Genomic DNA, 107,389 nt, shown 5'->3' on the forward strand with positions numbered 1-107,389 from the left:
TGTAACTGTGGATTACAGGTCGAATGTCCATCCTGTTATATCACAGAGTGTCCCAGTAACTAATAACCTTACCCTGCAGTTTCAGTTGCTTTGCACCTTTGGGTCTAACTTGCACACAGAAGTGTGCTGCAGTGCAGCCCTGCTTGTTAGAAGTAGGATTGAGGTTCCAGGATGTCACATGAACAAACCTGGCTGTTCATTTTGCCTAAGAAGAACTGAACCTTGCATGTATCTGTGTCTGTATCAGTATCTGTTAGTTTCATTTCTCATGTGAGTGGTCCAATTGTACAATTTGCATCAGTAGGTCAGAGAATGTCTCTTGTCACGATAATGTGATTTTTGGTTGGTCCTTCTGGCAAGAGAGGTATATGATTAACTGTTTCACCTGTTTCCAGAAACTCAAAGAGTTTTTGGCACAGCAAACAATGGAAAGTCCATCAATTTGGTATTCACCCACAACTGCACCTAAATTACCCTTCTTAACTTCCAGAATTTTCTTACCTCAAACTTTGCCTCACCATCATTCCCAAAATCCTTCAACATGGAAACCAACCTTACTTCTACAGAAAGAACTGCAACAGACACAAGCTTGTGTCTGTATATGTGCGGATGGACGTGTGTGTGTGTGTGTGTGTGTGTGTGTGTGTGTGTGTTTGTGTGTGTGTGTGTGTGCGCATGCGAGTGTATACCTGTCCTTTTTTTCCCCCAAGGTAAGTCTTTCTGCTCCCGGGATTGGAATGACTCCTTACCCTCTCCCTTAAAACCCACATCCTTTCATCTTTCCCTCTCCTTCCCTCTTTCCTGACGAAGCAACCGTTGGTTGCGAAAGCTTGAATTTTGTGTGTATGTTTGTGTTTGTTTGTGTGTCTATCGACCTGCCAGCACTTTCGTTTGGTAAGTCACATCATCTTTGTTTTTAGATATATTTTTTCCACGTGGAATGTTTCCCTCTATTGTATATATATATATATATATATATATATATATATATATATATATATATATATATAACAGAGGGAAACATTCCACGTGGGAAAAATATATCTAAAAACAAAGATGAGGTGACTTACCAAACAAAAGTGCTGGCAGGTCGATAGACACACAAACAAACACAAACATACACACAAAATTCAAGCTTTCGCAACCAACGGTTGCTTCATCAGGAAAGAATGAAGGAGAGGGAAAGATAAAAATGGAAATGTCGTGTGGCTAGGGCCTCCCGTCGGGTAGACCGTTTGCCTGGTGCAGGTCTTTCGATTTGACGCCACTTCGGCGACCTGCGTGTCGATGGGGATGAAATGATGATGATTAGGACAACACAACACCCAGTCCCTGAGCGGAGAAAATCTCCGACCCAGCCGGGAATCGAACCCGGGCCCTTGGGATTGACAGTCTGTCACGCTGACCACTCAGCTACCAGGGCGGACTAGAGGGAAAGATGAAAGGATGTGGGCTTTAAGGGAGAGTCATTCCAATCCCGGGAGTGGAAAGACTTACCTTAGGGGGAAAAAAGGACAGGTACACACTCGCACACACACACATATATCCATCCGCACATACACAGACACAAGCAGACATTTGTAAAGGCAAAGAGTTTGGGCAGAGATGTCATTCGAGGCGGAAGTACAGAGGCAAAGATGTTGTTGAAAGACAAGTGAGGTATGGGCGGCGCCAACTTGAAATTAGCGGAGGTTGAGGCCTGGCGGATAACACGAAGAGAGGATATACTGAAGGGCAAGTTCCCATCTCTGGAGTTCTGACAGGTTGGTGTTAGTGGGAAGTATCCAGATAACTCGGACGGTGTGACACTGTGCCAAGATGTGCTGGCCATGCACCAAGGCATGTTTAGCCACAGGGTGATCCTCATTACCAACAAACACTGTCTGCCTGTGTCCATTCATGCGAATGGACAGTTTGTTGCTGGTCATTCCCACATAGAAAGCTTCACAGTGTAGGCAGGTCAGTTGGTAAATCATGTGGGCGCTTTCACACGTGGCTCTGCCTTTGATCGTGTACACCTTCCGGGTTACAGGACTGGAGTAGGTGGTGGTGGGAGGGTGCATGGGATAGGTTTTACACTGGAGGCAGTTACGAGGGTAGGAGCCAGAGGGTAGGGAAGGTGGTTTGGGGATTTCATAGGGATGAACTAAGAGGTTACGAAGGTTAGGTGGGTGGCGGAAAGACACTCTTGGTGGAGTGGGGAGGATTTCATGAAGGATGGATCTCATTTCAGGGCAGGATTTGAGGAAGTCGTATCCCTGCTGGAGAGTCACATTCAGAGTCTGATCCAGTTCCGGAAAGTATCCTGTCACAAGTGGGGCACTTTTGGGGTTCTTCTGTGGGAGGTTCTGGGTTTGAGGGGATGAGGAAGTGGCTCTGGTTATTTGCTTCTGTACCAGGTCGGGAGGGTAGTTGTGGGATGCGAAAGCTGTTTTCAGGTTGTTGGTGTAATGGTTGAGGGATTCTAGACTGGAGCAGATTCGTTTGCCACGAAGACCTAGCCTGTAGGGAAGGGACCGTTTGATGTGGAATGGGTGGCAGCTGTCATAATGGAGGTACTGTTGCTTCTTGGTGGGTTTGACGTGGACGGACGTGTGAAGCTGGCCATATATATATGACTGGATCAAACAGGCATACAAATAACCTCACAAGTGAAAAAAAATGCTTCTTGAAATGTCCAGATAAAAGGAAAAACCCCTCAGAGGAAGCCACAACATGGTAGAACATGTCTGGATGTTAAAGCAAAACAATAATTGTGTACTTGCAAAAAGGCAGATCCATCCTTAACTTCAGACAAAATTTTTTATCCAAATTTGTTAATTATTATAAAAGATATAAGAAAATGTTAATCTAAGTTCTGAAAGAAGCAAAAAAAAAAAAATGGAATGATTACTACATAAAACTGACTGAAACAAGATGAAAGCAATATGGAATGTTGTGAAAAAAAGGGGGATGGGAGGGGAGACAGAACATGAGAATGTTAAGCTCCTGACCCCCAAAAAATAGCAAAAAACTTCAATTCTTGCTTTACACAGGAAACTGGAAATCTTGTGAAGTGAATCTCACACCTTGCTTCCAATAAATCTGTGGGAAATGTTAGACACAATTACAGAACTTGAACTAAAATAGTCCTACAGTGTTGACAATATATCAGATATTGTCACAAAAAATATTTTTCTTTAATAATAAAGTCCCTTGTTCACATATAGAACTGTTCAATGACAGATGGAATCTTTTCTTGTAATCCAAAAACCTCTTTTACAGAAATTATTTAGAAAAAAGAGCCACAGAATTTGTAACACCAAACATCTCCTGCAAACCTTTATTTAGAAAACTTCTTCCGTTGCCGTATTGGTTTGGTGGTTGTGCAATAGTAATAATATTCATTAGGAAAAATTTAAATGAGAGTAGCAAACTTGCTTTTCCAAATAAAAATGTATATTCCTTAAAGACAAGGAAAGAGCAGAATCTACACATCTAGCAAACACACACAACACTGAGACAAAATAGACCTCTGAATAAAGAGAAACAGTAATTAAAACTTCCGGGCTAAGAGGCCATGGTCCAATAGTTGAATTACTTCTCCCTGACGTTTCGTTGCCAGCTGCGGGCAACATCATCTGAGGTTGTAGACTCACCTCAGATGATGTTGCCCGCAGCTGGCAACGAAACGTCAGGGAGAAGTATTTCTACTATTGGACCACGGCCTCTTAGCCCGGAAGTTTTAATTACTGAAGACGCCGGCCGTGAAAGCCTACACGCTATGAAAGAGAAACAGTTGCATAATAAACAGCCACAACATATAAAGTAGAAAAAGGGATAGCAAAGTTCAAAGTACTGGTAGCACTCAAAAAATTTCCTTTAGGGAAGATTCTTGTACATTGTACAGAAATTCCCTCCAACATAAAAGAAAATATGTAAACTCTAAGTAACATAGGTTTAAATAAAAATGGAACATTGCGAAACGAAATAAAAATTTAACTTCAAGAAATTGATTGATTGATTGATTTCTTTATTAATCCATGTAACAATTTACATTGTTTGGATTTCGTCAGCAAAATCATATACAATACAATACAATACAATACACCTACAATTTATACATATAAAATTAATATTTACACACATTTTTAAGGTATCTTACATTACTTTTATATCCTTATGTAATTTTCTTATAGTACTGAACAATTCTGTATTTCATATTATAATTTTTCCTTGTGTATTACAATGCAGGCATAATTACACTACGTGTTTTAATTCAGATAGTCCATTACTGTGTAATAACTTTTATTTAATATTTTTTTTTTTTTTTAGTTTTGTTTTGAACTTTCGAATTGTGTCAATATCTTTTATATTTTGGGGTAATTTATTATATAATTTAATGGCATTGTACAACAAGCTCTGCTGAGTTTTAACTTTATTTTTCCTCTCTAGGTGCAGATTGTATGATTTCTAGTTTCATAGCTGTGTACTAAAGAATTTTTAACATAGCACTCAATATTTTTTTTACATACATAATACTTTGAAAAATGTATTCACAGGGGACAGTTAGGATTTCCAGCTTTTGGAAATGTTCAAGGCAGTGAGCTCTACTGCCTCTCTTGCTTACTATACGAATTGCTCTTTTCTGTAATTTGAAAACTTTTTGAATATTTTTGCAGTTGACTCCCCAAAATATTATTCCATAGGTAATAACAGAGTGGATATAAGAAAAATATACAGATCTGACACATGTAGTATCACAAACTGCAGTCAGAATTCTAAGAGCATAGCATGCAGTAGCGATTCTGTTACTAAGTATTTTAATATGTTCTTCCCACTTTAACTGAGTGTCAACATACATACCAAGAAATTTTGTGTAGTCTACACATTCTATAGTTTCATTGTTTAACTTAAAGTTGTTAAAGTGTGTTTTTTTGCAGACATAGAAGTTAACAACACTTGTTTTTTTTTTTTTTTTTTTAAACTTAGTGTTAGTTTATTATTGGATGCCCACTCACGTACACTGTTTAGTGTTTGTTCGGCTTTTTCTTTCAGTGCATCTGGTGATTTTTCACTGATAAGAACATTTGAGTCATCTGCAAACAATATTGTTTGTCCATGTTTGATGTTCTGTGGGAAGTCATTTATGTAAATGAGGAATAGTATTGGGCCAAGGACACTACCCTGTGGGACACCTATATTTACATAATTTGGGTCTGAAGTACACTTTACAATATAGTTTGAGCAACTTGAAATATGTGAGATTTTAGTTATCTGTCTTCTATTTTTTAGATATGACTGGAACCACTTTTTCACAAGTCCCCTTATTCCCAGTTCATCTAACTTATTTAACAATATGTTGTGGTCTACTGTATCAAAGGCCTTAGTTAGATCAATAAATATACCCGTTGTGTAGTTCCCTTTATCTAATGCTTCTAGAATGTGTCTTGTGAGGTGTGCTGTCACTGAATCTGTGCTTTTCCCTGATCTAAATCCAAACTGGTCAACAGACAGTAAGTTGTATTTATTTAAATAATTCATTAGTCTATCTTTCATAATAGTTTCTAATATTTTTGCAAAGCATGAGAGTAGAGAAATTGGCCTATAATTTTCAATTTTTCCTGCATCACCTTTTTTGAAGAGAGGTAGTAATTTAGCATATTTTAAATAGTCTGGAAAGGAGCCCTGCTTGAAAGATTGATTTATAATATCAACTAAAGGTGGAAGTAGGCTCTTGATACAGTCCTTAATTATGAAAATGGGGACTTCATCCAGACCAGCTGAGTTTTTGTTTTTCAGTTTGCTGACTGCTTTGTAGACTACTTCTTGTGTTGTAGGGAATAAAACCATTGAGTGTGATACACCATTATTTGGCTTTTTGACCTGAGGGACTGTTAGAAAATTTTCCTGTAATTTTATACCTATGCTACTAAAATAATCATTTATATAATTTGCCAAATATATAGGGTCTTTTATTAGAGTCCCTTCCTCTTTGATTTTCAAGTTTGACAGATTCATTTTCCTGGTGCCAGTTTCCTGCTTTACAATCTTCCATACTGCCTTATTTTTGTTTTCAGCAGAGAGCACCAGTTTGGAGTTATGAGCTCTCTTTGCTGCAAGCAATATTTTCCTATATCTTTTATAAAAGAGTGAGAAAGCAGGATGAGTTTGGCTGTGTTTAATCGAGCTCAGGTACCTTAGTGTTTCAGACGATTTTTTGATGCCTTTTGTGGCCCACTTGTTTTTTCATGCTGTTGATAATGGACATAATACTTTAGGAAATGTTTTTTCAAAATTTAATTTAAACAATGTCATGAAATTTTTGAATTTTTCATTTGCATCTACCTCTGAGTATACTGAGTCCCATGTCTGTTCTGCTATCTGTTTGGCAAACTCATATCTACTTTGTTTAGAAAAAAATCGTCTGTAAATATGCATTTTCTTTGTTTATTCTGGAGCCACTTTTATATTAATGATTTGACCTGAGTGATCAGATAATCCTAGCTCTGCAACCACCACCTCACAGTTTTCTTTGCCTAAATCTGTTAATACCTGATCAACAGCTGTCTTTGAGTATTTTGTTATTCTTGTTGCACTGTTAACCATTGGAACTAGATTGAAACTTTGAGCAAGACTTAGTAATGAGTCCCATGTAGCATCAGGATTCAGTGTATCTACATTTAGGTCTCACATATGAGAATGTGGTTCTTTGGAGTGGATATCTTGTCAAGAACACGGTTAAGTTTGGAGAGAAAGATGTTGAAGTCTCCACTATGAGATCTGTATATACATAAGATAATCAAATTCCTACACCTGTATTGGTCCCTGATTTCAACTGCTGCCAGTTCAAAATGTTGCTCTTCACTGATTGCACCTAAATCACTTCTGGTCTTATACTGATAATGTATGTTAACATTATGTAGAAATGAAACGAGAGTGTAATGCTTGTGCATAAAATGTAGAAGTACTGGCAGAAGCAAAGGTGTGAGAATAGGTTGTGAGTCATCCTCGGTTGGTAGAGCATTTGCTCACAAGAGGCAGAGGTCCCACATTCAACTCTTGGTCTGGCACACAGTTTTAATCTTCTAGGAAACTTCATCAACTATATTGTTAAACTGTAGGAGTACATGACAATATGTTATCAGTAAACACCGTATTTCTTTCTGTAATTATCTCTTTGTCTGATCATGCTATTCCGCATCATCATATTATTCCATGTCACTTTCATCACAATGTCATGTTGAATAATCTATAATACCACTATGTTGGCTTGCCTTATGTCACATTCTACCTCTTGTACAACAAATAATTCATAGTATAATAGAGGGAAACATTCCACGTGGGAAAAATATATCTAAAAACAAAGATGATGTGACTTACCGAACGAAAGCGCTGGCAGGTCGATAGACACACAAACAAACACAAACACACACACAAAATTCAAGCTTTCGCAACAAACTGTTGCCTCATCAGGAAAGAGGGAAGGAGAGGGAAAGACGAAAGGATGTGGGTTTTAGGGGAGAGGGTAAGGAGTCATTCCAATCCTGCGAGTGGAAAGACTTACCTTAGGGGGAAAAAAGGACGGGTATACACTCACACACACACACATGTCCATCCACACATATACAGACACAAGCAGACATCTCACAAGCAGACAAAATATGTCTGCTTGTGAGATGTCTGCTTGTGTCTGTATATGTGTGGATGGACATGTGTGTGTGTGCGAGTGTATACCCGTCCTTTTTTCCCCCCAAGGTAAGTCTTTCCGCTCCCGGGATTGGAATGACTCCTTACCCTCTCCCCTAAAACCCACATCCTTTCGTCTTTCCCTCTCCTTCCCTCTTTCCTGATGAGGCAACAGTTTGTTGCGAAAGCTTGAATTTTGTGTGTGTGTGTTTGTGTTTGTTTGTGTGTCTATCGACCTGCCAGCGCTTTCGTTCGGTAAGTCACATCATCTTTGTTTTTAGATATAAATAATTCATAGTGTAATTCAAGTGTAGTTTCAGCTCTCTGAGACTGCAGACGTGTGTGCAAGTTGCGTTGACGTGTGTGTGTGTGTGCGTGTGTGTATGTGTGTCTACTGCTGACAAAGGCCTTAATGGCCGAAAGCTATAATTATGTGAATTTTTTTATTGTGCCTATCATGACTCAGCATCTCTGCTATATGGTGAGTAGCAACTTTCTTTCTCTGGTATTGTTATATTCCATCCTGGATTTTCCATTGTTTGAAATAATTCACAGGCCATTAAAGTGCAGTACAGTGGGGTCAGAAGTTTTGTGACAGCTTAATAATTAATAATACAACTACTATTAAAATTTATCATAAACAATTTGATCAACTAATGTGTTGGTAATGTTTTTATTGGTTCTGAAGAAAATTTGAACAAATGCCATTGTTAAAGTCAGTTATTATGGTTAAAATGTATACCAGTAGGCCTTATAATAACATGCAAGAAGTGTTTAACAAAATACAAAAGCTGGTTTTATTCCATGGAAAGGGACAGTAATGCTATTTGTGTATCAAATTTATTTTCTTTCTCACAAAAGTTTTCTAAAAGAGACATAAATGTATCTTTTCTCTGCTTGTAAGATTTGTTACAAAAAAATTTACTAAATTCTGTTTATAACGGCTCCTTCTCCAAGATAGTGGTACCACTTTTGTGCATGTGGAAGCATACATCACTGCTTATTTAAAGTCTCAGTCAGGTGACCTACTGCTGTATACAATATACAACCTTCCCTATCTTGCAGCATCATAATATTTACATTTTCCTCATATTCCATTAACTTACACATATAGCATGATTCAGGAGGAATGTCACATAATTTGTGAGGTAATTCCACATGTCAAAATAAACTGAAAAAGTCCTATGAATGTGTGTCTGAGTTTTGATCATTACGGAACTGGGGTGGGTTGAAGACTACACACACCCACGAATGGATATGAAGACAAGAGTGAATATTACTTAACAAAAAGCTGTGCAGCCTCAAAGAGGTGTGGGGGTTCCCCAGTAGATGGCAACATTATGGTGTCACACCAAGGCAACAGCTGCAAGTGTACTCAGTGTGCAATTGTGAGTCGAACCAGTGAGGGCGTATGTGTTTCGTGCCTGAGTGTTGTTTAATTGAGCGAGTCTATTGTGTCTGTAAATACCAATGTGCCACACAGGTTTACTGATGCAGAATACACAGAAATATTGTTTGTGTATGGATACTAACTGTGAAGAAACCATGGGTAACAGAACGCGGAAGTACAAAAATGTTCCAGGAGTCTCAGGAATACAAGTCACTGAGGAATGAAATAAAGAGGAAGTGCAGGGAAGCTAAGACAAAATGGCTGCATGAAAAATTTGAAGAAATCAAATAAGAAATGATTGTCGGTTGGACTGACTCAACACACAGGAAACCCAAAACAACCTTCGGTGACATTAAAAGCACGGGTGATAACATTAAGAGTGCAATGGGAACTCCACTGTTAAATGCAGACAAGAGAGCAGATAGGTGGAAAGAATACATTGAAAGACTCTATGAGGGGAAGATTTGTTTGATGTGATAGAAGAAGAAACGGGAGTCAATTTAGAAGATATAGGGGACCCGGTATTAGAATCAGGATTTAAAACAGCTTTGAAGGACCTATGATCAAATAAGGTGGAAGGCATAGGTACATTACATCAGAATTTCTAAAATCGTTTGGGGAAGTGGCAACAAAACGACTATTCATGCTGGTGTGTAGAATGTATGAGTATGTATGTACCATCTGACTTTCGGAAAAACATCATCCACACAATTCTGAAGACAGCAGGAGCTGGCAAGAGCAAGAATTATCGCACAATCAGCTTAACAGCTTATGCATCCAAGTTGCTGATGAGAATAATATACAAAAGGATGGAAAAGAAAATTGAGGATGCGCCAGATGATGATCAGTTTGGCTTTAGGAAAGGTAAAGGCACGAGAGACTCAATTCTGACATTGCAGTTAATAATGGAAGCAAGACTAAAGAAAAATAAAGACACATTCATAGGATTGTCAACCTGGAAAAAGTGTTTGACAATATAAAATGGTGCAAGATGTTCAAAATTCTGAGAAAAATAGGGTAAGCTATGGGGAGAGATGGGTCATATACAATATGTACAAGAGCCAAGAGGTAATAATAAGAGTGGATGACCAAGAACGAAGTGCTGGTATTAAAAATGGTGTAGTGCAGGGATGTAGTCTTTCACTCCTACTGTTTAATCTGTACATCAAGGAAGCAATGATGGAAATGAAAGGAAGGCTCAGGAGAGGAATTAAAATTCAAGGTGAAAGGATATCAGTGATACAATTCACTGATGACATTGCTATCCTGAGTGAAAGTCAAGAAGAATTACATGATCTCCTGAATGCAATGAACAGTTTAATGAGTACAGAGTATGGACTGAGAGTAAATAAAAGAAAGATGAAGGTAATGAGAACTAGTAGAAATGAGAATAGCGAAAAACTTAATATCAGGATCGATGGTCACGAAGTAGATGAAGTTAAGGAATTTTGCTACCCAGTCAATAAAATAACAAGTGACAGATGGAACAAGGAGGACATCAAAAGCAGACTAGCAATGGCAAAAAGGGCATTCATGGCCAAGAGAAGTCTACTAATATCAAATATCGGCCTTAATTTGAAGAAGAAATTTCTGAGAATGTATGTCTGGAGTACAGCATTGTATGGTAGTGAAACATGGACTGTGGGAAAGCTGGAACAGAAGAGAATTGAAGCATTTGAGATATGGTGCTACAGATTAATGTTGAAAATTAGGTGGACTGATAAAGTAAGGAATGAGGAGGTTCTGTGCAGAATCGGAGAGGAAAGAAATATGTGGAAAACACTGATAAGGAGAAGGGACAGGCTGATAGGACATCTGTAAAGACATGAGGGAATGACTTCCATGGTTCTAGATGGAGCTGCAGAAGGCAAAAATTATAGAGGAAGACAGAGATTGGAATACATCCAGCAAATAATAGAGGACATAGGTTGCAATTGCTACTCTGAGATGAAGAGGTTAAGCACAGGAGAGGAATTTGTGGTGGGCTGCATCATACCAGTCAGAAGACTGGTGACCCAAAATAAGTAAATAAATAAAAATAAAAGATGGGTACTGCAATGGCAGTGTTTGTGCAGCTATGACAAAATACCAGAAATATTTCCCTGATTGACAAAACCTCTGGGCCAGGCTATTTCCCAGAGTTTTTCAAACAGTACACCACCCAGTGCACATGTATCATCAGAACGTAATGCCCTCCAGTCAGCTGAGGAAAGGGATGACTTTATTGCAATAGTGCAATGGAGTCTCACCAACAGCACATGGCTTATTAGCCATCAGTTTGATATTCCACAAACACTAATTTGGCATACGTTACACCTCAAAGGCTAGTACCCATTCCATGTGCAGCCTGTGCAACATCTGCATCAGGTGACAACAATTTTGTGAATGGGTGGCTGTACACAGAGATGTCATGTAAGACACTTTATTTACAGATGAGGCTACATTTAAACACAATGGTATCATGAACACCCACAATCATCATACATAGGCGATGCAGAGCCCATGTGACACTAGGGAAACAAGATTCCAATTTAGGCTCTCAATGCATGTCTGGTGTGGTATGATTGATGGCCTGGTGACAGGGTCTGTGTTCCTGCCAAATTACATGAAGGCATATGTACATTTTCTAATAGAAGACCTACCTGTACTTTTGGAAGATGTAACATTAGAGCAATGATGGAAAATGCATCACTGATTCACTGTATCAGACAAGTATCCCAGTATCTGAATAACACATTTCCTCAACAGTGGATTGGCCATGCCAAACCCATTAACTGGCCTGCTAGATCACCTGGCTTAACCCCAACAGACTTCTGTTTATTGGTCTGGTTAAAGGGGGATGTTATGCTATGGAGATGATACATGTAAAGAACTTATTGCTTGCATCACAGCCACTGTTGCCCACATTAAAGCCTAAAGCCCAACATACAATGCAACATACCCTCCAACATGTTGACAAGTACACTGAGATGTGTGGGGAACTTATTGGACATCTTCTGTAGGATGGGTCAGTCATTTGTCCTGCTATTATTCCATCCACCGCAGGGCCTACACAGCATTTTGGTACGTAATACTCACATTTGTCTCTATATCCATTCATGGACATGTGTAGTCTTCAACCCACTCCAGTTCCATAACAATGAAAAATCAGACATATATTTATACAGCTTTTTCGGTTTATTTACACATGTAGAATCACCTCACAAATTATGTGACATTCCTCCTGAATCACCAAAACTATATGAATTACACTTACACTGAGTGAATAGCCCAACTCAAGTCAAATGCATGACTGACTTATGCATATCGTTGCAGTACCATACAGGAAAATCAAACAGTGTTAACATTAATAATAGTAACAATGATATTTGCACTAATAATTACTGTATGGTAGTTATTGCAAATGGAACAAGCCTCTGCTAATAATTTGTGTACCTGTGGAGAACTCTGTTTCAGCCAACATTTCAACAACAATGAATAATAATTTGTTTAATAAGTGTGTGCAATAACTAAGTCAGCCACCTGTCTCACCATGTAATTGATGTCAGTACTATTTCATTGGTATGCCATACATGTCCTTAACTTGTCTGTAAACAGTTGTAAGATAGTTACAAATAAAAAACATTTGAACACTAACAGTTCTTAAATCAAAAATTATACAACTTTGGCAAAAATTTTATTAGAGTCTGGATCTTCTGCCCATTTGAAAAGTGTCTTTGGGTTCCCTACAGCACACTTGCATGTAATTTTAACAGTTTATGTGAATATATAGTATCTGCAGCGTAATAGATCAGTCATTAGTCCATGATGGCTTGCATTCATCACTCATGGGGCCCTTCTGGCTAAGCTGGTACCTAGAAAACCCCTCAGCAACTGATTGTTTGCCACCTCATGTCTGCCACACCACATCCCTTGGCCAACTGTATATAGCAATCTGCTGGCTCTTGAAACTCATGATGACATTATATAAAATAATTTGGCCAAGCTGCCCATAAAGTCTCTCACAGCTGACCTTGGAGCAACCACAGACACTGATGAGGAAGTGTGGTTAATGGTTCTGCCACAACTTTAAGCTATCTGGCAACACAACTGAGGGAATGATTTTATGTTGTTTTCTTTTTTGAAGTTACTCATCTACACATTTTTGATAATTTTATCTCTGTTCAGTTTTTGTCTCATTGTTTAGCAATGGGCAAAAGAAAGTATGTGTTTATTGTTAGCCTGAAACAAGAATACAAATTTTTGAAATTGTGGAATGATGGTAACAATGAAGGCGTTTATTGCACATTGTGTACCAGAGAATTTTCTGTTTCACATAAAGGAAAGGGTGATATTAAAGACCACGTGAAAACAACTAAACATAGGAGTGATATTAATGCTGCTTCTCCACCAAACTGAGTTTTTAAAGCCAAATATGAGAATAACAGTGATCTGGTGAGTGCTGATAACAGGCTAAATTTTCTTACTACATTGCTAGATATGAACCCCATTTCTGAAAGAAAAAAAAAAAAAAAAAAAAGCAACTGAATACATAAAGTTAATCAAACAAGGGAAAGTCGAGGTTGGAATATCAGCAATTATGAAAAGGATAGATTGCTACATACTGTAAAGATGACACACTGGACTGCAGATAGACACAACAAAGATACTGTTACACACTAAGCTTTTGGCCAAAGCCTTTTTTAGAAAAGAAAGGAAAATACACACACATGCACACATTCACACAAGCAGGCATACCTACGCACGTATGACCACACTCTCCAACAACTCAGTCTGACTAGAGTGGCCAGAGATAGTGATCATATGTGCATGAAGTGTGCCTGCTTGTGTGAATGTGTGTGTGTTTTCCTTTCTTTCCTGAAGAAGTCTTTGGCTGAAAGCTTAGTGTGTAACAGACTTTTCATTGTGCGTATCTACAACTCAGTGTTTCACCTTTATGGTGAGTACCAATCTATCCTTTTCATAATTTTGAAAATATGTTCTGCATTGAACCTAAAAAAGTATGTAAGCCTCTGTATACATGATGTAGAATGGCTAGACTGAAGTGGCTGGACCTTTGGAAGTTCCATAAGAACTGTACTCAGTAGAAGCCATGCTATGAAACCTCTGCTACATAGAGTTTGACAGGCATATGAAGGTGCAGCCTTAACAACTATCTATTCAGAAAACATCAGCTGATTCAACAGTTCCACAAACATTGCTTTGCATTATGTAAATTTGTGTGGGAAGTATTTGCAATGCATCCTGATAATTTAAATTCTGTAATCCATTACTGAGAAGTGTATTTTGATATATATTTTGGGCCAGCTTTGCCTCAGAACCTTTAATTGAAAACTGCACATATGTTTTTATTTTTTATTTATTTATTTATTGTTCCGTGGGACCAAATTAAGGAGAAATCTCCATGGTCATGGAACGAGTCAATACATGAAATTATAACACGATATTAGAAACAGATAAAATGAAATATAGAAAAAAAAAACATATTCAGGTGACAAGTCATAAGTTTAAATGAAGACAATCAACAATGTAACACTGGAATTTGCTTAATTTTTTAGCTCTTCCAGGAGCTCCTCGACAGAATAGAAGGAGTGAGCCATGAGGAAACTCTTCAGTTTAGACTTAAAAGAGTTTGGGCTACTGCTAAGATTTTTGAGTTCTTGTGGTAGCTTATTGAAAATGGATGCAGCAGAATACTGCACTCCTTTCTGCACAAGAGTCAAGGAACTGCATTCTACATGCAGATTTGATTTCTGCCTAGTATTAACTGAGTGAAAGCTGCTAACTCTTGGGAATAGGCTAATATTGCTAACAACAAACGACATTAACGAAAATATATACTCTGAGGGCAATGTCAGAATTCCCAGATTTTTGAATAGGGGTCGACAAGAGGTTCTCGAACTTACACCACATATAGCTCGAACAGCCCGTTTTTGAGCCAAAAATACCCTTTTTGAATCAGAAGAATTACCCCAAAAAATAATACCATACGACATAAGCGTATGAAAATATGCGAAGTAGACTACTTTTCGTGTTGAAGTGTCACTTATTTCAGATACTGTTCTAATGGTAAATAAAGCAGCATTTAGTTTCTGAACAAGATCCTGAACATGGGCTTTCCACAACAGCTTACTATCTATCCGTACGCCTAGGAACTTGAACTGTTCCGTCTCGCTTATAACATGCCCATTCTGTCTGATTAAAATGTCAGTTCTTGTTGAATTGTGAGTTAGAAACTGTAAAAACTGAGTCTTACTGTGATTTAGCATCAAATTATTTTCCACAAGCCACGAACTTATTTCATGAACTAAATTATTTGTTACTGTTTCAATATTACACACAAGATCCTTCACTATCAAGCTGGTGTCATCAGCAAACAGAAATATTTTTGAATCACCTGTAATACTAGAAGGCATATCATTTATATAAATAAGAAACAGCAGTGGCCCCAGCACCGACCCTTGGGGAACGCCCCACTTAACAGTGCCCCATTGGGACTGAACATCACTACCACTCTCAATATTGCGGAGAATTACCCTCTGCTTTCTGTTCTTAAAGTAAGAGGCGAACCAATTGTAAGCTACTCCCCTTACTCCATAATGGTCCAACTTCTGCAGTAATATTTTGTGGTCAACACAGTCAAAAGCCTTCGTTAAATCAAAGAAAACACCTAGCGTTCGCAACCTTTTATTTAATCCGTCGAAAACCTCACAGAGAAAAGAGAATATAGCATTTTCAGTTGTTAAACCATTTCTAAATCCAAACTGAACATTTGACAGCAAATTATGTGAATTTAAATGCTCCAGTAACCTTGTATATACAACCTTCTCGATAACTTTAGCAAACACCGATGGCATAGAAATAGGTCTAAAATTGTCAACATTATCAATGTCTCCCTTTTTATAAAGTGGCTTCACTACCGAGTATTTTAATCGATCAGGAAACCGACCACTCCTAAAGGAAAAGTTACAGATATGGCTAAGTACTGGGCTAACATACATAGAACAATACTTCAGTATTCTGCTAGATACCCCGTCATATCCATGAGAGTTCTTGGTCTTTAGTGATTTAATTATTAACTCAATCTCCCTCTTGTCAGTATCATGGAGGAGCATTTCAGGTAACAGTCTCGGAACACTTTTTTCTAAGAGCGCTATATGATTCCCTGTTGGAATTAGGTTTCTATTTAGTTCACCTGCTATATTCAGAAAGTGATTATTAAATACTGTACATATATGCGACTTATCAGTAACACGGACATTCCCACTACGCACTGATTCTATATCCTCGACCTGTCTCTGCAGACCAGCAACTTCCTTTACGACTGACCATATGGTTTTAATTTTATCCTGAGACTTAGCTATTCTATCTGCATACCACATACTTTTTGCCTTCCTAATAACATTTTTAAGCACCTTACAATACTGTTTGTAATGGGCTGCTGCATTTAGATTTTGACTGTTTCTAACGTTTTGATATAATTGCCACTTTGTTCTACAAGATATTCTTATCCCTCTAGTCAGCCACCCAGGCTGCCTGTTTGTGCTAGTACCCTGTTTTAAACGTTGTAACGGAAAGCAACTTTCAAAGAGCATGAGAAAGGTCTTTAGATAAGCATTATATTTATCGTTTACTGTCTCAGCGCTATAAACATCTTTCCACTCTTGTTCCTTTATAAGGTTTACAAAGGTCTCTACAGCAACCGGATCAGCTTTCCTGAACAGCTGATGACTATATTTAACACGAGTTGCAGCATAAAAATCTTTTAAAGTTAAAATTTGCGCATCATGATCTGAAAGGCCATTCACCTTTTTTCTGACAGAATGCCCTTCTAGTAATGAGGAATGAACAAAAATGTTGTCTATGGTTGTTCTACTGTTCCCTTGCACTCTCGTTGGAAAGAATACGGTTTGCATAAGATTATATGAATTAAAGAGGTCTACCAGCATCCTCTTCCTTGCACAATCACTTATACAATTAATATTGAAGTCACCACATATAACTAACTTTTTGTATTTCCTATAAAGTGAACCAAGAACCTCCTCTAGCTTTAGCAAAAATGCTGTGAAATCGGAGTCTGGGGATCTATAAATAACAACAGTTACAAGTTTAACTCCGTTAAATTTAACCACACCTGCACAACATTCAAACACCTTTTCAGTGCAGTACTTTGAAACATCAATTGACTCAAATGCGATGCCGTTTTTCACATACATGGCTACTCCCCCACACCGCAAAGAGCTCCTCGAAAAGCAGCCAGCCAACCTGTATCCTGGTAAAGGAAGCCTCTGAATTATCTCCTTATTTAAGAAGTGTTCAGATATACCAATAATTTCAGAGTCAACATCTATAAGCAGTTCACTAACTTTATCCCTAATACCTTGTATATTTTGATGAAATATACTAATTCCCTCATTACTCGGATACCTATGCTTTGTCAAAAGTGATTCCCTTGTTAGAGAGACTTCCCTTAAGCAGGAATACCTATCAGCTGACTTCAATCTAAAAAAGGTGCAGCTCTAACACACACTACTGCAGGAATTTTCCCATGAGTGATCCCACCACCCCCACCTATGCTGTCACCTATAAGCTTTGCCAACCTCCCCTTCCCATACCTGTTGAGGTGCAGGCCGTGTCTAGTGAAACCCGTCCTGCTGATAGACTCCACCGACACCACTGAAATGTGACCCATGCTTTCTGTCATCAGCGCACCCCCAAGTCTCATGTTATTACGCCTGACGGCTGTATTAAGATGAGGCCGATCGTGACGCTGAAACAGTTCCACGAAATGCACATTCGTGTTGCCAGTCTGAGTGGCTATCTTTTCCAGGTCACCATCTATGTTATACTCCCCATCCCTACCAATACTATTACCAGCCCCACCCACAATCACTACCTGATCCTCTTTAGTAAAATCCCTACATAACCCCCCTATGTTAACAGTCACCTGAGCCAACCCTGCATTAGGCTTCACAATGCTGGTGACCTGGTACTCACTTCCTAGCACTTCCTGCAACTGCTGGCCTACACCTCTGCCATGTGAACTACCTAACAGCAGAACCTTCTTCTTCCTCTTCGACTTTGCAACTGTTCTAGGCACAGTAACTACTGAGGTCTGCTGCATACTTCCTACATCTACAGCTACTAGAGATTCCTCTCCACTAGACTCTGACAGTTGGTCATATGTACTAGAGTTATTAACAAAATCATATTAAATATTAAACTTTTTTAACACGTCAGCTCAACATCTACAAAGTTATGTGCACCCTACGTTTGATTAAGGGTGCATACCGGAAAATCTAAGATGTTATTCACCTCATGCAGATAAGGATGCCAACAAGTTTTCTTAAGATCAAACTTACTCTCAACCTTATCTTGTTTCTTGTAAACCATTGTGGCGGCAGCACCGTCCAACGCACGAAGGGCTGAACTACGGCACTGCCGACACAAGTAGGGGCAGCTGTACCGTTACGCCGAATTTCGGCAACGGTGCGTGGCACACCGGACCGCACGGGGACAAAAGCAGGCGGACAGTGCAAGCTAGTCGACGCGGCGCGACTCACGTCTCTCAGTCCTCCCGCCGCGGACCACGTGCGTCGAGTCAACGTGACTCCACCGTAAATGAGTATGCGCGGTCGTAAACGCAGTCCCCGTTAAAGTGTCTTTCGCTCCTTCGCGGATGTTACGGCGCCTCCGGTCGCGCCAGGAGCAGAACATTCTGTGACGTGGCCTTTTGTCTCGCTCGGACCACACGGTCGCGCCATGGCTCATCACTGGAGTGTATACCCTCCGGGATTGGTGATCGAGCCGTGCCGCCAGTGCAACGCACCTGTATGGACGGACATGGTGTTTGTCATTTATTGTAGCGGTAGGAAGAATCAATGTGTCCTGTCCCGAAACTGCTTAGTCGTTTTTGTCACCAAGCCTCTCCCTGGAGCATAGTGCATGGGTGCGGCAATAAAGCCGGTTCACTGCACGTGAGTGACTGTAAGCGGGGAAACCACACGTTCCCGCTTCACCATCATGTGCCATGCAGCAGTAACTTTTCATGGTGTGGAAAGTCTCCACCTCATAGTTCCACAGATACAAGCATTCTGTAACATTGTTCACCCACTTGTGGACATCAACAGATTACAGTCTAGTAAACTGTTTTTAATTTGTGAGACCATTTAGGATTCATGCTGAGGGCTGGGATTTAGAGGGCCAAAGCAGTTTTTCCTTAAAGAATTCAAATCCATTAAATTAAATCTAGCACTAACATATAATCACCTGTTGGGATAACAGTAAGATGTTTGTAAATTTCTCTATGAGAGGACAGCAGTATGTGCTGTTTGTGGTACACTAAATACAGAATTTTTATATTTTACAGGAGAGTATTTAATGTACTAAGAAATGGGCAACCACCAGAACCTATGCTTTAATTCACAAACATGTTGCATGAGTTTGAATATTGTATATTATATCTGACATCCTACCTAAATTACTAAAGGATGTGTGGATCTCAGTGCAGTTTCAGAATATCTACAAGTGCATGAAGCAAATTTATTGGCTTGCACTATAGTTGTGCATTGAGACTAATGAAATTTTGTTTATATTGTATTTTTACATGTTGTTCAATAATATTAGTCAACAGGGTCTCTAGAATAGCTCTGTTGATACAATTTTTTAGAGTAGTCCTGCTGTGTATGTTCATAAACTGGAATACTAAACCATTATAAAATTCTTTAATCATTATAAAATTGTTTGCCTTCAACAGTTTATTGTCAATCAAAGCTTATCGAAAGTAATTAAAGATCTGCAAGAAATCTGCCCCTCAGTTGTCAACTATTAAAAATTTGCAGCTGATTTTAAATTACACTGTGTTCAAAGACAAAGATGATCTTTGTGGAGGACTTGATAGCAGAATCTGTCAGATGAAGTCTACAAAATGTAATTACTACAAGAAGAAAGAATAACATAGCAGTATGATAAGCTGCAGAAGGAGTGTGTATTGGAATCACTTGGAAATAATTTATAGATGGAGTTCTAGAATTTTTGCCTCTGCATAGAAGCCCTTGGAAGATACATGGAAGTGAGAAGTAGATGAATAACTTGAAGAAGCTGCAAGAAATTGCTTAAATACAACATCTCTAATTAAATCCATATGAATGTAATGAAATTGCTTAAATACAACATGTCACATAAAGATCATATGATAGTAAAGAAGGATATAAAGATGACAGAAACTATGCTAAGAAAGTAATTAGAGAAATGCAACAAGCAGCCTGGGGCAAACTAGTAAGTGGAACAGAAAACACTAGGCAGAATTTTGTACGTGAAATTGAGAAATTAGCAATTAGAAAATATGTAATACACAAAGATCAATGGGTGAAGAAAGGAACGAAAGAAAGAAAAGAAAAAAAACTATGTTACTAGCAAAGAGAATAGGAAGATACATCAGAAGAAGAATATAAAACTAATTTGGCTGACCACATCACAAAATGAGGGCCACAAAAAATTTTAAACAAAATTAAAATCAGAAAAGCAACTGGACAGGTAAAATAAATAAAAATATGGAGAGGAAATGAAAACTGCTAGAGATATCAATAACCCTATAATTTAAAAATTAATTAATCATTTTCTCTATGGACAAGAAAGCCATTATCAATTTTTCCCTTCTGGTAATCATCCATTGTTGATCTTTGTGTTTTTGCCAATAATATGTTGCAAAGGAAAATTCATTTTCAACTGTAATACTTCCAATTCATCTATCTCCCCTTGGGTCCCCATTACGGATGGGGGGCACCTCTCAAACTGGGGTCTGAGTGAACTGTCCCTTCTCCCCAATCAATACAAACTTATCAGCCTTTCCTCCTCTGAAAGGAATTAAGAGTTCGAAATGCTAGGTATTGTTTTTTCTTTGTCTCCTGGCAGTGCGTGGAATTTTGCCATCTGGTCAGTCACTGTGTCTCCTTTTAATTTAACAGTTTTGCCAATAATTTGGTTTAGCATATTGTATAAACCTAATTACTGTATAAAGAATCATATTTTTGTCCTTTACCTATAGGTTCAGCTTCAAAAATCAGATTTGGCTATCATGCTGTCACCAAATTAAGCTCAGCAGCCATTACCATGATGTGCAAGAACTACTGATGAAGTAACATCCAAGTATTTTACAATCATAAAAGAAATAAATACAAATACCTTTCATCAGGTTTGGTACAAGGTGTACAACTTTGCTTCCGCTGTTTGCCGATAGGTGGCGACAACGGTAAGTAGTGGTTGAAAGAAACAGATCGCAGACATCAGAGAGTTAGCTCGGACCTTGGTCACCATAACCTCATTCAAATATTATTTGATTTGTGTCGAATCATAAAGTTTTTCTTGATTGAAAATGTCAGTTTATGAGTCTAATTCTCACCATTTGTGGGAGGTGTTACTGTTTTGTTTCTATATGAAGAAAACAGCAGCTGCGTCTCATTGAGTGCTCTCCAGGACACTATTAGTGAAAGAACATGTTGTGGGTGGTTTCAACGCTTGATGAATGGTGATTTCAATGTCAAAGACTGGAATAGTGGTGGAAGAAGATGCAGAATTGCAGACATTGCTGAGTGAAGACTCGTGTCAAACTCAAGAAGAATTGGCATGGTTAGTGAGAGTGACACAGTAAGCCATTTCAAAATGTCTCATGGCTATGGGAATGATTCAGAAAGAAGGAACTTGGGTCCCGTATGAGATGAAACCAAGAGACATTGAACGGCATTTGTGTGTTTGTGAACAGTTGCTTCAGAGGCAAAAACAGAAGGGATTTCTGCATCACATTGTGACTGGGGATGAAAAATGGTTTCATTACAATAACTCTAAATGCAAAAAATCATGGGGATACCCTGGCCATGCTTCCACATCGATGGCCAAACCGAATATTCACGGTTCCAAGATCATGCTCTGCCTTTGGCGGGACCAGCTCGACGTCGTGTACTATGAGGTGTTAAAACAAAGTGAAACAATCACAGGTGCTCGTTATCGAATGCAGTTAATGCATTTGAGCAGAGCATTAAAAGACAAATGGCCGCAATGCAGTGAGAGGCACAATAAAGTGATTTTGCAGCACGACAACGCTCATCCCCAAGTTGCAAAAGAGGTCAAAACGTACTTGGAAATGTTAAAATGGGAAGTCCTACCCCCCTGCCATATTCTCCAGACATTGCTCCCTCTGACTGTCACCTGTTTAGATCAATGGCGCATGGCCTGGCTGACCAACACTTGCGATCTCACGAAGAAGTCACAAATTGGATCGATTCGTGGATTGCTTCAAAAGATGAACAATTTTTTCGAAGTGGGATTCGTACACTGCCTGAAAGATGGGAGAAAGTGGTGGCCAGTGATGTAAAATACTTTGAATGATACATGTGTAACCAATTTGTTTCATTAAAGCCTCAAATGTTGGGGAAAAAACAGTGGAAGCAAAGTTGAACACCTTGTAGTAGTATCAAGTACAGGGAAAGAGCAGGAGTGCCAGAGCCATCTTCTTATTGCAAGTGCTGTTATTTTAGGGTGCAGAGCTCATGGCAGGTTAAGAAAACATGATAACAGAGATTTAAACTGATGATCTTCCAATATGTATCGGAACCATTTTACAATCTGGACATCAAGGACAATAAAGGAGCACCATCAAATTTTGAAAACAAGCTTTTTCAATAATTCATCATATGCATTCCACACAAATATCAGTGGATTACAATTCAGATACACTGAGCTTGGAGAACAAATGTTACTGATATCCATACTGTAAGTTCCAATCAGACAACGTTTTAAAGAAATTCTAAACAGTTAAGACACCCTGATAAAACTGTATCCAGAACATTAAATTGATATATACACAGATAAGCCAAAATATTATGAGCACATGCACATGTTACTCAACCTGTGGAATACAATACAGCAATGACTCTGCATGGCATGTATTTGAAAAGTTCTTGGTGCATTCTAAAAGGTACGAGAGGCATTCAATAAGTAACATAACCTTTTTTATCCTCAGCCAATTTTGATTGAAAAAATGCAGAATTTGCTGTGGGAAATCATGAAATATTCCCACTTCAACCCCTACATCTTCATGATGTCTGGTAGGTGGTGACACTATATGTGGCCTTCAGAATGGCATCTGTAACAGAGTCACTTTCCAGGCAGCGAGCTGTCGTTCAGTCTCTTTTGGTGGAAAATCATAGCACTGTACATATATTCAAAGGCATTTGCAGAATCTCTACATAGACATGGCAGTGAACAAAAGCACAAAAGCAAGGTGTCTACGATCATCGCAATACAGTCATGCAAACCTGTCCAATCTCCCGTGTGCCAGTTGGCCGCATACAGCTGCAGTGTTGGAATGTGCGGACACTCTCATTCGAAGTGATTGGTGGATCACAATCAAACACCTTGCTATACAACGGGATGTTACCGTTGGTAGTGCTGACGTACTCAGTACTAAATAGTGGGTGCCTGCTGGGTTCCTCGAGACCTAACAGAAGACCTCACCTTCCGACTACCATCTGTTTGACCCAATGAAGGATGTACTCCACAGGTAGCAGTACACAGATGACAGTGACAGGGAGGTTATTGACGCAGCAAGACACTGGATCCAACATCTATGAGTACAGTGGTACCATGCAGCCATAAAGGTCTTTCCAGTAAGACGACATATGGCTGTCGCTTGGAACAAAGACTATGTTGAAAAATAAGGCTTTTCAGCCAAAAGAGTGGGGAATAATATGGTGTGTAGGAATCCTGAATAAAACCAACCCACTTTTAGAAAAAGAAGTGCTGCATTACTTATTAAACGTCTCTTGTATGTGGCACCAGATTTCTACGCACCAATTACGTAGTTGCCATAAATTATAGGCTTGTGATTTTTGAGCATGCATCTAGCAGCTGGTAGCATGCCAGAGGTGTTCCATCACATTCAGATCAGGAGAATTTGGTGGCCAAGACTTCAATGTGGGTACATATCAAGCTTCTCAAGCCACAGTAGCACAATTCTGGCTTCATGAAACGAACAGTTACTCTGCCGAAAATAGCTGTCACTGTTCATGTAGTCCATAGCTGCCATGGTGCCTTGGATTACTACCACAGGTCCCATGGTAACCCAGGTGAATGTTGCTCATTGTGTAATACTACCCCCACTGACCTGTACTTGTGCCACAATGCTTGTTCCAAGCAGCCATTTACCTGGATGATGGTATATCCAGACACAACCATAACACTGGCGTAACGAAAAATGTGTTTCATCTGACCATGTGATATATTTCCATTGATCCTGGTCAAATCTCAATGATGTTGTACACTGCAATCATAACTGACAATGTCACTAGGTCAACATGGGAATATTAGGGGGGGGGGGGGGGGGGTCACCTGTTGTGAAGCCCCATGTTCAACAATTTGCATTGAACTGTATGCTCCAAAACACTTGTGCCAACACCAGTATTGTACACTGCCATAAAATCCACCACAATTAGTCAGTCACCTGTAGTGCTTTACAGAGCAAGTAAGCCTCTGACTTCCAAGTTTTATGATGAGGCATGAATATCCACCATCTTGTCACCCACTTGTGGTTTTACTGTCCTTCAACAACTTTACATAGATGCTCACAATGCCAGGGCACAAACAGCCAACCAGCTTCATCATTTCAGAGATAGTCATTCTCAGGCACCAGGCTATAACAATCTGTCCTTTACCAAATTATGCAATAAATTGCAGAGAACCATCAAAGTTGCAATATTAATTTTCTTTATTACTTGGTGACTAGTTTTTAGCCTAAGCTCATTACCAAATCATCCAATTAGCTATGCAATAACACAAATTATGATGCAATAACACAAATTATGATAGCCTCATGACTGTTCATTCTAGTTAAACACATCTAATAAAGCAGTGCAGCACTATACTTCATTTACCTAACTTAGTTAATTAGCTAGTTAGATAGGTAAATGGAGTTCAGCCCTGCACTGCTTTACAAGATGTGGTCAACTAGGATGAACAGCCATGTGGCTGTCATAATGTATGTTTTCTCATATCTCACTGGGCGATTTGAATAATGAGCAAAGGCTCAAAATTAGACATCAAGTATTAATGAAAATTAATACTGCAACCTTGACAGTTCTCTGCAATTTATTGCATAGTTTGGTAACAATAGAGTTGCTGATGCCATGCCTTCCAGAATGCTGGAAATTAGTACATCTGTCTTTTGTCAAAATTGCTTATGTCTGTGGAGTTTCTCATTTGTGGTCCATATTGTCACTAGAATGATTCCCCACTTGTTTCTGCTCTGCTTATATACTTTCATTACCACATTGGTATGACACTAGGCAGCATTAAACCTCATGGGGGGTAGTAGTATAATCTTTTGACTCATCAGTGTCTGTGAAAGAGCTAGGATAATTTTACTGTTTCATGTCCTCTGTCACAACCAGGTGTTGTAACCATAGGATTATTTTTAAGCATTCATAAATAATTATTGTTGTAGGTTGGTGCCTCAGTGTGTAGCTATCAGGTGTAGGCTGACATGAAAATTTAGTCAGTCACCTGTTATCTCTGCTATTTGCATTCCCTTCTATTTTAGATGAAGAAATTCTTATTTTTGAAAATTTTGGAATCATTATTTAATTCCAGATGGAATGAATTACCATATAATAGAGTTTACCTTTCATAGAGGAATACTTTTTTATTCATTAGCATCCAAACTACACACCTGTCATCCATTTTAATGAAATAAAATAAATGAACCTTTCCCATTCTTTATTACCATTCATCTGTGTCATGTAATATCAAATGTCATACACTACTCAAAAACTTTCTGGTACTATGAGTAAGTGACAAATGTACTCAGACACACTGCTGAAATATAACATTAAATATTATATCACCTCTGCATTAACTTAGAATAACTGTAGTGACTTCTAATGGATTACTTGTTGTTTTCTGTTGTTATTAAGAAGGTGAATGAAAGTATTTAGCTCTCTGGTCTGGAATTTTGTTCCAAAAGTTAAGATGTCCAAGGTCTGAATCCTCTGTCATGTTATAGTTTGTAGGACTATTAATTTCCAGGAGGTCTATCTGTGCTCCTGTTGAACTTGTTGGTGTCCAGCCAAAATTATGTTTTTCAGAATTAGGATTTCTGTGGGAAAAGAAAAGTGTGTATCATACTTTCACAAACTTAAGCCACAATAAGCAGTAATTATATTTAGGCATATTGCAGTGGTACACAAATAATTTAATAATGAGAAGGGGCTACATAATATGCAGGCATGTAGAGCATATTCTGAACTAAAACATAATGAGGCATACTGAACAGAATGACCTCTACACTACCCAGCACAGATTCAGAAAATGTCAGTCATGTGAAACACAATTTGAACATTCCTCATACGATGCCATGAAACACGTGATCAAGGCAGTTGAGTAGATGCAGCATTTCTTGACTTCTGAAAAGCATTTGACTCAGTACCACATGTATGCTTATTTATAAAAGTATGATCATGAGAAGTATCATACAAAATTTGTGAATGGCTTGAGAATTTCTAGGTACCAATGATGCAACATGTTGCCTTGGATGGAGACTCATTGACAAACACAGAAGTAACTTCAGGCCTCTGTTGGAACCCTTACTGCACATTTTGTATTTAATGTCCTGGCAGACAATACTTGTAGTAACCTACATTAGTGCCTACAGTATAAAATTCAGCACCCTCTCCAAATTTGAAGTTTCTTTCCTTAGCAGTTTGGGTTTGGCAATGATGAGGCATGAATCAGTCAGGCTCTATTTCACCCCCTTAGGGGATGAATTTCCAAAAATGATTGAATCATGTAATTTTTTATTTCCAACCAAGAAGCCAAATTGAAATTTTCATAGATTTAACTTTAAAAACTGTTTTCATAATGAAATTTCCTCCCATATATCAACTTCTTAAGGATTGTATTTCAAAATACACTGAAACACAGTTTTCTTTTTTTACTTCTGACCAAGAACTCAAATAACAGTTTTCATGGACATAGCTTTAAAAGTTTTATTAGTTCTTTAATAACAATTTATTAAAAAAAACTTTCACTGACTACTCCTCACCTGTCCCCCTCCCATCACAAAAAAAAAATGCTGAATCACATATTTCTTTCTTTCTGGCCAAGACACCAAATACCAATTTTCACAGTTATAGCTCCAAAATTGCCTTAATAGTGAAGTATTGTCAAAACCTCTTTCATCCCTTTATTTTTTCAACCCATTACAGATGGAATTTTGAAAAATCTCTTCTTAAACAATGCCTACAGTATAAGATCAATATCCTCTTCAAATTTCAAGTATGTATGCTTAGCAGCTTGGGCTGGGAAATGATGAGTCAGTCAGTAAGTCAATCAGTCAGGACATTTCCTTTCATACACAGAGATTTACAAAAAGTTTAAAATTTTAATATGTCTTTTAAAACTTAAAATGTAGAAAATCTAAGATCTTCAGAAAAATTAGGGCTTCAGCATTCTCAGAACAGAATTTAAAAATATTGGAAGGTATAAAAATGGATGGTGTCTTGAAATCATATCTTAATTAATAAACAGCTTTTGAATTTCAGAAATTTAAGCCTCCTGAATCAATTAATTTAAAGTGAAAACAGTGACACTGTTATGTTTCTGGTTTGAGACTGTATATCTGTAATATTAAGTGTGTGAAAGCTTTTGTGCACTGTAAAAGTTGATAAATTCATATACACTTATAGGCAATCATGATTATATATTTTTGATAATAAGATAATGAGGCATGTCTGTAGCATGTTAAATAGTTGGATTAATCATGTTTCATTTCAGCTTATCATGAAAGTCTACTTACAAAGTTTCAAGGACCTGTATTAAGTGAGGTATCTAGAAATGTACTCCAGTACTCTACATACTACTTCCATATGAAACGTGAAGAGAAGGCAGTGTGCACAGTGGCGTTTAAGAAGTTAGTATACTCACACGCTAAGCACAAAAGGAATGGGGTGAAAACCCTAATATGTCATAGAATGAGATGTATCCTCTGCCATCCATTTCACAGAATATGGATATGGATGCAGAGTGTCTTTAGCACCCACAGATAACAGTAGCCAGGTGTGTGTGAGTTCTCTCTGTCTGACAAAGGACTTACAAGGAAAAGGCCTTAGACATGGCCAACCAATTTGGCTCAGATTTGGCAGGTCGTTTGTGTACAACCAAAAGCAAAGGACTCTGAGATATTTTGGCTCAACACCCCTGTCCCCTCGCTTTTGTGAAAATCACCCCTAAAGTTATGATGAGCAATCAACTCAAAATTGGTGAGGTCAATAGATAGCGTAACGGCCAAGGTAACTGGCTGGGAAGTGGAGAACCCAGGTTCAAATGTCAAGGAAACTGTTAAAGTGTTGCAAGACAGATCTCTTATCAATGCATTACCAGAAGCAGGCAGTTATGTTTCTTGACTTTCCAGATTGATAGGAGTGGCTATTGTCGAGCAATTTTTGGAGCTGATGAACGGAATGACTTTTGTTGATACTGAAGAACTATGCCATTAAGGCAAAGCAGAAGGTGATTCAATGGAAGATATCATGACTAGTGAATCACAAAATGGTCATAACACTTTGGAAATGTCCATATCACAGGCAATCTGTGCTTTATCTGTTATTAAACGATTGAACTACAGCACTATACCCCTTGAAGTAAAAGTAAAGGCGGTAGCGCTAGCCAGGAATCATCCAAATTGGAACCTACAAACACTCCAAAAGAATGGAGCAAAAACAGCCCTGAAAAGCAAGAAGAACTTAAAATTGTGGGAAAATGATATCGTTAAAGGAGGAACGAGATATGACAAATACTAGGCAAAAATTAGTGGGCACACAATTGATGTGTCGAACCTTGTCATTGTAATGAGAATGTTGTTGTTGTTGTTGTTGTTGTGGTCTTCAGTCCTGATACTGGTTTGATGCAGCTCTCCATGCTACTCTATCCTGTGCAAGCTTTTTCATCTCCCAGTACCTACTGCAACCTACATCCTTCTGAATCTGCTTAGTGTATTCATCTCTTGGTCTCCCTCTACAATTTTTACCCTCCACGCTGCCCTCCAATACTAAATTGGTGATCCCTTGATGAGAATACTCCAGGAGTGGCCTGCAGGTGCAGCACTTCAATATACAACCTACAAGGATTTTATGTTTGCTACATCATTATCTTGGCAAGGAATTTTAAATTGGAATATAACATTTGTCAATGGCATGTCACTAAATACATCTCCCACAAGGAGGTAGAAAATATAGAAGATATACAGAAAATAGTGGCTCTTTTCAGCACACAAATGGGGTCACTTATGATCAGTTTTAATTGTTATTACACGATAACACTGATCAAACAGGATGTGAATATCAGGTGAATGTTCAACATATGTTATTGCATAATGGAGAAAAACAAACCCTGTCACAGTTGGTAGTAGAAAAAAATAAAAAAATAAAAATAAATAAAAAAAATTGTACACAGTGCAATATGCCATCACAGCCTCTGAAAAAGTGTTGCCTAAGGTTTTCCTGTGTTTGCAAGAAATGAATGTTACATTTGGTCCTTGGCTTACAGAAGAGGTCAATTGCTTAACCAACTCATTGAAAAATGTTTACATTATTTGCTCCATATCCAGGAAATTGACAAATGCAATTTGCAGAACATTTTTTGAGAATGTTTTAAAACCATATGCTGCTGATAACAAGTTTTGTCTAATAGTGGATTCCTGGTGTGGACAAACTAATACTCTAATGTACAACACCATGTTTATAGATGACAAGGGTCAGCAGACATGCACGGTAAAAGTAATACCGCCACCAAACTATGCAGCTCTGTGCCAGACGTGTGATGGTTATGTCTATCATCAGGTTAAAAACTTTATTTCAAGGTTTCAGAATTGCAGCGTGCTTCTGGAAACCAAGCAGGAATTGCACAACTGCATGGATGTCCATAACTATTCAGAGCATAATTCATGACCAACTTTCAGCATCAATTTTTCAGGCAATAATATCATATGAGTGTTATGCATCAATATTAATACCAACGAAAGACATATTTTTAAATGTACACCATGTTTGTTTTCTGCCTACTCTACAAAAGGAACAGTGTAGCTGTCAAAAGATTGCATTCATTAGATGTTCTTGGTGCCGCAAGTATATTTGTTTCAAATGTTTATACAACAAGTACCATCCATCTAGTTGTTCAAATAAAAGTAAGGACACATAACAGTGACTGGAAGAGCCATTGTAAAATGACCAGGAGTAACATTTTAGTTGTTTACTAGCCCAAGAAGTTTGAGAAATTTATTTGCCTACCTTTTTATCATTCCTTATTTATTTACATACATTATTACCCCTCCTGTCCTTATCAATTGAGATATGGAAAAATACAAACAAGAAGAATAACATCTGCTAGGTTCCCTCAAGATTTGAACCTGGGTTATCTGCTTCCCATCCGGTTACCTTGGCCGTTATGGGGGGTAGTGGACCGGTGGGGACTCGGGGGGCAAAGTGGGCAGGAGTTGAAACCTGAAGCCTGGCCACAGTGTCCCCCTCACCACACCACCACCGAGCCTGTGGTGCTTAGGGAAGTGGGAAACACAGGAATCAACAGAAGTGGAAGGGGTTGTTGTTATTTATTTATTTGCATTGTGTTTTTATTACATTCACTATTATCAGGAAATTATGTGAACACATCGGTGAAAGAGAAAAAAATATATAAATTCTGGGTAAAGAAAAAGAAAAGAAAAAGGAAAAGCAAAAAGAAATAAAATCCGTGCAATCTGTGACGTGCTCTCCCATCCGCGGAGGTCAGAAGTAGAATCGATCATAGGCGGCTTAAACTCAGAAACCGCCAGAGGAGGAGGGGTAGGTGCCCTCTGAGCCAGGCACCGCCCAACTTAGTGGAGGTCTAACAAAGACCGCTCGAAGATAGTTAGCAAATAATGTTCGGTAACGTAGCGTGTTTTTGAGAGCTGCATGTGCTGTTCGTAAATAGGCCCAGAAGTCGAGGCAGGATTTAGGTCCCTCATGAAAGAGATAAGCGACCACCCACCCTTTGACCCACGTAATAGCGTGACATTTGGCAGCAGGAAAATGTCTGTCCTCCGGGTATAGAAACATTCGAGGTTTGATTGTGTCTGGTGGCACCCGGATATATCAGGCAGTGATTTGCTCGACAAAGCGCCATACATCTTGCGAAGAGGCGCATGTCAGACGGTGTTCATCAGTGTCCAGTTACTGGTAAAGGAGACAAAGAGGGGATTCTGATAAGCCAATGCTGTGCAGTCGCTGCATCATGGCAAATTTCCTGTTGACTATGTGATACCACAGTGCCCGGACGTTCATAGGGAGGAAGGGTTGGTGGATGGTAGTCGACTCTATGGGCCACTGGATGGAGAGATGTTTGGTCTCCATCACATTCCAGGGAACACAGCACGGCAGCAGGCTGAAAAATCCTTAGTCCTGGGTGGGCGCGTATCTGGGAGACTGGTATGTATGTTAACTGTAGTCGTCGAAATATGAGACAAATGATGCACGATATGGCCGACAGACACTGGTGGTGAGGTGGAAGCAGGTAGGATGACCTCAAGCAAGCTGCGTGTTAGAGATGTACCCTGGCCTGTCCACTGTTTTCTCATGGTACTCATGTACAAGGCTGCAGCTCGCATACGGACATTGACGAGCCTGACGCCACCATCCCGTGGGGGCAGGGTAAGTGTCTTATAATGGACTTTAAACATGGAACCAGCCATGAGATAATAGCTAAAAGCCGCCTGAAGGTTGCACCCAATTGCAGTTGGCAGAGGGAGAACTTGTGCGATGTCGACCAATTTTGATGCCACATAAAGATTAAGAAACTCAACCCGTTGAAGTGTGTTCTGGCGTGGCACAAGAGGTTCTGGCGGACATCATTGCGGATGACGTGTAACAGGCAACGGTAATTCATTGCCACAGTGCGTGTGACCTTGGGGGTAAAGGTAATGCCCAAGTACTGGAAAGTTCACCCTCCTGGAGGCATCGTCCAATGTGCATTGCAGAAGATTTGGCGACATTCATGGCACTGCCAGCGGCAGCCCCATAATGGATAATCAATTCGAGGACTGCTCGAATCTCAGAGCCGGAGCAAATGAGGAGGAGGAGGTCATCAGCATATGCCCAACAGCGAAAAGTGTGTTGGCGTAGGATGAAGCCAAAGAGCTTGGTTGTCAAACCACCAACGAGGGGCTCAAGGGCAATGGCATACAGGAGGGTAGAGAGGGGGCACCCCTGCCATATCGAACGGCAGATAGGTACTGGCCCTGCTAAACCTCCATCGACTTGGACACGTGAACTGGCACTGTTGTAAAGACGCCGTATGACGTCAAGAAAACAGGAAAAGATGGCGCACTTTATCGAAGGCACTGTCAAAGTCTATAGCGACGCATGGAGTCTGCAGGCTGCCGCCATCGCAATTAAGTCGCGGCATTCCCCTGTGGCAGTCTGTATGTTAACCTGTCCTCCAGGCATCATTTGCTCTGGCGAGAGGATATGAGGGAGTATTGTTCGGAGCCGCAGTGCCAGTAAGTGCGTGAAAATCTTGTAATAGACATTGAGTGGGCTGAGCGGTCTGTAACTCGTGACCATCAAACCATGTGCTGGTTTGTGGACTGGTATGATTCTGCCCTCAGCAAAGGCGGGTGGGAATGCTTGGTCAGATGTCACCAGTTCATGATACATAGTTGTCCACCGTGGTGCCATGAGGTCCCGAAAGGTACGGTAAAACTCAATCGGTAAGCCATCAATGCCAGGTGATCTGTTGACAGCACCCTTGGCGATTGCGTTGTTGACTTCATCTTGTGTGACCGCCACTGTCGAAACATCCATCTCCGTGTGGGGAAGGGTGCGCGTGACGTAATGCAAAATGGAGTCATCTGCTGCAGTTTCAGCATCTTCTTCACTATAAGTACGACGGTAGTGCTCGACGAATGCGTGGACGATGTCATTCTGACTGGTCACCTGCGTGCCATGAGGCGTGGTCAGAGTGCTCATGATCTGCCGACGACGCCGTCGTACATCGGACACTATATGATGCATGGATGGAATTTCTAAACTCGTGTGATCATGGCGTCGTGTCCGTATCACCACCCCTTGCAATTTCCGGTGTGCCAGCGCAATTATCTTCGCCTTAGTTCTTTGCCGTTCCAACTGGTTGTCTGGGGTTGGCGGTTGAGCGCCCAGATCTCGGAGAATCACATAACAGAAGTCAACAGTGTTGCGATGCCAGTCGGCCATGTCCTTCCCGTATCTCATCAGTGTCCTCCAGATCACCAGCTTGGCGCAGTCCAACCACCATGTCAATGTCGAGCGGTAGCGGGAAAGGCGTCATTCGCAGGCTGTCCACGTTTCAGTGACTTGTTGGCGACCTGCCAGGTCACGCAGGTGAGAAGTGTTGAGTTTCCGTGGTGCATGGCTGCACCATACTGATTGCGGCGGAAGGAGGACCGTACAGATGTAAGCGCAATGGTCAGAAAAGGCCAGCAGCCAGCGTTTGGCACCCCGTATCGCAGATCTAAGAGTTTGTGAGGCATATATCCTGTCTAGTCGGCTTGTGGAATGACTGGTAAGAAAGGTATGGCCAGAACGGTCGCCGTGTTGAACTTCCCAGGTATCGTGAAGCAGGAGGTCTCGCACCACTATATGTAGTTCCTGACATGTAGTATAGTGGGGAATCTGGTCTTTGGGATGCAGAATGCAGTTGAAATCACCTCCTAATAGGCAGTGGTCATAATGCCCTAAAAACAGGGGAGCGATTTCCTCGGAATAAAACTGGGCTCTTTCATGCCGTTGGTTGGTGCCTGAGGGAGTGTAGACATTAATGATGCATGTCCCCATGGCAGTGAGTGCCATGCCCCGAGCTGATGGAAGGAAGGCGACGTCGGTCACAGAAATCCCGTGGCGGACATAGATGGCCAGTCCATGGCCCATAGGATCACTTGCGGAGGCGTGGGCGGTATAGCCATTGATATCCGGGAGACTAGGCAAGTGAACTTCCTGCAGAAGGGCGAAATCAATATCCGAAGCCCAGAACATCTCCTACATAAGGTGGATTTTCACCCTGGAACGGATGTTATTGGTGTTGATGGTTGCTATCCGGTAGGCCTGGTGGCGGACTGCTGGAGGCTGGTCCACTCTGCCGTCCGCGCAAGGCCGCGGGTGTCGCAGCGGAATGTTATCCCACTGGCTCACATGGGATTCTGGGGAGAATACGATTAGTGTTTTGGCCCTGACGGCGCAGGGTTCCGTAACGGGTCCTGCTCCTCGACCTCCTCCTCATGCCAAGCCGTGGAAGCGGGCACCGGTGTATCATCCATTTCGTCTGCAGAGGATGTTGTAATGGTGTGTGGTGTAGTGTCGCCTGTAATATGTTCATGATTTAGTTCAGCATCAGCACGGGCCGCAGGCACACCAGTGGATGTCTCCGCGTTCGTAACACCTTCATCAGCAGTAGCGGGTTTTGAGGCTTTGTGGTGGTCAACAGTTGCGTCCTCCTCAACTTGCAACATCTCCTCTTGGCCGGAAACTGTGCAACATCTTGGCTTGTGATGTTTAGGAGAATGTTGTTTCCTTGCGTGACCCTCCGTGTCTGACGACCAGTGTAGGATTTATGAGTGAGTCAATCTCCATCATGTTGCCGAGGTCAGGGTCAGCGTCCGGTTGCGTCAGAATTGTCGGAGTGGCGTCGATGGCTGGCCGAGGCAGTGGGCTGTCTGGTCGGGCTCGTTGGTGGCGTCCAGGCGATGTTTCAAAGCGGTAGGAGAAGCTAGAGCAGTGGCATAGGTCACTGGTAGCACTGTAGGTTGCGACGTGGGTGGTTCTTTGGCAACTGGAAGTTGCGTAATACGCTGTTGTTGGCACTGGGGTCTAAGGTGGTCTTGTTTGCCGCACCCGGAACAGGTCTGAGGCTGGCCATCGTATATAATTATTGCACGGCATCTGCAGATCTGTAAGTAGGTCGGGACGTGGCATCAGAGATCAATGGTGACCTGTCGGAACCCGTTTAGGACAGGATACTTCGGAAACTGTGTCCACTTCTCCGCAGTGTGGCCATGGACTGTGCTGTATGGGCGGAGTGCCGCAACGACTTCCTCAGCAGGAAGTTTGAATGGCAATTAAAAAATGTGTATTGTTCGCATACCTAAGCCTGTGTGGTCGACGGTTACCTGCCCCACATTGCCGTCAGCATGAAAGAAGCAGAGCCCCTGTTTGGTCTCACGTAGGATGTGTTCGCAAGCCGCGTCGTTAATGATTTTAACATAGACCGTGCTGCTCACGATTGACAAATGTATGCTGATAATATCGGTCACCGGGATCTTCACTTCCTCTCGCAGAAAATGCTCCACCTTTAGTGCTTTGGGTCAGGCATAATCATTGCAGAAAGTAAATCGGAGTGTAGATTTACAGTAACGGTTCACCATGGATCGTACACGGTAAGCCGGCACTTAAGCAACGGCTGTCAGAATGTAAACAAGGCAAGCTCACTCTTCGCATGCAGTCAACACGGACGCATCTCTCAGTGGAAAGTGTTTACCATGTGGGTACATAAGCAGAAGTTGTAAAAGTCTCTTTCCTAGATTTCTGGGAAAGTGTGCGTTTATGGACCCTACACCTTATGATGAAAAATGCTCTATTTATAACTATCTATTGATCATGCCAATTTTGAGTCAATTGTTCATCATAACCTTTAGGCATGATTTTCTCAAAAATGGGAAGATGTTGAGCCAAAATATCTGAGAGTCCTTTGTTTTAGGTTCAGGGCGTATACATGGACAAGGAAAAAAAATTCCCAGATTTTTCCCAGTTGAAAATACACTTTCTCCCGGGTGAAAATACTGTTTTTCCGTGTTAAGTGACAGTATACTTTTCTTTGGCACTGTAAAACTTATCAATCCTTTCAATGTTTATGGTAGAATTTCCGAGCACTTTAGAAAACGAAACTCAGGGGGGAAAAAACACATCTTCAAAAGATCTTTAATGTGCAGCAGCATGTACGCTGCTTATTTTCATGTTACGAAGGTATAAATTCAAATTCCACTAAATAACACATGTTACTTTATGAAGCATAGAAATCGAGATTGGGACGCGCTTTTGTAAGCCAGTCATAGCTCATGTCACATGATTTCACCAGCTGATGACAGCACAGTACATACACTCCTGGAAATGGAAAAAAGAACACATTGACACCGGTGTGTCAGACCCACCATACTTGCTCCGGACACTGCGAGAGGGCTGTACAAGCAATGATCACACGCACGGCACAGCGGACACACCAGGAACCGCGGTGTTGGCCGTCGAATGGCGCTAGCTGCGCAGCATTTGTGCACCGCCGCCGTCGGTGTCAGCCAGTTTGCCGTGGCATACGGAGCTCCATCGCAGTCTTTAACACTGGTAGCATGACGCGACAGCGTGGACATGAACTGTATGTGCAGTTGACGGACTTTGAGCGAGGGCGTATAGTGGGCATGCGGGAGGCCGGGTGGACGTACCACCGAATTGCTCAACACGTGGGGCGTGAGGTCTCCACAGTACATCGATGTTGTCGCCAGTGGTGCCCGTCGACCTGGGACCGGACCGCAGCGACGCACGGATGCACGCCAAGACCGTAGGATCCTACGCAGTGCCGTAGGGGACCGCACCGCCACTTCCCAGCAAATTAGGGACACTGTTGCTCCTGGGGTATCGGCGAGGACCATTCGCAACCGTCTCCATGAAGCTGGGCTACGGTCCTGCACACCATTAGGCTATCTTCCGCTCACGCCCCAACATCGTGCAGCCCGCTTCCAGTGGTGTCGCGACAGGCGTGAATGGAGGGACGAATGGAGACGTGTCGTCTTCAGCGATGAGAGTCGCTTCTGCCTTGGTGCCAATGATGGTCGTATGCATGTTTGGCGCCGTGCAGGTGAGCGCCACAATCAGGACTGCATACGACCAAGGCACACAGGGCCAACACCCGGCATCATGGTGTGGGGAGCGATCTCCTACACTGGCCGTACACCACTGGTGATCGTCGAGGGGACACTGAATAGTGCACGGTACATCCAAACCGTCATCGAACCCATCGTTCTACCATTCCTAGACCGGCAAGGGAACTTGCTGTTCCAACAGGACAATGCACGTCCGCATGTATCCTGTGCCACCCAACATGCTCTAGAAGGTGTAAGTCAACTACCCTGGCCAGCAAGATCTCCGGATCTGTCCCCCATTGAGCATGTTTGGGACTGGATGAAGCGTCGTCTCACGCGGTCTGCACGTCCAGCACGAACGCTGGTCCAACTGAGGCGCCAGGTGGAAATGGCATGGCAAGCCGTTCCACAGGACTACATCCAGCATCTCTACGATCGTCTCCATGGGAGAATAGCAGCCTGCATTGCTGCGAAAGGTGGATATACACTGTACTAGTGCCGACATTGTGCATGCTCTGTTGCCTGTGTCTATGTGCCTGTGGTTCTGTCAGTGTGATCATGTGATGTATCTGACCCCAGGAATAATAAAGTTTCCCCTTCCTGGGACAATGGATTCACGGTGTTCTTATTTCAATTTCCAGGAGTGTATGATGTAGTCAGCCAATAGCAAGATCACTCTTAAGAAGTGCGAACACACAAATAAGAAAAGTTAATCGTTTAAATTAATATACATAGTGTTGCTACAAGAAAAACAAAGCTTTCACATACAATATTTGTCTCTAACATTAATACACTGCAAGAGAAGCTAAACTTCCACATATAATGTTGATCTTTTTTGTGCGTATTACACTTTAAGATACATCACACAATAATGCCAGTAAAATTTTTAATAACGACATAAATGTCTGATCTTCTGGGCTCGAAAATCTTCTAGATGGTCATCCTCAAAGAGTTGATTTTTAAATGAGAGTCAAACGCTCTGTTATTTAATAAATTCATCGTACATTCTCGCACATAGTTCATCTTGCGTAAAAAGGAAATCTACTTTGAAAGTAACGTTTTTGAAATCACCATTCGCAATGTTTTCCCATGACCTGTTAGAAATAGGTTCACTTCAGCAGTTGTCAGAGAGCACCAGGTAACAGGCGTCACTGCACTTACGCAGCTACGATGATGCAGGAAGCTCGCATGTTCGGACATGCAGAACATTAAAAGATCTTGCATTATGTCATAAAAGAAAGAAGACATCAGAGGATACTTCAAGAGCATTGGAATTTCGTGAACCATACTAAAATGCATAATTCAGCTTAAAGTGCACATTTGTATATCCAGAATTGGATGTACATTTTCTTGAGTACCAGTACTGTATTATCTCATGTTTGGTTCTTTATTATGGCATACTGCCACACGAGCTAGAAGACGGAAAACATGCACTTGAAATGCAGCAACAGCTGAAACTAGCCAACAGTGTGAAATTAAACACTTTGTTTCAAATAAACTGACTGCCTCAGAGCAAAAGATTAATAAAAGTCAAATCTCTTTAGCAAACTGACAAAAATATCTTCATTGTTCTGCAAGGCGATTAATGCTTGACCATCAGAAAGGTGGATATAAAACCTGAAACTAATAACATATTTTAGCCTTCCATAATTATGCAAATGTATTTTAATTCATTTTATAGCTCCCGGCCATAGAAATCGGTTTCATTTTCATTTAATGTGAGAGCAATAAATGAAGAGGAAACAGCAAAATCACTAAATGTAAACACAGGTCACATGGAGACTACCCACCTCCCCACTACAACTCAGACTGCTCTGTGCATCAGCCCCGGATCTATGATATTTCCGAACAGCGGCAGTACTAGATAGTGGCGCCCAGCCACACATCTGTAGCCAGAAGCAGGCGAAGGTAGTAGTCATATGCGACTCAACTGCGCATGCACAAGAGCCCGCCCGCAACTGCTCAAACGAATCTAATGTAAACAGCTGGCACGTCACGCTCATCAGAGGCAATTTGTTGTTAGGAAGTATTGCATAGTCTTCCAAAAGCCTTTGACACACTATGCAGTTGGCAGATGCTTGTATGAGCACTGTGTTTTATTGTTGTATATGGTGTTTTTTCTTTTTTGTTTTTTTTCTGTCATTCATGTTTTGTTGCTGCAGCATTATTCTGCTGATGCGGGATACAGTAATATCCTTTGTCAGAGTATTGGTTCTTACCAGCCAAAATCACAAAAATTTAACTGAAAACTAAAACAATGAAAAATTCCCAGAATTCTAAAAAAATCCCGGGTTTTTCCTGGTTTTCTGCCGGATGAAAAAAATTCCCGGGTTTTTCCCAGATCTCCCGGTTGTCCCGGGTCGTATACACCCTGAGGTTGTATACAAGTGACCTGCCAAATTTCAGTCAAATCGGTTGGCTGTGTCTGAGGCCTTCCCCTTGTTAGTCTGATAGCTGAATATATCTATCATTCCTTTTTTACTGTGCCTGTCTGTGACTCAACACTTCCTCTGTGTGGTCATCATCATGTGACAAAGGGCCTACCGTTGGGTGGACCATTTGCCAGGTGCAGGTCTTTCGATTTGATGCCACTTCAGTGACTTGTGCATCGACGGGAATGAAATGACGATGATTAGGGCAACACAACACTCAGTCACTGAGCGGAGAAAATCACCGACCCAGCCAGGAATCGAACCCGGGCCCTTAGGATTGACATTCTGTCGTGCTGACCACTCAGCTACTGGGGGTGGATCTCTATGTGGTGAGAAGCAATCTAACCTTTCCATACTGATATACCGATGTGGATGTAGATATACACATTGTGATGGCATGACATGTAATGCACTGAATCATTTAGTGTCTGTTCAGAGTCAAAGCAGTATGCTGTACTTGTAGTTAAGATAACTAACATAATATGAAAAGACAAAGACTAATGAAAAGCACTATGAATGTACCACTCCAGACACTAATGTCCAATGACACAACACACAGTTTAAAGACCTGTTTTGGTTTTTGCTGATGACTGTGACTATGTAGGTATAAGAAAGATTCAAGTCATGGGCCACTAAATGTAATGAATTCTTAACTGTAGCAAAAAACAAGTAGACTAAAACTGGACCACTAGAAGCAGACCCAATAGATTTACTTATACAGGAATATTATACACCACTTACAGATATAAGTTTTGTCAATGCTACTTATAAGGAAATCTAAAAGATAATTTGGCACTGAAAAGCTCTAGGTACAATGTTGATTCAATATAAGTATTAAAAACTTGTTAGTGTCCTTTATCAGTATAAAAAATTGTGCTGACTTGATAGTGTTCTTGATTCACCCAAACTAGTCACAAAAAGTGTGTGCTGTCCTCAAGGCTAAGCAGTTGGTGTATTTTTGATCAAAAACCTCTTTCTCAATTCTCTTCTGACCACATGAAATCATTGGGTACTGATAACTGTGTAATAGGTATGAAACTAAACCTGTGTCAACAGTACATTTCAGTTGAGCATGCCATGTCCCTAGTTGTGAATGGGACAAGGCACTTCTGCACACCATACAATCTGTTAACATGCCTTGAAAAATCATTTTAAGCTTAGACTTTGTGCATGTTGACCCTTTATGGCAACAACAGAAAGTAGTCCACCACACTGGCATACACCACAATGATAACTTTGTGATGAAACAAGCTGGGATATTTTTACTTCCCCTCTTGTTTTGCTATCTGCCTCCTTAAAATTTATTTTTCCAATTTTAACTGATGACCATTAACATACGTGAATAGAATCTGCATTTTCATAGAAGAGAAACGTCGGTCCTGAGTTTTAAAGAGTATAACACCAGATCTAATTTTGTGCTTAGTTTTATGTATGTAATTGATTTTCTAATTTATTTTGACTATTACTAGTTAGTATCTTTCAGTATAGGGCAAAATCAATAATTGTTTGGTAACTTAAATTCTATTGTTGACATACAAACAACTATAAATTCTGCACTAATTATAAATGTTTGGAAACAAAATGCTAGTAATCTTATCTATTTGGCTCTAGTCGAAAACATGTTAGCAAAATCAGCCCTTCATTAATTCCAAAGTAATTAACAGGTTTATTCAAAGTATTGTTTGTGTACTTGTATTTGTTAATTTCATGATTTAAACACATAATTCGACCTAATTCTTGTAGTAGAAGAAACTGTTAAAAAGAACAAATTTTTCAATGTATGCAGTTAATTTAAGAATTTTGGTCATGAGACAGTCAGTCCATGGCCGAGTTTCAGACGAGGAACCTGTGTTGGTTAGATCAACAACAATGCATCCGTGAAATAAGTGTAACAGTATTAGGCCATGGTTTAAAACAATGATAGTGTCTGCTCCATACGTACCTTTCTATTCTTCAAGAATTGTGAACTTGGTGGTTAGGTTTCTACTGCTTGTAGATGTTCAATAGTTGCAATAGACAGTAGTTGCACATCTAAACCTTATTTTTTCAGCCAGTAGATCGACACCAAGGACAACAAACGACCAAAGAAGAAACAAAGTAGGTGAACCACTACATATGGTGCCCCGACATGAGGAATATTGTATGTGGGCACACTAAACTAGAATAATAACTTTGACAGTGAAGTGTGAACTCAAGTGGTTTACAGGGATTTAAATGGAAGAGATGATACAGCCAATCAGTGCTGGGTTTTCATAACAAAGAAAGTGCAGCAGCCAATCAGCGAGCGGGTTCTATGAAAGCAGCCATTGAGTACAAGAGCAGCCAATCAACACACAGATGGACATAACTGACTGGAGGTAAACAAGATGCCTTGCCAAGAGAATTACAACTCACCGCAGCCGTGAAGATGATGGACCACAACCGCAGCAGCAGCAGCAGAAGAAGATTGAATGAGAATAATGTAATTTCATAGCAAAAGCTGATTTGTATGAAGTGATTCATAATGATTGACTGTAACAAAAAAGACAGTGTGACTGAGAACAAAGCTGTAGAGGTTAAGTTTTTAAGTAAACAGAAAGACCTAAGTGGGAATGGTTCTGTAGACGATTGTAGTTATAAACCAGACATGAATGTAACTTTGAAGGATGTGGACGAAGGTCCTATTGTAAAGAGCAAAATGGACAAAAAATACTGTAGTGGGTGAGATCGTTAAGGTTAAGGAGGAGGAATCTAGTAGCAAAAATCAGCAAGGGCAAAAGTTTATGGCAAACGGAAGAGTAGAAGCAATGTTAAGGCAAATTTTGAGTAATACCAATAGTTTGAAAGAAGACACTAATAGGTTGGGAAAGAGTACAAAGAAAGTAGTACATAATACTAATGGGAAATTAACATTGAGTAGTAAATGTGTAGAAGAGAGAGAGAAACTTTGTGATGACAATAGTAGGAAGGTGGAGGTTTCCAAGAAGCAATGTGCTGAAAATGGGGTTAAACTTGAGAACCAAATCAATCAGATTAAAAATGATTCAGAAACTGAGGTAGAAACCAAGTGTGCAGTAGTGGTAGGAGAAACACTGGTAAAAGTGAATAAAACTGTTGATTCAAAATTGGCTGAAATAGAGGAAAAGATGGAAGAGGTACAAAATCTAAATCATAGTTAAAGTGGGTCTGAATCTGACAGCAGCTGTAATGATGATAACAGTGACAAATCCAGTAGTGATAAGGATGAGGTTTTTGAATTTACAATTGATAATGATGGCAATGTGTTAAGTAAGGAAAGAATAAAGGATGATAATATTAGGCCTAATGAAGAGTTAGAGTTTGAGAGTGCTAATGAGGAAGAAGACCATGCTATCTGTCATTTGACTGTGTCTGATTATAATTTTGATAAGCAGGTTGATAGTTTTTCCAGGGAAAGGATTAATGAGGATTTGCTGTGTGAAGATGATCACATGGTTAGTAAAAATGAAGTGTATCAACCTGTAATAACAGCAAGTGCACAATGTATACATGTTAAGTGTTTACTGGATAGTGGTAGTAATTTGAATGGCATTTCACAGGCATTTTTGAATCTATTGAGAACACAGAGATTATAGTAGTGAGGCATGTTTATGGGGAAAAAAATATTGGTGCTACTGGTAAGCTATCAAAGAGTGTGAAACTAGAGGTACTATTAACTGTAGAATTGGCAGGACAGCTGTTGGAGTGTAATTTATTGGCAATTCAAAATCTCAGTAGTGCTGTAATATTTGGGAATAATTCCTTGTGCAGTTAGTAAGCAGGGGGTTCAACACTCTGTGTTGGATTCATTATGTGGCGATAATGCTTACCCCAGCTGTCTGCCTCATTTTTCAGGTTTCCTGAGGCAGTCAAACTCTTCTCCTATCAAACAAAGAGGTAAGGTAAACTGAAAATGAAAGGTGTCAGCACATGTGGAGGATAATTAACATCTGAAGTAATCAGCTCATTTTGTGCCGCAGCAGAGACAATGTGTAATATAAACCATCTCGGATACCAGATCTTAATATTAATTGGGGTATAATAGGAGTGTTTGGTTCAGTGCAATCAGTATATGGAGATAACTATCTACCTATAGAAGTGTGTCATGGTACAGTCTTTTCTGACATTAAGGAATTACAACTTTTAAACGTATTTGCCTAGAGTAATGTGTGTGGAATGTATTAGCATCGCCCTTCAGCTGGAATACAGTGAAATAATAGTTTGTCTAAGTGATGATTTCGTCTGATCGGTAATGAGAGTTAAGTTTGCCTTAGCGTAAGGATCTGTTACTGTGGAGTGTTTTCCAGTAGAATCAATTCTGCATTAGGTAAGCAGAGCAGGTGTTTATTTATTAGATAATGAAACAATAATGGAATAATAAAGCAATGAATAATGTTAGGATCTTAATGGTTAGGGAGCCTGTCTCTGCAGTAGGGATATTTTTTGAGAATGCACTCCACTAGTTAACAAGATAAGAAATGTAAGTAAAATAATGGAGCTGACAGACATGCTTGAGTAAAAAGGTAACTATATAGAAACAAATGTAGTGTAACTATCTTGATGATCAAATTTTGAACTAGGCAACCTTGGGTACTGTTTATATAATACAATTCATGACACTCCAGCTGGGAATGAGAGCTTAACAGAAAGAACAATATTTACAAGTCATATAATGCTGCATCATTGGATCTATAAGTTGTCTGAAAACTTCTGTTGGTGTTCTGAGGAATTATGAGCTTAAAGCGGTAGTACTGGAATGAAAAGAAGTTATTTTGCTGATTAATTGACAACTGTGGTGCTAGACTGATGTGAATATTCTGACAGGTAAACTAAATGGTAGCATTTTGTGAGAATTTAATTTTCTGTTTGAATGAGAGTAGTACTCAGAGTGGAGAAATAGGGCAATAATTTGGTACAACTTCCATCCCTTTAATTTTGATTTGAATAGTAATTAAGTTATGTGAGGGGGACTAATTTTTTTTCATAACGTAATGAGTAGTAAAGCTATACTACTGCACATCTTGAGTTTTAGTACAGGTAATGTACATACTTTAGGTGATATATTGCAAGTGGGAAAGAAACAAAAGTCTTTCAAGTTTAACCAGTTTCAGACAGTTATGATTTAGAGTAATGTTTTGTAGTGTGAATGTGTAATTGATTTTAAATTTGTACAAGTCCACACCTTTCATACTACAGTGAATTTTAGTGCTAATTACTGTAATTTTTAATAATCATTTTTAAGTGTTGTAGAGAAAATAGGATCCAGCTAATCTTTAGAAAATGTAAGGCAGTATATGGAAGAGGCTGTACCTATGGAATTTAATAAAATTGACATTCAACTTGCCTCTCCTACTGAAATTAGGAAAATAATAAATTCACTCTAAAGTAAAAGCTCATATGGAATTGATGGCATTGCCAACAGAGTACTTAAAGTATGTTCCCAACAAATCAGTAGGATTCTCAGCCACATATGTAGTAGCTCACTGAAACAGGGCATTTTTCCAGATAGACTGAAATACATTATTGTTAAACCATTGCATAAAAAAGGGCATAGATCTGTTGCTAAAAACTACCACCCAATCCCACTTCTGACAGCTTTATCCAAAATTCTTGAAAAAGTAATGTATTCAAGAGTAGCATCACGTGTTTGTAAAAATGAAGTACTAACAAAATGTCAATTTGGTTTTCAGAAAGGCTTTTTAATAGAAAATGCTATACATGCTTTCACTGATCAAATATTAAATGCACTGAATAACTGAACATCACCCATTGGGATATTTTATGATCTCTCAAATGCTTTTGATTGTGTGAATCATGAAATTCGTCTAGATAAGCTTTTGTATTGTGGTATGAGTGGGACAGTGGACAAATGGTTTAATACATACTTAACTGGAATAATGCAGAAGGTTGAAATTAACAGTACAGATAGTCTGCAAAAATCAGCAAAGCCCTCCAATTGGGAAGGTATCAAGAATGGTGTCCCACAGGGTTGTCTTGGGCCCCTTATTGTTCTTAATATATATTAACGACTTGCCTCTCTATATTCATGATGATGCAAAAGCTAGTCCTTTTTGCTGATGACACAAGTATAGTAATCACACCCAAGAAGCAATAATCAGCTGAGGAAATTGCAAATAATGTCTTTCAGAAAATTATTAAGATGTTCTCTGCAAATGGACTCTCACTAAATTTTGAGAAAACACAGTTTATACAATTCTGTACAGTAAATGGCATAACACAATTGATAAATATAGACTATGAACGGAAGTCTGTTGCTAAGGCAGAAAACTCAAAATTACTGGATGTGTGCATTGATGAGAAATTGAATTGGAAGAAACACATTGATGATCTGCTGAAATGATTACGCTCAGCTACTTATGCTATTAGGGTTATTGCAAATTTTGGTGATAAACATATCAGTAAATTAGCCTACTACGCCTATTTTCATTCACTGTTTTCAAATGGCATCATATCTTGGGGACAATTCATCATTAAGAGAGAAAGTTTTCATTGCACAAAAGCGTGTAATCAGAATAATAGCTGGAGCCCAACAAAGATCACCTTGCAGACCATTATTTAAGGAACTTGGGATATTCACAGTACCTTCACAATACATATATTCACTAATGAAATTTGTCATTAATAACACATCCCAATTAAAAAATAACAGCAAAATGCATAGCTACAACTCTAGAAGAAAGGATGATATTCACTATTATGGATTAAATCTCACTTTGGCATAGAAAGCGGTAAATTATGCTGCCACAAAAATCTTTGGTCATTTACCAAATAGTATTAAAAGTCTGACAGATAGCCGACCAACATTTAAAAGCAAATTAAAAGAATTTCTGAAAGACAGCTCCTTCTACTCAATAGATGAATTCTTAGATATGAACTAGTGACTGTAAAAATAAATAAATAAAATTAATTGATTAATTGATAAAGAAAATTTATGTTAAAGTGACACAACATTACAAAATGTCATATTCATGATCTATGGAACAAGGATTAATGTATGTATGTAATGTTATTAGAACTATGTAATGTATCTGTTTATCATGTAATGAGTATCATTTGCCATTAGTGTTAAACATTTTTTCCTTAGACTTAAGTTAGAAGAAAAATAAGCATACCAAAGTAGGATAGTTTGTTTAATTTTTTTCATGTACTGTGGCGGAGAAGAACCACCTTCAAGGGAACTGATAGCAGTGCATTTCCTTACTAACTGGCACTTGGACCTGTTGAAGGTGCAGACAGCTTAGTGAGAAAGGGCATAAAATCTCATTAAGTGTGAAAGTGTTTGTGAAACATATGAAACATAGAGCAAGTGAAATTTTCCCTCTATTGCAACCCACGAGGATTTATTATTTGAAGCAAGACAGGACTTGTATCAAATGATATGTATCTTTAAATGCAATCTTCGCTTACCCAAAAAGGACACCACTTATGATGAAGATGCAAAATTTTTGTTAAAAGTATAACTTGTATTGTACAATAAATACACTGTATTTAATTATTTAGTATGGGGATTTTTGTATGGCTAGTTCAATTTAGTATAAATGTGAAAAAACATATGTACTGTAGTTTTAGTAAGATTTCTTATGTAATATTTGTTTGTGTGTAGATTTTAAACCCAATTTCTAGGATCACTTGTGGTCATTGAATTGTCCAGCTAGCTATTTGCAATATCTATCTGGTCAATCCAATGAGGGGGTGATGTGACAAAGCAAGCTGGGATAGTTTTACTTCCCCTCTTGTTTTGCTATCTGCCTCCTTAAAATTTATTTTTTCAATTTTATCTGTTTGCCATCAACATACATGAATAGAATCTGCATTTTCATAAAAGAGAAAGGTTGGCCCTCAGTTTTAAAGAATATAACACCAGATATAATTTTGTGCTTAGTTTTCTGTATGTAATTGATTTTCTGATTTATTTTGACTATTACTAGTTAGTATCTTTCAATATAAGGCAAAATCAGTAATTGTTTGGTAACTTAAATTCTATTGTTGACATACAAACAAATATAAATTCTTCACTAATTATAAACATTTGGAAGACAAAATGCTAATAATCTTAAAGTATCCGTTTGGCTCTAGTCGAAAACATGTTAGCAAAACCAGCCCTTCATTAATTCCAAAGTAATTAACAGTTTTATCCAAAGTATTGTTTGTGTACTTATATTTGTTAATTTCATGATTTAAACAAATAATTCAGCCTAACTATTGTAGTAAAAGAAATGGTTAAAAAGATCGAATTTTTTGATGTATGCAGTTAATTTAACAAGTTAAGTCTTAATTGTAATTTCTGTAAATTTAACTTCTACACTGTGTAGTTTTGGCCCCTATTATTTTGAGGATATATAAGGGCCCAATTTTTGGTCACGAGGCAGTCAGTTCATGGCCGAGTTTCAGACGAGGAACCTGTGTTGGTTAGATCAACAACAATGCAGCCGTGAAATAAGTGTAACACAATTAGGCCATGTGTTAAAACAATGATAGTGTCTGTTCCATACATACCTTTCTATTCTTCAAGAACTGTGAACTTTGTGTTTAGGTTTTTACTGCTCGTTGATGTTCAACAGGAAACTCTTGTTGCAGTACATGGATGTTCGCCTGCAAACTATTAACGTGGCTTATGGAAAGTTAAAAAACAGTGCACTGGCCAAATAACTACGTATTATTGGGGGGGGGGGGGGGGAGGGGGGTGAAAAAGTGAAAGTAAAAGACCGTGAAACACAACCGTGCATCTGTTGGCTACATCATTTGCAGTAGACATCTAACCCTATTTTTCAGCTAGTACATCAACACTGAGGACAACAAACGATCAATGAAGAAACAAAGTAGGCAAACCGCTACCACATGAGGACAATCAGCCAGTGTCATGACGCAAAACATTGAAGATCCACCTCATATCAATTGTCTGCTGTCAGCAACACTAGCAGATGACACCTGCCTACAAATTAAGGCTCATAGGTAACTCAAGTAGAATGTAACAGCACTGCATCCTGACATTATGGAAATAATTGGATGCAGTATGAATGGAGATGGGGCGCAGACAGTATGCAGCGATTTCCACTTTCCACATCATCAATTTGACTTCTAACCATCCAAACAACAGTACAACCCCTCTCTCCCCCCACCCCTCAACCTCCATTCTGCTTGAAGAATGTAGGTGAAGAGGAGCACCTGGAATATTACCTGGCTTAATAGTGTTCAGCTTTCATCACAAAAAGAATGCAGGCTTGCCATGTACACCTCTCTTTATCATCAAGAATTATTTGTAGATATGAGCAATATTTGGAGAGGATCCTCCAGCAAAATGTTCAGCCTTACATTCAACATTTCAGCAATGGGCACATCTTTCGTGACTGTATAATATGAGCACACTGCCTGCATGAGATATGAAACAACCAAATGGAATGCTTGTAGTATGTGTTGCTGCTATTGTACTATGATTTATAATAATCTACAAATGATAATGTTTATAGTACACAAGTTCATGTAAAATTAACATGGAAATAACTACCATATTTGACATTGCTGTCAGTCACATTTTTGCTGTAGTGGAATGTTGGTCTGCTTTCACAAACTAGCATAGTAAAATAATGCACTCTTAGGAGTAGCACACCATATTGATGAGAAAATCTGAGTTTGGGAACACGATATCCTGTGAGTATTTTTCTGTCAGTGACAGGCACAATAAAAATGATAAGTTTAGAATTAAAATTATTTGAAATTGAAGCCTAATTTAATTTTTCATCCTGTAATCCACACTCTTTTGCTTCTAATATTATATGCCAAATAAATGTGGCTACTTACCCATTTCTCATAAAGTTGATCCACATATCAAGTAAGAAATTTGACATGTCTTTTTCTTCTTGATTTTCAAATCTTGGTATGTATGACGTATTAAGAATATATCCAACATCATCAGCATGGGCTACACCTAAAGATATCAAAAGACAGTAATATTGCATCAAATACAACATTATCACTAATGGTCCTAGGTATAAGTGAGACACAGCACAAATCAAAGTATCAGACAAATACAATGATGCATACGTTGAAATACACAATACATGCTTCTAAATTTCTAAGTTACAAGAAAATGCCTAACTGTATACTAACTTCAGATTTCTTGCCATGAAGATGTTTCACAATTTGATGTATAGAAATTCCTTAGAAATATCATCAGCCAGACCCACAACATATAGTGTATATACGCGTGATATAGATGGCAAGAACCAAGAATGATGTTATAGGATCCATTATGTGTCCCACTCAAACAAGTTGTCAGACAATTTGGTTTGTATGCCTACTAGAAACTTACTTAGTCTGTGAACCTCAAACACATATTGCAAAAAAGTGAAGAAGCAGTGAAATTAAAGGAAGTTGGTAAAATGCTGATAAAATGGTATGCATCACTCTTTATCACATGTTAATCCTGCCATAGGTTGGTTGGTTGTTTGGGGAAGGAGACCAGACAGCGTGGTCATCGGTCTCATCGGATTAGGGAAGGATGGGGAAGGAAGTCGGCCGTGCCCTTTCAGAGGAACCATCCCGGCATTTGTCTGGAGTGATTTAGGGAAATCACGGAAAACCTAAATCAGGATGGCCGGACGCGGGATTGAACCGTCGTCCTCCCGAATGCGAGTCCAGTGTCTAACCAATGCGCCACCTTGCTTCTGCCATATTTTGACAACAGTTGCCTCTGTTGTTATTTGGCTGCTGACCCTGTACCACAAAATTTGACAAATAGTTACAGGCTGCATGGATGCACTGCAACCGCCTTCTATTAATGTTCTTCTTGTCACTGCCAAAACCCTGCAATTGACTTGAGAAGACAATAAATATGCTCCAAATATCAACTAAAATGATGAGAATTTAAGTGAGACTCCTTTGCTTGAGAATTCAGCAGCTAGCTGAGAAATGCTCTACAAGTAGATAACCAGTTTATAAAAAAGCTTTTTCTGCAGTATATTGTCTTTTATGATGGGTAATTACTAAATCATGGAACTGGAATGGTTTTTGACTATCTGTTTCATGACAGATTATAAAAATACAACAAGAGATTTGGACATTCATACATCATATTCAGTATTCAGTTTATTCACCATTGACCACTTACATCGGAATAGGTCTGAACATTAAATACACAATTAACAATAACTTTACAGTAAAGTTTTTACAATTTAATTCCTTTTCTTTTAGGAATATTCTTATATACTAATATCAATGATTACTTCAAAATATTCTGTTATCTTATAAAATGGGTGTTTGAGTAACCAGTCATAAACCTTACGTTTGAAAATATTACTGGTCAGTGACCGAGCAGATGCTGGAAGTTTGTTGAAGAGTTTTAAACTCATTATTTTGTGTGAGTTTGCAGTCTTTGTGAGTCTGTGTCTTGGTATGTCGAAGTCCAGTTTGCCTCTGGTGTTGTGGGGATGTATGTTCTCTCTCATCTCGAACTCATTTAAGTTGCTTTTGACATAAAGCAGTGCTGTGCAGATGTATAGATTCACAACAGTTAATATCATGTGCTTGATAAAGAGGGGGCGGCAGTGTTCCTTGGGCTTAACTTTGCTCATTATTCTGATTACTTTTTTTTGAATTTTCAGAATTTCACTGACAAAGCAAGAATGTCCCCATAACAATATGCCATAGGAAATGTTTGACTGAAAGAGGCCAAAATATACCACCTTTAGATACTCATCAGTGACTACATCTGTCAGTCTCCCATCATACATGGAATCTGATGTGAATATGGAACTGTTAAAGGGCTTTCCAGGTGAATTGAAATCTGTGCATCACTCTATAGGGATGAGTCATATACTTTAGACGTCACTGACAGTGCATTTTATAAAGAAGAGGCACACCGTAATGGTAAATTCCAACTGTATACATTCATACTAGCCATTGCAGTACCACTTTGTGGAAGAGCGATGAATATCACATAGGAACAGTGAAGCAGAATATATTGCTTTGGTGTATGAAATGAATTTATATTGGAAAAATCTGACATTTTACTTGATACAGAATAGATTTTATACAGTCTTGAAATATCTTCATCACAAAACTGCAACAGTATTTTACATCTCTCTGCATTTGCTATACTATGAAATATTCCATTTTAAAACAATAATGGAAATTCCTGGATGGAAAAATATATAAAATAAGGGAAAGGCAAACACTTACCTATAGAGGATTGGTGGGTGGCACATAGAAACATGTAGTGGAGAGCAGTTGACACCCAAACTTAAATCCTTGCAGTAGCAACAAGACTGATTATTAAATATTAATTACTGAAAGTCTTTGCCTGGGGCAATGGAGGTAGGAACGGGGTAGAAAAGGACGCAAAAGGCAAGGAGAAGGGATATAGGGTAGTGTGAGGCAGGTCTCTGCCAGATGGCTCTGTGAAAGGAGTCCACAGGTAGAGCATTTAAGGGATAGAGACAGGGAGAAGGGGTGGGCGAGATGAGAGGAAAGAAGAGAAAGGTGGTGGTGAAGACAAAGACAGGGAGGGGAGAGAATAAGGGAGAGGGCTGGAAAAAAAGGGCAGAATGACAGCAAACAATGAGAGAGAGAGAGAGAGAGAGAGAGAGAGAGAGAGAGAGAGAGAGAGAGATGGATAGAGAGACTAATTGGGAGGTGGGATGGGGGAGAAGAGCAATGGGAGAAGGCAGTACATGATCTGGATGGAGAAGGAATGGTGTGAACAAAAGAAAGAAGGGAAAAGGTCAGGTCAGGAAGTGAGAAACAAGTTAGCGGAGTTCTAGGCCAGGGTGATTGTGAGAGCACAGGACATACAGTAGAGAGAATGCCCACCTATGTAATATAGAGAAACTTGTGCTGGAAGGGAATATTCAAATGGCTCTTGTAGTGAAGCAGTTGCTGAATTCATTAATACTGTGGTGTGCAGTATGTTCAGCAATTGGACTCTCAAGTTTGTGGTTTACCACAGTTTGGTGGTGGCCTTCAAGCTAGTGGACAGATGGTTACTTATCATGCACACATAGAATGCTGTTCAGTAATTGAGAACTATTTTAATAAAATTCAGCAAACTCCATTTACAAAATTTTACAGGAGAGCTATTTTTTTTAATTGTACTCAATATAAATGATTCAAAAAATGTCATAAATATAGTACTGGTCATCCATGTAGGTAGGGATGGATGGAGGAGTAACGAGTTCATCAATAACAGCCTTTATTCAGGAAAACAGTTACAAATTACAAATTTTTACAGAAGTCCACATATCTACTTTTTCATGCATGTTTCTTCTTTATTTTATAATCTTTGTGTTATAACAAAGATTCTAAGCATTTAAATTCAGTGGGCTATTAAGCATGTTATATTTTCTATGTAATATAAAAATAAGAGGTTAACCATGTATTAGTAAATTTATATTTTACTTCCAAGTTAACACATGAACAGAAGCTTCAACAGTAACAAAATATGTTTCTCACATTTTAAACCTATTATGAAACTCATAATTGCATGTTTAAATGACAGCTAAAGTAATAACATATATTTTAATACAGTGCCAAGATTTACAGCTGTATGACATCTAAAACAATACTGAAACACAGTCCCATTTAATGTAAAGGTTCTTCATAACACAGAATTTTGTCTTCAGTCTCATTATCATTAGCATTCCCTTGTGGAACTTTTGAACAGACTATTTACTTTAAAAGGATCATTTTAAAATATATAACATCAACTTCTTCACTTCACTATCTTCGTTTCTACTTATGTGATTCAGTGATGAAGTCAAAATGCTTTAAAAATTACTGCAGCACTTCTCTTTCCAGGTTTCAACACCTCAACAGAACCAGTGATCCAAAGTAAGTACTTTGAAAAAGGCATTGTACCCTGGTTTTAGGTCATCTTAAATAATGCAGTACTGCTGCCTCAGATATCTTAAAAGGCAATTTCACTTTCATTATATGTTTGGAGACTGATTTCTTATTGTTAATATACCAGTCCCAAAAGTCATAAATTCTGAGGCCAGAAGGTTTATTTCATATTGTCTTAGGTCTTTTTCAATAACACCAAAACTCCAGTCAGGAGTCAAATAGCTATCAGTGTGGAGTTTTTGTTTTTGGAGCCACAAGAATCAGAAAATAATCTGAGACTAAGATTTTCTGCACCTTCTTTCAATAGATATTGCTCTAAAGAATCTAAACAGTCTCTCACAGCACATGCAATTTCATTTGACCAACCCCCCCTCCCACGTCCTTTGGCTCAACTGTGCTATCCCCACCTGTCCTGAGTCAGACTCAAGCCTTGCATATTTAACTACTTTGTGTGCTTTCTTTTGAGAATATTTTAAGATCATACAGTTATACAATCAGACCTGCCTGGAGTAAAAATACTTCTTCAACAGACAGTTTGGATAAGGGTCTAGTCTACTGATAATTACGTCGAACTGTCACAGTAATGTTTCTATTTTCATTTAAAATGATGAAAAATCTTTTTGCCTTTACTTTGTGCAGCCTATAATCTATTCTTATATTATTCTTTAATTACCAATCTTGAGGTGATTTTAATTCCAAATCTTGAGGTGACTTTAACCCTACTGACAAAGGATGTACAAGTTATCAGTATGGCGATTTCCAAAGCCCAGATTGATTCACCTGCAGAATACTTTTTTGTGCTTTGAAGGAGAGCAGCCTAATAACTCTTGTTTTACTCAAGAAGCAGCAATGTGCCTATCAAACATTTTTTTTAAAATTTAGCCCTGGTGCAAGATATGTTCACTTAACTTTATTTCAAGAGCAATGAGAATATCTGCATTTATATTCAAATATATTGTTCTTAATTATCTGGGTCTGCTTTTTGTCCATTTCCTGTAGCTTGCTAGGTTACCCACCTCAGTTCTCCTTAGGTGAGTGGTTACCAACCTTCTAAGAGCCTTATCCCTGAGTTCAATTAGATATTAGGATAGTAAACCCTCAACCACCCTCCGGCCCTCCGCCGTTATCAACATATTGATGTTAGTACCTAACTAAACTTGAGAATGAAAAAGAATTTTCTCTGAACAGTTTCATTTTTCAAAATGAAAAAAGATAGATAATACTTAATGTTTGTAGGTGTTTTCTTAAACCACGAACTAATGAGTCATTGGGACAGTTGGTACCGAATAGTTATAACAACCTTTTTTTTTACAGACTGGTGAAGCAATTGCTACCTGCAACTCCTCACAAAAGACAGCTAACTATACACATTGAGAGTAGACACTTGTTACAAAAGATGCTTCCCCTGCACCACTCCTTTCTCTAGTGACACTTGCTTCACCCACGAACTGCAGCTCAATATAAAACTAAGTACATAACAATATGTGCACTATACTTTCACCTGTTCTTCATAAATCACCTGATTACTGGATTCTTTACCTCTGAACTGGCAGAAATAGGAAGACTTCAAGCTGCCAATGCTTTGTGTCTGGTTGCTGCCACTAGTTATTATTATTATTATTATTATTATTACACCATTTTGCCCAAAATCTTTTCATTCTTCAGCTGTGTTTCTGTTTCCTTTGCTCTGTCCATATTTTCCGTGTTTTCTTCCTTTCTTTTACTTAAAATTTCATGTTTATAATTTTGTTTCTGAATCTGTCTGTTTCAATTGTCATTTCCCCGCCAATGCCAATGCATTGGCCTTCTTATATTTCTTGAAAGCAATTGGTTTTTAATTGAGCTTCATACCCGGAAATTATTAGAAGAAGAAATACGCCGGGAAAATTTCAGAAGTCACATAATAAATCTTCTTTGTGAGTCTGTTGTTGTTCATTCCAGGTATGTGTCCATAGAATGTTAGTCGGCATTTTCTGATCGTTTCTGCGAGTCTGTGTGTTGGTGTAATTCTTTGGTTGGTCTCGTCATCCATATATCACTACAAAAACATTTCTGGGGATTTTACTTTTTTTTTTGTCTCTGTATGCCTATGCCTGATGCTCTGATTGTGATCCTTTCTGATGCATGAAGTGCAACTGGATTGTAATATCTGAGTTTGGTCTGCCTTGAAATGTTTCTTTCATTGTTGTGCATCCATGTCAGTTTATACGATTTCTGAAGTTTATCAGCTCATTCTGTGTTGGAAGCCTCGTTTGATCCTCTTATTTGTATATATTCCACTAAATATTTGAAATCTTACATGCTGGTAACCTTTCTGTACCATGTGTTCATGGCTCTTGTGTTGTTCTTTCTTTCCATGTACTGTGTTTTTCCATATATCGTCTGTACACCTGTTTTGTCAAAGACTTTGTTTAAGTATCCCAGTGCTTCTTGTCTATTGTTGCTGAGTATTTCCTGGTTATTTTTTAAATGCCAGGCATTTTATGATTTTCTTGTTTGCACTTGTTATTCCTAACCAAAAGCCTTTTATTTTATCTTCCCATTGTTCTACAGTTTTTCCAAGAACATGTTGAATAAAAGCAGGAGATACCATCTCCGTGTCTGACATCTGTATGTATCTCAAATGGTTCTGAGATTCCTGCCATAAATTTTATTTTGGATGTGGTGTCTCTTGAATGTCTGCCATATGAGTGCCCTAGTTTTTCTGTCTATATTCTTCTATTGTGTCAAAGAAAGGCTACCTGTGTATGGAGTCATAGGCCTTCTTAGTTTTCATGAACTTGACTACAGTGTTCTTTGACTGTCTGTCCTTCAGGAGTGTTCACAGGTTCCAAATCTGTTCAATACAGATCTTCATTATCTGAATACTGCTTTACACTCACCTGTCTTCATATCAGCTTGTTGTTCCAGTCTGCTGAGCTATGCCTTGGAGAGAATTTTGTATGTTATCAGGCCTGTGTTGTCACCCTTTTTGTGGAGTGAGTGAATCAATGCACATTTCCATTCTTGTGGAATGTTCTCTGTCATCGATATTTCTGTAAGAATTTTATGATTTTCTTTTTGGTTTTCTGATCTTTGAGTTTTCAGATCTTGGAGATAACACTAACTCCTCCTGGCACTCTGTTGTTTTTCAATTTTTTCATACAATCCTCCACCTTTTTGCTTGCAGGTGGTTTTGAATCTGGATTTGGCATTGCCTTTGTGAAGTGTAATTGTTCTTTACGGTTCTTGCAGTTGAGGAGTTCATCAAAGTATTTTTTAAGAATTGTTGAAGTTTTCATTAGTATATGTTTCTAGAGATCAGTCTGTTCTTTTGAACCAGAACTAAATGTGTTACATGAGATTTACTGTGATATAAATGCAGCTATAAAATATGTAGAATTTGTGGATAATTTACAGCACCTACGTGTAGAGCAGACCTAGGCCTAAAAAACTACCGAACAATTTTGCCATTCTAGATGGTGGAAAAGCAAATGAGGAAGACCTTAATGATACTGATTGCCATCTAATAGATGCTGCTGATCTATGAAAATATAGCAATATCATTGCTCCAAAAGGCAGTAATGGTAGAAATATGTATCTTTTGAAATCCAAGTTAGTTGTTTACTCAGACAGTCACAGTTGCGACCTCACAAAAACTGTGCAAAATGAACACAATCTTAGAGCTACCAGTTACGTAAAGCCTGGGGCCCCTATGAACGAAGTTGTAAGAAACTTACAGTGTGATAACACTACACAAGAGCCTTGGCTTTTGGTTATAATTGTTGGTGCAAACAAAGTCTATTGCAATCAGCTAAAAAGTGCCGTCTTGTGATTTAATTCATAAAATATTCAAAGCATACAGGAACACAAACTTCCTACATGTGCAATTCCTGGAAAGAAAACGCTTCACCAGGCATGGTATGCATTTAAATATTCATGGAAAAAAGTTAATAGGTTATAGAATAAATGATATGAACATAAACACAGTTAAAACAGATGACACCAGCAACACATTTCTGAATATCCTATGTAATTTTGGCATGTCATCACTAGTCAACTGTCCAGCAAGAATAACCACACATTCATCATCTACTATTGAATGTGTAGCTACAGATGTAGAGACAGAAATCTGTTAAAAATCTGGGACTGTCAGACAATCTATGTCAGGTAATGAAAGTAAAGGCTTGTGTAGAAAAAGAATCCAAACTGCTTGTATATAAAAGAGTCTACTCTCCATCAGCTTTGCAAGAATTTCCCTTACAGTTAACAAGTGAAAGTTGGGAAGAAGTTTATACAGAAACTGAAGTGAATAGGAAATTCTTCAATTTCGCATCTGCGTTTAAACTAAAATTTGAAGAAACATTCCCAAAAGCATTAATTCCTATTGGAACACTCACCAAAAACAAATGGATTTCTAAAGAAATTAGAAAATCTGCTCAAACATGTAAAATACCTAAACTCCATTAGAAAGGACAATAGCTCCAGATTTTTTGCACTACTATAAAAACTACAAAAGGATCTACAGGAAGGCACTTAAAGCCACAAAAAAATCAGCCAATGATAGATTGATAAATTTAGTCAATAACAAAAGTAAAGCTACATGGGCTGTAGTGAAACAAGAAACAGGAACTGTGAAGCAGGGGTGTACAAACACACAAATCAAGAAAAAGGAAAACTTAGCAAGTAACCCGAAAGAATTAAAAAATTATGTGAATACCTACTTTAGCAGCATTACAACAAAGTTACAGAAAAAAATGTACAAAAAGTGTAAATCAACCAACACAGAAGCATATAGCTAACCCAATGGTATTGCTTCCAATTACTGAGGAGAAAGTGTGGAATGTTGTAAGGCAATTAAAGAACAAAAACTTGGCAGGTTTAGATGAAATCCCAAATGTTTGTACTGAAAAAAATGCATAAATGGTATCAAAGCTCTACTAACAGAAATCATAAATGAATTCTTCGAAACTGGTTGCTTCCCTGACTACCTGAAGCAAGCAAGAATTTTACCAATTCACAAGAAAGGTTTTGTAGAAAACATTGAGAACTACTGACCAATAACCCTACTGTCATCCTTTTCCAAACTGATAGAGGTAATAATGAAAAACAGACTTATGAGCTACCTAAGCAAATTCAACCTCCTCTGCAATGACCAGTACGGTTTAAAGCCTGTCAGAGGCACAGAATCTGCAGTAGCACAATTCACAAAAACAGTTTTAGAAGCACTAGATGAGAAAATCTATGTCACTGGCCTTTTCCTAGACCTATCTAAGGCATTTGATACTGCTGACCACCAGAAACTGTTGCATAAGTTAGATACACTAGGAGTAAGGGGAGTGGTTAACAGATGGTTTTGTGGCGCTGATGAGGTCAACACCAGCATCGATATGCGTTCGTCTTTGGACTCTGAGCATCGTCTTTGGACTCTGAGCATTGTCTTTGGGCTTTTCCGCCATGTTCAGTTCTCTGTGAGCCTTGCATGTGTTTAGGTGAATAAATGAACTACTGCTAAATGGGTGTTGTTTGGTGTAACCAATCCGAACTCTCCCCTCACTGGTGACCCCGAGTTGTAATGTCTTCCGTTTTCGCCGTTTTACTGTGTCCGCAACCTCCGCGTCAGTTATTTTCACGTGTATTACATCGACACAGCATTCGAACAATGACTTCGGCCCAGCACCGGATTTTGTGATCGACATGCATCATGTTGTGGGCGATGTACACCCGCCAGGACTGCAACACAATGCCTCTGACTTGATGATTCCGCTGATTTTATCAGACGTTTTCGAGCCTGCAACAATAAGTGAGTTTAGGAGTGCGCATAACTCTGGCTATCAAACGCCTTTGTTCCTGCCACATGTGCCCTCCCTCATCGACTGTGCAGTTATCTCTTACAGATCTCCGTGCAGTGCAGAATCAATGCCGATTTCTGCAAATGCTTCGATGGACAACCTACCACCGCCAGGACAATGATTTGCCACGCTACAATCCGTGCAGTACCACGCGGATACCTGCCACGTGGCCGGAACTGCTTCGTTCACAGGTCTACGTCCTCAGCATCTGACCACGCCTGCAAATGCCTCGGTTCAGCATCAGCACATGCCTTGCTACTTCGATACCTTAGCCTGCAACAGGATCAATAACTTGTTATCTGTGCCTGACCTCCACCTCCATCCCACTGCTACGCCTCAGTGTTTTGTGCTATGATATTCACCTTATCCGCACACCATTTTGAGTGGAGTGACTATGAACAGTGAACATTCACACATTCAGTCCCACGTTTGACATCGTTTCCCACACTGTGCTTCTGGACAGCCCCTACCACTCCCCGCACTCCCACCATCTACATGCTTCCTAAAGTCCATAAACCCAACCACCCAGGACGCCCCATTGTGGACGGTTACTGTGTCCCTACTGAGAGAATCTCTGCTCTTGTAGACCAACACCTTCAACCTATTACCCGGAACCTATCCTCCTATATAAAAGGTACCAACCACTTCCTCGACTGACTCTCCACAGTTCCTTTCCCTTTACCACACGGTGCCCTGCTCGCCACTATTGATGCCACCTCCCTGTACACTAACATTCCTAATGCCCATGGTCTTACTGCTATTGAACACTACCAGATGCCCCATGGATTCCAAACCAACAGCCTCCTTCCTAGTCTCCATGACCAACTATATCCTCACCCACAATTACTTCTCCTTTGAAGGCATTACCTACAAATAAATCTGCGGTAGAGCTATGGGCACCTGCATGGCACCATCCTATGCTAACCTATTCATGGGCTGTCTAGAGGAATCCTTCCTAAAAACCCAGAATCCTAAAACCTTCCCCTGGTTCAGATTCATTGATGACATCTTTGTTATCTGGATTGAAGGTTAGGACACCTTATTCACATTCCTCCAGAACCTCAACAACTTCTCCCCCATTTGCTTCACCTGGTCCTACTCAGCCCAACAAGCCACCTTCCTAGATGTTGACCTCCACCTCAGAGATGGCTACACCAGTACCTCCATCCATATCAAACCTACAAACCACCAGCAATACCTCCACTTCGACAAAATTACATGATGTAAAGATTAGGGGAAGTGCAGTAACAAGATATCTATGGGTATTTTTGGATGAACTTCATAACTTCACATACAGAGGAAGCAGGCAGAAAAGGTAAGAACATAATGCATAAAATTATAACCATTGCAAATAGGCAATTTCAGCTTCTCTTGAAAATAGTTAGATTATACCACCAATCTATATTAGCATTGGCCACAAGATATGGTGTGAGCATCTTGGGCTCATAGATTGCAGCTCGTGAAGTCAGCCTCGTTATTAAGAAGAGTTCAAGTAGGAGTGTTACTAAGATTAACAGGCAAGTATCACACTACCCCCAAGTAATGCTTTGTTAGTAATTCTAGGAATATGCCCACTGGGCTTGGAAATTAGAAAAAGGGAAGCCTTTTACTGATTAAAAAAGGCAATCAAATGGAAATAAGGAAGATGCATAGAACTGAGGCCAATTCAAAAAAGGTAATAACTGTGGCAAAATGGATGAGACCCCTCAGACAAAGGCAGGAGAACATATAAATTTCTTCCTAACATCAGCGAGACATTAAGAGAGAGATTTCTTAGCCTGTTGAGTAAACTGATACATTACCTCACTGGCCATGGCCTGTAGGCTACATATCACTACAAAATCAGAAGACACATTTATGATAGCTGTGCATGTGACAATGTGGGCATTCTATGAAGATGAAGCATGTAATGGACATCAGGTATTCCCAAAACAGCATTAAGGAGTGAGTTGACATGGTGCATCTTGGATGATACTGCAGCTGCAGTATCCAGTAAGGCCAAGGAAAATGAGGCATTCAACCATAAGTTAGCATGCTGCCATCCAGGCCAGACAACATATTCTGCAGACAGTCAGCAACCACCAAATGAAAGTCTCCCAAGAATCTACATTGTGTTGGTGCAAGTGATCATGGAAATGTGGACGGTTAAGACTTAACAATGATGGGTGGTATTGCTCACTAAAATGGAAATGCTGCTGATGTGATGCCCAATGCCAAAGGAATCCTGCAAACAACGGCTGCTGACAGGGGTCATATGAGGTCAGATCCAGTAGTGGAAACAATCATCTTCAAGTTAAATGTACCAAAATAAACAAACAAAAAGAAAACAGATTCTATAAGGCTTATAGTAGTGTTAGTAGTAGGGTAACTGGTTAAAACTTGTATTGTAGTATTAAAAAAAAATTAGTATTAGAAATAAATAGATAATATATAAATTTATTACTAGCAAAGGATTTGTGATTTGTATGGCCTATCTCAGCTTTTCAGTTAATAGGCTGTGATTATAAGACTAAATAAATGAAAATAAAATCCCTAATGATTCCTGAAATGGAATTTACCATGCATCTAGCTGCAACTACCATTCTACAGTCAAAGACTGTTAATTCCAGTCGTGCGCCCATAATCACACCAGAAACCTTTCCACATGAATCACCTAAGTAGAAACGACAGCTCCACCACTGCACTGCTCTGCCCATTTATACCTTGTGTACGTGATACTGCCACCGTCTGTAAATGAGCGTATCGCTACCCAAGACTTTTGTCACCTTAGCGTAGTTCATTCAATAATGTTTCTTGATAACTTAAGTATGTATGCCTTTACAACCATTTCTTCACACACACACACACTTCTTGTTTTCTTAACTTTATTTCTCATAATGATTTTTCTTCAATAATAACTATAACAATGCAACAATAGTGGCCACTGCTCTGTTTTTAGCCACGATACTGTAAACTTCCACCTGCCCATCTCATGACATGACTGTAGTGGAAACATTTCTGCAAGTACTTCAATAAGTTCCAGAAATTAACTTGGCAAAGTGACTTGCTAAAGTACTCTTGTGCAAGTTTTTGTTCTAATATAAACCCTTAGGAAGTGCTTGTTATTGAACACACATCTTTAGCTCTTTAACAATGGTTACAAGTCACCACTGAATGACACCATGATCTGGTGGAAGAAAAATAAAACAATCTAAGACACTAAAGTGCCCAAAAATAGTATTCCAATTCCAGATAAGAAAATATGTGTTTGTCCACCAGAATAGCCTACTTTTGGGAAAGTAAGAAGCTAGTAAGTGTCCTAGTACACCAAGAAGACAGTAGGCAAGAGTCTATTCTACTGCATTAAATTCTTCATTAATAAAAGTGCAGTGTATAAGATCACTTTCCAGGAATATGGCTTCTTTTACATAAGAAAAATACAGTTGCCTATTTGCACCAGACAGAAAGAACATCACATATGCTCGTAACTGGAAAGAACAGACTCTATCCTGATGCAACATTGTTTAGAAGCAAACCATAAATACCCTGTAAATGTTGAAATAACCACACAAGATAGATATTTTCAGGACTTGAAACATTAGAAATTATATCATCAGCTGTGCCAACCACAAGACCTATCAAAAAACCAAAGGATTTTGCTTCCTCTTCATTTCTGGAAACAGTCAGAATTGTGAAAGAAAGATCTGGTTGTTATCTCTCCTGTTCCTGTACCCACGCTGTAGCACTTAGTTATTTAATTTTTACCTAAAACTTGATCCTTGAATACAATAAAAAATTTTGAAACAACTTTTCCTGTTAAATATAAACGTAGGCTTCTGTGGCCACTGTCACAGTCAACACAATTTTCCTGGGTTTGCGAGCACATTGTCAAAATGTAAAACTACAAATGTTTCAGTCATTGTTGCAAGTGACCGAAGCATCGGTAAGTGTTACATATTGACGACGCAGTCACAAAACTAGAAAAATTTTATTCACTGGGACTTTTCCTGTTGTATAGTAAACAGTACTGAAATATCAATTTGTTGTAGTGAGAAATAATATGCTTAATATGTAATAAAAGTTAGGTATCAGGCTGCCACTGCCTCATATTGTCATTTAATTGTTGGATCAAATCCCAGCTGGATCACAGAAATGTTCACCCTACCTTTAATCTATATTTCACCTCAAAAATGATGTGAACAGTCACAAGGACTGACACGTGGTTTGCATTCCACATTAAACTGTATTTCCCCTTTCCCCATGTGGGGAAATGGGGTAGATTAGGGACATGCAAGTCTCAGACGTGGCTTGCAATTGAAAGACTTGCACTTGATGACTGAACCACACAAAATCATCATAACTGTTATTATTATTATTATTATTTAACTGTTTTTTTTTTTTTTTTTTTTTTTTTTTTTTTTTTTTTTTTTTTTTGTAGTGTGAGATCTTGGTGTATTCTCACCAATCACTCAGTTTCTTTGGTGGTTATAGAGTCTTTACTTCCAAATACACCAGAGGGCATACATTACACCTTTGGAGCAGTCAGAGTAGAAAATATGCCTTGAAACAAAAAAATTAGGTCAAGTGAAGTAAAAAGTTGTGTTTTCTTGTGTAAAAAACGCGGTCGTACTTATGAATCAGTTTACATAATGCTTTCCTTTTCCTTTTAAAGTGGAAGAGTAACTAATTAAACTATAGACTGCATAATAAACTGGTCTGCTTGACTCACCAAAATTAATATATGTATGTGACAGCCTGTCTGACAAGCTGTAAGTTCCCCTATAGTTGAATTTATAGAGATACACTGGAGATTTATTTTTGCGAGCCTGCAGCTCTACAGCTCTTGCAGCTGGTACTTGGAACAGGCGATCACCAATCATCTGAATAAATTAAGCAGAATAAGTCAGTATTATAAAGATAATACTAATTTAACAATCAATGCCACACATAACTAACACTTGAACACTCAGAATATTGCACAGAATTTAACAAAATTTATGTATGAAAAATTAGAAAATAAAAACCACACTTACATAATTTTTTCATACATACATAAATTCTGTTGAAAGATAATAATGAAATTACTAATTTCTATTTAGTCAGTGATCCAGTGCCAAAGTACCTTCTCTTACCTTTCATGAAATGTGCATGTTATTGAATTGTGAGTTTTAATTAATGCATTATTCATCTGCTGTCTTTATTTTACAAAGAATGTACCAAACTCAACAAGAAAGCTCTTGAGGGTATACAGTGACACACATAATTCAGTAAAAAATCATTTGACTCAGCAGTACAACACTGTTTACTATTAAAACTTCAGTCATATGATGATCAAATGAAATTTGTGATTGAATAGGGGACTTTTTGATGGGGAGGATGTCACATGTTATCTTGGATAGAGAGACATTAATAGAACTTGAAGCTTCAGGCATGCTCCAAGAAAGTTGTGATTATAACAATTTGTTGTTGTGGTCTTCAATCTGAAAATTGGTCTGATGCAGACCTTCACATTAACTCTATGCTGCATGAGCCTCTTCATTCCAGAATAACTACTGCAACCTACATCCTTCTGCTTACTCTTGGTCTCCCTCTATGATTTTTCCTGCCACACTTTCCTCCAATACTGTGTGGTGATCCCTTGATGTCTCAGAATCTGTCTTATCAACTGATCCCTTCTTTGGTCAAGTTGTGCCACGCATTTCTTGTCTCCCCATTTCTATTCAGTACCCCCACATTAGCTACGTGATCTACCCAACTGATCTTCAGCATTAACAATGTAGGAAAAAGACAAGATTGCTACTTACCATAAAGAAGACACATCAAGTTGCAGACAGACATGATTAAAAGACATATAAAGCTTTCAGCCACAGCCTTTATCAGTAAAAGAGAAACACACGCCATTCACACACACAAGCAAGCACATCTCACATACACACAACCACCAACTCCAACATCTTCAAATTTTTCTTTGGTGTCCTTTACTGTTTGGTTAATGTACTGATTGAATAACATCAGGGGTAGGGTACAGCCCTGTCTCATTCCCTTCTCAATCACTGCTCCCCTTTCATGCCCCTCAGCTCATAACCACCATCAGGTTTCTGTACAAGTTGTACATGGCCTTTTGCTCCCTGTATTTTAATTCTGCTATCTTCAGAATTTCAAAAAGATTTTTCCTTTTAACATTATCAAAAGCTTCCTCTATCTACAAATGCTATAAACGTAGATTTGCCTTCCCCTAACCAGTCTTCTAAGATATGTCATATGGCCTGTATTACCTTGTGTGTTACTACATTTCTCCGGAATCCAAACTGCTCTTCCCTGAGGTTGGCTTCTCCCAGTTTTTCCATTCTTCTGTAAAGAATTCATGTTAGTATTTTGCAACTATGATTTGTTAACCCCTTAATAACTGAATAAATTTCTAGATGAAAGATAAAAATCAAAACTTGTGGCACTTTTAGAGGTACTCAAAACACAGAGGAGGATGCAGAACTTGTCAGAAGCATTAGTAGCTTCACACAGAATCAGCACTTACCAGCACTGTCACTCAAAAACAATTAACCTTCCAATTACTAGCACAGCATTGGTATCATGAGAATTTCTGACACTTGGCATTAAGGAATTACACTGATAGTTAGGTAATTTACACACCTGCCAGCAACTGCTTTCTTTGAAATTGGGATTATTACATTATTCTTGAAGTATGAGGGCATTTCACCTGTCTCAAACATCTTGCACACCAGACAAGAGAATCTGGTCATGACTGGCTCTCCCAAGGCTATCAGTAATTCTGATGAAATACCGTCTACTCCAGGGGCCTTGTTTTGACTTAGATCTTCCAGAGCTCTGTCAAATTCTCCACACAATATCAAATCCCCCACCTCATCTTCGTCTGCATCCTATTCCATTTATATATTATTGCCATCAAGTTCATATCCCTTGTATAGACCCTCTATATATTCCTTCCACCTTTTAGCTTTCCCTTGTTTGCTTAGAACTGGTTTTCCATCTGAGGTCTTGATAATCATATAGCTGCTTCTCTTTTCCTCAAAGGCCTCTCTAATTTTCCTTTAGATGGTATCTATCTTTCCCCTAGTGAAATATGCTTCTAAATCCTTACATTTGTCCTCTAGCCATTCCTGCTTAACCATCTTGCCCTTTCTGTCATCTGATTTTTTAAACGTTTCTTTTCACTACACCTTGTCTTTTAACCTATTTGGTGCTCTGCTGCCTTATACTGTTTCATCTCTTAAAGCTACCCATTCATCTTCCACTGTATTCCTTTCTCCTGTTCTAGTCAACCATTGCCTAATGTTACCTCTGAAACTGTCAGCAATCTCTCGTTCTTTCAACTTACCCACATCCCATCTCCTTAATTTCCTATTTTTTCAATTTTTTTCAATTTTAATCTACAGTTCATAGCCAATAGATTATGGTCAGAGCCCACATCTGCCCTGGAAATGTCTTGAAATTTAAAATTTGGTGTCTAAATCTCTGTCTTACCATTATGTAATCAATCTGAACCTTCCAGTGTCTCCAGGTCTCTTCCATGTAAACAACTTTCTTTTATGATTCTTAACCCAAGTGTTAGTGATGATTAAATTATGCTCTGTGCAAAATTCTAGCAGGCAGTTTTCTCTTTCATTCCTTTCCCCCAACCCACATTCACCTACTATTTTTCCTTCTCTTTCTTTTCCTACTATCAAATTTCAGTCCCCCATCACAATTAAATTTTCACCTCCTTTAACCATCTAAATAATTTCTTTTACCTCATCCTGCATTTCTTCAGTTTCTTCATCATCTGTGGAGCTATTTGGCATATAAACATGTACTGCTGTTATGGGCATGGGCTTCATGTTTATCTTGGCTACAATAATGCATTCACTATGCTGTTCACACCTACTCCTGCATTACCCCTATTTGATTTTGTATTTACAACCCTGTATTCACTTGGCCGGAAGTCCTGCTCCTCTTGCCACCAAACTTCACTAATTCCCACTATACCTACTTTCAGCCTATTCATTTCCCTTTTTAAATTTTCTAACCTATCTGCCCGATTAAGGGATCTAACATTCCACACTCTGATCCTTAGAAGGCCAGTTTTGTTTCTCCTGACAACATCTTTCTGAGTAGTCCTGAACCAAAGATCCAAGTGAGGGCACTATTTTACCTCCAAAATACTTTACCAGATTGGATGCCATCATCATTTAACCATAAAGTAGAGCCGCATAGCCTTGGGAGAAATTATGGCTGTAGTTTTCCCTTGCTTTCAGCCGTTCACAGTACCAGCACAGCAACACCATTTTGATTTATGTTACAAGGCCAGATCAATCAATCATCCCAATTGTTGCTCCTGCATCTACTGAAAAGTCTGCTGCCCCTCTTCAGGAACCATACATTTGTCTGGCCTCTCAACAGATACCCCTCCATTATGGTTGAACCTTTGGTACGGCTATCTGAATCACAGAGGCATGCAAGCCACCTCACCAACAGTAAGGTCCATGGGGAGGGGGGATATGAAATGGGATGATCCCATAGGTCCATTTGTAGGTAAAGTAAATGGCAGACTTCAGGTCATACTGGGAAAATGTGGTCGACATATAAAGCACACTATTTACAAAGCACTTGTGTGTCTCATCTTAGAATATTGCTAAGTGTGGGACACATACCAAAAAGAACTAAGGGGGATATTGAACATATTCAAAGAAGGGCAGCCTGAAAGTTCACAGGTTTATCTGACTCTCAGGACAGAGTACAGAAATTCTGTAAAATTTTATTTGACAAACTCTTCAAGATTGAGAACTATCACCACATGAAAGTCTACTTACGTAACGTCTAGAGCCTGATTATAGGAGTATACTGCAACCACTATCTATCACTCACTTACAGGCTGCAAAGACAATATTAGACTAATGACAGACTACCTAGAGGTATTTAAACAGTCATTTCTTCACAATCCACACACTAATGGAATGGGAAGGAAATATGTGTGGTACAATAGTAAATAGCCTTTGTCATGCACTTCACAGTGATTTGTTGAGTACATATGTAGATAGCTGAGTCAGTCCACTACTCCATTTTGTACTCAGGAATAGGTAGACAGAAAATTTGGACTTGGTATGTTAAATTTATAATCCAGATAATAGCATTTCTACAATTATTCAGGAATATAATATTTGGAAGTGAATATATAACAAAATAGGCATATTTCCTAAAATGGATAAATTTCTACGTGTAATCATCAATCTACTGTCTTGTTTGATGTGGCCTGCCACAAATTCTTCTCCTGTGCCAACATTTTGTCACAATTCCTCTCATTTATTTTTTGGGTATATTACAATCTCCATCTTCCCCTACAGTTTTTACCCTCTATAGATCCCTCATGTACAATGGAAGTTATTCCTCAGTGATTCAACATGTGACCTAATACCTGCCCCTTCATTTTTCCAGCCGGCCGCGGTGGTCTCGCGGTTCTAGGCGCACAGTCAGGAACCGTGCGACTGCTATGGTCGCAGGTTCGAATCCTGCCTCGGGCATGGATGTGTGTGATGTCCTTAGGTTAGTTAGGTTTAAGTAGTTCTAAGTTATAGGGGACTGATGACCACAGCAGTTGAGTCCCATAGTGCTCAGAGCCATTTGAACCATTTTTTTTTTCATTTTTCCAATTTTTTCCTCTTCTCACCAATTCTGCAGAGAACATCCTCATTTCTTATCTTATCAGTCCACCTAATTTTCAACATCACATGCCAAATGCTTCAACTCTCTTCTTTCCCAGTTTTGAAAAATTGCATGGTGTTACTAGAGTTCATCAAATTCTGACACAAATGGATATCTGGAGTAGATGTACATAAAACAGGAAATAAGTACCAGGTATAATCAAACATCTGCTGCATCACGTATTATAAATAATTTGTTACACAAATAACATCCACCATGCATTGCTACTGCTGACGTATAAGCACACATACTTAAAGTACAATTTGATATAAATGTTGTCAGTTATATATTTATGCTGAGCAAAATATCTGTTTTATTTATTTTGTGCACCATACAATACCAATGTGCTAAATGTGGTGCTACAGAATAATGCCAAAGATTAGATGAGTAGATCATGTAACTAAGGAGGAGGTACTGAATAGAACTGGGGAGAAAAGGAATTTGTGGCACAATTTGACTAGAAGAGGAGATCGGTTGGTAGGACACATTCTGAGGCATCAAGGGATCACCAATTTGGCACTGGAGGGAAGTGTGGAGGGTAAAAATCGTAGAGGGAGACCAAGAGATGAATGCACTTAGCAGATCCAGAAGGATGTAGGTTGCAGTAGTTACTCGGAGATGAAGAAGCTTGCACAGGATAGAGTGGCATGGAGAGCTGAATCAAACCAGTCGCTGGACTGAAGACCACAACAAGATACCAATGCATATTTCTGTTGGAAATTGGTATTGGGTTTTTTGAAAGTTGGGCTGCTATCTGTCACTATAGGTAACTATAAAAAGCATTCAGATCTGTTTATTTACAGAATAAGATGTGAAATAATTCTGTGAAAATATACCTAAAGCTAATTTAGGTATTGCACTACACCTCTTACTTCCAGTTGCACTAGACCTTGTTTTTGTCTATTTCACGGCAGTTCCTATATTCAAAGATAATAACCATCACCACATCATCATCATAATCATCATCATCATCTTGTACAGTTCCAGCCTCTGGACAAGTCTGTTTGGATCACAAACCTCTCCATTGTCTTCTGTCTTCTCAGCATCTCTCTGCCTCCAACTTGATCCAGTCTTATCCTTTCTTTCACAGACAGCCCTTCACTCCTTCCAGCCACCTGTCTCTTGGTCATCCTCTTGGTCTTTTCCCCTTCCCTTTCATCTCGCGCATATCTTCCTCAGTATCATCTTCTCCTCCACTTGCTTAGCATGTCCATACCATCTAAACCTTGACTCCTCTATCCTATCCCATAATAGTTGCTCCTTCACTAATTCCCTGATGGTCCCATTTCTTAACGAATCTATCCTTGTCACTCCAATACTATTTATGAAAAATTTCATCTCACTAGCTTATATTTTGTTTCTCTCTCTCCTTTTAGTTAGACAGTTCTCCTACCCATATATCATGATCTGAACATAGCATGCCCAATGTATAACCCTTTTACTGTTTTGAGGGACACCCTTGTTCCACATCTGGCTTGTGACATTCTTCCAGAATGTTTCTGACTGTCCCTTCTGCTTCTTAATTTCTCTGCCGTTTCTTTCATTCTCCAGTGTTACATCTCCCAGGCACTTGGAACTCTCCACCTTTCTCTGTTGTACCCCACCAACTGTTATTACAGTTGTGTCTCCTTCTTCCTGGTTGTGATCATCATTTCACACATAGTTACGCTAAATTTCATCCCATTCTTCATTGTCCCTGGACTTGACTTGCATTTATCATGAATCTCTCACCGAATGAAAGTCTCAAGTGACTGAAAACTGTTTAGGTGACTCTCAAAAGTAAGAAAGGTAAAAGAACAGATCCAAAAAATTACTGACCAGTATCCTTAACATTGGTTTGCAGCAAAATTCCTGAGCACACTCTAAGTTTGAATGAACTCAACTTCCTTGAGAGAGAAAAACTTCTATCCACAGATCAACAAGGATTGAGAAGGCATTGCCCATGCAAAACTCAGCTTGCCCTTTCCTCATATGATACCTTGTGGACCAAAGATGAAGGGCAACACACAGATTCTGCATCCTTAAGGTTGCTGAAAGTCTTTCGCTCAATGCCACAGTGCAGACTGTTAATGAATTTCAAGTGTATAGAAGAGGTTCTCAGATATGTGAATGGCTTGAAGACTTTTTAAGTAATGCAACCTAGTACACTGACCTAGATGGCAGATAGCAGGTGTTCATCAGAGACAAAGGTGTCATAAGAAGCATCCCATGGAAGTGTGGTAGTCTCTCTTTTGTATTCTACATGCATAAACAATCTGAAGTATAGTGTCGGCAGCTATCTGCCACTGCTGATGATGCTATAGAGCATGGAAACAGCTATCTGCTATTGTTTGTTGCCAACGTTATAGTGCATGGGAAAGTGTCATCACTGAGTGACTTTAGGAGGATAGGGGATGACTAGGATAGAATTTCTATTTAGTGCAGTGAATGGCAGCTTGCCCTAAATGTGGAAAAGTGTAAGTTAGTGCTGATATGTAGAAAAAAAAATCTTGTAATGCTTGAATACAGTGTTGGTGGTGTGCTGCTTGACACGATCATGTCAGTTAAATATTTAGGTGTAATGAGGCAAAGTGGAAAGAAATGGAATGAGCACAAATGGTCAGTTGTAGAGCAGGAAAATGAAACCATGTGCAGAACGCTTGAGCTACTCATTCCTGAGTATTACTTGAATGTCTGTGATCCCAACAATATCAAATTAAAGGAAGACATCAAGACAATTCAGAGGTGATCCATTAGATTTGTTACCAGTAGGTCTGACCAACATATGAATATTTGTGAACTCAAATGGGGATACCTGGTGGGGAGAAATCATTCTTTTCGCAGAACACTATTGAGAAAATTTCGAGATCCAGCATTTGTAACAGACTGCAGAAGGATCTTACAATGCTAACACACATCTTGCATAAGAACCATGAAGAAAAGATTAGAGAAATCAGGACTCGTATGGAAACATATAGCTAGTCATTTTTCCCTAGCTCTATTCCCACGAAAGGGGATTGCAAACAACACTGCGAACTTTGCCAGCTTTCAAACAAATCCTTTTCCAGAGATATAGAATACACACACACACAAACACACACACACACACACACACACACACACACACACACACACACACAAACGTGTGCATGCACCTATGTATGCCACCTTACATTTTGCTGGCTAATTAAACTGTGTCGGCACTTCACCTACACTGATGTGAGGGATTGTGTTGGGTAAAATAGGCAATGAGAGAAAGGACGTGGAGAGTGGGAGGAAGGGTCTGTAAATGGTGGCTGATAGCTGGGAGAGGGAGGTGGTAGGTGCATAGTATTGGGATGCAGGAGGGAGAGGCTGCTTTCCATTTATTTCAGTGTATTAAATAAGCACTGAAACTGTGAACTCAGTTAATTTATTGCACAACAGAAAGAATAAGATAATGCTAAATAATCAGAAACAAATATTTCTTCAGAAGTTAATAACAAAAATAAGAGGATGAAAGGAAGTTAGAAGACGTGTACAAAAGACAAAACACTCAGAATCTCATATTAAGAGAGAGAGAGAGAGAGAGAGAGAGAGAGAGAGAGAGAGAGAGAGAGACATGAAGTTTGGAAGGGGTCAAAATAAAGGCATTAAAGAACAGTAGTTATGGCTCGTATTCTGAGAGTGTGTGATATGTTTAAGAAATAACCAGAATCAGAAAATTAAAATTAAATACAAGCATGATAGACAAGAAGTAGAAAACAAGTATATTGTAGGGTAGAATGAGGAATGAAGGAAACGGGATGCAAAACAGAAGACAGGTAAAAGAAAGCTGAAGGAGTTTTTCTTACAAATAAGATGCAGAAAATATCCATGCAATAAGAAGGGCAGTAAAAAGAGTTATATTTTACAATATGTTTAAACACAGTTAAAACTAACATGTTGTGGTGTTTAACATACCCACCTGTGTGACTTCTTTGGTTGTGTTTTTGGAAATAGTTTTGCTACCAAGATAGAAATTTCGTATCATTTTGTTTACCTTGGGCAAGTCATTTAGTTTGATTGTATAATTGTAATGCATTACCAATGGTGCTATTTCGTTGAACTTGGTGTCTAATTCATGTAACTGTTCCTCATCATTAAGGAAGCCTGTATTATGAAGATAAAATGTTATTAATAATGGTACATGTCTTAGCACAAAATGGTAGTATTTTTTACAAACACAGAAAGATGGAAAAAAATCTGCTTACCAGATGAACAGCAGACATACAGACAACACAAGCTTACAAATTTTCAGAATCAGGGCCTTCTACAACCACAAAATGACATAAAAGTACACAAAAGATGAGGATTATTTAACAGATTGGACAAGAAGTTCCTAAAAGATTCCTGGTCAGAGGGCACAAGATCAAACAGAGTGCTATGGGACATCACAATGAAATGTGATAGATAACTATAGCAAAGATACATATGTAAGGCACAGTGGAACCTCACATAGTGAACATAATTTGTTCCAGAATCTTACTCGTATTGCAAAACACTCGTTAAGCAAAACAACTTATCTCACATAAATTAATGTAAAATATGATAATGCATTCTTTGCAGAAAAAGTATTAAAAGTTTTATCTTATTCATGCCATTTATTCAAAGTAAATTATACCTTCAGTATTATGTGATTTATTATTCCCGATACATAAATAATTCTTTTTTTCCCAGAAGCTATCCATAGTCATTTGTTTCTGCTGATGCTTCAACACATGGCAAAAATTCAACACAGCATTATCGTCAAATAAAGTTGTACCACGTGCAGCCACTGCTTTATTGGGGTGGTGATTTTCAATGTTTGATGCAATTGATTCCCATGCTTTCAGCATTTCTCTTACTGCACCAGAAGATTGCTGCTTTGCTGTTACTGCCTCCTCCTTCTCCTCTGAAGAACGTTTTTCCACAGGTTCCTGCAATGAAACACACTGCAACTCAATAAGCTCTTTGGTGGTTATTTCTTAGCTGTGATCTTCCACAAGCTCATTGATATCATCAGGGCCGGCCTTAGCCATCCAGGTGCCCCGGGCGAGTCATCCAGTTGGCGCCCTTTATTGTATAAATAGCGAACCTGGCAGTGCTTTGCAACACGGTATTTGACTGTTTTCTAGAAATCGTCTTAAGTGGTTAATGGCGTCATCTTATGATCGTAACATGGTTTTTTCCATCGTAAATTTGAGTATTTTATTTTTTTAAATGGAAATGAAATCCAAATAATCTGAAAGCCCGCTAAGACGCTCCATGTGAGTCTTGTGTAGCCTGTGACGTCAGTCCAGCATGCTGCTGTCGCTGCCGTAACAGTCAGTATAGCAGTGATATATTGTTTGGGCATTCACGTTTTGGAAAATTGTCTAAAAATATTGCGTAGTACTGCACTGTACATCTACAACAACTCCAGAAAATTGTTTTTGCGTGTTCCAAACACAGAAAAGATGCGTAAAATGTGGTTGAAACAGGCTCGTATATCCCAGATATTTCTTTTCTTTTCTGAAGCACCCCTGTACTAAAGCAAACAAAACAAAACAAAAATTATTCAAATTGGTCAAGCCATTTCTTTGTTTTGGTGAGACTAACACACAACAATTGATTTTTATATATAGGAGGTAATATGTATAACGAAAAAACACTAATTTTGAATTGGGTACCATATTTTTATTGAATTTAATATAACTGTAAGCCATAAACCTACATTTTCTGTCAGTCATCTGAACACAAAACATATTACGCCTAATGAAAAACAATTATAAACGACTAAAATTTTACTTTTCTCGCTTTTCTGTCGGCAAAGTCTCTGATCAGATTAGCAAAGTCCAGGTTTTCTGCAACTTCATTTTCAATGGACAGTGAGGCCAAACTGGTTAGTCTTGTTTGAGACATTGTAGACCGCAAGTACGTTTTTATCAACTTCAGTTTGGAAAAACTGCGTTCGCCGCTTGCGACAGTCACTGGTATTGTTAGCAAAATACGTAACGTTATCCAGATGTTGGGATATAACTCTTGAATATTATGCTTTTTTATGAAGTTTAAGGCTTCAATAGGCGTTGCCTGGCTGTCTTCGAGATAGTGTTGCAGGCCTAAAATTTCGTTGCACAGCAAATTTCCATCAATATCTGACTTCATGTTGACAGTTAACTTTTCTTGTAATTTAGAACAGCATTGTATTAGTTCTTCTTTATTTTGATTTTTTTTAATGTCAAACAAGAAACTCCACGTCGCAGAAAATTCTTGCATCTGTTCAAATCTTTCTTTCATGGATATGTGCACGGTGTCCAACAGCGCATTGAAAAACTCTACTTTAAACTTCTTTTTTGGGTCAGTTATTTGATCACCCGGCCTGTGTTTAATACATCTTAATCGCATTTGTGGTTTAAATAATGGCTGCGTATCAAGATCCGAAGCCAGTTCAGTTGCTGTTACAATAGCTTGTTCAAAACCTGTTTGTCTATATGTTTCCAAATAAGAGCAACATTTGTCAAGGATTCCCATAAACTCGACAAAGTTGATTGTGGGTGACTGACTTGCTTTACTCACAACGTTAATTTGAAACAGAACATCATACCAAGTCACGAGAGAAACAATGAAGCTGAAGTCTTTTAATTGTCCACCTAGTGTTGTCGCTTCGTGTGACACCGCAGCATCGCTTTGTTCAGTAGCATCGGCCAAGGAAACCAAAGCGTCATGCATTTCGCATAATTGATAACCAACCGCTTTGACGCTATCAATTCGAGCTTCCCAGCGTGTGTCACTTACATTTTTCAGGGTGTATATCTTCAAATGGTCGGTCAAAATTTTCCATCTATTTACCGATCCAGCAAATAGATTAAACATTTTTTGTAACATTCTGAACAGTGTCACGGATTTTACTGATGATTTTGCCGCATCACACAATACCAAATTATAACTATGGCATCCACATGGCACAAAAAAAGCTAGTGGATTTAACTTCTTAATTCTGTTCTGGACGCCTTTATTTTTCCCCTTCATGTTCGCGCCGTTATCGTAGCCCTGTCCTCTGCAGTCATTAATGTTAAGGTCAAGATCACTCAATGTTTTTAAAATGCTTTCTGTGAGGCCTTCACCGGTTGTATCATCTATTTGCAGAAATGAGATGAAATGTTCTTTTACACTTACGCCATCCTCTGTTATGTCGGCGCATCTTAAAGTTATCGAAAGTTGTTCTTTGTGGCTTATATCTGGAGTACAGTCAGCTATGATTGCATAATACTTTGAACCCTTTATGCGGGATACGATTGTAGACATAACGTGTGATGCCATGAGTTCTATTAATTCATTTTGTATATTTTTGCCGCAATAATGGTCAGCCAAATCACCATTCAATGCCAGTCTGACGTGCTCTTCCATGATTGGATCAAACTTTGCCAATAACTGTACAAGACCTAAGAATTTTCCATTATTTGGGGTAAATAATTTATCTGATAACCCTCTGAATGCCATATTATTTTCAGCCAAATACAAAGTAATGTGCATCAATCTTTGAAGCACATTGCTCCATCGTAAACTTTCTTTAGAAATTAGCTTTTGTTCTTCCTTGTCAATAGTTAATCCAGCTTTAAACCTGATTTCAGCTTCAGTCCATTGAGTAAATGCTTTTTTGTGGTTAGGACTATTTTCATGCAGTTTCAGAGCTTCACTTAAATGTTTCCAATTTCTGAAACCCACAGTGGTAGTCAAATTAGTAGTTGACTTTAAATCAAACAGTTGACAACAAAAGCAAAAGACACTGTCGTTTGATACAGAATAAACTAGCCACCGTCGTCTGATAGTTTCTTCGTTTGATAGTTTTCTTGTGTAATGAGTTGAAGAGAAATGACGCCCATTTTCATCTTTTGGAAAGTTATTTAGACATACTTGTGAGGGTCCACATATTATAATGCGATCTATATCTCTAGCATTAAGTACTTTTGGCCACGTACCTACATCAGAAACATTGTATTCTTTTATTGCAAGAACGTTGATACTTTCATCGACCACAGATGTCATGTGTTGATTTTGACTTGGAGAAATATCAGAGGATTCATGCAAAGATGTACTGCGCTGGTCAATTTGATCACCTTCAATAGGTGATTGTATATTTTTTGTGTATAATTGCTCACAGTCTGAAGAAATATTTGCTGATACATGGATTTTTGATTCAATATCTGAAGTATTTGCCTTAGAATTTCCTTTAAGGTACTTATAAATATTCATGTGCTTTTTAGTTTCTTCAAGAACTTTTTCTTTTTCAGCTTTTCTTTTCCGATTTTCTGAACCAGAAAGCTTTTTTTTTAATCATTTCCTTCTCTTCTGGCATGATTTAATAATTTGACAAATTATTGCTTGGACACTGCTCTATTTCGCGACCACAATATTCGATCTATAACAAATAAAGAAATTCACCTATCAGTAGACGTAACTAGAAAAAAACCTGAACTGAAAGATAAAAATGTTTTTCGCACCTACCAGAAAATTAAAATGTTGACACAGTCACGACACTCGTTTCACTCACAATTATTCAGCCACGAAAACATGACCGCTGCCTCCGACTCTTACTGACAATTACTGACATGCGGGTGCAAATCGTAGCGCTGCCAACATATGCAGTCTAACAAACATTGTGTGGCGCTGTATTATTTCAGTAAGTTAGGGGAGAATTCTCTATGAATGCAGTGCATGCATTGCATGATCTATTAATTAATGTACATGAGTCATTAAGTCACAAATATTCGATATAAATACATTCGTATTAATTAAATCATAAAGTAATGTATATTTCACAGTCTGTATTTTCTTTTATTTGGAGCGACCGGTAGTTTCTGTTGTAAACGACAGATGGTGCGGCTGCATGGGCTCTTCCTTGTTGCAGTTCTTGAAACAAATAAGAGAGGCGCTTTGGTAGAGCCCGTGCTAGCCCGCGTCAAACATGGATGGTTGCAGACAATACAAAGATTGCATTCAGCATGATTTCTCTTCTGCTACCCCGAATTCATCGCGCATTCGTGAGATTAGCGACGTATGTTGAATGAGACTGAATAATATTTTAGTTTCGCGAAATGGGTGATTGTAAATTGTAATTTTTTTTTTACATGCGTTTAGTACATGGCGCCCCTTGGGCCCCGGCGCCCTGGGCGACCGCCCGAGTCGCCCCACCCTAAAGCCGGCGCTGGATATCATCATTATCCACTTCCAGTCCCATCCTCTTGACCAAAGACACAATCCTGTTGACTACAGGCTCCACAGATACTGACTCAAATGCCTCAGGGTCACATTTGACAATGCAGTCTAGCCAAAGCTTCTTCCAAGCAGAAATGAGAGTTCTTTTGGTAACCCCTTCCCAAACCTTTTCAATTATCTTGATGCAGGCAATGATGTTGAAATGATATTTCCAAAACCATCTAAGAGTGAGATTGGTAGCTTCAGTTAACTCAAAGCAATGCTCAAAGAGTGCTTCAGTGTACAGTTTCTTAAAGTTAAAAAAACATCTGCTTATCCACAGGTGGGAATAACAGAGTAGTGTTGGGAGGCAGAAAGTGATTCTTGCTGAATTGAAATTCTTCAAGGATGTGATCTTGTAGGCCTGGAGAATGGGCAGGAACGTTGTCCATAACAAGCGAGTCTTGAAGTGGCAGATTCTCAAGCAAATATTTTTTCATTTTATTGAAGGACCAAACATTTCATTGATCCAATCACAAAAAGATCATGTGTCATCCAAGCCTTGTTGTTGGACCTCCACATTACATTTAACCTGCTCTTCTGGAATTTACACTTCTCAAAAGCTCATGGAGTTTCTGAATGGTAAACAAGCAGCAATTTAATTTTCAAATCACCACTTGCATTGGCACGGAATGGCAGTTTGAGACAGTCTTTCATTGGCTTGTGAATTGTCAATGCATTCTCCTCTACCATTATAAAGTTATACATTGACATTTTTTTCCAGAGTAGACGCATCTTGTCACAATTAAAAACCTTTGCAGCAGACAACCCTCAGAATCTACAAGCATCCTGAAGTTGCTGATGAAGTCCTCTGCTGCCTTTATGTTGGAGATGGCTGCTTCACCATGCCTCACAATGCTGTGGATCTGGTTCTTCACTTAAACTTACTGAATGACCCACAGCTTCCCTTAAACACTTTGGCCACTGATGATCCTGGCATCTTCTTAATGAGGTTGGCAAAAATCATTCTCGTCTTTTCACATATGATGTTCTCGTTAATAATGTCACCTTGCAATTGCTTTTCATTTATCCATATAAGGAGCAACCCTTCCACATCACCCAGAATGCAAAACCATTGTTTACATACTCTTTGTCACTCCATTTGAAGCGTCTGTCTCCTTAATCTTGTCCTGGTTTTGAGGATGGTGCAAATAGTTGATGTAGACTGATCACACTACCTTCATGTTTTTCAATGATTTTATGTTTCATTTCTAAGATCATTTTCTTTCTCTTATGGTCATCTTCTTGTGGCTTTATCTTCAGGGACATTTCTATGAAGGTTATTAAAATTTGCACACAAAAAAACATTGTGTGAACACAAGTTTAGAAAAATGTGCAATCACAAGCTGTACTAATATGGTAGCAGAAAGAGCACTAAACTTATACTGCAGTACATACTAAAGACGTTGTTCATATGTTACAGCTGACAATGAAAAGCATTCAAATTGTTGTACATTTCCCCCATTGCACTTGAATGGCTGGTGAAGTTGCCTAAATCATTGTTGCACATTATGCGAAACATCGCTCACTAAGCAAGTCTTTTTTTTTTTTTACAGTTTGTTTTGCTCATTATGAAAATTGCAGATTATGGGAGGTGCTCTTTAAGTGAGGTTCCACTGCAATAGGAAAACTGGAGCAGATCAATCAAACCAAGAACTGGAACCTGAAGAAAAGTACATGAAAAAAATTAGAAAGGAAGCTTCAAACAAATGGGAAAATATAATAAATAAAGAAGTAAAAGTGAAAGAAATGGGAGAAGAAGAAGTGAGTTTCAAAAGAATTAGTCAATTCTGGAATTTAGGGAGGACTTGGGAAGTGAAACTTTTTGAACAGAAAATAAGCAGTGAAGGCTCATTATTACGTCTTATTGTATTAGCTGTGTTTGTGTACATGGATGATATTAGCTCATATTTTAGCCTATGTGGGAATCTGCCATTAATCATTTGCTGATTCCACGGTTCTATCATGTCAGTACAGTATTTTAACTTCCTCCTAGAAGTATTATAACCATCCAATCTGACCCTCTCTCTTAGGTGGCCACACACTGCTTGTTGCAAGTCAGGACAAGGGGGGAATGTTGGAGAAGTACAATCTCCTTGGTTTGACTGGCCCTGCTGGTAGCACCTTGACAGATCCTCTTCCAAGGGTTGTTGTGAGGACTACAGTAGTCAGTGAGGCGAATAGGATCAGCCAATCACTGATACATTACAAGAAGTGGAAGAAGCAGCCCTCTCTGTCATGGATGGTACACAGGGAAGATTCATGCTAGAGGAAGGCATCAGTCCCACAGTAGCCACAGTCAGCAGAATCAAGGAGATTAGTACAGAAACCACAGCACTATCGCAGAAAATAGGACGAATATTGAGGAAACACTGAGTAGGAACTGTCTTTTGCCCACTAAATCAAACATGAGCATTATTGGGAAGTGTCAAAGATGATCTTGGTTTGCGAAAGGCCGGCATATACCAGATTCTGAGTCAATGTGGGAAGACTTATATTGGACAGACAGTGCGCACCATCGAAGATCGTTGCCAAGAACATCAGAGGCACACTCAACTTGGATACCCCAAAAAGTTTGCGGTCGCAGAGCACCGTTTGTCCAAAAATCATGAAATGGACTACCAACATACCAGGGTCCTGGCACAGACATCTAAATACTGGGACAGCGGCGTTAGAGAGGCTATTGAAATTCATACCAGGGATGGACTCATCAACCGAGATTGTGGCTACAATGTCAGCAGGGCATGGGAACCAGCACTGATTCTAATTAAAAAGATGCTCAGCAAAGGAAACAAAAGGGTGACTAGGGCGTACGAGGTAATCACACCGACACCACCACAGATGCTGACACCAGCGTCTCACCGACTGCTGACGCGCGGGCATGGACCATGGAGAGGGGATTTAAGGCAGCCGCCCACCCTCAGGAGCTCAATTCATCAGTGCACCTGATGATGGTGACATGTCTCATCACTGAAATATTGTGCCCATTGGACACTATGGACCAGCAGTACACCCATGGACTGTTCGAGCAAGAAATATGCTGGGAGAAACAGAAGAATCACAATATAATCACTGCCATCATTGTTATTTCTATTATTTTTGTTTCTCAATAATTTGAATGCATTTTTAAAAGTAATAATTAATCATATATAATTTCTTCAGGATGCAAAAATCATTTCTCTGTAAATTGCTGTGTTGCGAGTTTATACATCTCTGTTCTTCCTGGCCTAACATGTTTAGGCATACATTAAGAAGGAGTCCACTCTGTTCTCAACAGTAGTTCATAGGCTACTTGGTGCAAAGTGATGCTTGTTGGTTGAGTCTATTTTGATGACTTGTGAGAACGTGATTGAAAATATTAGGCAACAGTACAGAGGAATAAATATATGCAGAACACCTGTGACATTTATTATAAATATTAATCACAAAAAGTGAACCTGTTTATGTTAAAGCAACCAGTACTAAAGAGTAAAATCTTCTTGACAAGTAAGCCTACTTGAAGAAAAAACTACAATGGATTTATTATCCCATTTTTATGTAAACAGGAATTCTTCCACTTTATAATCCACTGGTTTACAATACTGGAGAAAAGTAAAACAAATCAAATCATTGTCCAACCAAGGTTTAAGAAGACACTTTTAAAGGTTGTTGAAAATCAGTCAGACATTAGAAATCGTGCTGTGAGGCATGATATTAATACTATGTAGATTAATCTTTTAAAATTTGCAGGAATCAAACTGACAACAAAATAAATATTGCGGAACTGTAGAACATGATTCAAAACAAATGCCACAGAACATACTGATGGGAGCAGCAATAAAGCAACTGGCCTGATCAATGTCGGCAGCATATATGGATGTGTAATGAGAAATAGAAAAGACTTTTTCTTTAAATTCAGTCTTTTTATTCAACTTCTACTCTGTGAAAGTGTAGGAATAATGACTATCACTGAACAAGAGACATATGAAAAAGGAGAAATGGGTGGGTGTGAGAATTTAGAATTGAGTGACTCAGAATTGAAAAGTCTTTTGTTGGAACTATTTGAGCAGTCATAATTACAAAAGCGGGAAACATTCTGCAATGTGGAACAATAAATCATGATTATTAATCAGTCAGTCAATAATCTTGAACAGTCTATGGAATCGTTATCCAGTGACATTCAGAATTTTGAGAAGAAAATAAAGAATATTGCTTTGAAAAATGACAGTGTTGATGGAAAAGATAAGACAAAAATGTAGACGAAATTAACATGGGAAAAGTGCATACTGAAAATAAAATCATACATGAATTGTCAGTAACTGAGAGCTCGGAGATTTTGTCAAAGGGGCATTGACAGTTGACAGTTACGAAGTAAAAGTTCACATGGAGAATGTTGAAGACAAAAGTTGAAAATATAGATGAATATGTGACTGAACTAGAATATACACTCCTGGAAATTGAAATAAGAACACCGTGAATTCATTGTCCCAGGAAGGGGAAACTTTATTGACACATTCCTGGGGTCAGATACATCACATGATCACACTGACAGAACCACAGGCACATAGACACAGGCAACAGAGCATGCACAATGTCGGCACTAGTACAGTGTATATCCACCTTTTGCAGCAATGCAGGCTGCTATTCTCCCATGGAGACGATCGTAGAGATGCTGGATGTAGTCCTGTGGAACGGCTTGCCATGCCATTTCCACCTGGCGCCTCAGTTGGACCAGCGTTCGTGCTGGACGTGCAGACCGCGTGAGACGACGCTTCATCCAGTCCCAAACATGCTCAATGGGGGACAGATCCGGAGATCTTGCTGGCCAGGGTAGTTGACTTACACCTTCTAGAGCACATTGGGTGGCACAGGATACATGCGGACGTGCATTGTCCTGTTGGAACAGCAAGTTCCCTTGCCGGTCTAGGAATGGTAGAACGATGGGTTCGATGACGGTTTGGATGTACCGTGCACTATTCAGTGTCCCCTCGACGATCACCAGTGGTGTACGGCCAGTGTAGGAGATCGCTCCCCACACCATGATGCCGGGTGTTGGCCCTGTGTGCCTCGGTCGTATGCAGTCCTGATTGTGGCGCTCACCTGCATGGCGCCAAACACGCATACGACCATCATTGGCACCAAGGCAGAAGCGACTCTCATCGCTGAAGACGACACGTCTCCATTCGTCCCTCCATTCACGCCTGTCGCGACACCACTGGAGACGGGCTGCACGATGTTGGGGCGTGAGCGGAAGACGGCCTAACGGTGTGCGGGACCGTAGCCCAGCTTCATGGAGACGGTTGCGAATGGTCCTCGCCGATACCCCAGGAGCAACAGTGTCCCTAATTTGCTGGGAAGTGGCGGTGCAGTCCCCTACGGCACTGCGTAGGATCCTACGGTCTTGGCGTGCATCTGTGCATCGCTACGGTCCGGTCCCAGGTCGACGGGCACGTGCACCTTCCGCCGACCACTGGCGACAACATCGATGTACTGTGGAGACCTCACGCCCCACGTGTTGAGCAATTCGGCGGTACGTCCACCCGGCCTCCCGCATGCCCACTATACACCCTCGCTCAAAGTCCGTCAACTGTACATACGGTTCACGTCCACGCTGTCGCGGCATGCTACCAGTGTTAAAGACTGCGATGGAGCTCCGTATGCCACGGTAAACTGGCTGACACTGACGGCGGCGGTGCACAAATGCTGCGCAGCTAGCGCCATTCGACGGCCAACACCGCGGTTCCTGGTGTGTCCGCTGTGCCGTGCGTGTGATCATTGCTTGTACAGCCCTCTCGCAGTGTCCGGAGCAAGTATGGTGGGTCTGACACACCGGTGTCAATGTGTTCTTTTTTCCATTTCCAGGAGTGTATTTTGCTAGCTCTGTGATGTGTTTGAAATACCTCTCAAAGAGAAACACATAAATAACTAATTTAAGAATGGAGAAGTTGTTGTTGATGGTGAAGTGGACAATTTGTATGAAGATGCTGTAAATACAGTATATGATCTCAGTGTAGAGATAAATGTTTTTCTGGCTGAAAAAGATGAATCCTTGTATGAACTGTCAAAAGAGAGGAACTTCCAACATTGGTTACAGAGAAATGTTTGAAACTGGTCATTTGCAGATTATTAATATGGAAAAAGTTATCTGAAATTCTCAAAACTGTATTTCTTTCAGAAAGGTTCTTTGTAGTCAACTACAGCTTAACTTGTGGTTGAAGCACTTGAATGATTTTTGTAGACAGTTTAGAAATAGTTGCATACAAGTTTGTAGTAACACTGCGAACAATGTGAATTTGTGCGTAACACTCAACTCTGATGCAAAATTTTGTAATTTAATTCACATATTTCAGCACCTGATTGGAAATTACACAAAATTATTCTCAAACAACAATGTAAAAATGCTAATAATGTGCCTAATTTGCAAGGAATATTTGATTTTGGTGAATTCTAATGATTAACAGAAGAATATGGAAGAACACAAAAGTTACTAAAGGTAGTACTGGAGGCAGAGATCTGAAAGAAAGCCTTAATCATGAGTAATAGCTATTTGAACCATTATACATATAATGTGAAGTATTTCTTGAACACTAGGAAAATGGCTTTATGAAAAGCCAGAGTATTTAATTTAATATAAATCTAACAAGGAAGAAACCAATATTATATGCTCTTATTCGTAGCCGGGCACAAGACCATTAATCCACTAATTCATGAAGTCAACTTTTCAAGTAACTGTTAACTTTTAAGTTAATTTTAAAAAATGTTAACTGATTGTTTAATTTCCATTAACTTTCTCTGATTCCATTACTCATTGATTACATACCTACTATTTATGCTAAAATTGATACTTCACTGGCCACAGAAATTATGTTCTGACAAGTTTAGACCAGTCAGGTGTGTGGCTATGCCGTGGTTTGCACAACTGATGTAAGCAATCCAGTGTAAGCAAGAATAACAAGGTGTTAGCTGTTTATTGTTGTTCATTTATTGAGTTTGCCTTAAGTACTAATTTTTGTTATTGGACTGACTGCTGAAACTTAGTCTTGGAATCAGATTCTAGCCCTATAACAGATGAAAGTCCATAGCTGCATTTAAGTGATTATGTCAATTTTGAATCTACATCTGCATCTACATTTATACTCCATAAGCCTCCCAACGGTGTGTGGCAGAGGGCACTTTACGTGCCACTGTCATTACCTCCCTTTCCTGTTCCAGTAGCATATGGTTTGCGAGAAGAACGACTGCCAGAAAGCCTCCGTGCGCGCTCAAATCTCTCCAATTTTACATTTGTGATCTCCTCGGGAGGTATAAGTAGGGGGAAGCAATATATTCGATACCTCATCCAGAAACGCACCCTCTCAAAACCTGGACAGCAAGCTACACCGTGATGCAGAGCACCTCTCTTGCAGAGTCTGCCACTTGAGTTTGCCAAACATCTCCAAAACGCTGTCACACTTACCAAATAACCCTGTGACAAAATGTGCCGCCCTTCTTTGGATCTTCTCTACCTCCTCTGTCAACCCGACCTGGTACGGATCCCACACTGATGAGTAATACTCAAGTATAGGTCGAACAAGTGTTTTGTAAGCCACCTCCTATGTTGATGGACTACATTTTCTAAGGACTCTCCCAATGAATCTCAACCTGGCACCTGCCTTACCAACAATTAATTTTATATGATCATTCCAGTTCAAATCGTTCCGTACGCATACTCCCAGATATTTTACAGAAGTAACTGCTACCAGTGTTAAGTTCTGCTATCATATAATCATACAATAAAGGATCCTTCTTTCTATGTATTTGCAATACATTACATTTATCTATGTTAAGGGTCAGTTGCTACTCCCTGCACCAAGTGCCTATCCACAACAGCTCTTCTTGCATTTCGCTACAATTTTCTGATGCTGCAACTTCTCTGTATACTACAGCATCATCTGCGAAAAGCCGCATGGAACTTCCAACACTATCCACTAGGTCATTTATATGTATTGTGAAAAGCAATGGTCCCATAACACTCCCCTGTGGCACACCAGAGGTTACTTTAACGTCTGTAGACGTCTCTCTATTGAGAACACTACGCTGTGTTCTGTTTGCTAAAAACTCTTCAATCCAGCCACACAGCTGGTCTGATATTCCATAGGCTCTTACTTTGTTTATCAGGTGACAGTGCGGAACTGTATCAAACGCCTTCTGGAAGTCAAGGGAAATGGCATCTACCTGGGAGCCTGTATCTAATATTTTCTGGATTTCATGAACAAATAAAGCGAGTTGGGTCTCACATGATCGCTGTTTCTGGAATCCATGTTGATTCCTACAGAGTAGATTCTGGGTTTCCAGAAATGACATGATACGCGAGCAAAAAACATGTTCTAAAATTCTACAACAGATCGATGTCAGATATAGGCCATTAGTTTTGCGCATCTACTCGATGACCCTTCTTGAAAACTGGAACTACCTGTGCTCTTTTCCAATTATTTGGAACCTTCTGTTCCTCTAGAGACTTGCGGTACATGGCTGTTAGAAGGGGAGCAAGTTCTTTCGCGCACTCTGTGTAGAATCGAATTGGTATCCCGTCAGGTCCAGTGGACTTCCCTCTGTTGAGTGATTTCGGTTTCTTTTCTATTCCTTGGACACTTATTTTGACGTCAGCCTTTTTTTGATCCAATTGAGAGAACAAATACTTTTTGATTGTAAACCATGCTTGCCTAAAAATGAACTATTAGGGCTCTCAATTCAATCCGATATTGACAGTGGAGCCAATAGCAGTAACAGAATATGACAGAAAAACATTGAAGAGTCTTTTGGCATTGCTGTAATTGTCATTGGTGTGTCTCAAGCTAGTGTGGACCAACATTTTTTGTTAAGAATATGATTCCTTCACGTGTTGCTGAATTGAAGGTTCTTGAGAAGCTGATGAAAACTTTAAACCCCAGCAGAAGATCAATTTTGAAGAGAATATTGGGCAGACATATCACTGATGAGCACATTTTATCAAAGCAACACCTTTCTTAGTAAGTAGACACTTTTTCATTGAAATTCAAAGTGACCTATCTATGTGTGTTTGATGAGTACAAGTCAATACTTAAAAAAAAAATTGACAACAAAGATAATCTTATCTTCTATTTCTATGACGAGTGCTGTAGTCTTTCTTGCACAAGGCCTTTAAAACCTAATGTACCAATTGACATCATCTTAGCAGTATAGATATTACTTTTATTTTGCTCAGGCTACATTTTGTGATCTTAGCAAAGCCTTCGATTGTGTCAAGCATATTTCACTCCTCAACAAACCAGTTTATTACGGAATCACAAACAGTGAAGTTGACAACATTTTCGAATCTTTCCTCAGCAAATGTAAACAAATTGTTTGTATTGGTAAACAGAGATCACAGCTAGCTGAAGTTAAGTGTGGTGTGCCACAAGGCTCAGTATTAGGACCTCTGCTATTTATCCTAATCACAAATGATCTACCATCTTACATAAATACTCCATTCTCTATGCAGATGATACCACTTTTTTTCAATATCAGCTCAGACATGGATATGCTCCAAACTGTGGCAAATGACACAATATCACAGGCATCAGTCTGGTTTCGAGCTAATGGATTCCTGCTTAATGAGGGTAAAACTCAAAATATTGTATTTAGTTTGAGATCTGCCAGTAGAAGAGTTCATGGATAGTGTTAAGTTTTTAGGAATTGTTATAGATAGTAAATTTACTTGGGAGCCACATATTAACTAAATTAGTGCTAGGCTGTCTAGAGTGGTATATTTGTTAAGGAATTTAAAAAGCCGTGTACCTGCGGCCTATGTAAGATCAGCCTACTTTGCTTTTTTTCAAAGTATTATATCTTATGGGTTTTTAATATGGTGCAATAACACACACCTTCAGGAAATTTTCGTACTTCAGAAGAAAGTAATTCGAACTATCACAAACAGTGATAAACTGGCCCACTGCAAACCACTGTTTATCAACTTAAAAATATTAACTGTTATAAACATGTATATTTACACTGACCTACTGCATATAAAGAGCAACTTATCAGAATACCAGCGTAGAAGAGATGTACACTCTCATGGAACCAGAAATAGTAGCCATCTTGACATACCTTACTACAGATTATCCACGTCACTGAACAGCTACGAAGTGGTGGGTATGAAGATGTTTAACAAACTGCCACTAGAATGGGTAGAAGCTCCATTTGATTTATTTAAAGACAAATTATTCAGCTGGTTAGCTGCAAATCCTTGCTACTCACTTCAGGAATGTTATGACTGTAAAATATCATAGTGGTACCGGCCGGTTTGGAGAGTGCAGCATAATTTCTTTAACTGGGTAATTTATGATGAAATGTTTTCATATTACTTCATTTTAAATATTGTTTTTTTATGGAAAACCAGTAGTGACATATTGATCTTCAACCCATGTATATGTGCTGTATAACTTGTACGAGGCATGTTTTTTAAGTAAGTACCGTTTTGAAATTAAAAAAAGACGTGCTAAGATATCTCAATAATTTTATTTTTACATGAAAGCCTGTACCTTAATCTACTTTTCTAAATAATTTCCGTCAATATTGAGGCACTTGTCATAATGTTGTACCAGTTTTTGAATACCCTCCTCATAGAAGTCTGCCACCTGACTTGTTAACCACTGCATCACCACTGTTTTGACTTCATCATTGTCTTGAAGATGCTGACCGCCCAGGTGTTTCTTCACGTGCAGGAACAGATGTTAGTCACTGGGCGCAAGATTGGGGCTGTACGGAGGATGATCTAGAGTTCCCCATCGAAAAGATGTGATGAGATCTTTGGTCTGATTCATCACATGCGGATGAGCATTGTCTTGCAGCAGAACCATGCCCTTACTCAACTTCCATAGATTGCTGCTTTGATTCTGGTGTGACGTAGGCCACCCATGTTGTATCGCCCATAACAATTTGGCTTAATAAATCATCACTGTCATTGTGGTACCGCTCAAGGTAAGTCAATGCACTGTCTAAACATTTGATTTTGTGCACATTCGTCAACATTTTCGATACCCAACATACACACAGTTTTCTGTAATTCAACTGCTCGGTCACAATTCCATACAAAACACTATGAGAAACATTAGGAAACTCATACCACAAGAAGGAAATCATAAAGCATCTGTTTTCTCTCACCTTATTGTCCACTTCCTGCAACAAACTTTCATTAACCACCAAAGGACACCCACTCCGTTCTTCATCATGCACATTTGTGCGGCCATCTTATATGCTTTCACACACTTTCTTACCATTCCATCACTCATAATGTTTTCTCCATAAACTGCACTGATCTCATGATGAATATTGGTCACTTTTAGGCTTTTAGCACTAAGAAATCTTATAACAGCCCGTACTTCACAGTCGGCGGGACTCACGATTATCGGAGGCATCTTAAACACTCAGTACGCAACGTAAACGAGGAAGAATCAGACTGTAATGGCGTCAGTGCACAGATTAAGGTACAGGCTTTCATGTAAAAATAAAATTATTGAGATATCTTAGCACATCTTTTCTTAATTTCAATTTTACTTAAAAAACATGCCTCGTATTTTGACTTTGTCAATTGCTGTAAGAGCTAAACGACAATAAAATTTCATTCATTCATTCATTCATTATTATTTGGTTGCATTGGAAGCATAAAACTACATAATTTTAGATCTTGTTGTGATAGTTGTGTGGATTATAAAATGTAATATTTGATTTATCCCTAAATCTTGAGTTCTTTGCAGCTCTTGTGATCTTGAAGTGGTTTAATGACTCTTACATTATTTCCATTTACTTGGTGAAATCAATTAGCTGGTAACTATGGCTGAGTGCTGGTCAGCTCACAAGTGCAGTTATTTGGGCATCACTGTTCACTCGTTATATCATGACACAAGAGCCAGAATGCATGCAGTGGCGTACCATTCATATGACGTACTGGCACAGGCAATGATTGATGAGTATCATATAGATAAAAAAAACCACATTAGTTAAGGACATAATTCCATTTACTTGATTAAGTTAAAAGTATAAAGAAATTTGAAAATTAATACAATAATACATATAAAAATTTAATTGTTAGTATTTTTCTATTTTATAAAAAGATTATGTAACGTCCTTTTGTTTCGACTTTTCCAATGATGTAAACAAACACGACTGATGTTGATAAAAAATAATATCTTTTGCTGTCAGTTTATTATAATACATTATAGAAGATGAACCATAAAACTTATCCACCCTGTGAATGGTTGTGCTTTTAAACACATTCCTGCACTTTAGAAAATGAAACTCAGAGAAAATACACGTTTTGGTAAAATCTTTGATTTGCAGCAACTCCATGGGTTATTCTGAGCTTAGGACATGTGATGTAGTCAGCCAATAGCAAGATCACTGTTATGTAGTGCAAACACACAAACAGGAATAGTTACTGGATTAAATTAACATACATAGTGGTAGTACAAAAAAGCAAAGCTTTCACATACAATATAGATCTCTAAGGTTAATAAGCTGCAATAAAAGCTAAGTTTTCACATATAATGTTGATCTTTTTATGAGTGTTACACTTTAGGATATATCTCACACATGTGTCAGTAAAATGTTTAATGACAGAAATGTCTGGTATTCTGGACTCGAAATTCTCCTAAATGGCATGTCATCAAGGAGTTGATTTTTAAATGAGAGTCAAAGACCCTGTGATTTAAGAAATCATCGGACATTCTCACACATAGTTCAACTTGTGTAAAAAAAAATTTACTTCGAAAGTAACGCTTTTCAAACCACCATTCACAATATTTTCCCGCAAGCTGTTAGAAACTGGTTTGTTTCAGTAGTTGCCAGAGAGTTCCAGATAACAGGCACCACCGCGCTTGCACAGCTACGATGACGTAGGAAGCCCGTATGTTTGTTAAGTGTAAAACATTAAAAGATCTTACATTGTGTCATAAAAGAAACAAGACATTAGAGGATACTCCAAGAGCATCAGAATTTTATGAACCATGTTATGTTATGTTATGTTAACCGGGGACCTAGAAATGACGGGGAGGCTCCGTACCCACCACAGCCGCAGTGGTCCGCAACCCCACGACGACTACCGCAGTCCACTTCATCCCTCTGCCACCCCACACCGACCCCAGGGTTATTGTGTGGTTCGGCTCCCGTGGACCTCCCTAGGGAACGTCTCACACCAGACGAGTGTAACCCCTATGTTTGCGTGGTAGAGTAATGGTGGTGTACGCGTACATGGAGAACTTGTTTGCACAGCAATAGCCGACATAGTGTAGCTGAGGTGGAATAAGGGGAACCAGCCCGCATTCGCCGAGCCAGATGGAAAACCACCTAAAAACCATCCACAGATTGGCTGGCTCACCGGACCTCGACACAAATCCGTTGGGCGGATTTGTGCCAGGGACTGGCACTCCTTCCCGCGCGGAAAGCCATGTGTTAGACCGCACGGCCAACCAGGAGGGCTTTCGTGAACCATACTAAAATGTGCACATTTAAAGTGCATATTTAAAGTGCACATTCATATATCCAGATTAACAATGAAGTAGGCCTCAACCTGATATTAAGTTTTTCGGTGTGGTTTTCGGGATGTAAATTATCTTGGAGTGCCAGTACTGTATTAGCCTATGTTTGGTTCTTTATTGTCGCATAATGCCATACGTGCTAGAACATGAAAATGTGCACTTGAAATGGAGCAAACAGTTCAAAATAGCCAATAGTGAGGAATTAAACACTTCATTAGGTTTATAGAAGTCAAATTTCTATAGCAAATCAACAAAAATAATTTTACTGTTCTGCAAGGTGATTAATGCTTGACTGGCAGAAAGATGGAAATAAAATAAAATCTGAAACTAATGACACACAATTTTAGGTTTACGTAATTGTGTGAATGTATTTTAATTCACTTGATATTTCCCGGCCACAGAAATTTGTTTTGTTTTCATTTGACGTGAGAGCCGTAAGCAAAGAGGAAACAGCAAAATCACTAAATGTAAACATGGGTCACGTGGAGGGTACCCACTTTCCCCATTATAACTCAAGACTGCTCTGCGCATCAACCCCAGATCCACGATATTTCTGAACCGGGGCAGTACTAGATAGTGGCCTCCTCCACCCTAGAGCATTTGAGTTAAGACGTAAAAAAATTTTAAAAAATCGAATTTTCTAAAATTTGTTCATTTTGCAGTGCACATCTTTCTGAAGAGTCTGATACATAAAACGTATGTGGTCAAGGAAATGTAAAATATATTATATTGTCTTAAAACCTAGTTTACATGACGACATTGGGTTGCGCCACTCGTTGCATGGAATGAGTTGCACACAAACGGTTTCATATTTGACTGTAGACATGGCGAAACCAGTATACACTTCAGTTTTGTTGTTTTGTGGGTTCCTGAGTTGTGTTTGGAATGAAAGTTTTGGTAGCTGCATGTCGTACGAGTTGTGTGGAGTTGAAGCTTGTTGCGTGGAATCGCTTCTTAAGGGAAAAAAAAGAAAAATAAGAAACGTGTTTTTGATTCATGACTGGATGAAGAAAAGATGTCAGCTCAGTTGCTCAGCATCCTTGCTGAAATAATTTGTAATGGAAGACCCAAGAAGTTCTTTTAATCATCTTAGAATGTCACCAGAACAGTTAACGTTTCTTCTAAATAGAGTTAATTATGCGATAAGGAATAAAGATATTGCAGTGCATGAAGCACTGTTGCCAGAACTGAAATTACATATCACATTGCTTGCATTACAATCGAGAATACTCGGCGTCCTATAAGATGTGGTTTTAGTTGGTGATGACACTTTTTCAGTAACACCAATACTTATTAGCACTAATAAGTATCAATATTAACAGCAGTAATTATTCAAAGCAGGCCGCATTAAGAAGAGATAGGTTTGCAAACTACTCTCTTGAAGATAGATCTGTACAGTGGAAAATTTTAAAATTCAAACATATGTAAATGAGGAGCACTGCTGCAACGTTTTAAAAAGGTGAATATTGAATAAAGAAAGTCGCTTCTTGATTTGTGTAGCCTTCCCTCCTATCAACAATGTTCCTTAAAAATAAATAAATAAATAAATAAATAAATAAATAAATAAACAAAACAATAATAATAATAATAATAATAATAATAATGGGACGTGGCCAACTCGAATGCTAGAATTACATTTGCTTGTATCTTTCTTAATTCTGTTGTATATGTGCTCCTAATTTAATAAATTTTGTCCTGCAGCTCAGTTATTGTCAAACTATCTACGTTCTGATCGCACATGATGGTCTCAGGAGCAGCAATATGTTGCTTATTTTTGTTATCAGCATCACTGAAATCCCACAGACACCTATGCGAAGCATAGATATCCAAAAAGCGAACATTATTCTCCGTTCCCCACTTCATATTTCAGATTGTCTACACTCTACAAACACACATAATCTCAAAACTAATGCAACAAGTGTCCTTGCTGAAATAATTTAAATAATTTGTAATGGAAGACCCAAGAAGTTCTTTTAATCATCTTAGAATGTCACCAGAACAGTTAACGGTTCTTCTAAATAGAGTTAATTATGTGATATGGAATAAAGTTGAAACATGCCGAAAGTGTTTAGCTTCACCGACAAGTTGCGCAAATGCAGTGGCCGGTAGCGCAGTTGCATGCAACCTAGTGTCATCGTGCAAACTAGGCTTAAGTGTGCCAAAGTGCAGTGCCACACCTTTTCACACAGTGTACTTCTATCAAACATCACTGTATTTTGCTCTGTGAAATTGAAACGTGTATATTTTGTAATGGATGCCATCAAGCTGCATTCAGGACAGTGGAAATTAAAATATCCTGTGATGCCTCTCCTGCTCCCAGTCGGCAGGTTGGACATGCAACCCCTCTTATTTATTTTTTTAACACAAAAGCCTCACAATTAATACTAGATGGGATTATTTGTAATTGGGAGAACAAGAACTCTTCAGAAAATTTGCACTTTTTATTGCTTATTGTTGTTTTTTGTGATATAGAATTAAATATAGGATATATAAAACCAGTAAAGACAAGAGACAAGCAAGACAGTACACATTCATTCAATCCTTAGCTCCCAGCATTTTTTCTCTCTAATCTTGCTACAGCTTTACATGGCGTGCATTCTTTTCTGTGAAAGAATTTATTGCCTCATGAAAGTTTGCCAAATGCTTTGCTACGTGAAAAATGGAAATGTCGTTGTATGATACTGGGAAAGCTGTTAATACAAATAGTACCTAAGACTGGTGTCGTTTCTTTATCTGATTACATCTATATTGTCACTGCCTGCTAGATAAAACAAATTAGACCTTCCTAATATAGCAGCAATTATAACACACATCAAATAACCGAGACTGTTTTGGCACAAATGGTCATTTTTATAACAAGATAGAATATAATTAGATCTACTACAAGCAAAAAGCTTAATGTTAGGAAATAGTTTCACATTTCACTCATATGTTCCAGTTTCTCAAGCATGGCATTGAAAAGTAGTACTGGTGGTACGGAATTTTTATATTAAATTTGGAATCCTTGAATTCTTCGATAATTAGTGGGATATCCCCATTTCTTCTCTTTCCTCGTTCTAACAAGTAAACTTGTCATCATCAATTCTGTAACTATTACTGCCATTGTCAAAACTTATCCGCCGGTTAACTTCACTAACCCTGCCAGAATCACAGGTTTAGTTATCTCGCGATTATTCTCCGATTAGGCATTGTTACATGTTTGTGTCTCTGACAGAATTACAATGTCATTGGCGAACCTCAAAGTTTTTATTTCTTCTCCATGGATTTTAATACCTACTCCAAATTCTTCTTTTTTTCCTTCACTGCTTGCTCAATATACAGATTGAATAACATCGGGGAGAGGCTACAACCCTGTCTCACTCTCTTCCCAACCACTGCTTCCCTTTCATGCCTCTCAACTCTTATAACTGCAATTTGGTTTCTATACAAATTGTAAATAGCCTTTCGCTCCCTGTATTTTACCCCTGCCACCTTCAGAATTTGAAAGAGAGTATTCCAGTCAACATTGTCAAAACCTTTCTCTAAGTCTACAAATGCTAGAAATAAAGGTTTGCCTTTCCTTAATCTAGCTTCTAAGATAAGCTGTAGGGTCAGTATTGCCTCACATGTTCCAATATTTCTACGGAATCCAAACTGATCTTCCCCAAGATCGGCTTCTGCTAATTTTTCCATTCTACTGTAAAGAATTTGCATTAGTATTTTGCAGCCATGACTTATTAAACTGATAGTTCGGTAATTTTCACATCTGTCAACACCTGCTTTCTTTGGGATTTGAATTATTATATTCTTCTTGAAGTCTGAGGGTATTTCACCAGTCTCATACATCTTGCTCACCAGATGGTAGAGTTTTGTCAGGACTGGCTCTCCCAAGACTGTCAGTAGTTCTAATGGAATGTTGTCTACTCCCGGGGCCTTGTTTCTACTCCGGTCTTTCAGTGCTCTGTCAAACTCTTCACACAGTATCATATCTCCCGTTTCATCTTCATCTACATCCTCTTCCATTTCCATAATATTGTCCTCAAGTACATCGCCCTTGTATAGACCCTCTATATACTCCTTCCACCTTTCTGCTTTCCCTTCTTTGCTTAGAACTGGGTTTCCATCTGAGCTCTTGGTATTCATACAAGTGGTTCTCTTTTCTCCAAAGGTCTGTTTAATTTTCCTGTAGGCAGTATATATCTTACCCCTAGTGACATAAGCCTCTACATCCTTACATTTGTCCTCTAGCCAGTCCTGCTTAGCCATTTTGCACTTCCTGTTCATCTCATTTTTGAGATGTTTGTATTCCTTTTTCCCTGCTTCTTTTACTGCATTTTTATATTTTCCTTTCATCAATTAAATTCAATATTTCTTCTGTTGCCCAAGGATTTCTACCAGCCCTCGTCTTTTTACCTACTTGATCCTCTGCTGCCTTCACTACTTCATCCCTCAGAGTTACCCATTCTTCTTACACTGTATTTCTTTCCCCCATTCCTGTCAATTGTTTCCGTATGCTCTCCCTGAAACTCTGTACAACCTCTGGTTTAGTCAGTTTATCCAGGTCCCATCACCTTAAATTCCCACCTTTTTGCAGTTTCTTCAGTTTTAATCTACAGTTCATAACCAATAGATTATGGTCAGAGTCCACATCTGCCCCTAGAATTTCTTACAATTTAAAACCTGGTTCCTAAATCTCTGTCTTACCATTATATAATCTATGTGATACCTTCTAGTATCTCCAGAGTTCCTCCATGTATACAACTTTCTTTCATGATTCTGGAACCAAGTGTTAGCTATGATTAAGTTATGCTCTGTGCAAAATTCTACCAGGCAGCTTGCTCTTTCATTTCTTAGCCCCAATCCATATTCACCTACTACGTTTCCTTCTCTCCCTTTTCCTACTACCGAATTCCAGTCACCCAGTTCTTACCAGTCAAAATTACAAAAAATTTACTGAAAAATAAAACAATGAAAAATTCCTGGAATTCTAAACAATTCCTGGGTTCTTCCTGGTTTTCTCCCAGGTAAATAAATTCCCAGGTTTTTTCTGGATCTCCTGGTTGTCCCAGGTTGTATACACCCAGTACTACGTTACTGTCATGATGTCTCTGTAAGGTGGGAGTTTACTGCTGTTGATGAGGTTTTGAAGTATCTTATACTGAGAATATATTGTGGGATTGGCAGTGTGCTAAGGTTTCATTATGATACTGTGTGAGTGTAATTAATTTTGGTGATGAATATGATGTAGATTGAGAAAGCAATCGGTCAGGAACTCTGTGTCATGCATGGTAGTAAATTATGTTCATAAAATCATGCAGTATGAAACAATGGTAAAGTATTTGTAATTAGAGTAAAGAGTTAATGAAAAATCTGAGAGAAGAGTTGAAGTAGATTCATAAATTAGATGACTTTGTAAATAAGAAAGAGCAGAGGTATGTAGAATAATATTAATTTAATCAATCTACCAAACCACAGTTGCCACAAGTTTTCCCAAGTGAAATTCCCTAATATATCCCTGACTTACAGACAAGTTTTACGATTTTCTCCTGACAAATTTTGATATCTCAAGGATAAGTTAAGACGTACACTGAGAATCTGTCTTTGCATAAGAAACAATAGTGCAAACGAGGAAAAATCTAAAAAAACTTGGAAGCAGACGGCGTTCCCTGATGCAAGCAAAAATCTTAAGTACTAACATCAACATCTTTTGTAACAAACTGTTTTTTGTTCGAGATAGAAAGCCAAATGGTATATGTGTTTCATTAAAACCACTGATGTTATTTTATTTCAATAAAACGAAACACATTTGGTCACAAAACTAAGCATTTCCTGGGAGTAGCAAGACAGACTTATAATACCTTCCTGATTGCAGAAATAACCCCATAAAAAAGAAGGCCTGTTGAAAGAAGTATATAAGGCAGGGAGTAATTGTGTAAACCAACACTGTAGGTGACCGCCAATAAAATGCTGATTCGACTATGTTCGTTATGGTCAGTTATTACCCACTGTGTTATATCTAATATTTTACAGGTATTGTGTGATTTTTCTTTTGAGAAATATATGAGTACATAGGGTACAAACCAGCAGTGAGTGACATAATTTTCTTTTTCTTATTGTCCAACTTTCTAAAATATAAACTGCTTCAGAAGTGCCGAAATGTACTAAAACAAATAACACGTCTATAAAATGCCACACTGTACACCATACTTGCGGTGAGGCAGTCGCAGTTCCTGAAATCCATCACTCATGGCCTCTGGCCTGCTGAGGAGCAGCGCACTCCTTGCTCCATTGATGAGCCATGAAAATCTGCTGCATTACACCACACACAAATAGACCCAGCATGTGGGCAGATTGGTGAGACTAGTTCCAACGGGCATGGCCTACACATTATTGGGAAACAAAAGGATTCAATTTGGCAGGCCCGATTCATTGCAGATACCTGCCAAAACAGCCTGCGGTTTTAGTTCGTTCTGGAAATCCACTTGGGTGGCCAGCTGTTCATAAGCCACAGACAACATCTTGATGAAATGAGACTGCAGTGATCAATCCGTGCAACAGTTAACTTGTTTAAATACTCTGAGAATTAGTAATAATGAGGATTGGTAGCAACTCACCATAAAGATGATTAGATGATTGCTGAGGCACAGACAGGCATGTAGAAAAGACAATCATCCTCTCTCAACTAAATTTTCAGCCATAGCTATTGTCAGAAAACGAGAGCACAATCTCTCAGACACAACTCATGCACACAGGACCACTGACTAAGGCCACTGCAGCAACAGTCTCTGAGAACCAGATCAAAACAAACTGCTCCTCATGCCTCCCGACAGCAGCTGCTAGGCTAGCGACAAGAAGTGGTGCAGCACTGACTGCAAGCTGAGGGGAGTTGTAGGAAGGGGAGAAGCATTAGTAAAGAGGGAGTAGGGAAGCAGTGCACGTTCTCACTTGCACCCAGCCAATGATGATCCATGACACCTCAGTAATCAAACCATTTCATCTACTGAGGAAAAAAAAAAAGAGATTTTTCCAGTGCTTTTTTTAAAATTTCCCTGATGTGTTTGAAATTCCCTGATTTCCAAAACCTGTGGCAACACTGCAAATGAAAAGAAAGGTAGTATGATTTTTTATTATTTTGTCTAGAAAATCTGAATTTTGTCTGAAAATTAACTGCGCAACAGAATTAAAGGATCACTTTTTGAAATACTTGCAGTTCCCATTGTGTTGCTTCAGATAGCGAGGTGTTGACACAAGCAAAAATAGGCCATAGCTCAGAAGTCCATGTGATGTGTAAGGTGTCTTAATGATGTCACGTTGGCATGAAACTTCACCAGAATTCTGTCCATCACAGTTGTTCTTACCCAAATTTCACCCATTCTTTTGACACCTCTGTGATGGAGGTTGGAACCATGATGCCCAGCATTGACGTCCTGTGATTTCCTTATGAGTGGCCAACAAAAACAATCCAGGCACACTAACATTCAGAATCAGCACGAAAATGCCTCAGGGGATCACAATTCAACCAAATTTTACCCCGTGGCATTGATTCCAACACATTTTATGGTCAGAAATGACTGTCTGCAGTGTGTTGAACAACAGGAAGATGCTCTTCACAACCTTAGACACTGCTAACACTCTTGGACATTTAAATCCTTCTGTAAGGACATTGTGGTGCTGCATCCCCATCAAACACGATCTGACCCATTTGGAGAGAACTGAAACCTCAGTTTTTGCTCTCGTGTACAGTTTAGAACCACTACAAACCATTCAAAAAATCACATAGGGGTAATGCAGGAGTAGGTTTAATAATGAAGAAAAAAATAGGAGTGCGAGTAAGCTACTACAAACAGCATAGTGAACGCATTATTGTGGCCAAGATAGACACGAAGCCCACATCTACTACATTAGTACAAGTTTTATTGCCAACTAGCTCTGCAGATGATGAAGAAATTGATGAAATGTATGATGAGATAAAATAAATTATTCAGGTAGTGAAGGGAGAGGAAAATTTAATAGTCGTGGGTGACTGGAATTCAAGAGTAGGAAAAGTTAGAGAAGGAAACATAGTAGGTGAATATGGATTGGGGGTAAGAAATGAAAGAGGAAGCTGCCTGGTAGAATTTTGCACAGAGCATAACTTAATCATAGCTAACACTTGGTTCCAGAATCATGAAAGAAAGTTGTATACATGGAGGAACTCTGGAGATACTAGAAGGTATCAAATAGATTATATAATGGTAAGACAGAGATTTAGGAACCAGGTTTTAAATTGTAAGACATTTCTAGGGGCAGATGTGGACTCTGACCATAATCTATTGGTTATGAACTGTAGATTAAAACTGAAGAAACTGCAAAAAGGTGGGAATTTAAGGTGATGGGACCTGGATAAACTGACTAAACCAGAGGTTGTACAGAGTTTCAGGGAGAGCATACGGAAACAATTGACAGGAATGGGGGAAAGAAATACAGTGTAAGAAGAATGGGTAACTCTGAGGGATGAAGTAGTGAAGGCAGCAGAGGATCAAGTAGGTAAAAAGACGAGGGCTAGTAGAAATCCTTGGGCAACAGAAGAAGTATTGAATTTAATTGATGAAAGGAAAATATAAAAATGCAGTAAAAGAAGCAGGGAAAAAGGAATACAAACATCTCAAAAATGAGATGAACAGGAAGTGCAAAATGGCTAAGCAGGACTGGCTAGAGGACAAATGTAAGGATGTAGAGGCTTATGTCACTAGGGGTAAGATATATACTGCCTACAGGAAAATTAAACAGACCTTTGGAGAAAAGAGAACCACTTGTATGAATATCAAGAGCTCAGATGGAAACCCAGTCCTAACCAAAGAAGGGAAAGCAGAAAAGTGGAAGGAGTATATAGAGGGTCTATACAAGGGCGATGTACTTGAGGACAATATTATAGAAATGGAAGAGAATGTAGATGAAGATGAAATGGGAGACATGATATTGCGTGAAGAGTTTGACAGAGCACTGAAAGACCTGAGCCAAAACAAGGCCCCGGGAGTAGACAACATTCCATTAGAACTACTGATGGCCTTGGGAGAGCAAGTCCTGACAAGACAGGCGAAATACCCTCAGACTTCATGAAGAATATAATAATTCCAATACCAAAGAAAGCAGGTGTTGACAGATGTGAAAATTACCGAACTATCAGTTTAATAAGTCACAGCTGCAAAATACTTACACGAATTCTTTACAGACGAATGGAAAAACTGTTAGAAGCTGACCTCAGGGAAGATCAGTTTGGATTCTGTAGAAATATTGGAACACGTGAGGCAATACTGACCTTACGACTTATCTTAGAATAAACATTAAGGAAAGGCAAACCTACATTTCTAGCATTTGTAGACTTAGAGAAAGCTTTTGACAATGTTGACTGGAATACTCTCTTTCAAATTCTAAAGGTGTCAGGGGTAAAATACAGGGAGCGAAAGGCTATTTACAATTTGTATAGAACCAGATGGCAGTTATAAGAGTCGAGGGGCATGAAAGGGAAGCAGTGGTTGGGAAGGGAGTGAGACATGGTTGTAGCCTCTCCCCGATGTTATTCAATCTGTATATTGAGCAAGCAGTAAAGGAAACAAAAGAAAAATTCGGAGTAGGTATTAAAATCCATGGAGAAGAAATAAAAACTTTGAGGTTTGCCGATGACATTGTAATTCTGTCAGAGACAGCAAAGGACTTGGAAGAGCAGTTGATCAGAATGGACAGTGTCTTGAAAGGAGGATATAAGATGAACATCAACAAAAGGAAAACGAGGATAATGGAATGTAGTCTCTTCAACTCGGGTGATGCTGAGGGAATTAGATTAGGAAATGAGACACTTAAAGTAGTAAAGGAGTTTTGGTATTTGGGGAGCAAAATAACAGATGATGGTCAATGTTGAGAAGATATAAAATGTAGACTGGCAATGGCAAGGAAAGCGTTTCTAAAGAAGAGAAATTTGTTAACATCAAGTATAGATTTAAGTGTCAGGAAGTCGTTTCTGAAAGTATTTGTATGGAGTGTAGCCATGTATGGAAGTGAAACATGGACGATAAATAGTTTGGACAAGAAGAGAATAGAAAAATGTGGTGCTACAAAAGAATGCTGAAGATTAGATGGGTAGATCACATAACTAATGAGGAGGTATTGAATAGAATTGGGGAGAAGAGGAGTTTGTGGCACAACTTGACAAGAAGAAGGGACCAGTTGGTAGGACATGTTCTGAGGCATCAAGGGATCACAAATTTAGCATTGGAGGGCAGCGTGGAGGGTAAAAATCGTAGAGGGAGACCAAGAGATGAATACACTAAGCAGATTCAGAAGGATGTAGGTTACAGTAAGTACTGGGAGATGAAGAAGCTTGCACAGGAAGGGTAGCATGGAGAGCTGCATCAAACCAGTCTCAGGACTGAAGACCACAAGAACAACAACAACAACAACAACGAACCATTCAATACCATTTGATGAAATTTGAACGTGGTCCAAAGCAGAAAAGGATACTTATGCTTTTTTATCCTCCTGTGGCTTGATTATGGGGAGTGTGGGGACTGGGAAATGTCATATGTGTGAATACAATGGCAAAGACCCACTAAGACCTTCCCAGTTTGCCAAAACCCTCAGTGTCACCCACATGCCTATGCTGAGCACCTTACAAATGTACCTTACAGACAGAACCCCTGACAAGACCAGATACCTGCAGGCAGGCTCTGCTGCTGCTGCTCTTTTGCCACTGCCATGCGGGGTAGCCACGCGGTCTAGGGCACCTTGCCATGGTTCACATGACTCCCACCATCAGAGGTTCAAGTCCTCTCTCGGGCATGGGTACATGTGTTATCCTTAGTGTACGTTAGATTACGTAGTGTGTAAGCCTAGGGATCGATGACCTCAGCAGTTTGGTCCCATAGGAACTTACCACAAATTTCCAATTTTCCTTTTGCCACTTCACTAATGCTCGTGTGTCTGGTAGTAGGCTATACCAAATCAGAGAGTGTCAAAAAGTTGCTTGGTCTGCAAGTGCCTAGGCTTTTGTCTCAGGTTCTGTCTATACAGGCACATTTTTAAAATTTTCAATAAAGGTGGAGGGTGCTACTGAGGGTTTTTCCTAACTGGGGGGATCTTAGAGGGACCTTTTTGCCATTTTATTCACACATGTGTCAATGTCATATCCTTCCACGATGATGCCACAACAGGATACAAAATAGGAGTGCTGAAAAAGTATAAGTACCCTTAACTCTTTCAGATCACATTCAAATTTCATCAAATGATTTTGTAGAGCCTGTAGTGGTTCCAACCTGTATACGAGAGCAAAAATTGCAGGCTCCAAAGAGGTGCAATCATGTTCTATGTCGATGCACCCTCACAATGTACTTAGAGAAGGGTTGCAACACGGGAGGGTGTTAGCAGCATCAAAGGTTGTAAAGAATGTCTCATAGTTGCTTATCAGACTGCAGACTGTTATTTTTGACTGATCTTCCCATGAAGACCCACTTAAAATGAACGTTTTCTAGTCTAATTCAGGATCGCACATGTAAACAAAATATGTAACTCGTCATGAAAAAATTATAAGTGAAAAAATAACTGTTTAATCTCATTCACTTCAAAGTGTAGAAGGTCTGTAAATGAAGGGAACAATTCCCATGAAGGGAGTCTCTAGTAATTAATAAAAATGTAAATGTGTTATTGTAATTACATATTCAAGAAGTTATTCTCGAATAAAATAACAGACATGTACTAATATTGTAGTGTACTAGCTGTTCTGGAGTAAACATACGTTTATATATGTATTTTCAGTTTTTCTATGTCAATTTTAACTGTTAATTAATCAAAAAATCATTCTAAACAATGCCGAGGATTGTTCGAGATTGTTAAGAAAGTATAAATAGTTACAGCAATGTTGGCGAAGGGGATCAGTACTTTGAGTGTATTTCAACAGGGAGCATGTAGCTTTTTGACCATGATTTATTTCATTATTGTAAGTATGTTCCAACTTATTTCAGATTTGTCAAGATGCTTTTATTTACTTTGAGATTGTAATAAATATTCAGATGAAACACTATACTGGATTAAATATTGTTTTTACTTTATAGTAAAAACCTGTAGCTGCTGTTTTCCAGGACTTCTGCTGCAACAGATTGCCAGCTACAATGAGTAAATTAACGCATAGTAACATTTTATGCTATTGTTTCCACTGTTGTTGACTACACTTAAAAAACTGGTATTTAGTTTATTGACTTATCTCTACTCAACTTTCTACTTTTAAAGAGTGTTTTACATTGTTATCCACAATGTTAAGAATAATATTAGTCAAGACACTGTTCTCAACATAAAATTCAAAAAATTAAAACAGAAAATAAGTAATGTAGACTTACGTGCTGCAGGATATAATCCCTCAGATGTAGTAACACCTGTCAACCATGGTAGATTTCTAAGTTTACCACCAATCAAAGCTTGAAGAGGATCCTCTGTGATAAATGCACCTTCGTGTGGCTTCTCAGTGACTGGTGCAAATGGGGAAAATGGATTGAAATTCCATGGCTGAAATATTAATGCTCAATTATTTTCATGTACAGTAAATATCTAACATTTCACTGTGTAAATTGTGTTTCTACCCCTAAATTATTTTATTTTACAGCCATGCAGTATTTTGTAAGACAGTGACACTATTTACCGTATTTACTCGAATCTAAGCTGCACTCGAATCTAAGCCGCACCTGAAAAATGAGACTCGAAATCAAGGAAAAAAATTTCCCGAATCTTAGCCGCACCTGAAATTTGAGACTCGAAATTCAAGGGGAGAGAAAAGTTTAGGCCGCACCTCCAAATAGAAACAAAGTTGGTCATTGTAACATGAGACACAATTTAGGTCGAATGAATGATGATACAGCTACAGTAGTTTGGTTCAAGACGTAAGCTTAGCATTTAAGCTTTACCAGGTAGCCATTGCTATGTGTCCATCCGTATTTACACGGGTTCCCTTCCTTTTTCACGTGCTTTGACCAGTTTGAATTGATTGCTTGTTTTTCTTTGATCTGATAAGTGCCGTTCTCTTTGTTATAGACGTATACATCACTCTAAGCTGAAGATGCATTACTGTACTGTGTCATGCATTGTTTGTCGCATTCTGATAATAAGTGTTTACGGCCTGTCGCCGCTCACGGCATGGCTTGCTTTTGTGCGTGCTACTGCCGCTTACAAGAGACTGCTATTTGTTGTTTCTTACACTGCTGCTTTCTTTGATAATGATCAACAAGAACCAAATAATACACTGCGTATGATAGAAGATGTTCTGAATGAGAGTTTAGCGAAAATTTTTCTCCATTTGAAAATCTTTGCAGACGCCTCTTTAGTACATTACATTCTGCACAGAAATTAGAGTAATCTTAGATTTAAAAATCTAGTCAATTGCCGTGCTTCATTTTTGACTGTATCACTATTACACATAAGAATAATACGAATATAAACACGACATGATATGTATATTCTTCCGCGTTTGCTGTTGTCTCACTCTAGTTTCGTAGTTTATTAGGCAGACAGAATTTAAATGAGATAGCAGCAAACAGGAAAGAATACGTGGCAAAATGTTTATATTCATATTATTCTTATGGTGAAGATAATACTGCATGTGATTCACAATTCTTAAAAGTTCCTATTAGCAACCATCTCTTCTCACTGGTAGGAAAAAATTCAGAACGTAGAGTTGGCCATATTGACACAAACATCCCTAACAGTCTTGCCAGTCGGATTTTCGTAGTACATTGAAACACTGCAACATTCAAAGATGAACAATATGGAATTTGTATTTAATTCGATGGATAATGTATGAAAATGCAGTGGTTGAAACTCGGGGCTGAGGAAAAAAAGCTCGTCTTCCACCTTTTATTTTTTTAATTTATTTACCGCAGAGGTTTTGGCGCCAGTATTTATCTTTGTGCCTGCAAAGCATGCCTGTGTAGTGCTACATATATTCGACGGCAGAAGTTAGTTGTGGCGGCACCTACCAACATTTCTCAGACTTTCCGCTTACTTTGCACTCGATTCTAAGCCGCAGGTGGTTTTTTGGATTACAAAAACCGGAAAAAAAGTGCGGCTTAGATTCGAGTAAATACGATATATAAAGGGCTCCACAATAAAGCTGTACAAAACACAGAAGAGACCCAAATCAAAAGTATTATCATCACAAGGTGCTCATTGCACTGACAGAAAGAATGACAATTTGTTCATCCCAAGTGAGACACTGCTCCTTCTGAATTTGAATATCCTCAACACACACCATGCAAAAATAATTTCTGGTTGATTGTGATGACAGGAAATTTATTTAAATAATCATTGAAAATAAGGAAATAAATTTATAAATTAAAATAGAAATGATAAAGCATTACGTAAGGCCTTTCATGATTGCTGTCAGTTACAATGAACTCTTTTGGTTACTCAAATTATTTCACATATTGTCGTATGTCTTCTGTCGTGGCAGCTATCAAGTAGCCAACAAAGAAGTGTTTTAACAAAGAAATATGGGATTCTCATCCAACACAATGGACAGTATTGACACAGTAGAACAGTGGGCAAGGGCACGGCCACTGAAGGGCAGGGGAAGGGAGCTGAACCTGTAGAAAAAAAATCTTTGTAAAACCAAGTCACATCCTGCACAACTATACTTCAATCTCAGTGTGGAGAAAGGCTGAATACGTAATGGATATTTAATAGTAGCATATTTGCCCTGAGCCATTTGTTATGAAGTCTCAAAACAATTTCATCATTCATTGTTAAACTAAATCGAGACACTCCCTGCTTTCTCTCCTTCAGATCGCGTCTGGGTACCCTTTTGTCAATGGAGCCAAATAAGTGAAAGTGAGAAGGTGTCAGTATGATGTTTGCATATACTGACAGACAATTACAGACAGAGAAATAATATAAGCTTCCAAAGACATCTTCGGTAAAATCAAAACAGAGAATTTGTGCCATGTTTCATAGATGAAATATTTATAGTGAAAGTTGGTGATGTCAAAAGAATCATAAAACACTGTTTTCTCACACTTATAATTATGTACAAAACATTAAGTGTCTGTGTTAATTTATGTACTAAACACATCACTCCCTCCCCCCCCCCCACCCTCCTCTCTCTCTCTCTCTCTCTCTCTCTCTCTCTCTCTCTCTCTCTCTCTCTCTCTCTCTCTCGTGGCACTGATATAAACATCTACTCGCAAGCACAGACTCTCTCTCCGCTCATGAGTTCTTTTGGATGAAACTTTGAGATGATTCAGTCTGTTTATGTGACTTGTTGTATATACATGTGTAGATGCTTGTACTTAAATTATATTTAATTTATATCTGTATTGAAATATAAAGTGGAAGTGTTTAAGTAAAAACGTATTTACAAAACTATGAATGCCTATTCTACTAGATGCAGTGCTGCACAGGTTTTTAGAATCCAAGATTCTGGAAATCCTTATAAGGTAACTGATGTGATAAGTCTTCAGATTATCTTTAAATATATGTGTCTTTCAAAACACCTTTTTTATACCTGTCAGTAGGGTGTTACTGCCTGCAGTGTCAGAACTTCAGAGTCTTCTATAATTTTCAGAAAAGCATAATGAAACTCCTTGAGAGATTAAAATTGTGGGTTAAGCAAAGTGAACATCTTATGAACACATATGGTAAAGCAATCAGTCACAGTTAGTACAAAAAGCTTAAGTCTGTGCAAGACAGTTTTGATCACATCTTACATAATCATCACTGTTGACACAATACACTTAGGTCAACATTAGACTAACTGCTATTTTATAAGTGACATATTAGTCACAAAAATTCTTTACATCAGTGATAGATCCTAGAAAGCATTAGGGACATATGTGAGAGTTACAAAA

At 38.9% G+C, this 107,389-nt stretch overlaps 1 protein-coding gene across 1 annotated transcript; it reads right to left on the reverse strand.

The window, feature by feature from the left end:
* Window positions 1–25,965: 25,965 nt before the first annotated feature.
* Window positions 25,966–105,798, reverse strand: LOC126198430 (venom carboxylesterase-6-like). The gene is made up of 6 exons (XM_049934781.1): window positions 105,724–105,798; window positions 103,895–104,060; window positions 72,752–72,936; window positions 63,842–63,992; window positions 49,265–49,391; window positions 25,966–26,204 (listed from the first exon to the last, which is right to left on the reverse strand). Exons 1-6 carry the CDS (start codon window positions 105,796–105,798, stop codon window positions 26,018–26,020), a joined length of 891 nt encoding a protein of 296 aa, XP_049790738.1. The 3' UTR covers window positions 25,966–26,017.
* Between the last annotated feature and the right edge of the window lie 1,591 nt (window positions 105,799–107,389).

Source organism: Schistocerca nitens, chromosome 1, assembly GCF_023898315.1.
Source record: "Schistocerca nitens isolate TAMUIC-IGC-003100 chromosome 1, iqSchNite1.1, whole genome shotgun sequence".
Classification (NCBI taxonomy): Eukaryota; Metazoa; Arthropoda; class Insecta; order Orthoptera; family Acrididae; genus Schistocerca; species Schistocerca nitens.

What these genes read in the sequence shown, in the direction of transcription:
- LOC126198430 (XM_049934781.1), bottom strand. Translation starts at nt 105,798, where the DNA reads ATGGTGTGTGTTGAGGATATTCAAATTCAGAAGGAGCAGTGTCTCACT. An exon ending in AACAAATTGTCATTCTTTCT is followed by an intron (nt 104,061 to 105,723) that starts GTCAGTGCAATG and finishes TTAATATTTCAG; the next exon opens with CCATGGAATTTCAATCCATT. An exon ending in ATCAACTTTATGAGAAATGG is followed by an intron (nt 26,205 to 49,264) that starts GTAAGTAGCCAC and finishes CTTTTCCCACAG; the next exon opens with AAATCCTAATTCTGAAAAAC.